The sequence below is a fragment of the Pelecanus crispus genome, chromosome 7 (genome assembly GCF_030463565.1).
Source record: "Pelecanus crispus isolate bPelCri1 chromosome 7, bPelCri1.pri, whole genome shotgun sequence".
Classification (NCBI taxonomy): domain Eukaryota; kingdom Metazoa; phylum Chordata; class Aves; order Pelecaniformes; family Pelecanidae; genus Pelecanus; species Pelecanus crispus.
In genome coordinates, this window is record NC_134649.1 from 51,752,955 (window position 1) to 51,897,133 (window position 144,179).

The 144,179-nt window shown below is 42.7% G+C and overlaps 1 protein-coding gene across 1 annotated transcript; it reads right to left on the bottom strand.

Moving 5' to 3' along the window:
• Window positions 1–10,095: 10,095 nt before the first annotated feature.
• On the bottom strand, window positions 10,096–106,854 carry FGD5 (FYVE, RhoGEF and PH domain containing 5). The gene is made up of 20 exons (XM_075714408.1): window positions 104,015–106,854; window positions 75,320–75,449; window positions 65,158–65,216; window positions 65,017–65,047; window positions 52,114–52,265; window positions 50,017–50,173; window positions 47,405–47,492; window positions 44,361–44,411; window positions 42,732–42,790; window positions 36,070–36,141; window positions 34,507–34,575; window positions 26,863–26,946; window positions 25,191–25,270; window positions 20,951–21,050; window positions 17,903–18,040; window positions 16,738–16,840; window positions 14,801–14,931; window positions 12,914–13,042; window positions 10,886–11,034; window positions 10,096–10,132 (listed from the first exon to the last, which is right to left on the bottom strand). The coding sequence occupies exons 1-20, from the start codon at window positions 106,837–106,839 to the stop codon at window positions 10,096–10,098; spliced, it is 4,644 nt and encodes a 1,547-aa protein (XP_075570523.1). The 5' UTR covers window positions 106,840–106,854.
• Between the last annotated feature and the right edge of the window lie 37,325 nt (window positions 106,855–144,179).

The following is a 144,179-nucleotide window of genomic DNA, read 5'->3' on the forward strand; positions in this document are numbered from 1 at the left end:
GGCTCGTCCTGCCCTGAACGCGCCGCTGCAGGCGTGGGTCGGCCCTGGGTGCGGCTGAGGTGGCTCCAGAGCTTACCGCCTTCAGTGCTTGTCCTCTCTTTCTGAGGCTGTCATACACTGAGCCATGAGCCCGGTTCACCGTCATAACCATGTGTAGCTATTTCTTAACCTGCCCCTGTCCAAATGATCTTGGTACTTCCAGTAAGTTTCTCTTGAGTCCAGTAATTTTGACAGACGCTAACTTGAGGAGTGGCCAGATGAGCAGTAAAACTGGAAGACACAAAGTGATAGTAATTCCTGAAAGGAAATGTATGGAAGAGATAGCAGCTGAAGGCAATAATCACTTAAACAGGAGGTGCTGCTGTCTGAATAGTTACACGGTCAGCACCCTGGGGGGCTGTGTTTGGGGTTTTTTTTGTTAGAACTGGCTGTTTGGGGCAAGGATAAGAGAAATGAAGAACTACACCTGTGAATTACAGCCTTACTGTCACAAAACTGGAGTTAGTAACATTAAAGCACATGATGTACAGATGTGTTTGCAATACATAAATAAAGGAAAATGTTTCAAAAAATGTCTTTGGTGTTTGTTCACTACTATAATGTTAAATAAATGAATTTTCAAATTCTCAGACTATGGACATGCACATACCTTCAAAAGCAGATTTGCTTTTTTTCTTCATAAAATGTACTGTTGAAGTGTAAGTATGTTTCTGTAACACAGATACCTTTAAGGATTTTAAAAATTCTCATAGTAGCCTTACTGTAGAAGTAGATTAGATGTTAGGGTAGGAATGTGTTTCTCTTGTTAGAAATCAAGCACAGTGACGCGTGGAGCAGCATCTATGAGCACAGCATGTTTTTTAAATAGAGGTTTTGGCAAACCAGCCCACCTTTTTTAAAGTGAAATAAACTAAGGGAACAACTTGCTGTTAGCCTGGCTTTAAACTACGAGATGTGCATCTGTTAGATCATGGTTGTAAGCAAATTTAAGCTGAATCTTTAGTTTTGTCCTTTATTTGCTGTTCTAAAATGTCTTAATCAGAATCACAGTCAATTTTTATCTTTTAATTATTTTTTTTCACACCAGCTGTGTTCATGGTGGTCAGAGAATTCTCTGATAAGACCTAGTATTGCTTGCCAGTGTTTTATGTTCAGTTGTGCACTCTCCAGTGATGGATTGTCACTTGCTGAATAAACCACAGGAGAATCCCACCATGAATAAAGAAGCTTTTGATTTTTAGAGTTATCTTTCCAAGCAGGAATGTCAGAATATATTGAATGGGGAGGAATTAGGCTAGGATGCTTTCAGTTAAGTTTCTGCTTTATATAGAAATCTCTATAGTGATGATTATTTTGCGCTCTTCAGGGAAATAGTGTGTTATTTTTCCTTGATAATAAAATATATTTTAAATTTATTTGCTTCTGTTCACTAGCCAATTCTCTTTCCTGCACCTTTTAAAAGGGAGGTCCAGCATTTCTGTAGCTTTTGACTGCTAACCTGTTCCCTTCTACTTTTCTCATTTCTGGCTATCAGTATTTGGAGTGGAGTGAAATTTTGAGCTTTTCAGTTGATGCACAGAGAGTGCCAGGACTTTTCAAGGACTCCCAATAACAACTTTCCTAGGTGTTTGTGTTTTGGCGTGTTTGCTCCTCTGTAGTTGTTTGAGAATTGTTACCAAATAACAAGTCTTCTCAACCCTTTTCACTACTCCATGTTTAGAAGTGTGCAAGAGTGTGCTTGGGGGGGGGTGTTCTTTTTTTCATTGGCTTGGGCAAAGGTAGTCAAAGATATCATGACAAAGCTTTGTCAGTGGTCTTAGTACATGAGAGAATTTACCAATTGACTTAGAACTGATAAATTGGAGGGACAGACTCCATAGTGCAGTTTATTTACTGGTTTGCTTACCTCCATCTGTTCTGTCTTATCGTCATGTTGTAACCTCTTTTGACATAGGTTGTGTTTCTTCTGGTTTTATGTATTGAAAACTAATGTGATCCTGCACTCTGGGGCTCATAGGCACTGCAGTAATAATCTTGTATACCCTGTGCTCTTCTTGGCCTTTTTAAGTGTTCTGCCCCTAGTGTTGTGTTTAAGAATGTACCTCTGACTTGTCACTACATTTCTTTTTTTTTTTTTTTTTTTTAATATGGACAGAATTCTCATTAAAGTATGAGATTTGTCTGAGGAAAGACTGAAGGGCTTAAAAGTCCTGTCAAAGATTCTTATGTAAACCTGCACAATTAAAGATCTGCAATATCCTTTCAGTATGTATTATATCTTTGGTAGCTCAAGGGAGAATGAAAACACTTGCTTCCATAAACTGGTATTTTGGTTTCTGAAGGATTTTCTTGATAATACAGTATATATCAGCAACCAAACGTGCGTACTTGTGAAAGGACTGCTGTAGCATAATGGGAGAACAGAAAAGAACGGCAATCACTGGGATGCTATGCCCGCAAAGCAGGTGTGCGCTGCTGATAATTTCCAAGCATGTTATTTCTTCACCCTGTTGGGTGTGTACTTGAGCGTACAGCCTGCTTCAGCGGGCTCCCTCTTCTAGAGTATTGTGCATTGTGAGAATTGTGCTTTGGGAGGACATTGCGCTGAAGGTTTCTCACTTTGGAGCCTAACTGATCTGGTGGTCAGGAGAGTGTTTTTGTCTGTTTACATCATTGTGTTTTTGAGCATACACATTTTATTTCTTTGTTAAAGCCTGAGGTCTGAGATACTTTGAGAAGTAGGATATTGCACTTAGACCAGCAAAATTCTGTATAGTTTTGAATGTTGCCAGTAATTCTGTATTGTTTTGAATGTTGCCAAGGACTGAATCAGTTACTGACATTGCTGGAAGGCAACATATACAGAAATGCTTTTAAAGGTGTATTTTTCCTCTATCTGAGTGATGCTGGAAATTAAAATGCAGTAATGAGAATTGTATATCCTATTAAGCAAAGCCTGCAGATACCCTATTGAATGTTTTGCACAGTAATTTGAAAATAAACCAAGTAAGATTGCTTAGTGTTATCTTGCAAAAATGTTCCAAGGTATATACATTGGTAGTTGTGAGGATTTGGGGCGAGGTGGGGGAAGGTGATCATAAGTTAAAACTACAAACTAAACTTTTCATAGTGTTATGACTTTATGGAAATAAAAATATTGGTGTATCATAACTTCTGAGTGTGTGATTTAGTTGTTTCTTGTGTTTAAAAATATTGAACAAAATCTGAGTTCTGTTGTGTAGTGTTGTACTAATCTCTGTAACTACTTGAAATTTTGGAAATGTTAAATTTGCAGCTCACAAGTAATTGGTTGTGATAGTGACAGGCTGTTAATTTTACTATTGTTATTATTTTTTGGGATGCCTCTAGAAGTAGCTGACACAAACATACTGCCTGTGCCCTAGTGAGACAAATGTCTTGCCTGTGGGCTTATTTAATAGCTAGTTAGTTAATAGCTGAGTAACATCATGACTCCAAAATTCTATGTGATACACAAAATTAAAGATGACAAATGGTTATATATTCTTTAGTGTCTCTTCTAATTGCTGTCCTTCTTTCACTCCCCTTTCACAAATTCCTCTTGTTCCACTTACCAACAAGTCTCTGACTGAAAAGAAGAATGGAAAATGCTAGAGCCAAACAAATTGCTGCTTTCCCCCTCTCTGCTTCCTGCTTGGCAAGTTGGGGAAAGGTTTAGAGGACAGGAGTTGTCCCCTTGTTCTTCCTTGTTCCTGCTACCAGGAGAAGGCCTTGTAGCAGCTTTCCTCTGAGCTCTGGTGCAGAGTGCAATCCTGCTTGCTGTGCAGCTCCACCGTGCTCACTGAGGTTGGCAACAAAAAGTGCAGTGAAGGAAGCTGCATCAAGATTGTGACAAATTTTGCTGTGGTTCTTGCAATAATTTCTGTGAAATATGGAACTATATGGTATGCCCTTAATTAATAAACAATATTGTATTAGCTAATGCTGAAATTTGCTAAATTTATATACACAGACTTCTAAAAGAGCATTAGTAAAAAGTGCTTGTATAGCCCCTTCTTAGCTTTAGCTATGACTGGAGAGAAATAAAATCAACAGAAGATGCTGGAGTTGAAAAAGATCAAAGAGAACTGAGATATGCTACAAGTAAAGGTTAATAACTATACTGGCAGCAAAGAAAAGAAGTAAAACTGTCTACCATACTGTGGTGAGTTGGCCTTGGACTGCAGCCAGATGCTGACCCAGCCACTCACTTCCCCCTCAATAGGATGGGATGGGAAATAGGATGAAAAAGCTCGTTGGTCAAGATAAAGAGAGAGATCACTTGCCAGTTACTGTCATGGGTAAAACAGACTCGACTTGGGGAAAATTAATTTAACTAATTGCCAGTTAAAATAGATTCGGATGGTGAGAAAGCCAAAAATTAAACCACCACCTTCCCCTGATGCCCATTTCTTCCAGGCTCCATTTCACTCCTTCCCGCCTGACTCCTCTACCTTCCTCCTCCCCGCCAGCCCTCAGAGCAGTGCGCAGGGGATGGGGGGGATTCAGTCGGTACGCACCAGCTCCTCTCTGCCCCTTCTTCCTCCTCACGTTTTCCCCTGCTCCGGCGTGGGCTCCTCTCCACAGGCCGCAGTTCCTGTCAGGAGCGTGGGCTCCTCTCCACAGGCCGTGGTTCCTGTCAGGAGCGTGGGCTCCAGCGTGGGCTCCTCTCCACAGGCCGTGGTTCCTGTCAGGAGTGCGTGCTCCAGCGTGGGCTCTTCTCCACAGGCCGTGGTTCCTGTCAGGAGTGCGTGCTCCAGCGTGGGCTCCTCTCCACAGGCCGTGGTTCCTGTCAGGAGTGCGTGTTCCAGCGTGGGCTCCTCTCCACAGGCTGTGGTTCCTGTCAGGAGTGCGTGTTCCAGCGTGGGCTCCTCTCCACAGGCCACAGTTCCTGTCAGGAGCGTGGGCTCCTCTCCATGGGCCACAGTTCCTGTCAGGAGCGTGGGCTCCTCTCCATGGGCCACAGTTCCTGTCAGGAGCGTGGGCTCCAGCGTGGGCTCCTCTCCACAGGCCGCGGTTTCTGTCAGGAGCGTGGGCTCCTCTCCACAGGCTGCGGTTCCTGTCAAGTATACAACTTTTCCTAGCCATATTTCAGAAAGGATTTTAGTGGTGGTCATTTTCAAACTCTTCTGCTGATAACAAGGACCTTTCAGCTCCTCCCTTTTGTGGGATAGTTGCCTCAGAAGAAAAAATGCTCTGCAAAGCTGCTGTACAAGAGGAGGAGGGAAGAGACCCCATGGAAGTTGCTCCTTGCCCAGGAGAGCAGACTGAATTCACCGCAGACCAGAGGTGAGATGGGAGAAGTGCACACTTACAGGGAGGGAAGGATGTTTTAGATGTGGAAAGAGAACCACTGCAATACAAAGGTGGGCTGTAAGAGTACCTCTGGCGTAGGCCAAAAGCCCGCCCTCCGGTTGCGGTGGTGGTGTTGGCAGTAAAAGTACATAATGAACTAAGGGGGGGTCAAAAATCAGGGCAGGCCAAGAAGTACAGAATAAAAGCAGGATTTAAGGTAATGAATGTGTTTTAAATGTTTGGGATTGACAGTGTTGTAGAGCTCTGGGTGGTTTTGGGGTTGGGTTTTGGGTTTTTTTAAGTTGTCATTTCAGGTGCTTAAAATTTTCATAGAATTTTCCTGAAACTTTTGAAGTAAATTTTAAGAGCAAAGCTGATATCTAGCATGGAAAAATTCAACAGTTAGAAGTGACTGAGAAGGTTTAACAGTATACACTGTTTGGTCTTGTTATGTCACATTCAATTTAAATCTCCAAGTGTTAGTAGATGATTTTTCAAGTGGAAGTCCTTGTGCCTTGCGTTCAAGTTTGTGCGTAGCTGGGCAGTGCTGAGGGAAGCTAGTGACCTCCATCTTGTGGGGTTTTTGCCCTTGTTTCTCCGTAGTTGTCTCTTAGAAAAAGTGAGCTTGCTGTCTGTTCTAGGCTTTGTCAACTGCAGAAAAATCTCATTCAACCTCAGTTCTGAATAGTTTTACTGGTTATATTTGGAAATGCAGTTATTTAGCTAATGACATGCTGTTTTATTCTGGAAAGAGGGAAAGTGATTCCTTGCGCTCACGATGCAAATATTCATTAATGTTTGTAAAAAGCAATTTTAAGAACAATATGCAACTGCTATACACTGAAGACTGTGAAAAGCAAGAGCAGTGCAAAATCCTAACCCTGCCCCAAAATTCACCCTGAGTGACCTCTCAATATGATATACTCCAGGACCTGACTGCTCTCTAAGAACTGTCAGTATGGATGGAAAGTAATTCCAGTTCCTGTGGTGTTTTCTTTAAGATTACATTTGTCTGCTGGCAAGTACTACAGTTAATAACGTGGCATATAGTATATTAAATAAAAATATAGACAGCTACTAGGCAGTTTAAACTGTCCTCCAGTTCCTTTTAACTTAGAGGAGCGAGGAAAGGACATAAAAATGTAGTACTACAAGTAAAAAGATGAAAACAATCAGAGCACATTTATGTAAAATGTATTCCATGCCTTTCCAAAGCATACAGATTAGAAACAAACTGCAACACTTCTCTGGGGGAAAAAAGCTATTAAAATAATGAGAAGAATGTAAAAACCTTGTCATTTAGTAATTAATAATATAAAGAAAACATGGCAAAGAATGACAGTGCTGTTTCATGAGCGCTTTAAAGGTTTCCTGGTGTTTGTTGTTTTTCTGTGCAAAAGGAAGACATTCAGAATATTTGTGAAACAGTTCTTTTAGGAAAGATCAATTTTAAAAATTATTTTACTTGAAGGTCTCTGAAAGGGGTTGTAAACCTGACCTGGAGTCCAGAAACTTTATTGTCAGAACTTGATCAAAAGTGGTGTCTCAGTGTTATCCAGACTGAAGGATCTCACTGGTTTTCATACGTAGCAGTTTGTGTGTTATGTTCCCAAGTAACTTGTGAAGTTAGACTAGTGTTTTAAGTGTAGCCTGTAGGAGGTTCACAAAGTGACAAGGGAATACCTTTTCCTCTGGCTGAGTACTGGCACTTTTTTACCTTCACAAGCAGTGATATTCACTGAACATGATTACAGCCAACGTAGTCTTTATTGCTTTTGTACCAAAGTAGCATGCAAACAGGAAAAGCTTGGTTGGTATTCATAGCTGTGTGTTTTTCATCAATTGTAAAAGCAACACAGAATCTGCTCAGGAAAGGTAGTACTCCCAGGGCTAGGCAGCAGTGCTTATGAAATGGTGTGGGATCTTGTCATGTCTGAATACTCTCCAACTCTGAATAACTTGTACTTTGATTTGGAAAATAATTTAATAACTGTTTAAAAAACAGATTTTAACTAGGCATATACTGTAAGATAGATGTAAATATTAGTTGCAGATAATGGCTAATAATTTTAATGCTTTTCAGTAAGTAGCAAAATAAGCAGAAAAACACTGAAACAACAAATGAGATCAGCTTGCATCTGAGCTATTGACTGAGTAGCTAGTACATTGTGACTTATTACTGAATTTTTTTTTGAAACATTTGTGAAGGTGTGGAACAAAATCTTTGTTTTGAAGGAGTAATACTAGCTACCAGTTAGTAAGAAAGAGCTGTTTGTAAATAAATGGCATGTAGTAAACTGAGTACATACCTCTTCTAAGATGTTAAAATTTTCTCAAAGGTGATTACTGGATTAACTCTGAAATGAAGATAATTTCTGTCTCTGGTGCTTAGCTTTGCTCAAATTAGATTAACAATTGGACTGAAACTGTGAGGACATTTTCTGCCCCCCTCCCCCCTTTTTTTGTGCTCTGTTGAGACCATTTGTATCTGTAACTGAAGTAGAGTTGACTCGTAGGTGGGCTTTACAGGAGGTAAATGCAGTGTGGACTGAAACATTTGATCACAGCAATTAGGTCTAAATCCTGTTTCTACCAGAAGGCCTCCACTGCCATCTTCTGATTTGATGCTTTTCCGTAGTTTGTCAGCGAATTGGTTAACAGGTAAGTGCCTGTTAACAGTAAATGGAACTGCAAAGCTGGAATTAAAGAACGTAAAAATTAGGTAAAGGAACAGCCTGTAGAACTGCAGTTATGTTTTGCTCTTTTATTTTTCCACATTACTTAAAACAATGTTTAATAGCACTTTATCTTATTTTTTACAACAAAATATTTTCATGTATTCATTTCCTGCTTATAACTGAAAACTTCATACAACAGTCACTAAATGTCAGCACCTAAATCTTCATAATAATGTTGTTCTGTAGTGCAGTTTTGTTTTGTTTGGGACCATGGTTAGAGATCTTACTCTGTATTCAACATTCTCTTATTTTTTTGTCAGTGCAAAATGTTTTTAAGGGGGGATAAACATTTACAGTGTACTGGTAGCAAGGCCATGATTCTGACATGAAATAAAAGAGTTAACATTGGTATTCATCCATAAACTAAAGACTCAGATGTATCAAAAAAACCAAAACAACTATATTTTTATTTAGTGATAGATGTGTATTTGGGTTTTTTTTAAGCTTGTTTTTCCAGGTGATAAATTGAACTACCTTTATCATTTGGATACATATTATAGGCCTTTAAAAATAGGGACAATTCTAACAGTTGTTAGGGTCAAGAATTCAGATATCCATTAAACTTCTTGAAGAAAGGGGAAAAATGAAAGCAATAATTCCCCCCCCCCCCCCCATATATTCTATGTAAGTAAATTCTTGAACATGGTATTTTTATACAAAGCTATATTTTAATCATAAATGCCATTCTATTCCTCAGTCAAATATTATGACAAATATAGGACATGAAACCATTTTATTGCAATGATTAGAACACCACCTCTCAACCTTCTTTATTAAAAGAAACAACAAAACATTAAAAACAAAAAAAACCAACCCCAAAACACAAAAAACAAAACAACGAAAAAACAACCCCCCAAACTCCAGAGATCTATATCCTCAGCTGGTGTAAAGCAGCACAGCATCTTTGAAGTCATGCAGACACTTGGCTGGTGAGAATCCAGCCCTGGAGATGTAGTGCACAACAGCAGTCTGATGTAAGATACATTTAGCTACAGGAGGTCCAGAGCACTCCAGCAGAACAGGTTCAGACAAGTGCATTTCAGCCCACCAGCATATTTCAAATGGTGTGCTGGTTAAATGGATTAAACTTTTGATGACACTTTTCATAACAAGAACAGCAGAAACAACAGGAGCTTTGAAAACAGACTATTTAAATAGATGATAAAAATCTTAACACTACTAGGTAGACTAGTGTTAAATAAAAACTGTCTGTAGGTTTATAATAAATTAAAAATAACCTTTGGGTTTGAGTCTGATGCAGTATTTAGGGAGAAGTGAAATTATTCAATGTCCGGAGCTGTGGAGCTACTGGAGCGCATTTCAAAGTACTGCAGTGGTATGAAATTAAACCCTTTAAAATAAATTAGACAGTTATCGGTGTAAAATTATAAATGGATAGTAAGTAATTATCCTGGATCATAGCCAGTGAAGTGTTGGTAGACCAGGTAAATTGAATGTGGTGTTCGTTCATTTTCTGTGGAAGCAATTTAGCATGCGCGGGGCATAATTTCACGCTGGCACTTGTTAATGGATGAGTAATAAATTGGGCCACAGAACTCCTTAGAAACATGAAAAAATGAAGCTGTAGTTCAATAAAAATAATAAAGTGCTTTAAATGAGCATTTGTTGTTTACTACATTGTTTCTCATTTCATGGTAGACATCAAAACCAGCCCAATGAAATATGATAGTGCTTAGAGTAAGTAAAACTGAGCCTGTTACTCACTGTAGTCAGTATTTCCATGTATTTTCTTGTCTTGATGTTAGACTTACTTTACTGTGGAATCAGAGGAGAAGCTTATAGTACGGGTTGAACTTGCACAGACATAAAGATCACCATAAATATTCTCTATTTTAAAGTTTCCATTTGCAAAAATGTGGATGTAAGAAGAAGGAAGCAAAAAGAGCAATTTGGAAACAGTTCATATCCAGTGTATGTAGCCAGTTTGCCTGAAATACACTGTTCAATTTTGTAAGACAGGAGAGGGTTGCTGGGAATGTATAGAAATCTGAGAATTTATTCCAAGTCCATTGAGTGATAGGTGCTATAATATAGATGCTTCTTCCATGGCTTCAATCCACCTAAAAAGGGCAGGAAAGAAAAAGTGGTACATATAAAATTACATGCATTTTAAGAACATATGTATTTTAATAAGTATTTTAAGAATGTAAAGCCTGAAGAGGACTGTATTTCCCATCTCAGCTCTAATGAGGAACTATAGTTTTGTGATTAAAGCAGGGAACTGAGTACTAGGACTCTTGCTTCTAGTACAAACTTTACCAGTAATTTATTGTAAAATCTCAAAAATAGTACAAGTGCTGTCTTAGAATAGGAAATATTAAACCACTGAAGTATGTTTAAAAGCAACAAAACCTCCCATAAACACTCATTTCCTTCCCTGTGTGTCTTGAGGTGCTGGCCTTTTTATTACTAATTTCATGACTATTTTGTTATGTGGAAGCAGTAGCATTAGAATGGGAAATCTAAACAATTATTTGTTGATGAGGAAACTGAGAGATGGATAAACAGAACACAGAAATCAGAGAAGTTTCTGTATAGTAATCACATTTGACAGACTTCTAGGCATGACTTTTGAGACTCAGCCTCCTCTTTACCTATACAAGGGAGCAAATTCTCCTTCCTGAAGGAACTGAAAAGCACCAGGTAGATTTTTAATGCCACCCAGGCCAGTCACATGCAATTGGGCTTAATCAACACTCTGAAAGCTGTTTGTTTCCTCTGTTACGAAGGCATTCTGAAGTGAAGGAGAGGGAAAAGCCCTACATAAGCTTTTGGACCTGTGCACTGGCTAGTGTGGAAGTCTACCCCCATACCTCTGTGCTGAATTGTTATCCTCTGCTCGGAAGCTATAGAAGAGAGTCTGCTTGTGGTAGAGATGGAAAACTGTGTCCATAGTTCCTTCCTCTTTTTCTGGGGTAATGGTGAAGCCCAACAAAGGCAAACTTTCTGTGGCAACTTTGTCCTGAAAGCAAGTAAAAAGTGAACGAAAATTTAGAGAGAAGGCTTGTAACGGTTTGAGGGCTCTTTCTGAAAACCAAGTGATGACATAACCCCTCTCTGACAGGGCTGCAGAAGCAGTCGTGTGAATCTTCTGCTGGACTGGTGGGTTAGCTCAGTTGGTTAGAGCATGGTGCTAATAACGCCAAGTTCACAGGTTCAATCCCTGCTTACTGCAGGGGGGTTGGGCTCGATGATCTCTCAAGGTCCCTTCCAACCCAAAGCATTCTATGATTCTATGATTCTTAACAGGAGCAGTGCCTGTGTACTGTACATGTCTATCTAGTCTTAGTCCTGAACTCAAACACCACCTCTGAAAGTCCAGTTCTTCATGATCATGCACATGGTCATGAAGGTCAAATTAGCCATTACTTTAATGGCTGTTTTTTACATAATGGTCCAGGAGGCAAGCTAGAGGTTACTGAGAATATCAGACAGTACAGCAGCAGTTCTGAAAGCCTGAGACCCACTCCCAGTTATGTCCCTTTCAACCATTTTTATTTGCCAAGTGCAAGTAATGGTCTTTTTTGGTACCTTGTCATCTCCTTTTGTAGTACTAGCAATTTTTTTAGAAATCTGCACTGTCTCAAACAGCACACTTGGTATCCAAAATGCTGCTTTGAAATTTCTGAGCTGGTAATGCAATTAATTGTTAATTTACTCCCAAGAAACATCCATGAACTTTGCTTGCCAGACACTGCTTTGTACCAGTTAAAGAAAACAATAAGCCTTAATTGAATTGCAGTTTAGCTGTTACTGATAGCTGCAGTTTTGGTCACTGTATTTAGGTAATGTTTTCTACGTGTCTGTGTTACTTTTGCCTCTGCTTTTAGAAGCTAAATGGCAAACTGGGAATGCAAAGTGTATCCGTTGCTTTTTGCCTATTGTTGCACCAGAAATGATCGCTTTTAAGGTTAGCAGGGGTAAGGTAGATGTATTGGATACAGAATTTGATGCTAATGGTCTGAATTGCTGGCCAAATCATTAACTTTTTTGTGCCTCAATCTCCTCATCTGTTTAAAGGGGATAATGTTGCTTCATGCAACCATCACAGTGGTGATGGAAGTTTAAATGATTGATGTCTGCAAAGCGTTCTGAAGGCTTAAGTACCAAATATTGCTGTTACTACAGTTCTTGCATTGTGTCCTTTGTTAAGCAAAATGAATTTTTATGCTTCTGCTCGTGAAATCTGTCAGTTATAACCAAACTTCATATCACACTTACTTCAAGTTTATTTGTATTGCAGCTATTCACAAAGGAGAAGAAATTAAAATAAGAAAAGGGACTGGGAAGAGACAAAATACATAAGAATGATCTAGTTGACATCCAGCCTCCTTGGCTGTGAGGAGGAGCTTACAGGCCAGTACACAAGGCAGTAGTCTCACCTCTGCAGACTGCTTCCTGTCTTTCCCTGTTGGTACTAGTAGGACAAATACATTCTATTTATACTTGCAGAACTGCAAGTTTCTCCTCCCCATCAGAACTGGATCATAGCACCATCTGTCTACAAAATATCTGGCAGTTGCCAAGTGCACCAGAGAATGCCTAAGGACCTAGAAGTCTTTAGGTGTAAATACGTAGACTAAGGTTCACAGTGGTTGACGGTATATAATAGCATGAATGGCAAGAAGTCAAATAACGAAGGGCAGTTCATGAAGAGGGCTGTGGGTGCGCCCCTCAGCTAGGGGCAGCTCCCTGGGGACTGAGTCTGTTAGGACCAGCTCTCAGAAGGCAGATAGTTGTGAAAACTGCCATTTATACCTTTCACATTTACTTGTGCTGCCCGTAGGGAGTAAGGAAGGGAACTTGGACAGGAAACTATTTCAAGTCAGATTGCACAGTACCTCGTTTGCTATGTAGGTGTAGAGGACTTTGCCTTTGATAACAAACCAGCGTTTCTTCCAGTGTCTTTTGCCTCTCTTACATCTGCTGAGGTAACCACTGATGGTAGCTCCCTCTCCTGAGGCTGCCACCTGGAGCAGGGTAGGAGAGAGCAGGATTTGTAACAGCAAAGGCTTTTCCCCTCCTGATTATGCATGTTTGCATCACACCAGACAATCAGGTCTATGTCCGTGAAATCATAAGTACACCATTAAAAATATCGAGACAGCAAAAATATAAGCATGGTATTATGGTTCTTTTTAACTGTTTGAAGATTTCTGATTAAACTTAGTTCTCAGTAACTGATGGAAAATATGTAGTTGAGTTATTTATTGAGGTCAGCAAGTTTACAGTTGTGTTCTGAGAAGCCAAACTTGTCCCTCCTCCCAGGTCTGGGTTTTTTGTGTATTAAAAGGACATGCTTCCAAAGGTGAATTACAGTCTTGTGACTGAACATTTCTAAGATGCGGGTATATTTAGGACTTTGCAATGGTTTTATATCAATTTATATCAATTTATGTTAATCACTTGACTATGACTTGGTTTCACTTGTGAAATAATATTTCTGAGAAGAGTCACCCCTCTCACAGAAGTATTTTGAGATCTAAGTGCTTAATGTTCTTAAAGATCCAGATTTTGAGTAGATGGAACTATACACACATACACAATGCAGTATACATTATTAGTTAGCAGTAGTAAACTGCATTATTATTGGATTTAGAAACAAAGGGCAGAGATTCAAAACCAGATTTTGTAGCACTGACACAAGAGAAGACTGAGCAGTAGTAGAGCAGTGTTTTGCAGCAGAACAGAAATGTTCGAGGAGCTGGGTAAAGCAAGTTAGAAAAAGTTATGGAGCAATCCTATTGTGAGACAGTTCATATTAATAAACATGTGCTGCCTCCTTGTGGATAGAAAAGCAATGCTTTTTTCGTAATGGGGCTAACATTTTGCCTGCTGGTTCTTTCAGTATTCAATTTGTGTGTTTGTATTACATGCTCGTGTCTTTGGCTCAGTTTCATCTCAGCACAAACAAACCTCAAGAATTTCCAGTGTCTCGACTGTACAATGAGTTCAGCAAGATGTTTGTGCCCTATTGTCTTCAATACAACGATAAATACCTGTTGATTTCAGTGAAATGGGAGTACCTTACTGTGCTTGAGTTCAACAGGTAACTTAGCTACCTAGACTACATCAACATGATTGGCACCTTGTTGCTGGAAAGAAACTAATACAGCTGGAGACATCCTGGGCCCATAGAAATTGGTGGGAATTTTATTTGTTTACATTGGTGGGATCAAGATTTTAACCATTTGATTTGAAATAGTTTGATTTGAGCTGGAGAAAAAGTGCCTGATTAAACCTGTATGCCTCTGAATTGATTGCCAAGGACTAGAGCTATTCCCTAAGTAAGTGGTATTTTATTTCTCTTGAAATCAAAGTAAGATTTCAGGTGTAAGGGTCTTGTCAACAAAGGTAACTTGTCAACAGTATATCATGCTCTGTTGATACTTGTCATTGTCTGTGATCTGCCTTGTTGTACTGTCTAATACCTTGAAGTCATCTTAGTTTTCTAAAGACCTCACAGGCTGATGAGCAAATTAAAGTATGCTGCTCTGATTGGGTTTCTCAGTGGGCTCAAGAAGCTTCTGTGGTATCGTCAGAGCTCAGAGTATTTTGAATTTTAAGCACTATTGTGAAAAACAGAAAAAAAAAAAATTGCATGATGAAAGTAGACCAGGACATGGGCTGAGCCCACTGCACACAGCATAAATTATAAACATAGCTGCTGAAGTATGAGCACACAGTTCTCTACAGTTCCTTGCCTTTCTTGGGCAGCTTGGTCCTACCTCCATAAGAGCTGAAGGGATCTTCTTCTGTTTCTTAAAAGATGAATAATGAATATTGTGGAATACAGAGGAGAAGGCACTGCTTGAACACCTGGATGAAGTTGGAGGGAAGCTCACACTTAGTGGCCGCTCTGCAAGATTAAGAAAATTCAGAAAGGGGAGGGGGAAATGGATGAATTGGTACATATCAGACTAGGGGTAAGAGACACACAATACACTAATGCAAATGACTAAGGAAAATGCAATACCTCCTCCATAGCCAGTTTTTATTTTACCTTTTCTTTCAAACCACCCCATTTAAGACTGATTAGATGGGTAGATTTCATAGCACCCTAGGTTGATGGTAATAACCTACAGCTACTTCAAAGAAGCCGGCAAGAAAGCTGACAAAGCACAAAACATAGCTTGTTTTCTTCTAATTTAAAATCAACATTAAGCAAATGGCTTTTCCATCTATCCCGTCTATGTTCTGTAACACCTTTGCAGGATAGATTCACTAATGGGACATTCTTTCTGTATGAACTCTTTGAGTTCTGCATGGGGGAGAGTCACTCTGTCTCTGTCAATCTCCATTAACCCCAGTGGTCTGAGTGTGTATCTTCATGATCTCACTTCTGGCAACACATTATCTGGAAGATCTTAGTAAAGCACAGCATTGTTTTAGCGCACAAATCTGAGTTATAATTTCCTGGACACACAGTGGCTTGGAGATGCTTTTTTGGCTGTTGTGACAGCATCCGTTCATGTGTTTGCTTGGCTAGCGTGAATTTCTTTAATCAGGATGGAAAAACTAAACTTCGTCTGTCCCCACCTTTTTATCCTTGACAATATAGTATGCCTACTTTTAGAGATTGTCTACGTGAATAGTTGTGCAAGAACATTATTTCCTGTTCATTCTCTGTTCATATATATGTAACCCCTGCCCCTGCTTTTATCTTTGATTTGGATGTGTACTTAAATCAGAAAAGGGACTCATAGTAGGACTATAATACAGAGCTCTAGTTAGGCAGTAACTCTTCTGCTTTGAATTCACGCTTTCATCTGTAACCAGATTAACTCCCCATGTAGAAAAGCTCTTAGTGACTCTGCACTTTACCTCAGCATTTGTTGTAAAAGCTACAACATGGATGAGGACAGTGAGGAACTGTAAAGCCATTGTTTTACTGTAATGGATAATTCATAAGAAATGACAGGGAAGAGCTATCGCCTATAATTACATCACAGAATAGAATAGTTCAGTTGGAAGGGACCTACAAGTTGATGGTTGGACTGGATGATCTTAAAGGTCTTTTCCAACCTAAACGATTCTATGATTCTATACAATGATCATCTGGTCCAACTGCCTGACCAATTCAGGGCTGCCCAAAAGTTAAAGCGTGTTGTTAAGGGCATTGTCCAAATGCCTCTTAAACACTGTCAGGCTTGGGGCATTGAGCACTTCTCTAGAAAGTCTGTTCCAGTGTTTGACCACCCTCTGGGTAAAGAAATGTTTCCTAATGTCAAGTCTGAACATCCTCTGACAAAGCTCTGAACCATTCCCTTGTGAACTGTCACTGGATCCCAGGGAGAAGAGATCAGCAGCTCCCTCTCCATTTCCCCTCCTCAGAAAGCTGCAGAGAGCAATGAGGTCGCCCCTCAGCCTCCTGTTCTCCAAACTAGACAAACCCGGAGTCCTCAGCTGCTCCTCACAGGACATAGTTTTTATCGTTATTCTGGTTTATCAAAAGGCCAGGGGAGCCCTCAGAGAACCCGGCTTGCTAAAACAGTTTCAGCTGCCATACAGCCTGGCACTCCTGAGACCTCAATAACTATGCCTCACACTTGAAATGAGAAATCCTCTTTAACAAAACACAACATGGTAGGCAGATCCTATAGCCTCGCCATTATACAGGCAGGAAATGGACTTGTCAGTTTTGCCAAGAATGAAGGAACCTTACCTCTTTTCTTAAGTTCCACATAGCAGCTATCACAGACTTTGGCTGCTTGATCTTTGAGGTACTTCATAGGGTACTTGTTTCTTGAACAATTTCGACATACAATCTGTTCCAGTGAGGAAAGGTGCATGTAAATATAATTTAAATTTATATATATATATGCACATACAAAACAAATTGTCTGAGCTGGTTGGGAGAGAAAGATGGATAGTGGACCAGGTATGACTCTCTCCTAAAACTGTGGTGGTTGGTAAGTCTACTGACTGAGATGTGATTGCTGTAGATTTACACTGTTGTAAGCCAAGCAGAACTGGTCACTGTATTTGACTGCACGCCATTGCTGTGCCTATGTCCCCAAGAACTTATACTTTAATATTACTTTTGTTTTCATAGCTTTGTTAGTAATATTGTCTTCTTATGCAAGCTTGCATGTTCCTGCTATCCCTGTGTAGGTACAGACTGATTTTCTCTGTGGAAGTAGAAAAAAAATGAAGTAAATGCTTTTCTTAGTAGAAAAAATTACTTGTAGTTTGATACAAAAAAAACCCCAAACCATCACTGAGGCTAAAAGACAGCCATGGTTTAAAACAGGACTGCAAGTTTATGTGTATAAACAAATCTCTAGAGTCAGTGATAAAGGGACGAAAGCAAAGAAAGCTTATAGAGCCCCTTGGCTTCAGGGCAAAAGGCAGCAGCTCTTCAACAGAGCACAGAGGAAGCTTTCCCTTTGGTCACTGACCAAACCACGCTGTACTGCTGCATTTCTTCACTTTTCTTGGAAAATAATTTTACCAACTGTTATTAGGGACAGGGCATGGACTAGATGTGCTACTGCTCTGGTCCAGAACAGAGCCTATATTTTTAGCATATTGCTTCACTGTCTCTAGAGCTAGCTGTATATCAGATACAGTGGCTGGACTCAGCAACAATTACCCTGTAAGCCTTCAACTACTAGCCTTTGCGGATTCATTTGACCCTCAAGTGAAGGTTACTGTTGTTCCTACTGGAGTCATGAGGAACCTAATTACCTTATTTAGCAAAGCACTAACAAATTCTGTGAGAAGTCAAATTCTGGTCTTGATGTTGCTACAAGTTTGCAGAAGTTACAGCCGCGGCAGCCAGTAGAAGTGTGAACAAAGCATCCCTGAGAAGCTTGTACAGCTCTTACCTTCCCACAGGCATGGCAATGATGTCGCCTCAAAGTGAGGGTGAAGTCACAGCCACAGTTCATGCACATCATGACGTGGGACACAGGTACCAAAGTAGGAGGCCTCTCACCCAAGGGTGTTCCAAGCCTTTCCCTTAGCTTAAAATCAAACAAGAACAAATGAAGAAGCATCCACACTTCCAAAGTATGCTCAGTCAGCCCTGCTCCATCACATACAATTCTCCTCTCATTTCAGTCTTCCTTCACCTGCTAAGATCAGGGGAAGAGTGGCTGGAAAGCTGCCTGGCAGAAAAGGACCTGGGAGTGTTGGTAGACAGCCGGCTGAACATGAGCCAGCAGTGTGTCCAGGCGGCCAAGAAGGCCAACAGCATCCTGGCTTGTGTCAGGAATAGTGTGGCCAGCAGGAGCAGGGAGGTGATTGTGCCCCTGTACTTGGCGCTGGTGAGGCCGCACCTGGAATACTGTGTCCAGTTTTGGGCCCCTCAATACAAGAAAGACATTGGGGTGCTGGAGCGTGTTCAGAGAAGGGCAACAAGGCTGGTGAAGGGTCTGGAGCACAGGGCTGATGATGAGCGGCTGAGGGAACTGGGGTTGTTCAGCCTGGAGAAGAGGAGGCTGAGGGGAGACCTGATCGCTCTCTACAACTACCTGAAAGGAGGTTGTAGTGAGGGGGGTGTTGGTCTCTTCTCCCAAGTAGTTAGTGATAGGATGAGAGGAAATGGGCTCAAGCTGCACCAGGGGAGGTTTAGGTTGGAAATTGGGAAAAATTTCTTTACGGAAAGGGTGGTCAAGCATTGGAACAAGCTGCCCAGAGAGGTGGTGGAGTCCCCATCCCTGGAAGTGTTCAAAAAACGGGCAGAGGTGGCACTCTGGGACATGGTTTAGTCTAGTCTACCCTTGATTGGCTTAGAGTAGACTTGGTAGTGTAGGTTAATGGTTGGACTGGATGATCTTAAAGGTCTTTTCCAACCTAAACGATTCTATGATTCTATGATCCCCAAATTTTCTAATTCCTAATGCACATTGTAAGTGACATACAGCTGCTTCAGCACTGAAAGACTGTCCAATCAGTACATGGTGCTGTTAAAGCCAGAGTCACAACAGGTAAAAATCCGTGTAGATCTATTATTAGTCAGACACTGATGTGCTCCCACATCAGAGAAGGATCATCATTGCATATGCAAATTGCAGGTAAGAACATAAGTTAAAGCCATCTTTTTATTAACAGCTTTTGAAATAATATCCATAAAAAGCTCTATAGCTTTCATTCAGAAAGGGCCTGAGCTCTTTATGTCATTACACCTTGGGACAATTCTATGATTGGGGAAGAGAGGGTACAGAAAACAGTAAAACCAAAGATTAATTTACCCCCATACAATTCAAATCTGATCCATGCTTTCCATTGCTGATCTGAATGTATGTAAGCAGCTTTAGAAAATGTATTCACTGTTCCTATTTCTTGGAATTCACCATGTTGCAGTGTTGTACAGGTGCCTTTGCTCCAAGCCCAGGGAGCCATGGTCAATGTGGAACTGAACCCAATCTAATAAGGCATGCTGAGAAGCTGTGTTACTTCAGGTTGAGCACCAAAGTATTATGGGCACCCCGCTGTCAGTTCACAGAAGCTTAGTGTTTGGCACAAGTAGTACAAGCTCTTGTGCCTTTGAAGGACTGTTTGTTAGGAGGGTGTCCTATGAGGAAATTAGACTTCTGCAGACAAGTAGGATTTAAACACAAAAATCAAATTCCTCCAAGTTTCTCCTTGCGCACATTCAGGTTTACATCAGAAGCAGAGCTACAAAAAAAAATTATTTTTTCATTTGTTAAGGATTTGGTTTAGATTGCTGTACTAACTAATTTCTAATTTTTTCTTGTTATATATTTGAAAGTAGATTCACTTCAGGCCAGAAGGAAAATCCTGTTTTGTTTTTTGAATTAACTTTTTACTTTCTGAAGTCTTCAAAAATTAAATCATAGAATTGCAGTTGGTTGAGGTTGGAGGGACCTGTGGAGGTGATCTGGTCCAACCCCCTGCTCAGGCAGGGCCACCTAGAGCCAGCTGCCCAGGACCGTGTCCAGGCAACTTCTGAATATCCCCAAGGATGGAGACTCCGCAGCCTCCCTGGGCAACCTGTACCAGTGCTCGGTCACCCTCACAGTGAAAAAGTGTTTTGTGATGTTTGAGGGAACCTCCTGTGTGTCAGTTTGTGCCCACTGCCTCTGGTCCTGTCACTGGGCACCGCTGAGAAGAGCCTGGCTGCATCTGCTTTGTACCCTCCCTTCAGGTATTTATACACATTGATGAGATCCCCCCGAGCCTTCTCTTCTCCAGGCTGGACAGTCCCAGCTCTCTCAGCCTCTCCTCAGCTGTGAGGTGCTCCAGTCCCTTCATCATCCTTGTGGTCTTCCATCGGACTCCCTCCAGTATGTCCGTGTGTCTCTTGTACTGGGGAGCCCAGGCTGGACACGGCACTCCAGGTGTGGCCTTAACAGCACTCCTTTTTTCCCCAGTTAGTCTTATTTAGTAAAACTGGGGTTCTACATAACCTAAAATAGCATTTTTACTTTTTGTCATATGCATTCTTTGCTGCCTTTACTGGGAGTAGTACAACTGAAATGAATGAGATAACAATATTATACATCAATTGTGCTGGTACAATTAGAATATTGCTGGTGGGGTTTGCACTGGCAGTGACTTTATTGTGTGTATACTAGTGTAACTAATGGGTAGTTTTGTTTTCTTAAAATCTATGAAGTTTGTAGCTACTTTTAGTTCATCCAAAATAGTTACCCTTTAGGACAAAATAGTCTTCCTCCAGAAGAACTCCTATTTAAGCAAAGACCACAGAGTATAGAGTGTGATTAACACTTCAGAGGTGTCCCATGAGCTGTGATGAGCTTCATTATTAAAGTTTGGCATACTGGTTTAAATGAAAATAGTAAGAATGTCTTGCCGCTAGGAAATCTGCTTTTTATAACCCTCCTCCTTTCCTTTTTCTCCCTTCCCCGTTCCCCCTTCAAGCATTGAAAGAGTTGGCCTCCTTTTACCTCCACGCTGCTGTGGAAAGTGGAAGTGGTGTGAGCTTTGTAGTCATCTGGGATGTGTCTGCTGATGCAGCTGTACCAGTCATCCCTTTCCGAGCAAGAGCTGTGGAATGAAATACAGCACAGCAGTCAATGCCATGCACAGCAGGGACTGACACAAGCTGTTTCTGGATCAGAGGAGAAAAGATGCACTTTATGAATGTTTGCTTTTCCCCACTACTGCATTGAACTGCTAATTTTCCAACCAGGAACAAAATTGACTGTTGGACGTACTCAGTGGGATGGTTAGTGTAGATCCATGGTTAGGACTGTGACTGAGAAGGAACTAAATGCTCAGAAAATTTTTCAGAGTAGTCTCTGCCTTTGCTATAAGCCACTCAATCCTAGATCACATAGGACAATATGAAATGTTTCGTTTTGTCATGTCTGCCCTAGCTTTTAGGCGCTCTAGTGCATGTAATGTTGGCATGGGTTGCTCAAAGTAAGCATGTTTATGCCCATCTCTACAGTGGGATGCTTAGATGATCTGCATGTTGGGAACTCGGAAGTCTGTCACGCACAGTGGAGATGTGAATGCTTTCATTTTCCTCTGGCTCCATCACAGACAATCTCCAGTCTCCTGGCAAGAGGCCAGGACAGCAATTTGGGAAGGAAGTTCTGCATTCCTTCTAGTTGCAGTTATGCATGGAGGCCAGTAGTTCTCCAGACTGGCCCCTAGATGCCCCCTTTGCACAAGGCAAAACAGTGAGCACTTTGTGCCTCTCTGCCAGTCCAGCTATCCCAGAAAAGCAGCAGGGCTCTTAGTGCCTGTTATTTCCCAGATGCATTTGCTCTGTTACAGCCATAAGCTGTCCTGCCTGTGTTAGCTGGTTTTCCTACTGTGACTTCAAACTGTGCACTTCCTGTCCATCTGAAACTGTGCACAGCTCCAGCTCTTCCCAGCATCAGTCACAGGAGGGAATGTGACTCAGTGTGGTCTCCCCTCCCATATAGATAGATAGATATATATATATGTGAGTCATACCAGCCACTCACATTAAAGCTACCCACTAGACTTTGTTGTAAAAATTAGCAGTGGCATTATTGCCAGCTGCTGTTCAGCTGTGATTTCCTCACAGTGTCTTCATGAAGGCCACCAAACAAGACATCTGAGAACAATTTGTCTTTTGTGGTCTTAGGAAAAAAAAAAAAAAGCACAAAAAGAGAGGAAATGCCAGATTTTATCCATGATCTCTGACTTAGCATCCCTCTGCACCATGAGCATAAGCCCTTGTCTGTAAAACACCAGCCTCTGTAAAATTCAACAAGCCTGGAGGAGACATTGGAGCAGAAACTCTGAGCCAGTGTATCTACTGCATATAGGCTAACCTCTGCAAGCCAAGGGACTATGTTACAGGAGATCATCTCTGGCAAGAGTGACACTACTAGTCAGTTCTTATTACTACAAAAAGTCAAGTCAAATTACACTTTCTAAGAAATCTCAAGATGTCTGTATCTTCCAGGCAAATCATGTTCGCAGCCTGCAAAGCACTGAAAGAAGTCCTGGCTTCAACCTTTCTCTTGCTAATTCTTTCTTGGAAATTCTCTTCACTTGAGAATTAAGATATGATTTGAAAAAAACAAAGGAAATCTTAGCCCATATAGTGATGTAAATTAAAGCCACTTTGGGAAAGACAGATTAAGAGGGACAATCTGCTATTAAAAGCCTGCTATCTAACTGGCCCCTTTAACCTCTCCTCCACCCCATTAAACATCTTAGGCAGTAATCACAGGTTATTAGTGTCTAAATGTGGCAATAACACCTGTCTGCCGATGAGCAAGAATTATGTCTGTTGGGACTGGCCTGTTCTTAATTAGTTATTTCACTGGTTGTATGAAGGCTCAGAGGAATTTTTGCTGAACCTCTGAGGCCCGGAGAAGCTCAGACCTTGATTCACCACTGCCACATTTGGTTCTTGTGTGATTTTTGGGCTGCACCTTTTGTGCTGAGCTATCAGTTATCTGTGTTGGCTCATATATTCTTCCTTAAGCAAATAGAAAGAGAGGGTCAAATTGTCACTGCAGTCTCCTGGACAGCAGGGGACATCCATGGAACACAGGAACTGGACTGGCATGGGATTTTGTCACAATGCTATCACTGTCACTCTGAATTAGCCTTGTAGGGAGGTAGCACTGACTGCGTTCTCCCAGTGCTCTGGTATTTTATATGGGGACCGCATGGTTACCTCTGTGTTCAAGAACAACATTTTTTCAATGCACATAAAGGTGTAAGAGCAGCATGAGCCTTCTCCATAAAGGCTCTATGCTCAGATCTGTTACCAGATCACTCACTGCAAGCCATTAACATGGCTCTTTGGGTGAACAAGCCACTTTCATCAGGAGATGTAAAGACTTTACAGTGCCATCTGCTCATATAGCCACGCTGACTTCTGAGCTTTGGTCATGCTCATTCTACTGGCACTCATGCCGTATTTCCTCAGTGCATTCACCTTGTCTCATACAAGTACAAAGACATTGGGGTTTGGGTTGTGATTGTTAACAACTGGCCTTCAGTGCAGACTTGCAATACCTCGGTGTGAGCAGTAAAAGATACAGTCTTTAGAGACGCTTGAAGCCTTCTGGTACTTTCTGTCTTTGGTGTGCCTTTTGGTGAGTGTAGCAGGCCAAGGATGTTGTGCAGTGGGCTTAGGAGAGCATGCTGTCCCAGCAGTGTCTCATCAGCTCTACCAGCCAGTACAGAAAGGGAGAGGAAGAAGTGTTCTTGGGTGACTCATGGCAGATTGGTCCCAGAATGAGCAGCAGAAGGAAGGGAGAGGGGCTCTATCCCAGTGCTCTGATAAGAGTTGGTCTCCATCTAGCTGTTATCAGAAGGGCAACATTAGTCTCAGGCCCTGGTTCTATCTACTACCAAAGGAACACAGCTTGCAGTGGCCTCGTATGCTTTGTTTAGGCTCACTAAGCACAGACTTGATATGAGTACAAAAGGCAAAGAAACAACATAACAATGCAAGCAGAACATCCCAAGCTTCTCACTAGGGATGCCAACTGCAGTTGCCCTGAATAAAGGGGACATGCAGCAGTTATTTCCTCTCTACAATACAAAAGGACTGTACACATCCTGCTTTTGTAACTGGCAGCAGGTAATTCAGAAGTAACGTGTATATTTTGAGGGTTGTGAAGAGTGTGCAGCTCTAAGAAAATCTCAGATATTTTCTCATTTGCTGGTTATAAAAGGAAATAGACAAAAACTCTTTGATAGGTATCTGAGTACTGCCCACAGATGGCAAGTGGTCTAGGAAGGATGAGCGCTCCGAATTCTGATTCTGAATAAGAAAGTGCCCTCCCTGTCTTTCCATTGCATTGTGCAATTTAGCGAAGTCTGCTGCATTTCCAGCCATGCTGTAGTTGGAGACTGATGGTGGGGAAGTCAGCACTTAAAAGCATTGAAGACCTTGTTATTTGGAAGACTTAATTTTAATACTACTGCTAGTGCACTATGTCTTTTGTAGTAAACTACACCTGAAACTCAAGCCAGCCACCAATCTGCTGTAGCTCTAGGTAAATTTGCAGGATAATTTGGGGCTAGAAGCATGAAAAAATACAGTACACTGCTATCTTCTGATCAGAAACTGACCTACAATCTCTTTCTGGCATTAGCTTGTGATCCCATGACAGAGATCCTGACTCCCAGTTGCAATCAGTACTAACACTACACAAACTCATTAATGAAATTCCCTTTATTGGAAAGACCCATGAGGTTGCCAGTAAGGTTTAATTTTGGCTTTGTCATTTTAGCACTATTAAATGCTTTCATATCTATTGCATGATAGTACCTAATTATTATTTTCTCCAGTGGTTTTGCAGCCCTAGTGGTATGAGGTAACAAGTGAACTTATGAAAGGGAGCTGTAACATACTCTTAGTGTCACAGGCAAAAAGTGTGAAAGATAATGGAAAGCACTCAGGCTTCTTAGTAACAGACTTTCTTCTCTTTCTCTTTAAGATGTTATCAAGAGCCGACTTCTAATCTTTGCTCAGTATATGAATTGAATTAGTTACAGTTTATGAGCTTCACATTTATAATGAATATCTTCATTGTGTAATCAAGCACTCAGCCATTGTCTGTCACAAATTGAGTTAAAAAAGAATGAGACACCAGTTATGTCTTGGGTATTGGTTAGACTAATCTAGAGATACAGCTCTAGAATATAACACCCTCTGGCATGGCTGTTTGGGGACAGTACCTTGCTGACAGGGTCAGGCAACATTCATCATATTCAATCTTCAGGACGTTTTGGGCTTTTTCTGTCACTGGGCGGCTGACCTAGAAACAAATGCCATGAACATGAATGTGGACATGAGTTAAACTGTCTATAACCAGTACACCATTTAAGTCTCAATGCATATGGATCTATGATGTCCCAGCCATCTGTTTCATATTTCAATGCAAAGAGATGGGCAGGTAGGGATTTCTGTCTTTTGTATTGCTGGTGTAATGAGGAATGCTCTCTATTTCAATATGGTAGTGATGCTAAAGGAAAAAAAAATAATTTAATCCAACTATGAAAGTAAGGATGAAGTATCAATCAGGGTTCAGTTTTAATATGACAAGCTTAGGACTTGTTTAGTCTGACAAGTGTCAGAGCATTTTGGGCAAAAGTTTGGGCTATTCTTGGAATGAATGGAAATAACTTCCTGACATGCAGACATTTTACAGCAAAGCACTTCGGTGAATGCTTGTCTGCAGCAAGGCTCTTTAAGAGCAAAAAATACTTAAAAGCTGCAGCTCAGCTAAAACCAGTGTATTAGTTGCCTACTAATAGCAACTTAGGAGAAACATAGCTTCATGGTACTGATACATTGTCATTAACAAGCACCTATTATGCCAGTGACTCAGTGTTCCAAACACACCAAACAAACAACTCCTTTTCACTTAACAGTAGAGTGTTTTGGGGATTCCTACCCCAGCTGGAAACCCGTAGTTAGTTTTAGACTATCAGGTCTCTAGGGTGATCAGCCTCCCACCTTTTCATAACCCCTCAACCCACCCATGTCGTTCCACTGGAATTAATGATTAGTAATTCTCATCTTGCATGTTTCCTAGATCCCCAAACTCCTGACTTGCCACTTCAAGTCCTCTTTCACATAAATACAACCTGGCATATTAGCTATAGAACAGTTATGAAGGTTCTTGGCGGGAAGAATGTAATGGATGGCTAGGTAAGAAGCAAAGACCCCTTGAGCCCAATATCTCCTGTTGCAAAGATACTGGTGCCAATGGATGCTTAGGGAAAGAGCATAAGAACAGGACAATTGTGTCCAGTTTCTGTAATCTACATTTTAGAAATTTCTGAAGAAGAGACTGTGTTTATATCGTTGCATATAATAGCTCCCAGTACAGCTTTTCCCCATAAAGTTCGCTAATCACTTTTTGAACCCATTAATGCTTTTGATGAAAACAGTTAAAGGGCACATGAAAACCAGGTAAATGAAAGCTTATGTAAATTTTGAGTGGCAGGAGTTTAAAACCATGCAGACTAAGCCCTAGTGAATATGTTGTAGGGAATAACCATGTATTTGCTGGAGACATGAACAGAGGAATGGACAAAATGGGATAATAAATATTTTCTGTCTCCAGTTTCATGATCAGATGGTAAATCTGATTTTGGCTTGTATTATTTATGCAGCCTGAATGAGGCTGTCGTACTAAGTCACAACCTTATAGATAATCTTTTATATGTTTGCTTTATATTGTTTTTCCTTCTATCTCCTATAAGAGGTAAGGGAATCCCCTGATAACAGGTCCATCTCCTCTTTCCTCTTGCCCTCAGCTGGATATGACATGTAAACCAGCAAAGCACTAACAGCCCACTATACAACTTTTAATTCCAGCCCATAATACAGATGAGGCATTACCTTCATGCCTGACACAGCCAAGGTGTTTTTCAGTCGGTATTTGCCATCCTTCTGGGGATATGTGTACAGCAGAACATCATTCATCTATATGAAGAGAAAGACAAAATCAATAATTTGCAATATGGCTTGCAAGCCTGCCCATTACTCCTGGGGGGTGATACACAGAACAAGCAGTAACTTGATGAACTGCTACGAATGTTACTAAAGACAGGCCCAAGCCACACAGCTTAGATCAAGACCAGCATTGCCACAAAACTCTGGGGAGTCTGCATCTAGGACCTTGATTTCTTCCCACTTTTGACTGTTGCTAATGGCTAAGCAAGTAGATAATCAGCTGGTTTTTATTCAGCTTGGATGAAACAGCTGCTTGTTTTAAGGGCAATGCCATATTCAAGTTTGGAAGGCAGGCTCTGCATTTACTACCTGGCAACACCAACTAACTGCCTAGGATGCTGCAGCTCTGACTCTCTCAGGGTCCCCCTGACGGTGAAGCTGCGGTGAGGCCAGGGGTAGGGCTGGGCTTCACGGACTTCCACTTTCTGGGCAAAAAGGAAGTGGAGGTGAGGAAAGTTGCCACAGTCTGGAGGAATAATTCAGGGAGGAATGGTTTGGATATTTGAGAGCAGTAACTGTACTTCACTGCTAGCAAAACTTGCCTAGACATATGACAGCTTTGCTGAGTCTGTGGGCTGCAGCAGAGACCATGGAAGGGCAAAAATTAGAAACTTTTTTCCATTTTATGAGGGAAAAAAAATCTGTACCTTAACACCCCAAATATCTCCATAGTTCTCACAGCTCCTTGCAGAATGCATGTTCTTGAAACAGCTTCATAATAAATGGGATCAGATCTCTGCTGTTTGCCTAACAATCATAGACATTATTGCAGCCTTTTACCTTCATGCCAACAAACAAACGAAAGAGCAGAACTGGACCTTGTAGGTCTTCGGTGGCCTCTGCTTCCCTTACTACTAGAAGGAATAGCAGTATCGGTGGGCCTTAGCATTGCCAAAGTAATGCCTGTGTGTATGCACTCTCTGCTTTACTTGAATGAGCGGGTTGTGTTCTCTTGTTGTGTTTCCCAGGCCTCTCACATCAGTACCAATATGTATAACCTCAGACAGCCCCTGTACTGGGATACTATGAACAAGTTTATGCAAGGCAATGTAAAACCAAGGCATAGGTAATACTGTGTGATGCCAGAGACAAGGCATCTTAAATGCAGACATTCTCAAGAAATTAAAAAGTAGACAGAAACCAGCTTCACTTGGATTCCTCTGTGACAAAGACATTTCAATATAGCCAATTGGATGGTAATAATATTATATTTTGGAAGGAAAAACTGTGACAAAGAGAGATGCAGAGAAGAAGGGAGGAAACTAAAGAATCATTTGGTAATAAAATAATGTATCCTGTATGACTGGAATTGTTGGGGTCTTGATAGTACTGCCTGACCACCTAAAACTGCTGGTGTAAAATTTTCGCTGATTTGCTTGCCTGAAAAAAACCCCGAAAGTGGAACCTTATGGATGTTTTCTTAAAAGGTCATAGTTCAGCTTTCTTACAGAGCAGGAACAATGGTTAAAGAAAAATGACATGGAATTAATACTCATGGGATTAAAACCTTCTCCTTGGACTTAACAGCAAAACTGTTGTTGCCTTTATTAGGGTCATGAGTTCACTCGTGGACACCAGTTCATTAAGTAGCTGTTTGATTCACAGCAAATCAGGCTTATGTGCATTAGCTGCCCATCCTTAAAAGCAGATTCCCAGTAACAGGAGGTAAAATATACTGAAGAGTGACTTTCCCTAAAAATTTTACTTCAAATTTTACTACTTTTAAAAATTGAGTTGAGTTTACTGAGTAGGATCAGCCAATATTTTTGTAGAAAATGCTGAAACATTTCATTCCAACATTTTAACAAAAAGACTCCCATGCTCTCCTGCATTGGCCACTCTACCGTGTATTTCTCTGTGTCCTTCTAGTAAGTCTTAACTCTTGTGGAGTTTAAAGCTCTTTATATAACACTTCTCAACTGAGGATGTAAAACCATATGATCAAGTCAGAATAGGAGTCTCATGTTCTCTTCTCTGTAGGCTAAAGTGGAGTATTTACTCCTTTTGCAACAACACAGTAGAATTTCCTTAGAACAAGGTGACAAATGACTTGTCACAGAGTTTTTCTGTGATTTCCTTATTGCTCCATAAATTACCCTCCATGCTAACATTAATCCAATCAGCGCAGTGACACCTGCACAGTACTGACCACATGATCATTCCCAGTTTAAACAGGGCTATGTATAACCAGAAAATTCATCACAACCTACTGCACACACTGAGTATCTAGGAGGCTAAGGTAGAAAAAACTGAGCAAATACAAACTTTTCAGTGAAAAGCAGATGGAAGTTATTTTCACTTGATATTAATAGTAGCAACAAGGATTCCAGCAGTCAGGTGGGACAAAGGCAAAAAGGCAGGCAGACTTTATTGCTAACATGAAGAGAATACTCTGTGAAATAAGAGAATACTAGTGAAATCTCATATTTGCCTGGTGATTCTGCTGTCTCGTGAATGTTCAAAGGATTATATGAGAAAACAGGACTTCTGTGCCATTCATCAGTGCCAGTACTTAAGGCTTGTTTCAAACCACAATAAAAGGTAACTAGTTATGGGCACTAAGCCCAAGGAAGTGAACTCCTAAGAGAGATTTTCAGGATTCTGGCATAATGTGCTACTGGGTTTCTTGAACAGCAAACTCCATTTATTTTATTTATTTTAAAAGTTATATATTTCTTAAAAGTAGCTCATTATCACTGTTGATTAAGGATGACACCCTGGTGCATACCATTGTCACAGCAGCTTTGGTTAATATCGCAAGATTTTATTAAACATTAGCGATGACTTTGCTTTATAGTTGCCCATTGGAGTTTTTTTCCCTCCTGTTTTTCTCCCCCACAGCATATAGTGGTGGGCTGTGACTCTGAGGTCCCACCAGCAACAGCTTGACACAATGAAATTATGACAAATATTTCAAAGCTTGCTAAGCAAGACACACATACTCATGAAGAAAGAAAGGGTTTGCACTCGCTGCTGTCTCCTTTGCCACATCTACACTGGAGACCTGAGTGGTGGCTAAATGAATTGCATGGACAGAACTAGCATCAGTACCAGTGGTTTCATGCTGCATCCCACTTCACGCTGTTCCCTGAAGCAGTGAGTGCTGGGCCACGATAAAAGCTGATCTTGCAGCCCCTCAGGAATCTGTGGTAGAAGAGATTGACTGCCACAACCCCCACGGGAGTTCCCAGAAGTCCTTGGGCTTCAGACCCACTTCCTGTTTGCCAGAAAACTTTTGAATAATTGGGATCCCCGAACTGCTCAGATATTGATATGGGAGCAAATATTCCTATTCTGCACTGCTCATGCACACACAGAGTCCCCAAAACAATAGTTGATAACACAAAGAAGGATACATCTGCTCTTTAATTGTCTTTTTTCTCTGTTACTACTTTTCTTTTTCCTCCCTTCTTTTTATAATCCCCTCTGTTGTGACAGGAACCCAGTAACATTAGAGATCAGTGCAAGTTTTCTAACCTACAGTGTCCAAATTTATTGATCCAATGAAGTTTTTCTATGCCCTGCTGAACTGCTGGCATCCATATGTAATGCACTCCCTGTCTGAAAGCTCCTAACACGTTTGATTTTTCTGAATGTTTTAAAGGGTGGTTCATTATGAACCCTGTCAACTCTGCGTGAAACATCCCCCAAGTGTCAGTAGAGCAGCCTGAATGTATGCTGGGGCTGCATTTTCCAAGCTCTGACTCCAAAACTGCCTATACTCCAGCCCTGCCAGCTAGAGTGTTAAACAGTCTCCCATTTGATAGCAGCTTCCCGCACCCCACTTGCAACACAAGCAGCCTTTGTAGAGAAATTCTTGGAAGGGTGAGATAAGAGACAGTGTCTGAGTTGCAAAGTCCTGTGGCTGGGGGGCAGTTAGGGGGCCTGCCAGTGTCAGCAGCCCATACTGTGCTGCAAAGAGGCCCGACATCCTTGTAAACAGAGACCGGACTCAGGAAACAGGCACACAGCAAAACTCACCAAACATCCTGCCAGGAAACACCAGATTCAACAATACCATCAGCCTGCACAAAACAGCCAGCTCAAGTAACCTTGTGATACACATAACGTACAGCCACAGAAACATATGCACATCAGAAGCCCCTAAATGTGTCCCCTACACACTCATGCCTGTGTGGGCTGTGCACAGACATACAACGCTCCTTATGGGCATATATTCAGAGCACAAGCACACACACCACCAAAGCATACCCTAAATACACAGGCGAAGCAGGAGTCTGGCACACACGCAATTTTTATAGCATATTCGAACTACAACTTTAGTTTGGTGGGCTCATCTCCTGGGATGTGTAGGGGTTAAATTCTCAGGGTTATCCTTCAGTGTATACTCTTCCACTGAAATTCTCTCCAGTTCTTGGGCTTGACAGCTTCGGTCAGAGTAAGTTCACTACTAAGAACTTCAGAAAATGCTGTTCATGTAAAAATCTGTTTTGGGTAGCTAAGGTAAATACACTTATTTCTAAACCAAACTACACCTGTACATGTTAGCTTCTGGTGATCTTTTTGAGTGGCAGCTGACACGTGAAGCATCAAAAAAAAAGCCAGTTCTGAAAGGTTTTTTTGATTAATACATAGGACAAACTCATATCCTACCTAAGTTTTGCCAGTGCCTTCAAAGGATTATGATACGGTCCTTGGAAGATAAGGGCTTTAAATAAATGTGAATTTTAAGAGACAGTGTTCAGGAGATTATTCTAGTCTTGGGGTTTTGTGGTTTTGGTTGGGTTCTTTGTCCACATAGTGTCCCCAGGCATCAGAATCAAGGCAGCACGCGAGTTGGGCTAGATGCACTGGCAGAGGGAAGGATATGTTCATGCAGGCCTTGGCTGTTACAAAAAGGTGTTGGCAGTGATGGTTAGTGGGGCCTTAAGACTGATGCAGTAAAGATGCTATATGCCAAGATGAAAATATCTTGCCATCACTATGCAGTAGTTGTCTTAGTGTATCCATAGGCTAAACAGTCCATTAAGCAAGGCATGAGTGGTGGTGGCACAACAGAGAATCCACAGCATTAGCAGTGACAAGCAGATAATGCAAAACCATTCAGGTGTTAATGCAGGAATTACCATATTCCACAGTGATTCTCTTTTCTACAATTTCAGCATACATGGCATTGCTCTGCAACCTGAGGAGCTTTCAGGGTAGAGGAGACTGCGTAAAAAAATCACTGAACCCAAAGGCAGATAGTTTCAAACTATTTCCAAGATCCAATCACCCCTGCCCAGCCCCCAACAGGAGACATAATACAGGAAGCCTGAAGTGGTTGCACCTTTAGTGTGTTAGAGCAGGAAAGAAGCCAGTTTCATGTGTCTCTTGGTTCTTGAAAGTGACCACTATGGTTTAGTCTAGCTCCACCACATACTTTGCATGACAGAATGTGTGGTCACAGTTTGCCTTTCTGACTGAAAAGGAAGAAAAAAAATGCTGTTTCTGAATACTGAGAGCATCTATTAACAACAGGACATTGGCTACTGTAATGTCTCCAGCTGCCAAGAGACACTCTGTCTTTGCAGTTAACATCCGGGTTTAAGCAGCTGAACTCTCCCCAGGAATCAAAAATAGTTCCTAAACTAGAAAGTGCCAGAAACTAATTTCTGTGCTTTCTTTGTTCCAGTAATACTTTCAGCCTCTTGTGACCTTGAAGCTGATACGACCATTTTGGACTACTTGAAATTTATCTCAGTTTATCCCAAGTTTAAAATACTTTCCTCTCAATGTTTATTAGCAACGTGATTTCTGATCTTCCTTTTAAATGCTCTATATCAGTTATAACAGCTAGGTTTGTGACACTTCAGTATTTGCCATAGTAACGGATTATGATGGCAGTTACGAACACACTGGAAGACGAAATGGTAACAACTTCTTGGAATTTGGTCCCAGCTTTAGTCACAAGTCCAAAATGTTTTTGTAATACTAGCAAAGGTGAGTGTTTCAGAAGAGAGATCATAAGGAAGCAAGTAGGATCTGTTACGAAGTGGTCGTCAGTAGGCTTCAGAGTTACTATTGCTGAGAGCACTGTTTCTTAAGATCAGCTCCTGGAGATTCTGGCATGGCCATTTTTCCTTGGCTGCAACAAAGTCATGATACTGACATTTATTGCTGTTGTTACAGTCCATTGATGCCAACTCAGTAAAACAGCGCTGCAGCAATCTCATAGTTCAAGACCTGGGTGAAATCCATCACTTTCAGTACATGAAAGTCTGAATTTTCACAGAAACCAATGAAGCCATCAGAAAAGCGCAGTGCCAGCACTGTGTCCCATCCCATCTGATCTTTGATTATTACTGCAATACATGATCGAGGAGGCAAAGAAGCTTGTGCACCCACTCATGCACAAATAGGAAATATTAATAAGAGGGAGAAATAAGAAGAATTAATGGCAAAATATATGACCTCTGTAATAACCCATCTCTCCTCCTCACAATGGTCCCAGGGTGAAAAGCTGTCAGCGCTTACAGAGGCCACAGCAAATGCGTATTCCAGGCATATAAGCCATTTATTTTAAAATAAATTCTGCAAACTACTTTAATGTTAGTAGCAGCAGTAATGCTCAGTTCTTTATGGCTCTTTTCTGGGAAGGAGCTCTAAAGAATTTTTCAAACACTAACAGGTAAGCAGGTAACAAACTCCTAAGACACAGGGAAGTATTATTTTCCCCTTCATACCGATAAATGCATAAAAATGCCTGTGGTTACACAATAAGCTACCTGAAGAGTTCGGGACAGAGCTCAGGAGCCTGGAGTCTCAGATACTCTCTAACTGCTCAGTGTAGTGTATAATGCAAAACAGAAAGCATGAGTGTTAATAGCATATCTCCAAAACAGTGGGTTTTAATCGGTTTTGGTTTGCAGATACTTGCAATTTTTGCAGTAGGGTTGTGGACCCTTGTGAAGGGTATTCCAGCCAACTGATGAAAGGTTCATTTTTCTTAACTATCTTAGAAGAATTTTGCAAACTGTCATTGAAAACTGTTGCTCTAATCAACAGGAAGCTGGAGGTTTGTGTCCAGAGGGACTATACCGAGGCAATGCACACAGTTATCAGGTAATTTACATAGATGTGGACAGCAGCAACTAAAACCCAGTCCTTGAGCTTCAAGTGAGCCCAAAGAAGGCTTTCATAAACTTTAGCAGTAGGATATTCTCTGTTGCTTCTAATCAGATCTCCTAAGGCCTTAGGGTTGGACTTTCAAGTGTGAAGCTTAATTGCTGAAAGTATTCAGGAGCTCCCATCCTCCTGATCACCTTGGAAACTTGCACTCCTTTGCAAAATTATGGCCTAGGCAAGCTGTGGCACAAATGGAGGGCTGCACAGCCCATATTCCTGTATGCAGGGCCAGTAGGACATGTGTGAAAAGGGCTACAGCCCCGTTAGCAGCAGAAACTGATTCACCACGTCACTGCTGATGGTTAAATGACTTGCGGCCTGAAAGTTTCTGCCAGGGTTCAGGGCTGCCTAAGTGCAGGAGAAGATATGAGACAAACAGTAGAAATATAAAAGAAATCTTACCAAGAACAAATGGCGAGGGTGCTTGTTTTTTCCAGAGACTTTCATCAGCGTTCCCTCTTTAACAAAGACCTGAAGGAGAAAACAGGTTGTAATTCTGAGACTTCTCATTCTGAATCTTAGTGAGAAAAGAGAATATTTCTCCTGGGGAAGGAGCTACTCTAACTGCTTTCATCAGCACAGGAAGAGACAGATACCTCAACACTTGCTTCTAGCCTTACTCCGTATGATCTGGCTTAGTCTTTGCCTGGGTTAGCCCTGCTGCTCTTCGTGGCTTGCATTTGTCTCAGAACCGAATGGGTTGGAAACCCACTTGTCCTCAGCCCACTGCTTCTGTACTGTGGACTGTGCAGATTGCAAAGCTAATGTGTAATGGGCTTCAGAAAAGAACTCTTGTCTTTAACAGTCCTTTAAAATAGACAGACCAAAAAGAAAAGCTGAAACCTCGGGTTTCAGCATGCTACATCCACATAACTATGCCTGCATACATAATCTGTACGTGTTTGCAAGCACAATACTTTGTCAGTTGATACTGTTATTATGTACATAGACAGGAGCATGTATGTAAGCAGCTAAACCAGCATACTAGAACCTCATTGCAATATAATTTGAAAAGGTCTAGAATAACTGAACTATATCAGTGGATTAACAGTCATCTACTCTTTTTGGATGGAGAACAGAATCTGGTGTAGTTTTCCACTCTAGAACAATTCATAGTCAAAGAGACCAATCCCACAAATTCTGTATGCTGGGCTTTGCAGAATTTGTTAAAGCATTACCTGGCAAGGGCAAGTGAGAATACTGATGTTAGAGAAAAAATAGAAGTGGACTGCAGTATTTGGCTGATGAAGATTTTTACGCTACGAGTATGCATGCCTTGAAAATGAGTTTTGCTAAAGATATTGGTGGAGTGAAGGGAAATTCAGAGTTACAGAACTGAAGAAAGAAATCTTTTGGAGTGTAGAGGCAGGTTGGAGCTGAGGAAACTGGAGACGTTTGAAAGCCAGGAGAAGAAATTTGCATTTGATGTGGATGGCGAGACAGAGCTATACACTCTCCCACATTTCTGTTCATGTGTTGCTTAAAAATGATGTCTTGCATTAAAAGCACCACTGGGGAATGGTGAGAATAAAAATTTGAAAACAAATAATTGCCCCTGATTTAAGGCTCTTACCCAGCCAAATAAAACTCCGAGCCTTTCCAGGCTGCAAGTGATTCCTGCTGGTGTTGCAACCTTTCAACAGGAGTATATAGGGAGAAAAACAGCAGCTCCATCAAAACACACCACACATGGGGTGGCTGAGGACAGCTGGAGTGAAAAGTCAAATGGCCGCTCTGTGTGAAAGCACGGACAATGCACGTCTTTCCCAGCCTGAGGCTCTCGGCACATCTCTTTGCACACTGCCAGAGTGATGGCTTTTTACACAGACCAGCGCTCCAACTCTTATCACAGTAGCTCAGTAAACAACACCTGTAGACGTCTGAAATCTGGCCATCCACACAATCAGAGATATAGCTGGCCGGAAACAATGCCCTTATCAGCATAGGTCTGCCTGCAGCACTCACCCTTCCTTGCTGGAGGAGGCCACTCTGCCCTCTCACACTGTGCTCAATGTGTACCAGCTTCTGCAAGTTTTCCTGGGGGAAAGAAACAGCGTTTAGGAGACTGCGTGGTGACTGTTCTTTAGACAAGCAGGCAAACCTTCCCTCACCCCTCCTCACCATTTTATTTCTCTAAAAGTGGTATTACAGAATTAGGTTTCAGAGAGAACTGAGCCCAGGGATTTTATGCCAGCCTTACAGGTTTTCTAAAACCTCATCACCTGCATTCATATCTGCTGTGGCCTTCCACACTCCTGTTACCTCTGATACCTCAGTTCACCTTCACAAGGGCCTGCTGACTCCATATAGTATTTATACATGGCCTCTTTGCTGACTTTCTTGCTCTGGGAACTAATAAACTGGCAGCAGAGACAAAGTACAGTATCTGCTCCAAAGGCTTGTGCATTAGTGGCATGACACGGATAATCCAAAGCATGCTATGATAATATAAGGCTGTTGCTAGGGTTATCTGGAGGTTTATATTCTGTGATAACGGATTAATGGCTTTGCAGTAGGGGATTTAGAAGGTTAACTAGTAAGCAGGCAATGAAGCTGCAGCTCTCCTTTGATGCTTTGCAAAGATCAGGAGGTTCATTATCAAACTCTGATACTATTAACTGCCTACCTGGCCTTAAAGCACAGACAATCAGTGGGCACTGGTTTGTGGCATGAACTTATCTATGAATATGATAAATAAGATTAAATCTAGCTAAGCCTGTGCTCTCATAAAAAAGATGGTATTGGATGAATATACAAAGGAGGCAGAAGGGATGTCTGTACCTTTGTAATATTGCTAGAGTCTTTTCAAATCTCCTTCCATTTAGCAGGTGGGGCTGCAAAAAGTGAGGTTTGTACATAGGATTCAGCTGTGGTTTTATCTGGTCAGAGCAGTAGAATGGGCTGCACAGCAGCAATGAGTCATCACTGGAATATGTCTAAAAATTAGGAGTCTCTTGTCTACGTTAGCCATTGTATCCTAAATCCTCAGCTACACACCCAGATAAACTACAGACTAAGGACCATATTTGATATAGCTTCATGACCTGGCAGCGTTTGACTACAGTTTTCTGCTATGACAGATAATGGTCTGTTTTCCTATGCTCCATTGACTGGCATTAAGATACCCTTGGGCTTAGTTAGACTCGATTAGATAGTACAATGTATCTGCCTGATACAAATCAGTGCTGTCTACAGAATCGGGTAATTAAGAAAGCTATCACAGATACCAGAAGGAGCATATCCATGTCAACATGATGGTCTGTCAAGGCTAATTAACCCTGGATTTCAGCTAACACAATTAATGTACCTATCTCAACTTGCTTTTTGAGATAAGCCTGAAATACCTCTGTATGTTACTACCCTGATGAAATATTACACTTGTTTAGCATCATGCTAAGTTTAGTTCTTAATCAGTAACCGCATATCAAACATATGGAAGCACCTACAAACCTTGACCAGCACAGGGCTGCATTGTGATCATGCAATATAACTGGCAGTTGACACATTTTCAAGAATTTCAGCCATCAAGTATCTCTTTTGCAATGCAGGAAGTAACAAATGGAGTTTTTCAGGTCACTATAGGCCAGCAAAATGGAAACAGAATGTATAAACTAGTAGCGCAGGAAATACCAGGGATCAGGAGACAGCTGGCATTTGCAAAAGATTTGCAAAGGACTTTCCCATCACTAAAGGGTATTTGAGCCCTAGCAAAACTTGTCAAATTGACAGCTTCCACAATGGAAACACATCTTCATCTGCAGAAAAGGCAGTGGCCTCCTGTGAGGACACTCATGGCCAATGCTAGTACTACTCATTGGGCTTTCTACAGGAGTGAGAGAAGTTGCTGCAGCTCAGATACACCTCAGCTTTTCTTAGGACTGCTGGCAGAGGTGCCTGTTGCAATGCTGACATTTGCAATATGGACACATGTTCACCAGGAAATGGACAGAGATGTATCAAACTCATTTCCTGTAGGAAGTCAAACAACCATCACATGTGAAGGACAGTGATTTATCTGGGAATGTGGGCAGCTGAAGGGGGGGTATAGTTTCCCTACAGTTCCCCTAAAATTCCGTGTTTATATAGTTTTCTTTATTCTCCTAAAACTATCATCATTCTCCTTTCAAATATCCTTCACAAGCTATGAGTAAAAAATGAAAACAAAGCTCCACCCAACTAGTACTGCAGATGTGGGTGGCTGAAATCATTCTTGAGCTATTTTAGCAGTGAACTGCAGCTTCCATCATATTATCATTATGTCTATGCAGGAGGAACACCTCCCCAAGGAATTCACCAGCTGTTAATAGCAACAATGATTTGTAGCTCTTAGCATCTTAGGGCCTCTGACAGATTGTAGAAGTTCTGAGAGCAATACAAACCCTGCTTAGTTCAAGTAGTGAATGTCTCCTAGAGTTACAGACAGACTTAATGCTATGCGGTGATGGTGTGCCTTATGCCTCTGTTTGCATATCTGTAAATTGCAAATAGTATTTTCCTAATTGACGAAAATGCTGTGGAGATAGTTAATATTATAACGTGTCTGAAAATCCTGGGTTAATAGCTCCCGTGGAAAAACTGCTAGAGTGTCATTATCATACAACAAAAAAGCTAATAATGAATCATTGATATCCTGCAGAAAATGTAGATCATAATTCAATGCTCCTGTCAGATTTTTGGAGTGTAGTTTGATGAGTTGATAAGTGGCAGCAGAAATCTTCCTCCTTCCAGGTACATGCCAAGTCTAAATTATTGCTTAGAACTTCAACCAGGTACGTGACAATTTATTAACGCTCTGTCTTGAGTGGCATTGTTCAGTTTGTTCTGTAATTAGAGTAACTTCTTAAATTCTTCGCATTTTTTAAAATCTGAGAGAAAGAAAAGAACTGCTGGTTGTGGCTTTTGTGGATGGGATATTAATTCAGGAGGACAACCTCTGATTTAGCAGAATATTGAACTTTGATTCTAATGAACCTATGCCTTCACAAAACCCACAGCGTTCACACAGATGGGAAAGAAGGAAATTTTGTTTCATCTCTTCCAGGCCACAGTTTTGAAAAAGAGCAGATGTGCTCTGATGATACAATAAAAAATGAAGTGTAAAAATCTATGGGGAATTTGCAATGAAATTGTTCCAAACCAGACATTATTAATAGCAATTATTATACAGTCTGTGACACCTGTAAAACTCAGATGATACGGTGATGTTCAAATTAAAGCATGGCTTAGTGGAGGTAAAATCATTGCATGGTAAAGCAACACAGCAAATTTGATTTTGCCCACTTATGTATACTTCTAACTTCAGAAAAGTATTCATACACGTCTCCCATAAATCTGAGTGAAATCTAAGGAAGCACAGGTGCCAGAAAAAGGTGTGGGACCTTGATCTGTTAGGAACCGAGCTCTTGCAGTTCTCAACCTCTAATACAGGTATCCCTAAAGCCCTGAGATTACTGTGGAAGCTTTTCCCGAGATCTCAGTTTTATGATGAAGTATTTATTATTTTGGTACAAAGAATGCTTTAATAATGGAAAAGTATGATTATAAATGCTTTGCCTGAGGAGAAAGAAAATCAGAATCAAACCTGATGAAAATTTTGCTCAGTAAATGCGTGGTTTCAGAGTCATTCTGTAGAGTGGACAGATTACATTTCTTTTTATGATAAAACTCTAGGCTTGTTAAACCACATCCTCCCTGCAATCTACATCTGTTCTTTTGTCTTGGTAACAGAATAGTGTTTATGTAGTAATTAAGTACTGGTTATTGCTATCAATGCTGAACATCACTCAGAATTAGTCTGTATGAACATCGTTGTTTCCATGCATCTTGCTTTTACGTTATGCTGCTTTCTCTTTCCTTTTCTTCTCCCCCTTCACCATTACATTTGGCTGTAATGCAACTACCATTTCATCTGCAAAGACTTCCCTCCCAACTTTTGTCCTCATCCTATCTACTATAATGGCTGATGACAAAATACTTTGTGCTAATACCCAAAATATCTTTAGATAAAGCTGAGAGTAAGCAATCAAAGAGATCAGCGTAGGTGATGGTTTACATTCAGCAAAGGTGTTCAGGCTGTCTGCCTGCTGAAGCAGTGTGCTGCTTTGTTTACATGATTCATGTTTGGAACTTTTCCTTAGCAATCAGGAGGAGTAAAAAAGGTGCTGTCTTTAAAATGAAGGTTTGAAGGTTTTGGGTTGTCACAGAGCCACACCAACAGAGCAAATGGGCTGATATTGTATGAAGGGGGAATGTGTTCTGAGGTACGTGTGCTGGGATGAGGTTGGGGGTGGAGAAGCTTGGAGCAGAAAAGCAGAAATGGACTTAAACCAAATCAATAGGTCCAAGCTTTTTTAAGTTTGCATTGAGTGAAAATGCAGATCTGAATTTTGAGTTTTGACCTTAAAAACCTTGAACTTAAGAATGCTCAAAGTCTTGATCTGTTGTCCATGGCTTGAGATCATCTCTGCACAAAACCAGAAATCCACCAGTTGGACTTGATGTTGATCTGTCATAATTTTGCCACTCCCTTCAGGAGAAGCAGGTTCAGAGCCTCAGTCTCAATTTCTAGCTATCAGATGGGGAAGGAGGCAGATCCATGAAGACAGGTTTTTCCATTCAGGAAATAGTAAGTAGCTTTAGCTACAACTTATCCCTTTCTGATACTAATATTAGAAGGCTTGGGTTTTGTCTGTTGCTGGCCATGAGGAGATCATCACTGAACTTGGTGCTCTGAAACAGCCCATGAACACACGGGCTCCATTTATGGCCTTGGCACATATATCAGAGACATGGCTTTTAAACCTGAGCAGCAGAGATTTCCAGATATGAGCAATAGTTGACATTCTTGGCTCGGGTTCATTTGCTGCAAGCAGATACTTCTACTTCTCTGAACAAAGCATGAAAGCTTCAGTTTTAAAAGAAGAAGGGCACCTTGGGTTTTGAGACTCTTTCATTCTTACCTCCCAAGCTGTTGCAAAAAACATCCTTCATCTAGTTGACCTACTGTGTTTTTACCAGTTTTTTCCCCTGCAGCCAGAGGACAAAGGTGTTAAAGGGAATATGCTGAGTCAGCAGTGCTGGTGGTGCAGAGCTGTAGTGTCCTCCAGCATGTGTCTTTCCCTAACAATTCCTGTGCATTCATTCTTTCAACCTTAAAATCCTACCTGAAAACAAGCACATACTAAGAAGGGTTGACACTTCATTTCTTCCCTTTGTCTGCATTGATGCCCAGGTGTTTTTTCTCTTTGTTGAATTTCGTGTTTTGGTGCCCGCGTGATTATTAACAAGCCTCTCTGTGCTTAGTAAATGAAATAACAAAGAAGTGAATTGAATGCCATCTGTAAGTAACCATAGGGAAGGATGTTTGCAATGCCAAAGAAATCTTTAATTTAGCAAAGGCACAGCAAAATCCCAATACAGGATGTTAAATTCAGCAATGTTCAAATGAGAAATAAAATGTGAAAGCTTCCCAAAAGATATGATACGTTCCCAATCACCTGAAATCCCTGTGACCCAGTGCAATGATAAAATACTTAAGATGAGACACCTTTTGAGAAAGAAACACTTCAGTGTAACCAGTCACTATTGGATGAAATGCAGGATGCGTAGAATGAGGTGCTTTGTTCTCTAACATGCATACTGTTGAACACAAACCACGTAAGAGAAAACGTCTTCCTTAGCAACTGCACGTACTCCTTGGTAATCTAAATGCCTTGAAAAGAAGTGCTTAAAAATGGCATTTTTCGAAATTTTGGGCTGTATTATGACTATTTTCTAGGTCTAACAAAAAGAAAGGCACTGCCTTCAGTTATCACCCAGAGGTCCATCAAGTTGAATTCCTCTGGAACCTGCTGGATCCTGTGTCTGACAGTCTCTCTGCTGCCTCCTATGCCTCCCAACACTGCTTCTTACTGATGTCAATAGAAAACTCCTATCACCTTAGCCAAAAATTAGACCTAGACCCTTGGAAAGAAATGACCATAAGACCAGCTATATGCAGGCTATCTTTGCCAGTAAATTAGGACTCTAATATCATGTAAACGATATTAATAAATCACACTGAGCTTACAGAAACTGTTCATTACTTTGGAAAACTATGTAACTTATTTAGATACCTAAATCTGAATTTAGACATGAGCTCTAACCTATGAAAGTCTTGGCCAGTTTATTTGGTAGTGTGATCATTTGCAAGACTATAAACCATTACCTATTCTTCTGAAGTAAAATGGGATTCCAGAATTGTGGAAAAATTATGTAAATTAGCTCAGAATGTGTCTTCGACAGTACATTTGTGATGTCTTCAACATTTCATATCTAAAACCATCCCAGGCTAGAAATAGAACCATGAAAATTCCCGTCTTCCGCTTTGTTGCTCCACATACCATTTCAGCAACCCCAGGAGAGAAAAAAACTTTGTGCTGCTTGCTACAGTGACTTACATCTTGCACAGCTGCACTAAAGGACATAGACCTAGTCCCTATCTGCAATACTGTAAACCAGATCTGTATAAACCCTTGAGTTTCACCCTGGAGGAGGCTTCAGAATTTAGCAGAGATATGAATTCACTTCAGCAGATGCGCAGAAAAGACACTATCGATCGGGAGAGCATGTGTCATGGTAGGACTCACCGCTTGGAGCATGCTGTCGTTGGCTCGGTCCGTGATTTCAGAAACAATGAATAAGGCAGCTGAGGATTGAAGCAAAACAAACACCATAAATCACATAAAAGAGTAGGAAAATAACCCAAATCCCTTCTGTTTGCAAGGGCATCTTGAAAAAAACCCAAACATCCCCAGCAGCAGCTCCTTTAACTTGTTTGGCACCTTTGGAACGCAGCCGCCCAGCAAATTTAAGACACAGCACAGTGCTGTCAGTTCCCTGCCCTTCATCATCCTCTTGTGTGAAACTCTGCCTCATACTTGTGCTGACCAAGAGAGCTCATGAGGTCCCTTTTAAGCATGTAGCATGGCACAAAATCTTTTTGTGATGTTTTCTAGTTGCACATTTTTGACAATTGGAGCTTGTGGTAGAGAGAGATTAATGTAATCCAGCTGTAGCCATCCAAAACCACAGCAATCTAAGGTGATCTGTTTCCCCTTACTGCCAAGCATCCCTTTCTGACAGAAGTGTGTCTGAAGTGGTGACATGAATTAACACCTGGATTCTCCATTGGCAAATAACCTGGGCCAGGGCATGTTTGCTGACCCCGAAAGCAGTGGCATAACATGGCTCAGGTCCTTACCTCAAATCTCCTCCCCTGTGGAACAGGGCATCCTATCTGTTTGTGGGCGTAATCTGGGAGCAAGCTAGCCATCGCTGGCCAGAAATGTGACAAGCACGTGCTAACCACAACCAGGACAGGCAATTGTCGCCACAGGACTTGAGTGTCTGCCCTGGCCTTGTTTAAGTTACTGGTATAGCTGTAGTCCCACTGTCAGTGTCTAAGGTCCTAAATCTTGCACGAGACTCTACTCTTGGTCAGAACAGACAGGCCTTCAGTCAGCCGCAGACCTTATTGCTCTGAGTTGGCTTGGATTTACACTCAGTGTAACAGAGAGGTGAGCTGGTTTCGTCAATACAGTGTTGTTCCTGCTTACTCCAGCCTGGAAGCTACTCCCACTGAGGCCATAGCTAAACCTGGCTTTGACTTCAGTGGGAGTAAGAGACTTCTGCTTTATCCATCTGATGTGTTAGAAAGGATGGTGTTAGCAGCTGAACATCTGGATTTGTTCTTGATTGTGCATAACTGATTTTTATGCAATGTCTTTCAAGTTTACTTAGGCTTAAGGAATCCGGAATACAGACATACAATTCAAACCTCCTGGGTTTCTCCAAAGTTCACAAAGCACAGCAGGCATACCATAGATAATGGTACACAAACAAGCAGGTGGAGCCACCCAATTGACTTTGCAATGACCAGGCCAAATATGGACTAGAGCCAAAGAAGACTAGGATTTCCCCGGTGATAGGGGGAGAACTACAATATCTGCAGCACGCTTGTATAAATGGTAACTTCTTCTTCTGTAAGTTCATGGTGTCAAAACTATAGGAAGCCCACGTTTCAATAAAAAAAGATAGGGTTCTTGCCCTAAATAATTTGTCTAAATTAGTAATCAGTTCGTATAGATCTTAGATCTAAACTATTAACACAAAATCTTGAAAATAATCCTCTTCCATATACTACCATTATAGATCCTGTACCTCTTTAGAAGCAGAGTTAGCAAAGCAGAACTTTTGTTCTACCCATTTCATTTTACCTTGTGTGGCTTCATACTCTGTAGAATCAGGACAAAGATTATTCAAGTAATCTGTAGAAAATAAACAAACACAGGCATCCAGTAATCAGAATACACATCCACATAATTTTAGTGTTCTTAGCTAAAACATAAGATCCTAATCATAGAATCATTGAATGGTTTGGGTTGGAAGGGACCTTAAATGTCATCTAGTCCAACCCCCCCTGCCATGGGCAGGACACCTTCCACTAGACCAGGTTGCTCAAAGCCCTGTCCAGCCTGACCTTGAACACTTCCTGGGATGGGGCACCCACAGTAATGTCCCATATCACTTTATTCCCAAATAATTAAGTGTATATAGCCTCTTTCCAAAGCAAAACTCATCTTTGACTGCATTCTCCTTTGAGAACCCATGCAAGAGCAGCGATACAGATTTGGACTCATCACATAACTTGGCAGGTATGAACAAATAGAGAGTGACAAAAATATTTCCTTGTTTCTCAGCCAAGAGAATTGCTGAGTAGCACCACTTTACAAGGAATTGTTCTTCTAATGAATTCTGTTTTCCCATCTGAATGAATGGTGTTTGCTGTAATGACTGATTTTCTATAGTTATAGTAAATGAATTATATCCATTTTATAGACACGGGAAGGAGACTCTGGTTCTATACATGCCCAGTTCAATGATTATTCCTCAACTCAATCACATTCTGAAAATAGGTTCTGTAAAATACACACAATATGACTTACATTTACAGGAATTATATTTGCATTATATACAAACCTTTAACCTGTCAGTTTTATTTGGACTACTTGCCTTGGATCATCTGTCTGTTCTTTGTCTGGCTCTTTATGCTTTTAATGACTGTATATGAGTGCCACCATTTTAAAAGCCTAATCCTGAAATACTTCACTCTTATCTTTCTGATAAATCCAGGCTCCTAAATTCTGCATCCAAGAACTAGGCCTCTGTGCTGAGAATGGTGCTGTGCATGCATATCCGTTCCCTTGAATGTCCTATCCGTATACGTTTCTCTTTCTAGTGCTGTGCTCTCCCTAGCATCCCGAAATCTACCTGGGTTTTACAAGCATCTGCCTGTACTCAGGCAGGAAGGGGTTGTGCAGTGTTATCAGGCAATATTTAGTGTTCCTTTTCACCGCTGCAAGCTCTGTCCTTGGCTATGGACATTTAACTGAGTGGGCAACTCCTTTTGGCTGTACTGCAGTAACTGGCAACAAATATCCTCATAAAACACCCTTCCTTATCTGGTAGAAACAGCCAGTTATGAACACACAAGTACACCTGCTTTTTTTTTTTTTTTTTTTTTTTACACTGGCTAGAGAATTTGAAGGACTGCAGCGTTCCAGACCCACCCTGTCCTAGCAGGCAAGAACGGGCTTGGTTTCTTGAGGTGAAGAACTGAAGCAGTAAACCTATTTTCTGGAATATCTTAATCCAGCAGACCTTATCTCACTACACGCAAAAGCTTTCATCTTCCCAGTTAGTGCCAGTACCTGGGACAAGGAGGAGCTCAAGTTGCTTCAAGCATAGACGGAATCCAATCACTCAAGCTGCACTGAAACCCTTCCAGCTGTCTCACAAAATACCATGCTTCATGTTTGCAATTTACCTTGTGGACCACAGAAATGGGCAGAGGAAATGGAACATAGTGGGTGTATTTCTGACAGGGACATGCAAAGTCCTTTTTCTTAGATGCAGTATTTGTGTGCATGCACTAAAAACACTGTGAGGATCTTGTGAGACTGCTAAATACTGCAACGCACAAGTCTGGAAAGTTGCCCTTAATCTAGACACACCCAGAGAGGGAAGCAAGTCAGACAGAAAAAAAGTCCTACTATTGGCATCCGGTGTTCATTTGTATTGCTTGTACTAAAAAAGCAAAACCAGCTGTGAATAATGAGTTGCATCCTTGATCAAAGTGTCTGGAGCAAGATGAAACTGCTGCTAATCTGTGCTGTGAATAAAAATTTCATATGGTCACTTTGTTCTGCTGCATTTATAGGAGTCCCTTCTAATATGCTGTGTCCTTCATCAGCTGTTCAGTATGGGCAGGGTTTATGGCTTCCTTTTTACTGTCCCACGTGTAACTCATCTTGCATCCCTCTCCACCCACACATACACATACTCCCAAAGCATTTCTCCATCTTTACGTCTATGGATCCCTGCTCTTTTGTGTTCTGACTAAATTACTTGACAACACTGAAATTCATTGTTACATTTCACCATTTCCTTCCCCAACTAGTTCATTAGTTACAAACCTAAACTTCACAATTCTTTCTAGGGGCCACATCCTGCTCCAGAAAGCTTGCTCCCCTCACAGGTTCAGACTGGCTAGATTTGTTGTAGCTTGCAGAGAATGAGCCCCCAGAGAGAACACAACCCCCCTTGGACAGACTCCAGGTGGGAGTCATATATATGGTCCTGAATGTAAAGGGAAGGTGTTACTGTAAATGTAAAGTCTGTAAATGTACTGCTAATGTAAATTTGGATCTCTGCCTCCTACAATGCAGAGAAATTTGACTGGGATTTTGACTTAAACTTATCACTAGCCTTAGGTGTACTGTACATAGGGCTTAGGGTGCAGTACTGGGTACCACTGCTTTGTTGCTGGAGTAGGAGGAGATGGGGCTTGCCACTGTCATACAGGATGCAGTGCAGCATCCCCTTGCTGGGGACTACTGTCCCCTACTGTCTCTGATAATCGCCCTTGACATAAATAAAATCAAACCTGTTTGCTGGCAATGAGGCTGAACTCTGCCTCTCCTAATTTACAGGAGGAAAAAGCCAGGAAGGAGTAGCTAAAAGCACCTGACTTTACACTTTTTTGTGACCTTTCAGCATGGTTGTGCTGAAGAAGTGCCTGCTCCTTGCTAGGCTCCCTGACATTTCCTGAATCCTGTACTAAGCTTATTGAAGTTCCCAGGAAATCCCAAACTGCTTCAGCCCTATTTTAGCTGTCTTGGTATCAATGTGTGTCACAGTGGAGGCACAGAACATCATGGGAGCATTTCCACTGAGTGCCTTTGGAAGTGATTTTACTGACCTGTGAGCAGCACACGATACTGGAAGACACGCTGCACCACTTTCAAAAGCTGGTGTTTCACACTCTGAGGGCTGCCACCAGAGCTCTGCTGTCCTCAATGGAAGGGAAAGGAAACACAAAGGTCAGGGATGTGTGAGCTCAGCAGCAAACTGTTGTCTCCACCTGATGCGTACTATGAAAGTTTGCTACCAGTTGCATGCACAAATTCCATTGAACCATTCCCAATTTACCCAGCTTGCTAGGGGGTATTGTCTTTGTGACTATAAAGTACTGTAAACAGTTTATTTCCTATGACATCATTCACAAATAGTTTGGACTCAGAGGGAAAAGGAAGGAAAGCAAATACCATTTAGGAGGTAAAGGCTGGATAAAGATTTTAGGGTGGCATCTGAAAACAGAGGTATCAGATCTCCATGAAGCTTGTCATCATTGTTCCTTTTTTGGAATGAAAGTTTCTTCTGCTTGCAACTTTTTAGTATCTTATTTCAAGACATGGAATTGAGCAAAATACCGCAAGGCATCTCCCCTGTGATTGAGGTGGAACTGAATGTCCAGAGAGTGTTTACAAGAAAATAAAGTGAGGTTGTGATCTGATTTAACACACACATGGAAAAGAAGTAACATTTTTCTCTTTACGCTTTAGATTTGACCCATTGCATGTCACCGCATATCAGGCCCAGTCAGCACGGGTTTATGAAAGGCAGGTCCTGCTTGATTAACCTGATCTCCTTTTATGACAAAGTGACCCACTTAGTGGATGAGGGAAAGGCTGTGGATGTCATTTACCTGGACTTCAGTAAAGCCTTTGATACCACTTCCCACAGCATTCTCCTGGAGAAACTGGCTGCTCATGGCTTGGATGGGCGTACTCTTCACTGGGTAAAAAACTGACTGGATGGCCGGGCCCAAAGAGTTGTGGTGAATGGAGTTAAATCCACTTGGCGGCTGGTCACAAGTGGTGATCCCCAGGGCTCAGTATTGGGACCAGTTCTATTTAATATCTTTATCAATGATCGAGTGCACCCTCAGACAGTTTGCAGACAACACCAAGTTGGGTGGGACTGTTGATCTGCTTGAGGGTAGGAAGGCTCTACAGGTTGCCCAGGTGGGCAAGAAGACCACTATCACGTTTTAAAAAAATGCAATAGGAAAGGACTGAGATGCCTCCCCCTCATTTGTGTGTATATGCACGCATGCCAGAGGGCAAGAAGTTACAGAACTCACCGATTCTGGGGCAAAATCCTGCTGATCACATCCTAGGAAAAGCCTCATCTGCTTTCTTAGAAATAAGAGCTAATTCTCAGGGTTGATAGTTAAGACAGAAGTGTATAGGCATGTGTCTGGGAGGGATGCTGGGAATACAGGCTCTCAGTAGAAAGCTTGTATTTGCCAAGTTCATGTTCAGAGCAGTGTGAGCCATCAGAACTCCCCTGGGCTGCTAACAGGAAGTAATTGTGGTGACTGCAAGGTATCTGTTTGTAAATGCTGACTTCCAAATGTCTTTTGAAATTAATCGTTATCCTTAATATTTCACATGTGCTGCAGAGAAAACCACAATCCATACCCCATAGAGCTGGCATTCTAAATAACCTTTAAGGTCTGATCACTAATTTATCCTCACACCCCGCTGCCACCCAAGTAAACATTGTTATTTCTCCTACCAGAAAAAGATAATAAGAAACAGGGGTTCTGGACCCACAATAAAGCAGCATAGCTTTTAACTATTTTAGCTCAACAGAGTCAGTGTAGCCCAACTGAACTTTCCTATCCACATATGGGTTTATGCTTTTGAAATTATGTGAAATGGCCACACTGCCAGTACTTTAAAATGTAATCAGGAATCATGGAATGTCTGTGACATGTCTCTTGATGGTGTTTTTCAGTTATTCAGCATAGATGACTGAGTTAACACAACTGGAAAATACGTGTTTCTTGCTACAGGGCCAGAGGTTACAGGCCTAGGGGTTACAGGCCATTCAGGGAGTCTAGATGAAAGGAACCCTGTATGTGTCTGGCCAGTGGAGTTTGTGTCTTCCTGTGCCATTCAGTGTTGCCTGTCACAACATCCTCTGTAAACAGAGGAAGCAGTTAACAGGCATTTAAAAATGCAGAAAAATGCTATTGTAAAGATGTTGTGGGTAAATCGCTGCCAGCACCTATACAGGTTAACCCTAACTTCATCCTGGCCAGACCCAGTACAAAAGAAAGGATGGAAAATGCAGTGGAAGAGGACAAGATATGAAAAGATGGTAATAATAATAGTTATTAACTCTAACACATCTTCAAAGAGCTTGATAAGTTAATATGTGACTGAGAAACTACTCCACTATGTGCTTGTATTTCAGCAAAATATACTCACAGATCTGTAGATTCACAAACATACATTCTGTATGCACACACAGGGGTGTGTGGGCAACAGAGACAGACACAGAAGCAAACATCTCTGCACATGTGAACATCTCACTTCGCGTTTAGCACCAGGATGTGTGAAGAGAGCTATCCCCCCACTCTACCCTATGTGAACACTGGTGGAGTTGCACAAAAAGTCTCTTTGAATAAGCCCTGTGGCACAACCATGTGTTAGTGCAGGTAAAAATACGTGGGAGACTTACCTCAAACTCCTGAATTATGGTAGCCAGTTGGGAATATTTAAGGCAGGTTTCATCTAGCAAAGCCAAATTCCTGTCAAACTGCATAATGTAATCTGTGTGGTGATTCAGCCTTGATTTTCTGGACAGAAAAACGTCAGCAACTTTCTGGTGTTCCTCCCTAAGGCCACAGAAAGAAAAGAAGCAGCAAATAAATAAATAAATAAAATTAAAGAAGAGGAGCCATACTTCTTTTTCATTGTATTAGACCCACAGTGGCTAAGGACATTGTGCAGCTAAAGCCTAGGTTAAATGGCAGGAAAGAGGGAGTGCTTCCCTGACATACTGGACAACAAAACAGGCTGCTGTAGAATGGGCACCACGAGTGGCTGATCCTTCGGCTGTGCCTTTGCCATGGCAGCACTGTGTCCCCATAGTGTCTCCTTTCTGGACACAGCTTCTGCTTCTCTAAACAGACCTTCCAGCTGCTGCAGTGCTTTGAGCACTGATTGTGGGGGATAATATAATGTCTTCAGTTGTAACATCGTACCTTCAGCTCTCCTTCTCTGCCCCCTTCTCAGCACTGCCCCACCATCATCTGTCTCAGCACCCAGCTGCACAGTACTGAAATACTTACGAAGCATGTACAAGGAGAGAATAGGACAAAATCTGGGATCACAAAAGAGTAATCATAGTTAAGAGAGGAACATGAGTTCCTGGGGATGTCAGAGCAACAGAGTGTCTGGGAGAGTGCAGGCACAGGGAAGGACTTACTGGAAGGTTCAAGGGTGGTGGTGACCTGGGAACCTGTATGAGCACAGCCTGTTGTGTTGGCAGCATTTGCAGTACAGCCCTCTTTTCTCCCCAGTGCCACAGAGTATTTCTGGATAGAATCTTAGGGCATTTCCAGTTGTGTCCCTTCTGTCTTAGGGAATGGGCAGCATGCTGCTAGAGTAGGGCTGTGACTTCTCTAGGACACAAGTAATTTTAGATCCCAGCTGGAAACATCACTTCTCCTTGTGTTATGAGTGTATAAATCATAATTCATCAATGAAATCTTTTAAGTCTTTCTGCCATTTGTAACAGTCCCTTGGTGGACATGAATATACAGTTCCCTTTAGCCTTTTCCTTCCTTGTTGTGTGCTTTGACTTGAAAGTGCAGGGCTGCCAAGGAGATCTGTGCCCTGCATTTAGGATTGTTACTGAAAAGTTCTCCTGATCTAACTGATTTGCTTAACTGCTCAGTGGCAGTGCTGGGATAGGGTCAGCCACTGTCAGTGACCACTGCCTCCTGGAGTCCAGCAAAGTGGAGGTGTGGGGCTGCATGGTCCATCGTGAGCTGTTCAGTCTGGGCCAGGGACTCTGCTGGCTGCTGTAGGTTTAGTCAGCTTGGGTCTGCAGAGTTAATTTCTCTTAGACATTCTTATTCCAGCACTTTGATAGACTAGGGCCTGGCAGCCTGGCTTAAGTCAGAGGTCTCCTTAACTGAATGGATTCTGGAGCTTTGTCTGTCCTAGGCATGGTCTTATTCTCTCATGGAAAGACTTCACCCTGTGAGGATGTTTGGCTTAGGTGGAGTCGCTCAGCAGGCTGCCAGTGTCTGTTTGGCTTGGAAGCCTAGCCCGTGCAGCGCCCTGCCTTGGTGCTGGGAGTGAGGGGGTGTCCCTTATCTGAGAGCTACGCAGTTGCTATGTAGATTTCTGTAAGCAGATGATCTTCTTCAGCATCAATTCTGATGTCTGCTGTTTCTGCCTCCCATGGCATGAGTCTGTGACCTTCAGGCCATGAGTGTGAAGCGTGTTGGTGACGACTATGAACTGGCATCAGAGGATAATGCACATGAAGCAGGCTGTCCCCACACTGACTGATGGGGCCATTTTGGAATCATGGGCCGTGCACTGCGCAAATGTTTCAGTATTTGGTTTCTTAGCCTGACAGCCTCTACATTTACTTCCTTCCTGCCTGTATGCAAAATCTGCCAAAGTAGTTCAGGTTCTACTCCTATCATCTCTGCTGGAATCCCAGCCTCCCTGCAAGTGGGGTCAAGGGAACACTGACAAGGTCACCCACCTGCTGTGGAGGGTATGTTAAGGCTGTCAAACCATGCCATTCCATACTTACCATTTAAGGACTCTTTCTTCCAGTTCTCCCAGGATGTCTTGGTGTAATTCATAAATTTCAGGGAGTTCACTTAAGCCCTGCTTGAGTTTAACTTCTTCCTGTTCATTTTCGTCTTCTTCTCCAAGCACTTTCAAGATACCTTCATAGAAATCCTGTGAACAACAATACAGAAATTAGGCCAACAGACTTAAACTCTCTTTTCTGAAATTATCATTACAATTTCTTGACTCCTAAACTGTGCTTTCTAGGAATTATAAGATATGCTATCAATAGTGGTAGAGTGTGCTCAGTATAGCAAGGAGATCATAGCATATGTTTTCTTCCATTATTTCATACACATTTTCAGCTGAATTCCACAATGCTGTCAAACCAAAATTGAACATTTCACCTGACCAAGCCATCAGACCCTTATGCATACAATGAGTTTGGTATCTTTTTATTTACCTTGCCTTTTTTTCCTGCCTTTCTGGGTGTAGTTGGTCTCATTTTTATAGTGTTTCTTAACCAGAAACATAATTTTTAAAAATGAAGGATGATGTTCTCCTGTCACTTCACTGGGTCCAACAGCTTGACATGAAAAACATCGATGTCTACATGTCTTGTGCTAAAATTTGCAACACTTGTCTCCAAATCTGAACTTAAAGAGAGGAAGAAGCTATAAATTTAAGCTATGGAACAAATCATTTTCCCTATGAAACCTAACTGAGACCTTTTTTCTTCATCTTAGAAATCCTTTTGATCCTGAAGCGGTTTATAAATTATGTGGGCACAGGAGTAATTTCTTCTATATTAAAATGTAGCCAGCTGTGATACATAATAGGGCACCTGTTTAAGAGTGCACAGCAAAATGTTTCCCCAGCTTTGGCTCAGAAGTGAGGAATAAGGCCTCCATCTGAAACTGCAGCGATAATTTGTATTAGATCACCGGGCATTAGAAAATCATCCCAACAGCAGACAGCAAATATTTTGTGCACAAAACATTGCTTAAAGTCTCCTTCATCCAGAGCTCTGGATGCTGAAATGTTTTCAGGCCAAAGCCTTATTCCTACAGGATCCATCTTCTCTGCTTCAGACTGGTAAAGGAGCCTTTGCTGGCACCTGGATACACTGGAGAGACTGTGGGCCCTGTGGTGCCCTGGCCCCTTCCAGGTTCCTACCAGCCACTGCTGCTTCCCCTGCCTGCTGCTGCCAGGCACATCCCCTCTTCACAGGCAGTGGCTAGAGAAGCTCAGGCATTTAAAGCTGCCTGGGCGTTGTGGAGGTCTGGGTGCAAACTGTGGCAATGGGTTGCAAGGCAACACACAACACAAGAAGGCAGGAAAGCTGACGCTGTGCAGAGATTTAACTAACACTTTGCTGCCGAGTGGCATGAGGCAGGTTCCTGACCCACAGATTCTGGCTGCCTTTGCCAGGAGCTTGGGCACTGTAACTAGATGGTTTATCTTCATAGCAGTATCTGTGTTCAAAACCAGCAGCCTTCATTCAATAAAATCAAAAGGGTGTGATTTCAGCACCTTGCTTCTTCAATATTGCTAAAAGTACAAGTAATTGAAAAGCGTTAGTATAGTATTCAGTGTTTGCCCGAGGATAGTCCTGCTGAACTGTTACATGTTTAATTCTCCTCTGTATTCCCTGTAAGGAGGTGACTCTGTGTTCCTCCATCAGGGTCAGGTTGGGCTCGTAACTGTTTCCATTTCTGCTAGTCAGGTCTTCACAGGCAAAGTATCTGAATCTCAGTTTTTCTATGAAAATAAGTGAACAATTAGAAACCTAAGTGCATCCCAGTTTGTGATGAAAGCAGAAACGGGGCATTCACATATAAGTGCTTAGAAACTTAATTCTGTGAGTGCCTTTTCCAATCTTTTTCTGCATCCCAATCAGCCATGAAGTGCATGGAGTTTTTATTGCACAAGAAGAGGAAAAAAGGGGTGAGAGTGAAAACCAAGTAAACAATCAAAACAACAGCTCAGTAGAGAGGCCACATTAACTGTGAGGTTTGAAAGCTCCTGATGACTCGTTTTGGTGCAGCAGCTGCAAACTAGGAGATTGTAAAGCTTCCTTCCTTGTAAAAATACTATCTGTCCTTATCTGACCTTCTTTCTTTTTTTTTAATGTGAATGTAAGGCTATGGGATTGCAGCATTCTTTCTTATTGCTAGCCAGCCTACAAATGCTGTTTATTTCTAGTAAGTACCTCAAATCGGGTATTGTTTTTAAATTCAGCGTTAAAAATACTTGAATGGAGGCTTTGTAGCTGAATATACTTAGATTCACTGACTTTGAAGCCAGGAGGGACCATATTGATACGATATGATCTAGTGTGGTCTGGACTACTGTCCAGACCACAAGACTTACTAGAATATAGCATTACTACAAAAACAACCAACTTTGATTTGAGACAGAATCTACCACGTTATGGATACACTAACACTGCATCCTGAGAAAAAGAAACAAGTCCCAAAAGGGGCTTTTGGTGATCTCGTGAAGGGTCAGGTAGCTCATAACCACATACAAAGGCCAAGCATCTAGTCACAGCAGAGCTGGTGTTAAAGCCCTGGTTGCATCCTGTCAGACTAAGGCCATCAGACCAGGACTTGTTCTTCCAGCAGGTCTGCACTGAGCTCTGCTTCAGCCCAAGATCTAGTGTGAAGGAAAGCTTTAGTGTCTGACCAGTCTGGCCAGATCCATGCTGTGAATGTATTTTGTCACACACTACTCTGCAAACAGTGAGTTATTATTAAAACCAATGTTTTTTCAAAGATGTATTGAAAACATTCTCTGTCTGCCCATAGAAGCCAATTCATCAGAAAAAAAATGCAGCTGCTTTAACAATCGCTGAGAAGGTGATTCTGCTGGATGAGTTAATAGACGTGGCAGCTAGATTTTTCCACTTAGAGACCATTTCCTGGCCTCCTACCCCGCTGTATGTGATGTGGCCAAATGTGCTGTGAAAGGAAGCAGGGGCTTGACAAAAAGAAACCTCCAAGGTCGCACAGCTTATTGAGAGATGCCAGGCTGTTTCTATCCGGCCCTGAACCAGGATGGGATAGGTTGAGTATCTTCCTCTGTCAGGATCCAGTGATCATGAAACCTATTGCCAAAAGTCAAATTCTGTTCCCTGAACTTTTAGGGACAATATTATGAACTTCCCTGGGCCGTACTGGGATTTACCATGGCATTTCTCATGACTCTGGCTTCTGTCTAGTTAAGTTTTGTAAGTACAAGGAGTAATTAAGGTGGAGTCTGAAAGATCTGATTTCCAAGAAACTTGCTAATGTCCAGGTATGAGCAACTCAACAGAGTATGTTTCACTGGGGATCCATATTTTACATTAGATAGTCCACTTCAGTTTGATTAAATGAAGGTAGCTGTATTGATTTCAGCATGCTGGGGAATGTGGCGGTCCTGCTGAAAGGTTCTGTAAGGAGCAGGAGAGCCTCTGGGCAAAGAACTTCAAAATTCCTCTCTCCTCTCCAGTAGGAACTGACTCCAGGCAAGAGCAGTTTTTAGTCTCCTCAGGTTCATTCCTGGCTTTTCTGTTGTAACCCTGTCAACTGCAATGTACACACACTGGCTCACTATGAACTGGAATGACTGGAATATCTAATAGATACTAGCCAAAAGGAAAGTCACACAAACACTGTGTTTTTCTAGCAAGTATGACAGATGAAGCATTTGTTTTCTGAAAAGCAACTAGAACTAGGTAAAAAAAAAGATCATGATGACAATTTTCTTTTTGACTAACTGTATCCTGGATAAAACAAGATCATAAAGATTTCTTAAAGGGTATTATTGTGTTTCGTAATTATCTGGGTCTGATTTCCACAACGTGTCCTGCCCCAGTACCACAAATAATCACAATGTTGTGTTGTTATTCCAGCTCCCATTTTTTTCTGGTGTGTGAGTGAGCCTATCTAACTACATATTTCAGCCAGTGTACACTCCAGAGGCTTTCCAACCAACTAAGCTAGTCAATCCGTCTTCTGGATGCTTCTCCTAACTCAAAGGAATCTGCAACCTTTCAAAGTCCTCAGTCATCATAATTAATTCAGACTGGGGAAGGGGAAAGAATCCAAAGGGTTCTTTCAGCTTATTGTGCCTGGGGAAGTGAATAGCTGTAGTAAGTTCACAACTGCTGTGCTTAAGTAACCTATTATGTTATAGAAATGTCATCTTTTCCAAATTAACATCGAACAGCTCTGTATCTGTCCACTTTCCACCACAGCTGAGCAACAAGATTAACACTCCTTTCCCACAGCATCTCAGTGGATTTAATTAGTCATTAATTGCCTGCCCCTTTGATTATAATGAATTCTCAGACAAATTATTTAATTCCAGTTGCCTGGATAGCCAGCTTCCTAATGATTAATAAAAAACCTGCAGCGTAACAGTAATCACTATAAACATCCATTAAAAAAAATAAATTATGTCACTATTGAAAATGCTGAGTGCCTGGGAAGCCATTAATCAAATGCAAAGTCCTTTTGCAGTCTCACTAACTCTAATCAATCATGGCACCTGAAGGTCTCCAAGTCTGTCACCCAAGCCCCGTGTCTAAACACAGAAGGTACCAAACACTGGGTCCCTGCTGGGTCAAAACTGTCTTAGAACAGAAGCATGAACTGAAGTTGTTCAGTTCAAGGCTCTGGCATGACGGCCACAGAGCTCAGTCTCACCCAGGGCTATATGAGCCTACAGATCTCACTCCTGTCTTACGCCTATACCTGCACCAGTGTTTGTGTGTGCATGTGAAAGCATAACCCAAGCTGGCTAGGTGACACAGAAGGTTAGCAACTGTGCTATAAAAATACATTTTTGAAACATAAAACTTTTCATTACATTTTGGGCACCCATAAATAAGTCCTTTAGAGCCATCCAATGGCCAAATCCCTAACATCCCTGAAATAAACCCTACAAATAATTAAGTGAAACAAAGAGGATCGAAACCCACAGCCACAAAGGTTGGTTGGGGGTTTTTTCGTCTTTTGTTCGTGCACATCACTAACACACACAAGTTACCTTTTTTTCCCCAAGAATGCCTCTGAAGAATTTCTGTTCCCTGCTGGAAATGGGGACTGTAACCTGGAGCGTGCTATAAGGGCATGAAACATGGAGGAATGCGGGGTTAGTTTCAACAAGATCTTATGGTTTATGTGGAGCACTGCCTAACAGTCACATGCTTGGCTCTCGGAGTAGAATCTGATATCCTCTGTGAGGTGATGAGCCTCACTGTAGGGTGTTGGGATATGAGATGCTTTAGAGATGCTGGCAGTGCCTGCCAATGCTAAGAGGAAACAGTGATTACAGGAGAGTTCTGGAAAAAAAGATTTAGGTACCTGGCTCAGGGCTACAGAAAGGTAGCCCAATTTACCTGGGATCAGCAACCTGGAAATCTTTGTAGCAGGTAGTTATCTCCAGGTACTCTTTCAAAGGAGTCAGCAATGCCAGCAGCCAGCGGTTTTTGGCAGAGCACTTAACTTAGCAAGAAAGTTCTGTGCAGGATTCAACATCTATGTGAACTGTGATATTCTAATCCAAAGGCAAAAGGGGTAGTTAATGGGACAAGAGTTAGTTCTGGGTTTTGCTTCCAGAATTTTGTGAGCAGATGCAGAAATGGTGAGGTTGTGTATTAAATCTCTCCAATATGGGGCTGAATATGCTTTGGACTCCAGCTGCAAAAATCAATTGTGGCAATCCTGTATGCATATCAACAGCCATTTTGCAAGATGGATATATCCTGTACATATCGTGGTCCTTTCTCCGTTTCAGCCCTGCTGCCAGTTAGCCTTTACTAGCCTGAGAACATTTAACCTTGCAGGACCCTAGTGAAAGGAAGGAAAACTAATCTCTTGTCAGCTAAACCACTGCTTCAGGCAAGTAGTTTACCCAGGAGAAAAAACTGCCTGTATATATATATATATATATATCTCTGCTATTTTGGGTGATTTCTCTTCTTCAACTTCTACTTGAAAATAATCCAGGGTACAGGAATTCAATCTGGATCCAGAATATCTGTTTGCTTTTTCGGTGTATAACAGAATAGGCCAAGTTAGATCAGTTCACCCCATGGCCCGTGGATCCCTGGGGAACCAGGGACTACTGCAACCAGTCCAGTAGGGGTAGTTAGGAAATTCTAGGACTGAAATCAGTCTCTACCTTCACTGTAAAAAGCTGATGGTTCTGCTGCCTGCAGTAGGCTGAAATCTATGTAGATTAGAAAGATGAGTAGAGTGGAGGAGAGGCAGCCAAGATTTTGACTTAAAGGTGTAGCTAAACAGATAGCTCTATTTGAAAGAAAACCTTTTAGAATTGGTCAAGATCAGTTGCTAGATCTTCTTGGGTTTCTGTTGTTACTTGTTCATCTTCTAAAGCAGCAGTGTATAAGATGCTAATCCAATCATAATGGAAATCCTAGTTCTTGTGTATTGACTACAACGGCAGGAGAATAGAAGGGGAAGGGAGTACAACACCATTATATTGGCTTTGCCAATAGTAATTTATAGTCCTACAGTTTGACAGTTGCTCTGCAGGTGGGAATGGAGGTTCCTTCTCGCTCGCTCTCAGCACTGTGTTCCCAGCATCAGGCCTGCATTTGAGCCAGAAATTGTGACTTTCTAGTAGAAGACAGTGCTCGTAGAGCAGAGCCACACCTTAACAGTTCAAGAGAAATATCTGAAAAGAAAAGTATTTTCTGTGACCAAAAAGTGCACATCATACTAGAAGGACCAGATTGCTAGACTCCGTGGCTGGATTAGAAAAGCTCTGAATGCCTGCAGTCTAAGTAGTGCTGAAGCAAAGTCTCTTTGTTGCATCATCTCACTGGAAGGAAGGAAGCGTTTACCTGCAATAATGCACAAAGCAGAAAAGAGCTCAACTGTTTCCCAGATTCTGAAGTATCCTCATGAGGTTGATAATGAGGGAAAGAAATCTTAACTCAAAAGGAGTCTGATGCAGTGCTTTGAAGAAGCTAGTCATCTGCTGTTCTTGCAGTCACCTGCCAGAGAAAAACTATATAAATTTATACCAACCAAAGGTCTGATCTGTAATGCTGTCATGGCTGAATCAGCTTCCCTGCTTATACCTCTACTCCGTGTTAAAGAACAGAAAAGGGCTGACAGGTGAATAAATTCACCTAGGATATTTCCACAATTTCCAGGGAAAATTCTGGTTGGGGAGATGTGTGAGTTTCCATTAGGGAGCAGAGCTGAGAAAAAAAACTGAAAAGGGAGTGTACAGAGCAGATAGATTAGTTGGAAAACCATGGCCATTTTTCTGCCTCAGTCCCCATGTGGAGATACTGCCACTTCAGCTGCAGAAATCATGTCTGCACACAGCATATTTACCTTGCTCACGCCACAACTCCCACCTGGCATCTGGACTTCTACACTTTTCAATAAATAATGAAACACACACACATCCAAAAATCATTTTACATGTATATCTAGAATTGTAATTGCTTCCCAAGTCAAGCTGATATTTTAATGAACATTGGGAAGTAAGCATATTTGACCCTTTGTGAGTGGGCCAGGGAGGACAACAGGAAATCTTACTGCAGCCCAAACTTTATACAACTGAAGTCTGCACTGATTGCATAAAATGGTGCAGGCTTTTACAACTACTTTCACTTCTAAAATGAAGGTGGGCTCAACAGATACTGTACATTGTAGGATCCAAGGCTCTTTTGGACATCTAGGCATTACACCTGAGGGGAGGGTGAAGAGTTCAAAGGAGGAGAAGAAATTTTCCGTATTAAAGCTGAATGCAGGCATGAGATGCTGTACTGTATGCTGTGAGCCAAGTCTGAATCATGGGTGGTTCTTGGAGGTATCTTCATTACGGCCAGTGGCCTCTCTCCTAATGATGAAAGTGAAAGTGGCACCCCTAAATTAAAAAGTGGCACATCTCCTGTAGCAGAGTGAGTGACCCCTGATCTGCACTGGGCAGTGATCTTCCCAAATTTCTCATTACTGAGCTCAGCGGAAACAATGCCAGATGAACAGCAAAGACGACTCTCGCAGCAGACACAATTAGTCTCTTATCCTGCCATTGCGGGGTACAATCTAGGTCAGGAACCCTGACCTCAACACACACTCACATGCAGTCAAACACACACATTCATCCAAAACACTGCAAATGAGTTTCAGAACTGGCAAGCTGTAGAGTATGCACTGCAAATACTGTATCGGTGGGCCCATTACCAGGGAATTGTCCTGACGCCAAACATGCTAGTGTGACTTCCCTCTCCTTTTAAGAGATACACAGATTATCTGAAAGCTATTTTGGCTCAACATTGCCACTGCAGAAGCTCCCTGGCCGATACACAGCTATTTTCTCACTGCCAACGAAGACAACAATGAATAAATAAAGGAGAAAAAACCCCAGCCTACTGTAAGTGAGGGCAGGCTGTTCTTTTGTGACAGTGCATCTTTAGGCTTTTCTAAGAGCTTCAGAGGGTCTAACAGCCAGCTAGCTGTTCATTTAGCCAGCACATTCCATTCACTAAAGCATTTAATTAGGAAAGCAATGACTTGATTGGTCCAGCAGAACTTTGAACATCATCCAAGAAATTTACAGTAGTAAAAAAGGCTCAGCCAATCATTCACTGGAAGTGTAAATAATTAGAAAGATGGAGTTCTGTTTTGTCTAACATGTAATAGTGGCTCCTAAATCAGATGTTTATTTTTTTATTCTTGAGAACATGCTGCCCACAAGAATTCTGAAAGTAGAGTTTAATTAGTGAGACTGACTTCATGATAATCTGCATTTAGGTACCTTTCAGTTAGTGACTTGAGCACTAACATGTTTTTGTTCTTTTTTATTTCCTAAGATGTATTTTGCAGTCAGAAGCCTTGGGATGCCCACTGCAGGGTTGGATCCCAAACTGCTCCAAAGGCTGGAGAACCAGCACATATTATAGCTATTCGTATCATATTCATATCCATATCTTCAAATGCTGAGGAGACATAAATCTGGGTCTTGGTGTTTCTAAGAATTGTGGCCCATTGTTAGGAGGAAAATGCAAACCAGAAAACAGGATCAACTTTGTTTGACCAGGGAGGTGTTTGGGCTGGTGTTTTTTCAGTGCAGACCTGTCCTTTTAAGGTACCTTAATTCAGTAAATGCCTCAGAGGGAAGTAATAATGACTTTAAAGGAGTTTATGCACAAAAAAGGTGACTTTATGCACGAAAGCCAAAGACAAAATAAATGCGAACATGGTACACTATCAAGCAAATGGTTGATCCCATACAGACTGGAATCCTGAGGCAGTCTAAGTCACACTAAGTTTGATTTGTGTATATCTAGTAAAGTAATTTGAAACAGACTGGCTGAAGGGAAGCAAATAAACCAAATAAAACCTCTTGGTCCTCGAAGGTGGTATGTGACACATTAGCCTGAGAAAGCAACCTGCAGCATTTTTGTTCAGGAGCAAGCACTAAGAAAAAGATGACAAGTGTAACCTGCCTGCATTACTGGGGAAGAAAAATAGGAGAAAAGAATGACAAAATTTGAGGATTAAATGATCCTGAAGGAAATGCAAAGCCTAATCAACTTTGGAAAACTAAATTGTGAGTACCAAGAGATCAGGGACTTGGACTGCAAGGCCCTGCCAGTCCCATCTGCTCAGTCCAGAATGAGTTCTTAACTCCCTGCTCCAGAGAATTGCTTTACCTTTGAGTAGGGTAAATAACAGCTAACCCTTTAGATTATTATCACTACTACCACACCAACTGATATCAAATTTGTGAGCTAACACAATGTTTCCACTCTTTCAGTTCAATAGCAGAGTGGGTGTATGGAAATGTCATCATTTTGGCAATCAATCAATTTATTAAAGTCTCTGCTGAAAGGCCAAACAGATTCTGTTATGCTGAATGAATAGCAGCTCCAGCCAAGCCTGGAAATGAGAAGGGAAACTGCTCCTGCTGCAGGCTTAAGAAAAGCCCCTTTTTTCCTTTCTGAAAGCAGCCAGGGTGTGGTTTAGTTCCTTGCCTTTCTTACCAACATGTGGGTTTATATAAGAAGATGAGACTTGAGACTTGAAGATGAGCATTTAGAAACTGTTTTCTTTAGGAAGTTGGTGATGGGGAACAGAGAGGTATGTTTGCCTGAGCTGAGATAATGCTGTTGAAGAAGCCTTTGGTCCTAACTGGCCATGAATGGGGTGTTGTACCTTGAGGGCAGTTTGGTGACTCTGTGGTCACTGGTAGTTGCTTGTGACATCTGCCAGTGAGACCTGTGTCAACAGCGAGTGCACAGTGAAGCACAATTTTTTACTGATATGACTATTCCTAACAGTATTCAAATATGTGAAAAGGAGTAATTAGTTCATTGTAACTTTTTGCACTATGACAGCATTGAAAAGCCTCAGTTAGGCAATAATACCCCTGTAGTTTGAGGGACTTGCATGTTGTAAAATTGGTAATGGTTTCTCTAGATCTCCAGAATAATACACTAGGCAACAGGTGAATATAAAGATCCAACAGTAGCTGGGGTGGGAAAGATAACAGTGCTGGGACTGTGGCTTTCTAGATTGAACTTGATTGCAACAGAGAAACCTGCAGATTATTTCTGAATGGCACTGCAGCAGGTAGCTATCATGCAGACATCAGCTTATAGCAGTAGGGATGGGGTGTACTAGGGCTATAGGCACCCGATAAGACACAGAAATGAACCTTCTGGTCCTGTTCCCATAAAGATTTTTGATCTCTTCTAAACTAAGGAGTGCCTGAACTAGCAGTCAAGTGTGAAAACAGACTGGCTGTTCCTCTAGTCTCCCACAGTGTCTAACCCAGGTGGCATTCATACATCCTCACGACTTAGAAAGCTAACTCGTAGAAACAATTAAATCTTATTTGAGAAACTTGCTTGTTGACTCTGCTGAAAAAAGCCTCAAGTAGCCCCTAAAGGAGTGTATGCAGTTGGTGGTGAGGCAAGAAGGATACTGTTCCACTGCAGAAGAAAATCATTAATCAAAATTGTGCACCCAAAATCTCATCCTAAAATTGATGCAGATCTTTCTGAACTTTCTAACTTGAGACAATGGGAACTGGGACAGGGAAAGTGAAGAGGGCATGGTTACAGTGATTCTGACATTTCACAACCTGTAAGTGGCTTAACTTTGTAAACCAATGCATTCATTCAAGGGTTTACTTTACACCCATCTCTTATTTTAATTTGAAATTTTAACTCCTCTTTTGGTGCTTTGACTTTCATTATTAAGGAAATAATGAGCATATGCAAAAGACTCATTAGATCCCTCTACTCCAGTGGGATGGGCAGGCAGGGAAACAAAATCCCAGCAAAATAGGATTCAGTGGAATATTCCACTACAGGACTGAAACATATAAAGACCAAGTAAGTGCTTCCACTGAAAATTGATGACGGACAGAAATAGAAGAACTTGCCCAGTCACAGGAGTGCTATTACTGGTTTCTTTTCCCTGATAAATTAACCAGCTGATCCAAACCTAATGATTAAGTATGATTAAAACAGAGCCAGTTTCCCTCATGCCTTAAAACCTTAATTCCAGGACTGGCAGGCCAGGTAATGTTACTTATTTTCTGTAATAAACATTTCTGCTTAGAAAATGTCTGAGTTCCCCAACAGGAGAGCAAGGAGTAGTTAAGCCAAGAAAACTCTCTGGTTTCATTCCCTCATATCTTTGAGCCAGCTCTGGAGCACTGCAGCAGATAAAATTAGCAAGCAAGCAGAGGTTTTCCCTACCTAACCTGTGAGCTGTAATTTTTATGAAGATTCTTTTTATTAGGGATTACCAACAGTTTGGAGTCCACCCAGCTGGAGGGATGCACTTGCATCCATAAGTGTTTCTAAACTAAAAGATTTTAGCAAAAACATAACCCAGAATCCCTATCCCATGTTAAAGTTGCCAACTTGGAAAAGAGCAAAAATGACATTTTCTTTTCCTTCCAAATGATTTCTACAGGCAGAAAATAGGATTATTGTGAAAATGCATTAATTACTCGTTTACACACATAGCCTCAGAGCCAGATTCACCACACAGGGATTTATCAGAGGAAGGAGAAAAGGGCAAAGTAAGTCCTGAAGGGACTGGGAAAGTCCTGAACCACCCCTTTCCTGGCCCAGCAACAGCACAGGCAAGGCAGCACAGACAATAACATGATGATAGCTGTCATGAGGGTGTGCAGCCATTCATGCTGTGGCTAAAGGCACTGAAGTGCATTGCAAGATTTGGATCTATATAGTGAAGATTTTTCAGGCCATGTTAGCGAGCCACTTTTATCTCCTAGAGGTATGTACCAGTCTCCAGGGAAGCAGTGGCAGCTCTGTTAGAAAGACACAAAGTCTTCTGGGACAAAGCCACCAGTGGGTTTACACTGCAAGAGCTCTCTATCAGGCACTACAAGTGATTCTTTGTGTGTGTTCTCTCATGAGTTTCTGACACCAGAGTCTGTATTTTGCCCATGGTAACTACCTGTGTCACAGTGTGGATATCTAGGGCATGCAGGATATCACTGATATTGCGTTATCAGAAAAAAGAAGCTTAAAAGGAAGCAGAGTGAATCCATTCAAACCAAATCCCCATGCTCCACAGCTCTGCTCCTATCTGCCTCTCTCTGAAGAGAGAGGGTTCCCCCCTGTTTATCACCATCTCCTTCTCTGCACTAGGCTTATTCTGCATCTTACACCAGTGTCAGAGCCCCAGCAAGCACTGTTGGCCAACATTTTTCCCTGTGAATGACAAATGCTAGATTTGAGGATCTGTAGCAAGATCAGATTAGTGGCAGACGTACTCCTTTGCAATGGTTCACCTAAGCCATTCCTCATCAAATTCACCTCAGTCCCTTCAATGCTTTTATGTCTTCTAAATTGCAGCTAAGTAAAAGGGCAGTTAGGTTTCAATGATTGAAATTATTTGCTTACCATACATAACAGCTGGAGCATCTCCACGTATCTGGGGAAAGAGACAAATTTTTATTAATTGCCATCAAACCAATGCTGAAGGGTGGATTGCGTAGCTTCAGTTTTAGGAGAGCAACAGATAGGTTGTAACAATGAACTCACACTTTTTCTGAAGACATCAGCTCCTGGGCAATGAGGTAAGCTCTGGACTGGCCTTCTTTCTGTCAACAGCAAAAAACAGGGACAATTAAGAGATGTCTCATTCCAAGTAGTAAAGCAGTGTTAGAGAGCACTTTGAACTGACATATTCCTTCAGTAAAAATAGTGACCGGGCTTTTATTCTTTGTTGTTCAGTGTCTGGTATCCTGGAGTCCTTTCCATGACAGGGTGTTTCCGCAATTCAAATACTAGTAATACAGTATAATATAATAGCTGCTAAGGCAGATGTGAAGTTTGAAAAAGATGTTCTTATTGAAGAAGGAGAGAAATTTTCTGTTGATTTTTACAGGTCCAAAATTTGTCAGAGAAGCAGAAAGTGCTTCACTTTGAATAGGCTAGCTTAATGGCTATTGGGGCTCATACCATGTATTTAGCCAGTCAAAGCATGTTGCAAACAGATGTCAGTATTGACTGCACACATGAGCAAAAGAAAGGCTTCTGTTTCTATGAGGAGACTAAAGACCCCTTGCTGCTCTGTGAGTTTTCACCTTGGGGATGATGGACCCCAAGGAGGATTACGATCTGATCAATTGTGAATACAAGTGAAAAAGTCCTTGAACCCTGATGATGATGGGTTAAATGAATGAGGCTTCATGTATAGAAAATGAAGAGTGTCACAGTGACCTTTTTTTCATCTTTAGTTTACTTCTGTGTACTTTTACTGGGAGGCAACTGAAGATTGCAAGAGCCAAAGGAAATACAGAGAGTGAACTATTCATCAGTCTCAGCCATCTAATCCATCTCTCCGTTAGCACCAGGAGTCTGAGGGTATGTCTCCTAGTGCTTTGCTCCTTTTAGCTGATGGGTGCCGGAGAGCATGCTTTGAATCACTTACTTTTGGAGAACTACACTAAAGTTTAATAGAGTGCACTAGAAAGATCGTACATTTTTTCCTTAGTTTCACTTTCCTGCTGGGAGCAAATATTTGATTGCTCCTTTCCCCCTGGCACCACTTTGTGAAAACCTCTTGAAGATCATGATGTGCCTCTCCTGGTTGTCCCAACTGCTGTAGGAACACACTAGAGACACTGCGTCTTCTCTTCTCTCTCATTTTCTCTATGCAGGCATAGCAGAGCAAATGAAAGGAGGTGTGCTTCTTTCTGGGCCAACCTGGCCCAATGCTGGCTGCCCAACAAGTCCTCTGTGGACAAGCCTGGCTCCGCAGTGCCAAGAAGCAGAGTGCATTTCCCCAGCAGGCCAGGCCCACTTTCCCTTTGCATACACACGTTGTCACGGGCTGTAATTCCCTTATGATTAATATGTCTTAGCCAAGACACAAAACACAGGGACCCCAGTGTCACATGGCCTGTCTAGGGCGAGTTTCAGACAGTGTCTCTAGGCGTTGCCTGCCTTGTGTTATTTAATTGCTGTTTGTTTAACCAGGAAATGAACTCTGAGATTGACGACAGTGTCCGGAGACAGACTTCTGGGAATAGGGGGTAGAGGGGGTGCAGGTCCCTCAAGCATCCAGTTTCTGAAACAAACTCCGAGTGATTATTACAACACTGCCAAGCTGCCACCTTTTTAGTAATCTTTACTCCCTGCAGCCAGTCCTGTGCCCAGCCCTGCGGTGTGGTTCCTTCCCACTCCCCACTTCAGAAGCTGCGCTCCAGGCCTCACTGCATGCTTCTGCTTAGCAGATGGAGGCCATGCAGCCATGTGGGGACCCTTGGCTTTCTGCTTCACGGAGTCCTCTTGTCTCATAGCCTCATCACCCCATCCTCCCCAAAACTAAATGCTTAATAAAATGCTTGCAATATACAATATAAAATTGCAATATATAACTGAAATATCTCCCGGTTCTCTCCACTCTGAAAAACATGCTGATGCCAGGAAGGTCACAAACACAAAAGCACTTTAATTAGGTTAGCAGCTTGTACAGTTGCTACAGCTCAGCTGATCAGCATAACTTGAGAAGCAAAGGTGATACTGCGCAATCATCTCTCCAATGGCTAACAAAGCCCTACAGCCCTCTTCTAAACGGACACCAAGTTTACTGATGGAAAACTAAGACCTAGAGATGACTTGGGACTCGCCCCGAGTTTCTCCTTCTCCAATAGTCGATGTTTCCCAATGTATAATGAAGCACACCCCCACCAGAAAGCTTTTGTTTGGAACAATGAAGACCTAAAAGCCTGCAGCTCTTTACAGGGCAGACATGTGAGCACAGTTGAAGTACTAGTCTCAGGTAGTTCAAACGGAGAAACTTTACGTTTCATGTCCCTTTTATGCCTTCTGATACTCTATCAAACATCTGGGCTGAGAAGGGGCAAGTAGTGAACAGTGGAGAAAGGTGGCTAATGGCCCATGCTGAGTGTGCGAATGTGGCACTTAACTGTTGCAGGATTCCCTTCTCTGTGTGGCAGTGATCCCATTAATGTAGGGATAATGTCTCCACACTGAGTCATTTATATGCTCTGGCTTTGTTCTGAGCAATGCCAAGGTATCTTATGCGGGCCCTAAGAGGCCATGCTCTGATTAGATGGTACTTTGGTGACAGTGCCAGTCGCTCCTCTCTGAGCCCAGTGCCAGCTCTCAGTTGTGCTGTCCCAGCTGTTTGCAGGACCTTGATCAGAACCAGATTGGTCCTGATCCAGCTTAAAAAATTGTGGGGCTGGGGGTGAATCTGCCTCCCTGGGGCTAGAACGGGAGCACAGCTAGATCACAGAACCGTTCACTAACCCTGAAGCATTAGCGCTGTGCAAGCCACTCATCTGGAGTACGCAGGGAGTGACACTTTGCATTTCAAAAGCAGGGTAACTAGTCAAGACATAGAAGCAGAAGCTCCATTCTTGTGTGTGCCACTGGCTTGCCACGCTGACATGGACAAACTGCATCTCTTCGTGCATTTTCCTACGTGTGTGTCTTATTTCACAGACTGCTCGGGGTAGGTGCATTGTAGCTGGATGGTACCCAGCACAAGAGCGCTACTGTCACAATCAGAGGCTGACAGCAGTTTGCAAGCTTCAGCCTCTGAGCTGAGTGACTTCATAATGCCCCTTTTGTAATTATTATGAACTATGTAGCAGTTCACAGTGATGTCACAGTGGTGCCAACAGTAAACTGAGGCGTTAACAAGAACAAGTGACTTTTTCAGGCTGCCTCTGTGAATCAGTGAGAGAGAAGGAAAAGCAGTCCACATCTCCTGTCTCCCAGGCCCCTTCCTTGAAGAGCTAGATTGCAGCTCTCCTGGGGAATCTGTGTAATTATATAAATCAAGAGCTGTCCCTTGAAAGGCGTCTGAATTAGGTGCTTCCTCAAGGCACACAAATCTGTCATTCCCAACTCCAGCACGTTTCAGTTTTGTGTGTGTGTGTGTGTGTGTGTGTGTGTGTGCATGTTTTAATATGTGAAGGTTAAAGGTTTGCAAAACAGAATGATTAATGGAGTCTGGAAACCGAGCCCACCCAGTGGAAATGGATAAGGAGCAGCAAAGGCAGTTTTATGTACTGCTGCCATGAGACACTAGCTACCCTGCTTGTTGTGAGACCTTTGTGGCTAAGCTTAGTGTTCCCTGTTTGTGCAGGGCACAGGTCCCCTCCATCTGCCATACTGGGTTGCTGCACCCCTTTCCATCCCCTTCTGATACCTGGGAGAAGGGCGGAGCATCTTCCCTCCAGGGCTGCCTTCTCACAAGTACAGCAACAGGGATCCTTTCTGTATCAAGTTCTCCTTCATGCCCCGCCCCCCAGCACACCACCATATAATGGTAATGAGCATCCCTCCAGTCTGGTTAGGATTAGATATATTAAACCTAAAATCCTAAATGACTAGCCAGAACACTTTGGGTTTCCACTGGCATAAAATACAGACACATCTGGTCTGAATTCCCTTTATACCATTTTGCTCTGGTTACATGCTATTCACCTCGCTACAGAGTTTTACATTTTGCCACCAGCGTAAGATCACATCTCTCATATGCTGGCTGTATACAGTTCCTTGTAACATATTGCTGCGTTTAGACTAAACTCGACAGTATTTGCGTACAGATTGGTTTACTTTTAGATTTCCCGTACAGTTAATTGGCAGGCAGATCTGTGTTCTGGATGACAGAAATGTCTTTATGTTCCAGCTACGGCTTTATTACTTGTCCTAGGATTTGTATTAATTTATTTCCTGAGTGCTTTATAGACTATAATTCTTACAGGTATTCACTGAGATGAATCACATTCTTTTCTTATTATTCTTCTGATATGCCCTTCAGTTCTTCAGATCAAACTCCCTCCTGTGTTTACAGACAGGTTTAAGAGAGCGTTTCTAATTGTTCCTTTGACTAGTGGCTTAATGTAGGGTTTGCCATATGTCATTCCTAACTATAACAGTTCTTAAAATAGCTGATGTCCCTACAATATTCCTAGCACCCCGTTTACCCAGTCACTGCTTTCTCCTTCCAAAGGCACCCTGTAAAGGAAGACTCAGCCTCTTATCACTGTGGTGCAAATTGTGCAATTGATGGGAGTCTAAATGCCTTCCATTGACTATTGGGGTTATTTTTAAGCCTGCTACTTTGTTTGATCAGCATACCTTTAGCATGTGTGTGATACAGTCTGAATCAAGCAGCGTGAGGGAAATAGCTCTTGAAGCCCAGTCCAAGGCAACACGTTTTACAGTGTTGTTACAGGACCATCTGCATGGCTCTCTGCAAGGTGCTGAAAAAATGAATTCTTAAATTGGCAGATGGGTTCCTGCCCCTTACCCATGCCCACAGAACCCAAAACCTGTGCTTCATCTCCGTGTATTTCTTCAGAAAATTTTCACACCACCATGGGGCCTCTGCTGCATCTCCCTGCTGTGGTTTGTCCCACAGGTGTTTGCCCTTCCCCGAGCCTAACCTACTTCCCCAAGTAGAGCTGTTAATGTCATGGTAGGAAGGCATATGCATTCCTGATACTGTCATCTCAGTGAATCCCTTGAAAGGCTTAATGTTCCCACAATGAACCTAAAGGCCAGCACCTAGCTTTTTGCCTTGCCTGCAAGTTTTATCTCTAATCTGCATCAGATGGGTTTTTTTTCTCTTCTCTGGATCCAGCATAAAAATCACTCCTCCCTGCTGGGTCCTTATCTTCAGCCAGACAGAGAGTTAGGTGTGGTAAAAGAATTGTCTTGGGGCTCCCTTCAGCTGCGTAACAATTGGAGGTTGTAGGAGGTTAGTGACAAAAGGGATCAACTGGCTAGAAGATCCAGTCTTAACAAGTGCCTACAAGAAAGGAACTGTCTGAAAACTCTTGCTTGAAGATTCTGACACTAAAATGAGAGGCGCAAGCTATGGAAAAGTGGCTGATGATCCAGCATATGCAGCATCTTCCTCAAACGACCGAGGCAATTAAAAAACTCAGATCATAACCAGCCATAGATGAAAACTACCAGCATGTGTTAATTTTAGTCCATTTCAAACCATGGAGCTGAGCTTCTCAAAAGTAGACTTTAAATATTATATTGTCTCTATTTCTGATCTTTTTAAAACTGGAAATTCTGAGACTGCTACAAAAACTAAGTTCTGCCAAAGGGAACTCAGTTTGAAGTTGGTGTCTAGTCAAATCTGAACTATTAAGTTCATTTGCCCTTTAATTCCTTTAATGCTTGTTAGCTGGGTGGATCCAAGATGAATTTATCTCATTTTAGCAGTAAAAAAACAATCACAAAGTTCAGGTTTGAATCCAGCTCAATGATGAGAGGAAAAATCTGGGGTTTTACATCCTGGACTTTAAGCATTTGTGTAGTGAGTGAGGTTCAGAGGTAGGAGGTAAGAGAAAGTCCTTATTTTCTTTGATACAAGTTTTTTTATTCCTAACTGGAATCCCTAATTCCAATTTTTTTTTTCTGTAAGCAGCTTAGTTGCCATCATATAACCTTGAGAGCCCAGTACAGAAAAGCCATGTGTCACTTTCTGATAAATTGGAAGGGATTTAATTAAATGAACATATATAAAAGACACATGAATGAGAGATGGCCCAGGAGCTCCTCTAAATTAGCTTAGCAAGAGGAAAAAAAAGAGTGAATCTCCATCAGTAGTGTAAGTGAAGGGCATCACTTTTTATAATATAACCAAGTAGAATCACAAAGGTTAAGAAAACTTACAGCATTACCTGCCTCTGAGTTCTCTAGGTTGTTATCATACAACAGCAGACTGAAGAGAAGGGAATAAAGTCCTTATTTAACCAGAAAGAATGAATTTTCACTGTTAAGTCTTATACAGAAGAATCAAAACCACCAGGTGACTTCTGATGGCAAATGCTTAGCTTCTCAGGGCCTGAGGTACTCCCAGTGGAATAAAGACAAAAATTCGAAACCTACCTCCTGTTGTACATTTTTATACATGCCCCATTCCAAATAGGTTTTTAGTAATAACAACTCCTGCAACACAATAGAGATGAAAGCCCCTCTTTGTTTGCTCTTTAAAATAAAGCTGATAATGTAAAAAAATACCTCAACATATATTACTGGCTACGATTCAAATTGTTTACAGAACAGGGTTTCCAGCAGACCCTAAAAATTTCTCCACACTCATGTGAATCTCGTCCCCAGGAGAGCCGGGATTCAAAGGAGGCAAGCTATTGAAACAATACCAGGAAATATGTGTACAAAGCTAATTTTTAAAATTATATTTACTTATAAAAGTGAGCCTTAAAAAGAAACATCAGAGGAAAAAATTCTGCTGCAAAGTGGAAGTTTTGCAATTCTCCAGCAAGCAGGCTAGGGGAAAGCAGGTGAGAAACCAAAGAATGCCACTTGCATTTTGGTACAGGAATTCAATCATGACAGTGAAAGGCAGCAGGCAGAATCCAGCTCAATGCAAATGAAAATCATATATCTTAACACAGGGAGGAGATTTTATCACCTAGGCTGTTTCATGCCTTTATTTAAACTAAGTTTCCCTGAGGAGTAAAAAAACAGAAATCAAACCAACAAACCCCAGAAGGTTCTTTTTTTTTGTGTGTATGTGTTTTTTAAAATCCAAATTCAGCTCTTAGTAGGCCAGCCCCAAACAGTTGTTTTAAAAAGATTAGCTCATTTCAAAATTCATGGTCCTTTTTTTGGCATCTAGACCAACATGTCTCTGCCAGTTCTCCCCAAGTGACAGCGCTTCTGAACTCCTTCATGTTGTACAGCCACTCTGTGTTGTCCTGAGGATTTTGCTCCAGTGTATACATCACTTCATCAGGGAGCTGGACAAGATCTTTACGCTTTGTCATTATAGGACAGGTTTTGACAGGGCGGCTAATGTTCCCTTGGCACCCAGAAGATTTGCCTGAGAAGACAATAAAAGGAGGCGGGAGCAGTAGGGTAGGAAAAACAGTCCTCTGTCAGTCCTCTGTAAAGACACCAGTGCTTGGTGAGCTGCGGACAGATGGAATTTATCCCTTTCACTCTTAATTACAGTGAACTGGAAGCCCTTGTTTCTGACAGAGAATCTGCAGCACGGGCTGCATGAGACCTTGGAAGATTCCCATATCACTATTATTCTGCGGCTGGCATGGGCGACAGACAACAGTTAAATACATTGCATCCTTCATGTCAGAACCCTGCACTGACTGTTTTCCCTAGGAAATTGGATCTTCCCTGGCCATCTTTAGATTATTGCTTTACACACCCTGCAGCAGTGATGCTGAGGCTGTTACAGAGTGGCAAGGGAGTCCTGATGCTCGGTGGCCTCTGACTGCCCGGATCAGGCGTCTTTGTTAACAGATTGGGTCCTGGGGACAGCTGGGACACACAGGGTTTGACAGGATGGCTCCCAGGACCCTCTTAGTCTGTCCAAAGTGATGCTTGCCCTAGTGAGGCTACAAGAACAAAGACGCTCAAAGATGTCTCAGTGCCACTTCCCATCTCTTGATCCCACATACAAGCACAGCCCCCTGACTTGGCATACTAAGCAAATGCCTTATCCAGGGATGAAATTACTGCTGCTCCAACCTCTTTTTAGAGTCTGTAGCTAGAGCCCAGTAGATTGCAGAGTGGCTAATCTTCCTACAGCCAGAATTATAACATGCAGATCAGATTATGTCTACTTTCCTGGCCTGCTTCTTGGCAGGGTAAATAGCCACGTGCACTAATTCATGAGCCAGCTTGGAAATACGGCCTGTACTTAGATGGAGCTGTTTTAAGACAGCTCTCCAGGAGCTTGTAGAAGTCTGGTCCTGCGTACTGTGATCGTTGCTGACAATTAGCTTGGGAAGCAAAGGCCAACCAAACAGCCAGACCTGTTCTGATGTTCTCTACCAGGCATGTGCGGATAGTTAGTTTGTGTTTGCCTGAGGAGTGGGAGGGATACCTCCAGTTAGACTCAGAAGCACACGCTTGTTCTCTAAGCGCTGCCTTCTTCTGTGGCAGCTACACAGTGTGGTTGCCCCAGCACAACAGAACAATTAACGCGCATGAGATGAAATAAGGGAGCCATTTAGAAAATCATCATTTCCTAGTGTCTTGAGTAAAGCCCTGCAAAAATTGGTTTTAGCAGCCTTCAATTTGCTTCCAAGTGCATAGTGATTGCATGCATTTCCCTTGTGAACTCAAGTCACAATTTTGTTGTCACTTCTCCACTGACATCACAACGAAGACATGCTGAGAAACCTGACCAGCTTAGATAACACACTAGTGTACGCTCTATAAATGCTAGTGGTTTGTCAGCTAACTAACAGAACTGAAAGGAAAAATATTTTTCATTTAACAGGGAATGTCAGAAGTTTAAACGCTTTTCCCTTTCCAAAACAGTGTGAAAACAAACAACCAAAACAATTTCATGAATCTCAGAGGAAAAAAGATAAGGTTGCTTGCAGCTGTTTCATTTGTTTCATGTCAGCAAGGAGATCAAACCACAGTCTTTTCCACTGGTACCAGAGGCAGCTCAGCACCCTGCAGGGTAGACCTAAAAGTGGTACAGCATACATGGACATCAAAGGAAGCTATTCTCCCTCAGAGATCAGAGTAACAACAATTTCATTTGCCCTTCACTGTCATTCCACCTGCAGTTTCTTTTTCTGTTTCTCAAGAACTGGTGTCCTGGTAAGGGGAAAATTCTGCTCCCCACTCTCTCTATGCTTGCCCCTAACCAAAGCTTCACATTCTGGAAATGCCTGAAGAGATCTGATCTTCCTAGAATCAATATACTTATGCTTCTCCTTGACAGGGTTGACCCTTAATCATCTATCATTTGGTTTTGGAGGGGCATCTGCACAGACTTTTGCAGGCTCTGACACACGCCCATGACCAGACACAAGCCATCTACAATCAGGAAGCCACATTGTTGTGCTGACACTGAGAGACGTGGCCAAAATGAATGGCAGAGGTGTAGAAAATCAGGATTTGCTATTTTCCTATGCAGCCTTAGTTCCTGGGGCTCAAATTGGAGGACTTCAGAAGAACATACCCATTTGTTGCATGCATACTAAATGGACCATGCAGTGGGTGCTTGTACTCAGAGACACAACCTTAGGTTGTTAGGTTCATATTAGGTTTGAAGAACACACACACACACAAAAAATCCTGTGAAAAACAAAGATAAATTTGTGCCTAAAACTGCTCGATGCCATTTCTTTAACAACTGCACTGTTATGAGCTCAGTGGAGGTTAAAACAGGCTTGTGTGGTCTTAAGCTGTGGTCACATTTCCATGGTCTTCTCCATAATTTGTTTAAGAGCTGTTTTATTCATCAGTAAAATAAACCCAAACATGAGTGCATTTTCCCATTATAAGAGAATTTTGAGATGTCAGAGACCTATTAGATAATTTACTCCATCTCCCAGCCAATGCAGAACTGGTCCAAATAATATATTTGTCATTGTTTTATTCAATGCAGTTTTAAAATTTTCAAGATTGCAGCTAAATCCTTCTTCTGCGTGACACATTTTTCCTGACATTCAAGTCAGGCCTTTCCTGCTGGCTATGTTGCCTTCACTGTCCATCTTAGGACTGCAGTTCTTTGGCTTTGCCACATGCTATACAGATAAATTGTTGCTAGTGCACTGGGGGAATAAAGAATTGATGGCTCTGACATTTCTAAATGAGCACCAGGCAAAGAGCAGGGAGAACTGAGAATCCAGGTTCTTCTGCAAATTGTTTCTCCCTTTTCGGTGTTTCATGCATTCCCCATTTTCAGCTCTTTTACCTTGTTGATGAGGCTGGGATCACCCGGGCTGCTCTCGTCGTCTTCTGAACTCTTCTGTTCCTCATCTGATGTGACAACCTCCATCGGTATCACAGAGACTGGGCACACCTTGTAGGGCTCCGTGTAGGCACTGCAGAGAAAGAACAGACTAGCTCACTGGTGTTATTCGCAGACACTCACTATTGCTCAGACATAACAACTCCACACATTGCCCAGAGATAACCAGTCAGGGGGCACGGAATCCCTGCAGACCTGCTAGGCTTGGAAAGCAAGATTTCTCACGCTTTCGTTTTTTGCTGCCAGGTTCAACAGCAACCATATAGTCAAGTAGAAGGATCTGAAAGGAGCAGTGGCAAAGTAACTGAACTTGTTCAAGCTTCCCCAAAAGATCAATGTTCTGGCTCAGTCTGGAGCAAAAAGTTCATACTTAGTTGCAACCAGAACTGCTTTGTTCCTCCCTAGTCAACCCCTCAAAATGGATGCAGTAAAATCATATTACCATCTCAGTGCCCATTCAAAATGGAAGTTTGATATTGTAACAATGGGATTTCTTGGAAAGCATCAAAAGGATGAGAAAAGTGTAATTGTAATATCAATGGCATCAATTAAAGCACAAGGTATGCAGATCCCAGAATCCTTGAGTTGTTTCAAGGGAATCTGAATTCAGCTCCAGAAACCCAGAGAAAGCCATGAAATAAGAGTACTGGATCCGGTGTGTAATACAGGCCAGTGGCTTCCCAGCATTTTCTTTTAGAAAAAAAAAATCTTTTTTTAAAATTAAAATTGCCAGTGATTTCAAAACCTCCACAAAGCATGACTAGAGGTAGGTTCTCAAGATGGTGCCTGCCCTTTTCCTTAGAAAAGTGTCTTTTATTGCTGATCTGAATATGCCTAGCTCCAAATTCCAGATACTGGATCTTGTTAAACCTTTGTCTGCTGAATTGGAGGCAGTCTTCCAAATTTTGTTACTCTGCAGGTACTCACAGGCTGTATTCAGGTTGTCCCTTCATTTTGTCTTTTATATGAAATAGGTGAAGATCTTGGTGTCTTACTATGTCATGCCTCCTATCATTTAATCATTCTAAAATCTCTGAACTTTATCCAATTATCCGTTAGCATTATCCAATATACTAAGCATTTTAGCACCAGTTTTTACTACCAGTCAGTTTTAGCACTGTTCTTGGTACTGCAACACAATCATAGAATCATAGAATTGTTTAGGTTGGAAAAGACCTTTAAGATCATCCAGTCCAACCATTAACCTAACACTACCAAGTCCACCACTAAACCAATTAAGGGGAGAGTAATAATTTCATGTTTCCTGGCTTGGTGGCTGGATTATTTTTTAATGAAAGCAAATACTAGGAATCATTAAGGTTGGAAAGGCCCTCTAAGATCATCAGTCCAACCGTCACCCCAACACCCCCATGCCCACTAAACCATGTCCCAAAGTGCCACATCTGTCCGTTTTCTGAACACTTCCAGGGATGGGGACTCCCCCACCTCTCTGGGCAGCCTGTTCCAATGCCTGACCACTCTTTCAGTGAAGAAATTTTTCCTAATATCCAATCTAAACCTCCCCTGATGCAGCTTGAGGACATTTCCTCTCATCCTATAACTAACTACCTGGGAGAAGAGCCCAACACCCACCTCACTACAACCTCCTTTCAGGTAGTTGTAGAGAGCGATAAGGTCACCCTTCAGCCTCCTCTTCTCCAGGCTAAACAATCCCAGTTCCCTCAGCTGCTCCTCCTAAGACTTGCTCTCTAAACCCTTCACCAGCTTCACTGCCCTTCTCTGGACACGCTCCAGCACCTCAGTGTCTTTCTTGTAGTGAGTGAGGGGCCCAAAACTGGACACAGCATTCCAGGTGCGGCCTCACCAGTGCCGAGTACAGGGGAACAATCACCTCCCTGCTCCTGCTGGCCACACTATTCCTGACACAAGCCAGGATGCTGTTGGCCTTCTTGGCCACCTGGGCACACTGCTGGCTCATGTTCAGCCGCTGTCGACCAACACCCCCAGGTCCTTTGTCTTTGGGCAGCTTCCCAGCCACTCTTCCCCAAGCCTGGAGCATTGCATGGGGTTGTTGTGACCCAAGTGCAGGACCCAGCACTTGGCCTTGTTGAACCACAAGACTCAATATTCCAGCACTGGCAAAAGAAGTGCCAAGTATACCAGCGGTAACACCCATCTATTCCTACCTGACTTTACTGGGTTTTTACAGATTAGTAATTTTGGCCACGGTATCACTCTGGGAGCTTATATACAGCTTATACACGACAGTGGCCCCCAGCCTTTTACATTTCCAGGGATAGGTTCCAGCGTTCAGCCAACAGGGCAAGTCTGTTGGCCTGAAAAACAAAATCTGACATCTCCTTGTGTTCCAGTAGACATCTTGGCCAACCAGGTCAGTCTGTAACGTGGGCCTAGCTTACTCAGTGTGTATGATTTCTTTAGTTCTCATTTCCTCTGAAACATTATTAATTTGCTTTCACAGCTCTGCCTCATCTCTTTATTTTTCTTTGATCACCCAGTTGGGGATCCCAGATGTGAACAGATCCAAAGCTTCAAAGCCAATGCTAGAGGCTGGGCAAAGATGGGTTAATGTAAGCGGGAAGGCAACGAAGAAAGAGACTCCCAAGGCCACTGACCAGACTCACATTTCCTTTCAGAAAGGAAACTCCCTACATATGTGCATTCACTTCCAAGCTGCAAACAGGGCTCTGTCTCCCATGCAGGTGCAGCTGCCAGCCTTTCTTTTATGCTGCCAGCTTTTCCCTCATGCACAGGGTCAAGGAGCTCTCACAACCTGCCCAGCGCAATTGCCATGGCCGGGCAAAGGGCCAAGCAGCAGCACTGTTCCTCACCATTGTCTTCTTTTGTTTATTATTAGTGTCTGCAGGTTTTCAGTGTGGGCGGCATCAGGGCATTTCCGAAAACCTGCCTAGCTACAACAACAAAGGGGCCTCAGCACAAGTGAAAGCAACAGCAAGGCAGATGCAGGAATGGCTCAGGAGGCTTATTAATAGTTTAGCCAGTCTCTCCCCTTACTCACACAACCCTTCTGCAATTTATAATTGTTTGCCCCAGCAGACGTGAAATTAAGTCCCTCCCTCTCTCCCTCCCTCCTTTTTTTTTTTCTCTCTCTCTGATAAATGACTGCATTATGTTAATGTAAGAACACATTATAATTTGGGAAGAATGCCTCAGTATATTAGCCTGGTAATCATTATGAATGGCATTATTAAAGGCTCTTACAGTAGCAAAACTTGCCATATTGCTGAACTGTTGCATGGGCTTCATTTATAGCAGGCCTGCAGTCCAGTGGCACTGGCTTGTGTTTAAAGAGACGTCCCAAAATGTTATGAGTCTCATTTGCACATGGGATGGGCACAGGCATGTTTGTGCCACCCGCTCCATCCTGCCCTTCTCCAGCCACTCCAGCAGCACTCAGGTCTTCCCTTCTGAGACTGCTCTATATTGTCATAGAGTTCCTGGGCAGTACACCTTTCCTGATACCCAGGTTGTGTTTTACTCCAATGAATTCACATCCTTTCATCCATTTTATATGTCTGTGCTCTTGTGGTCTCCTAGCAATCCTAGCTCCTGAAGACTTGAACTGTGCCCAGGAACTGGCCACCAGATGAAGGTGCCCTGGGCATCTTGGTCTTCACTAATCCCACTGCCAAGTGTGTGTAGGAAAACACCAAGGATGCAGGGATAGGTGGCAGATGACTTCCGAGGCACAACAGGTTTCAGGAAATTTTATAAAAGGACGATATGGAGAGTAATCTTAATGCAGGGCAAGGTCTTACCCACAGAGCAAACCCTTCAGGTATGCCCAAACAATGACCGTAACTGCATATTAAGTCTTTTATCTTAGTAAAAGCTGCTGTGCACCCTGTGAAAATCACCTGGACATGTTTTAGCACTTTCTAAGAGACTGTGTAGGTTGCTTTTGATGTTGGTAAACTGCCACTATTGGAATTGCCACCTTCCAACTCGGTATTTGAAAACAGAAAAATAAACTGCTTTATTAAGATAATAGAGTCACCAAGATTAATGAGATGTAACCACTGATCATGACAAGAGTCCATCTCTAATACTAGGGAAACAGTCATGGCCAGCTTCGGAGTTCAAATGGATCCTGGCACTTTGTGTGACTTATAGGGCATATCTAAGTGCATGTAAGATAACACCATGCCAAATTCATTACCTTAAACTACACCTACAACAAGGCTAAGATTTTCTATAAAATTAACCATTATAATTATAGATAATATAATTTATAATTAAAAAATTATGCATCTATAGATACGTGAGTCATAAATGTTCAAAACCTTGTGTTTCTTTATTCTGCTAAATGACATTTTTCTTTAGCTCATTAAAAGCACTGCTAAATAAACTTACTGCAAGCTATAAACTTTAATGCAATGCAAGATGCTAATAAAAAGTGTGGGTGTGGAGAATAAGGGGAGAAACAGTCCCAGAGTTGGTAGTATCTCAATGGACATGGTAATCCCCGACTAACTGTCTTCCTTGTAGCAATGATACGGCTGAACCAGAGCAGATTGCAGACACATCATCTGCTGCTCCTCCAGCAATTGTCTGTAATCATTCCAAGAGTTAGCCAGCACAACAAAGGAAGCCATGGGCCTTCTGGGACAGTCTAACCTTAAATTGACTGAATAAATGCAGGAGGAGGCAGCGCAACAGAAGTCTTTTATTTAGCACCAGTTACATTATAATTAGCAGAGCTGCTGATAGGTACAGAGTAGGGAGAAGCTGCATAGATGCACTTTACTTGTTATCTACGTACCTTCACCTGTGAACACCTATTGGTACATCTGGAAAAAGGGGTTCTGGAGCCTACAGACTCTCTGGCTATCCTGTCCCTATAGTGATGTTTGCATTTGACCTCAAAGGGAAAGGATCTGTGGACTGAGCGGAGGATGAAGCCATCAAGGAGAGGGAAGCTGAACTGATCACTGTAATAGCACTAGTGCCTTTGTTAATAAAGTCAAGACACAAGTGTCTACCACCTATGATTCCTCCACAGCACAGGCTGGGACACGTCTGAGCACAGATGGTATGTGCATGGGACGTGAGGGAGCACTGTGGAGATACACAATGTGTGAGAGCTCATAGACTGACAGAGACTGACAAATACTGTAATTTGTCTAGCTTGAATGTGCCATTCTCAAAAAGATACTTGCCCTTCTTTTAATTCCACACCTATCCTTCAAATGACCTTGCAAATTCTAACCCATTTCTCAGCAATGACCACATAAATTCTTCAGGATTTTTAGAAGTTATTCAGTCAGCGTTAGTGAGATGTAATAATTTAACTGGGGGATTTAGCAGTGGCAAAAATACCCAGCCAAGGTTATTATAATAAAGGCCTAGGAAGAACATGTATTTTTGTTTGCATAACAACACAAATGCCCTTGGCCGTATGCTCATCTCTTGGCCACACACAGAAGTGATGTCTTGTATCCTCCTTTAGAGTCACCAACTGTCTCAAAAAAAATAAAAAAAAGAAAAAACCTGAGTTGGTGGAAATCTAAACTTAAGGCCTGTCACTTCCACTAGGTGATGTAAGTCCTTTGTACCAGTAAGGATCAGATAGCCTGCAGTTTGCTTTCAATGAATCTTTACATCAAGTGATGCCTCCTAAAGAAAGGCTCATAAATCTCACTTGCCTTCTGCTTCATGGTGTATGGTCCAGCAGTGGTCATGAGGGAAGAAGGGGAGTGCTCTTTCCTGTAAGGTATTTATATTAATGTATCCCTGGAACTCTCAGTTATGCTTTACGATACCTGTGAAAAATCCATCCTTTCCATCAAGTGGCTCTCTATACATCTGAAATGCAGCTGGTTAGTCTGTTAAGATGTGCTGGCAAGGTCTCTTCAAATGCCAGTGCAGTAGATCCATCACAGTGTCTATAAAGTATGATCATGTGTGTTAGGACAGACTTACAACTTATTTCTGACTTGCAGCTGAACCTGCTCAGACAATGTAAGTGTGCTAGAAATTTGTTGTTGGTCAGTCAAGAGCAATTAGGCATCTCCCTGAAGCAGTGAGCATTTGTGTAGTGTTCAGATGTTGGGCAGTTTTAGTGCCACAGTGATTCCCCCCCATGTTAATCATAGGGGAAGGAGCAGGCCAGCGAGAGACTCCTGTGACTGGACACATCTCCAGGGCAAAGCAAGTGTGATGTAGCCAGTGAGGACATCCAGATTCCCCCATCCCAGCTCCTGAGCTCCTCCTTCATTCTCATGTGTCCCTTCAGGGACAGGGGACTTCTAAATTGGGTTTCAGTATTCCAAAATGCAGTTTCTGGAGAAAGAAACTGGGTGGCTTATCAGTAATTACAGGAGTGTAACACACCGTCACCAGCCAGCATGAGTTAGCTTCCTCGGAGTAAACTGGTTTCTTTTGGAAGTAGATTTCAACATACTTTCAGTCTAAATAACAGTATGAACAAGTGCAGCACTTAAGGAACCTCTTCTATTTGAACCAAACCCGTAATTTGTCTCCATAAGGCATATACAGCATAAAGGATGATCCAAGCTAATAATACTCAGAGGTCAGGCAAAGGATACCTTGCTTAACGATTTCCAGAAACAGAGTCCAGGGTGTGCTCAGGTTTTAACCCTTGTGGCAGCATTCAGTTAATGACAAGTGGATTGCCTCCCTGCCTCCTCCTTGTTGTCTCTCACTCTACATCCCCAGTCAGTACCAGGACAGAGAAAGAGAGAAGAATATTTGACACTATCTTTAATAGGACTGGGGGGGGAGGGCAGAAGGACAGAAGCTTTTTTTCTAGAGATCCTCCTTATTTCTTTTCTTTTTGTCTGTTGCAAACTGCAAATTAGATGATGCAACTTAATTACTGCCAACATACTTGAAGGGCCAAAGAGCCCCCTGATTTATTTCCTGAAAATTTCTTATGGTTTCAAAAGTGCCTGCAAGTAAAGATCAAAGCAGTATTTGGTCCAGAATGTCACCACAAGCAGTAGAAGAGACTAGAAACCACATCCTTGGTCCCATTCCTACAGTGGAACAACTGTTATTAAAAGCTGGTTTTGCCAGTAATTATCAACACATGGCTCACTATATTCACTGTTTCCACAGAGTGGGAATAGGAAGTAAGTGAACTTTCTGGGTTTCTGGGGTAAATGCTGACTTCTGCTCTGCCTTTTGTGGTGGACATAATGTCTTTTTGGCTAGGATGTTTCATCCATTCATTAGTGAAACCATGGTTCTGGATTGCTAAAGGACAATTCTTTCAATTCTTTGCTAGAGGCAGGCAGTGGTGTTGAGTTCAGTTAGGCCTAGATGCACCAAAGCTCTGAAATGAATGTCAGTTATGACCCTAAATATTTTTCTGTGTGTATTGGTGACTGCATTGGCAATTATTTGCCCTGAGTCAGCAAAGCAGGTTTGTAGGAGCTACCTGGGAAGGTACAAACAGTTACTCTCTCTCCATGGGGTACGTCCTCTACAAGTATAACCTCCCTGAAGCCAACTGAGTGGTGATGAGCTTGACACATCAACTCAGAATCAGATATGCTCAGTTTACAATTGACTAATAAACTGCTGCCATAACCATCCCATCCACAGACCCCAGCCTGTGCCCATTCTGACTCCTCCGTCACAGGGATCTTAGCTCATAACTGGATATAATGTACTGGATGCAAGAGGGAGACCAGAATCTCACCAGGACACATTGGGTTATGCAAAGCCCACATATATAAAATCCTCTCCACCCAGTGGGGAGGGAGGAAAAAAAAAAAAACCCCAAACCAAAACAAAACCCCAAACCCCTCTATTATTGGACCAAATGGATTGAATACAACTATTTTCTACATGCAGTATCCCTTTCCCTGGCTTTATTTCAAGTCACATGCCCAGCAGTTACTAGTTCAAACTCTGTCTTTCTCAGACAGTGACATCCTTATTGCAAAAAATTAAAATCATATGCACTCAATGCAATGCTGGTAACTGGGAGAGGCAAGGGGGTGCTGAATGACCCTGTTTTATTAAAACTGATTATTTATTTTCTTGTGTCCATTTGTAAATGATTTTTTTAATTCATTCTGCAAAAGGAAAGCTCATTACTGAAGGAAATTAAAGTCCAAATGCATTTAAAGCCAATAAAAGGAAATGCCTATTAGTGCAGCATGTGTTTAGCCGGTCAGTTCCCTGTTATGGCAGATCATCAAGGCAAGTATTGCTGCTGAAGTCTGAAAAGGGCAGGAAAGACATGATGTCTGCCAATAACGCACGTAGCCTGACAAGGCAAGGTAACACAGGGATAATCACATTTCACAGTCTGAGGCATAAGTGTTTGCCTGCCAAGGCCAGAAAAGAGTTCTTCCTCATGCCACAAACATTTCAGTTAGAATTTTGCTCTTTCCTGCATTTGTGTGGTGCAGGATATAGTGGAGGGGAAGAGGATTTTCGGCCAGGTGCATAAGGCTTTTGCTCTGTTCTGAACAACTTTAGGGACAAAACTCTTCCACCTTCAACCACTGCTCCTGGAGGTGCTCACAGAGCAATGGTGCTGGTGCAGGTCTAGTTCTGGAAGGGAGTGCAGGCAGTGAGGAGCACACAGGATTTGGGCTCCATCTCGGGGAATGTCCTCTGGCCCAGCCTGGGCCAGCGTAAGTAGAGGAAGGGTAAGAGCAAGCCTGGCAGAGAGGTTTCACTAGCCATGTCCCAGATGTGCTGGGATGGATGGGCTGCTCTGAGGCACCTGCACAAACCTGCACAGCCAATCCACACTTCAGGCTGAGCCACATGTGCCCCAGGGTGCACCGCTGCCTGTGAGCACCATTCCCTTCCCCAGTCCTGCGGCTTTAAACCACTAGAAAAAACAAAACAACGGTAAAAGCTGGACATGCCTGAAAACAAAATACGGCGTCCTTGGGCCTCAGACAAGTGGCACACCCGCTCCCTGCTCTCCCAGGCACGCCAGAGAGGCGGTAAGCTGTGGTGGCCTCAGCTTGTGCTCAGCCTGGCCCTCCGGCCCTTGTCCTGCATTTCCTGTAAACAGGGAACACTTCCTCCCCAGAGATGACCTGGCAATGAACTAGTGAGGGCTGACGCTCGGCCGCACCGCACCCAACGCCCCACCATGCCAGAAGGTACAATGGGGCGGCTGATAATACATAATAGGTTATTAAAGGCAGCTCTGCCCTTTATAGACTCCTTTGAGCACATTATTTACATCAAAAGTCAGCCACCACAGAGCTTTTACTTTCATTAAATCATTAGCTTCATGGGCACACAGAACTCTTCTATCCAACAGCACCAGCAGAGGTTTTCCTTAAGGCATCAGCACAGCTCTTATGCTGCTGTATTTCTTCTTTCCCTTGCTAAATCACAGCCCTGTTGTTCTCCAGCACCCTATTGTTCCCCATCTCTGGTAACCTTTTGCTACGTTGCATCCTTGCAATGCTTCGAAACCTGAACTGAGAGGAGCAAAATGAAGACCCAAATGCTTGGCAGTGACAAAAGTCTCCTTTTTGTGTGTGAAACTCTTCTTCCTTCCCAGACCGTGCAGGCCATACATCTGCACCATGTTGAAACTTTCCATACTGCTCATCTGTCAAGGGACAGAAGATAACAAGGAAAACATCCACTAATTATCAGGATGGGTTTCAAGTGATTTGCTGAGCAGCCCCTAGTCATAGCACAAATGGCCTCTGACAATGAAACCATTCAGCACTTTTGCCCTATTCTCCTCTATAAAATTACTTATCTTAGTGACAGTCTAACTTTGGATACTGTGGTGTAAAACTGGGAGGAATTCACCCGGAATTTTATATTTATACTTGTGATCTTTGAGCAGAATAATACCCTCTGATTTCACTCTGAACCCTATGAAAGTCTTACTCCTCTCAAAAATCAGTGACAGAATAAGCCCACCACCTAGAACTGCATTAATAAGGAGAAGGAAAAGATATCTCATGTAAGAAGTGACCTTCAGCTAGTCTCTGATGGCCATCTCAGAGTATGAGAAGTACACCTCTGTGTGGAGACCACTATCTGGGAAGCAAAGCTGAAACCCGTGCCCTACTGCAAATTCTTTGTTATTATCTTCAGCATGTTTCTTAACTTCTTTGTGCTTTGGCTGTCATTTGTGTAAAGTGGTTAATCCCAGAGCAATGTCATGTTTAACATACAGGTAACACTGAAGGCTTTGGACACTGTAGATCCCTACCAGCGTCTAAAACAGAACTGCTCTGTCCATCTCCCTTGGGGCACAGTTTTGCTTCTGTTCTTCCCGTTGACTGCAAACTAAAAGGGTTTTCACAATTATGGTCTGGTCCTTAGGTCAAAGAAGGATGGGTACCCCCAGGATCATGCCCATGCTTATTTAAGTTAAGGCACAGAGTAATGTTTACCTTCTTGTAGCCAAGCTAAGATACAGAAATCTACCTGGAGCCCTTTAACAGTCATGTTTGCTAGTGTTGCTGTTCTCTGCTGGGGGTGGGGGTTCTTGAGTTACAGGCTCTCAGTTGCTTTCGAGCAGCCAAGCTGGCATGACTTCTGCACCAAGGCACACACTGGAGAAGAACACCAACAATGGAAGATTTAGGCAGCGCTACTTGCCCAAGGAATTGCAATTTATAAAAAAACCTGCAGATAGACACTTCAGAAAAAGGTCTGCATAAATCATTCTGTGGGAGTTTTGCAAGTGGAGCTAGGCAGAACAAAGGCATGTTTGTAACACACAGTGGGCTCTCCTGGAGATGCCCAGTGTTGGTGGACTGGTTCTGCTGACTCACAAGCATAATAGTTTTCAAGTTCTAAATAGGTAAGAATCTTGGTCCAGTTTCACGGCTGCACAAGGAGGTTATTGACTACACTGAGCTACACAGAAATAGAATATCTTTACAAGTCCTGTTCCTTAGTGTCTTCAGGTTCGTACAATACAGCAACTGCTCTGTACTTTTGCACATACAGTCCTAAAACTGAGAGTACAGCTGGGACTACGCTATTGGTTCTGGAAGCTAACCTGGACTGACATGTGATTAGGTGTCAATTAGGCAAATGTGATCATTACAGCAGTGAATGGATCCAACTCATTATTATCCTTTCAGAAGATCCAGCTTAGTGTAATTCTTAAGTGATAGTAGAAGTGAAAACTCAAAGGAGGATGCCAGCTTGGAAATGGTGTCAGTGAAATGCAAACTGAACTTGAATCGATCATCATTTGCTGCAGCCAGGATTTTTAGTGATCTACTTATTAATAGAAATCTGAATTCTTGGCACCTAATTCCAAAAGACAGCAGAACTGGTGGAAAACAGAGGGCTCGATTTTGTGGTGGGAAACATTCTTGGATTTTTGTAAGCTGTTCAGAGTTGTGTCGGGAAAAGACTTAAAATTAGTATTCCTAAAGCCTTTTAGATAACAGAGAAAATGATACTTCCAGAGCAGGTAATGACAGTTTTCAGGGTTTTTTCCTTCCTTTAAAAAGCAGATTTTATTCTTAAATTAGGAAAAGTAGCAGTAACACACCACTAATACTTCACAAAGTCTGAATCTGCTACGATACTCGGACAATATATCAATTTCTTGCAAGTACTGCCTTGCATAGAAGTGAAGTTACAAACACCTTGCATGATAATGAGTCCAAATAAGAGAATTCTCTCTAAGCATTGTTGTAGCATTACTGATCTCAGTTTCATTCGTGCATAAGTAGAACAACAGTTGGTTATGCACATGGAGGAATAAGGGCAGAACACGGAATTTCAAAAGTGATATTAGGAACAGTAGGATACCCGTGGTTTGTAATTGCCATTTCTGAAGTGGAAACGACACTTGTAATGTATGGCTTTAAGGTGTCCCTTTCAATGCAGTAACAACATCAGTCTTTCACATCCAGCGGTACAAGAGTGCCCAAGTGTGCAGTGTGAGTGCCTTCAGTAGCAGCTGGCAAGGGGATCTCACAGTGCTTACATATTTCTGTGCTGCAGTCAAAGAATTAACCTTGCAGTTACTCGGCATAAACCCTTCGACATGTGCCTCGGGCTGAGAATGGTACTGAAGTTAGGGGGGAGTTAGGGGAGAGGTATAGGAACAGTGGATGCTGATAAGGTGTCAAACTGCATCCCAGGCTGCCAACTCTGCAGAAAAAGAAAGAACGAACCAGTAGTTTCCATGCAGGATTGCATACATGTATATGTGACTGGCTTCAACTTACGATAAATCAAAACAATAATTTGGTTGGACTCTGTCAGGCTTTCTGAGGCTTGATGAATGATTTTAAGGTTCGAAATTATTAATAGATCCCCAAAGTAAACTTTATGGGAAAAAAGCCATAATGAGGTGGATTTATAGGATGAAGTTCAGGTGCTAATTTTAAACCCAAGAATTTTGATTTAGCTGAGGCCCCAAAGTGATATTTAACATATTCAGGACAAAATATTGTAAACCTATCCTTTGAAATTCAAGCCCTAAGATCCACATTCTACATTTGCCTCGAAACAGCCAAGTCCATCAGTTGCTAGAGCAATGCAAGAAGGTAAAAAAATACTGCCTATTTTGATCTGGATGCTTGCTTGACATCAGATTTTAATGGAAAGTGGAAAGAATTTTTCATGGCACTCAAGTGGCAGGTAGATTACAACAATGACACAGGCACACAAAACCTTGGTGCTTGAAATCAGATATTTAGCACTCCTGTATCTTTATTGTTCAGCTCCAGACTGGAATGCTGACATAAAAAAAGTCCCAAAGCTTGAAACCTTAATGTTAGAGGTATCAGGGAATCTCTTTAAGTGGGGGCTAGAACTTTCCTCTGCTGCATGTATTAAGGCAACAAACAAGTCTAAATGCCTAGACAGACAGACAATTTGTGGCAGACTTCCTGACCTAGGAGTAAGAAGAGTAACGTATGCCTTATAAACCATGAAGGAGCAAGAAAAGATGAGGAGTGAGCTCTGTTATGAAACAGCACCCCATGCAATAAGGGTAGAGGAACAAGCCTCAGAAGCATTTTTAGGTAGAGCCTTCCTAATTCCTTGAGAGAGCTTGAGAGTGTTCCTCTGTCCCCCCAGATCAAACGACCCCGTGCTTACACCTCCTGCACAGGCTAAACTAGTACTGATTCTTGCCATCATTCTTCAAGTGGCACCCTCATTGACTTCGCTGATGTGGCAGAGCGCTCTGCGCAGACCAACGTTGAAAGTGCAGCCCAACCTTCTGCTCTGGGGGCGAGCAGAAGCAGCCGGCAATGTAAGCAGCATCAGAAGTGTCAGCCCAGGGAGCTTGTGTAATGATGTGGCCAGAAGCCATGGCCCAGTTATGACAGCTTGAAGCAGGAATACAAAAGACAAGAGCTGGCCCTCATCAGGCAATTTTGTGTGGCTTACTCTTACTTCTGTCTCTGTAATAAAGCGTTCTATGTGCAGGCAGATTTAGGATTTGCTCCACATTTATTGGTTCACCTCCCAGGGGGCAAAACTCTCTGTATGTCTATATTACAGTCAGAGATCTGGCAGCATAGCTGTATTATGGAGAGTCAGTCTGTGCCTCCATTACCATTTGACCAATAAAGCTAGTGTGCGTGGCCTGGGTCCTCAACCTGAAACTAGCTCAGCACCAGAAAAGCAAATAGGTTTTGCCCATTTAGCTGTCTGAATGGGGTCAAACAAGCCCCTGGAACAATGTAGAGGAAGAGTACATTGCCAAGGTCAAGGAGGAGGATGGGACTAGGCAGTAGTGGAATAGATCAGGTTAAATTATTTTAACACCATAGTCTGGGCTTTAATGTGGCTGCACAAGGTCATGGGGCCATGGGGGATATACATCCACCAGTGTGTCTGTGTCCTGGTGTGTGCACAGTCCTGCTTCTCTCTGCAGCGTATTCTGCAACTGCTTTGTGCTGTTTACTTTTCAGAGGGCACCGTGGGCAGAAGACCAGTGTATCATACAGTGGATCAGAAAGGAGACCAGTGCAAGGAAAGGTAGTGTCCATATGAGCCATGGAAAACGCAGTGAAGCTGCTTACTCTGCAGATTTGAAAGTATCCAGGTATGCCCTGTTACCGTCTTCTGTTGTGATTCTCTGTAGCTGCCCTCGGCCTACTGCATCCAAGCATGGCTGTTAGCATTCCCTACTCTGGGAATGAATGTACACCGGTAGAACAAGAGATGTGGTAACCCGAGTGCTTCACACACTCCCAGCGGGCTGGCTGCTGGACTGTCAGGGGGAGGTAGCTGGCTGACATGGGGAAATCACTGACATGCTCAACAATCCCTTTGCAGATAGGCGTTGCTGTACAAACTGTGGTGGTTTTTTGCCACTGGCAAGAAAGGTTGTGAAAGGTCAAGAGGTAACTCTAACCACTCTGAAAAGATCTTGTCTGGCCATACGGTATAGCATGATGCTTGCAGCAGGTACACTGTTCTCTGCCCTAAAAAATCTCTTCACTTATAACTGAAATGAATATCAGTATCTTTAAGTAGGGGATGCTCCAAGACTTTCCAACAAATCTTCCCAACTCCCCATCATGGTCCCATTCTCTGAAGTCCCTGGCCTGTCACACAGATTTCACGTGTGCCATGTTCATCTATGTGAAAAGTCCTCGGATACCTTTTAAAATAGCATCCTGCTATAGTATTGCCTCTCTTTATGCCTTGAAGCTTTTTGGTTGCATTGTCATCCCATTCACCCAGCTTTTCATCTGACACACTTACTTTTACACAGACTCTTGACAGTCAAACACTCTGAACTCCTTCACAGCTTAAAGCAGTAATGAAAAAGGTATTTTATCTGCTGTGTGTAGAATGGCAAACTGATTACTGCAGAATCTGGACTGTTAGTTCACGTTGTAGAGGACGTTACCAGGAGACAACTGTTTTTCTTTGCTGCAATACCTGAAGCTTAGAAATTTATTTTTGAGCCTCAGAAAACTGAAAATAAATTATTTCAGGTGTTCTAGAAATGAAGCAGAACTGTGCCCATTTTCGGTTGCCCTGAGACCAAAACCTGTAGGTATTTCTTTCTTCCTATGGCTAGCGTTTTAGGCACTGGGTTGTGAGAAACTCAGAATCTAACTCCCAGTGCTGACTGATTCAAAGCGATCTGGGACAAAAAACAGACCCGGGAGAAGCAGAGACTGGGTTTTCTATATCTTAGGCTACAGCATATAGGAATTTCCCTTAAACTTTGTCAAAACAGATATATAGTTCACATAGAATGCTTTTGTGAATGTTTCCCTTTTGGAAAATATTTCAGCTCACTCTATTTTCAGGTGCTAGCCCAAATTATCAGTCAAATCATGAACAGCTGTTCAGATCCTCAGAGGTACAAATCAACAGAGCATACCAATGTACCCCAAATGAGCATCTGGCACAGTATCATTTTCTCATTCAGATTCCACTTATATAGTCACTTTTCTGACTATGACACATTTACCAATGTTTTTCTGACTATGAGTTCTGGATCCAGTTAGAAAAAGATGATACATTTTACAAAGAGAAACTGTCTGATGACATGGCACATATCGTAGATTGGAGATCAGGGGTATGTTACTGATTATTCTTTCTTTGTTTATTTTTGGCAGTGTAACCTAGTCACTAAAACTTGGAACCACAGTCTTTATGTTCTATTTTCATTTTATTGCCAGTTCGTTATTCCATACTTTCCACGGAAAATACGCACAGTAAGTTCAACATAATGAACACCATGCTGCCCTGCAGGACTCTTAAGATGGAGGGGGAGTTGTCATTTCCCTGTGCTAGCAGGACCAGCTGCTTTATCAGCAACAGGCGGCCAGCTCTGGGAACAAACCAGGGGAAAAATGCAGTGAAGCTAGGATCAGAAGGAAACCTGTCTAGATGACAATAGTAATATTCCCTATTAAAAAAAAAAAAAAAAAACCAACAGAACAAAGTATTTTTGACTGGTGTGAGATTTTACAAACTTACAACTTACTGTTGTCAGCATTACTCCATCTATTTGTGTTGCCAGAGCCACAGAGGAATTTGTACAGATTATACGAGCTTTCTTGTTATCGACCAAAATGTCCTTCACTGTTGAGGGCCATTTTCATTGATGGTCAGCCGTGGCCAGAGCCTTTCTGAAGCAGTGGTAGTTTGTGCTAAATGTGTCTTAGCCTCATGCCAAGACATCCTGCTACTGGGAAAAAGTTGGGGAGTTTTAGATAGCAGATCCCTTGAAACACAGGATGAAAACTGAGCTGTCTGTTGCTCTCAGGCCAGCATATGCTTGTCCTGTCATTTAGTCGTGGGGTAGGAAAACATTGAAAAATGCAAATCATCTTTTTCCTGCATCATTGTAATAGTGCTTCTTAGTGCTGGTGTTGCAAGGTTCCGTGACCTCAGGCAATGGGAGGGAGACAGTGTCTGGAATGCCTCTCTCCCCCTCACAAAGACCAGGCCTGAACAAAGCGGTGCCCAGTCTCTTGGGTTTTAAAGTTCCTGAGCTCCTGCAAGCTGGGTGTGCATAAATACCTCCCTATCAGAAGGGCAGGGAGGTTTGGCAGCTTTTCCTATCAGTTTTCAGAGCGATCTGAGGACATATGAAAGGAACTGACACTACTAAGAAACCTCTTATCTTCATGGCTGTCCTTCCAGCAGGGATTCCCTTTGGACTTGAAAGCACATATCGGATTTGAGACTCAGCTACCCTGCAGCCTTACTAGGAAAACAAATGGAGCTCCTGGAATTCTAAACTAACCAAGACCTTGTATCTGGCTTTTCTTTCCTGGCGTTTGGGGGAAACATGAAGTGAACTGAATTTTCTTGTGTTTCAGAGATTCACCCAGTTGTTAAAGCAGAATATTTCCAGGAGAGAAACAGAGCTTAACTGCTAATATGTAGGGCTGAATGAAAGTGCTCAGTGGCTCTCCTCTGTCTCCTAAAATGTCAGTTTTAGTTCCCAGATTAAAATTAGAGCTGGCTGCAGTTTTGCTTGGCTGAGGCTTTTTTACTTGAAAAATCAGGCTTGGCATGATTAAAAATTGCATAGATTTGTAACATTTGGCTGGGATTCATCTATTAATTCATTCTACTTCCCCCCCCCCCCCCCCCCCCCCGCCAATATTTCTGGAAAATCAAAACCATCTTAATTCTGCAATTCAAAAGTATGTTTTAGTTCAGAATTTACTTCAGTATCTGTATCTCTTTTTTTTTTAACTTGCAAATGAAACAATCAGAAAAAATATTGGGAACTACAGAATTCTTTATTTTGTATTTTTTTTCTTGGACTTTTTAGTTAGGCACACATATTTTATTTCTCTTGCAGCCACCGAAACAATGTTTTTCCTTCGAAATGCAATCAAATGGTAATTTTGTCATCTTACTATATGTCACCCTCACTGTGGCTCTTTACCCTGAGTGTATTCACTGTGATGTGTTTTTATTTCACTGCCACTGTCTGGATTTTTTAAGCCTGACTGTGAAAGCAGAAAGCTTAAAGGAAACATTCTGAGGTGCTCAGTTTTAGCTCACATATTGTCCTTATCTATTTAAGGACCAGAAGATCTGACTTCCAAGATGTATTGTACTGCATGCGGTCCATTACTTTTGAAGGTATGTGTGCTAAGGAAAAGACCTTTCTGAGCTAATAGTCTAGCCAACTCTCAGAACTAAGAATGCAGTCTGATACCTGAAATGTAGGAGGGTCAACAAGCCTTACTGAGAAAATTTCATCAGAAACACCAAACTAGCTATTCTTGAATAGGTCCGCCTGCTTAGAGGGCCCATCAGGGAGACGCAGTGGGTTAATACCCGAGTTTTTGGCCCAAATTTACTGAATGTATTCAAGACATAAGGACAAACTGCCAACAGACTGAAGAGGTATTTACTTTGAGACAGCTGAGAATGGCTGGATGGAGGCTGCTGAACACAGATCCAAGCAACTATCACTGTCTCAGTCCGTCAGCACCTAGCTGTATTTCCTTTGAGAAAAAAGGTCTGAGGACATCCCTGTGATACTGATAAAGCCGGTATAGCATGAGTCAGACAGAGCACCAAAAGGCATTCACTGATGATAGGTCTAAATCTGCTTGCTCTAGGCCTTTGAAGGATAGTATATAATTAATCCAGACAATTACTCAAGTGAAAGGGTCCTTTTATAAGCTCTTTAAGAAAGGTCTTGGCAAAACAGACAGTGCCTCTTAAATATTTTCTTCCACCCATTAACTCTAATTGGTCGATTAAGATAAAATTAATTTTGTTGTATGCCACTGAACAGCAAATCTTTAAGGCAGTTTTTACATTAACCCCCCTTGGGTCCTGTAAAAGAAGAATTCTTGTAGGATAATTAAAAATGCGCTGTACGTTATAAATAACTTTGCTGGGTGGCACAACAAACCGTAAACTACCAGATTAGATTTGCCTTTAAAATGCAATAGCATTCTGTTGGCTTTGTTACAAATCTAATCCAGAGATATACCCCATATCACTGAACAGTGGATTCTGGAAAGGCTGCAGAATTGTAATGTGCAATCTCTCGTTCAATAAATCTCCTCAGTAGGGCTTGGGGTGGGGGTGGGAGAGGAGAAAGGCATGCGTAGAACACTCACGGACAGTAAAAGACCTGACCATTTCAAACAGGCTGCATCTCGCCAATCGGCAGTCTCATCACCCTGTCTGCAGTACATGCTTTTTTTTTCTGTGTGGTGCTAGGAATGCTGAAATCACACCAATATCACTTGTGTGCCTCATAAACATCATCCAGGGCAAATCTGCAATACACAGCAGACTCTCTCCTCTTGTGTAACCCCACTGAAATATATTTCTGGTTCATATAATGGAAACAGAGAAGACAAAGAAGTCTACCCAGGCTTATAAGCCCTCAGGCCATGAAGATGGCCACATGAACACATTCCTCCTTCTCTGCGCTGTAAATTGATCAGAAAAGTAGCCATCAGAGTGGAGTCCAGCTGCTAATAAAACCAACATCTCCCAAGGACTGGGGACCATTTCCTGGGAGGTGTATGGGACTGTGATTCCTCATAAACAAAGCCAGGGCTGGATCCAGCATGTTGTGGCTGAGCAGTGGCAGCCCTCTGAGGCCGTGCTGGGACGCATCTGCGGTGTGTGCAGGACAGTGAGGTGCAATGCAAAGCTGTGCTGGGGTAGCACACTGCCTTCCTGACTACCTATCCTGTCCCCCAACTTGCATGCCCAAAATGAACCAGGACAAGCAGCTCCATGGATATGAGGAAACAGGAGAGCGGTTATGGAGCTGCTGTAAGGTTGTTGAGAACTAAATCTGGACAATGTATGAAAATCTTTCCCTCTTCACTATCAATATGACATTACTGATACCGTCCAGAGACACTTCTCAAAGGTGCTTGTTTGAAAAGCTCCGCCATCAAAAAGCATTTAGTAGCTGTTTGCTGCCTTGGAAGACAATTCCCCGCCCCTCTAATGCCTGACAATACAAGGTGAAGCATGCCTTGTGCCCAGACCTGAGCAGCAAGGGTTGTCTCCCGCAGACTGCTCCCTGCCTCTGAGCAGCTGGAAGTCCTGCATTAACCACTATCACCTTCTAACTCCCTGTGGCAATTCAGACAATACTAAAGTAAACAGAAATAAAGACATGACTCATGTCAGAGCTGGCTGTGGCTATTGTCAAGAATTTCAATAGGCTGTGCACAGCCTGAAGTCAGAGTATAGTAATGGGATCCCTTGCTCTGCAATGAACTCAGAAAACTTTCAGGTTTATGCTGCAAAGTGCAACACCTGGTGAAAGCTGCTGAGATTTTATTTTCCATCATGTTCACCAGACCACAAGTGAAAATGTCTCCTTCCCCTGTCTCTAGGCTCAATCCCTGATCCTCCTTCCCTCTGTTACAGCATTTTTATGGGAATTTCTCCCATCTACAAGATCCACAGTGCAGCACGTGTTCCACATTGAGATAAAGAAAAGCTATGTATAGATTTATATAAGTTTTTAAAAATAATTTATGTTTCTTTAAAAAACCTCTCACAATATGTGATCACCATGTTTCTCCTTGGCTTAATGACTGTCAGCGGAATTCCACACAATAGACCCATACAGGTCTTTAAGGGACCTGAGCCCTGTTAGTAGACCACTTCTGTGCTACCACCATAATTAACATTATCACCAGACCTGAGAAGCGCTTGACCTATAACAAGGAAATTCTCTCTCTTGTGAAGCTTCTCATCAGTGCTATGGATGCATGCTAGCTTAGTGTAGGCACAGAGCAGGGATTTATGGGGAAGAGAACTAGGAACTGAGTGGAATCAGCAGCCAGGATTTGTTTCTCTGAGAAAGCAGGAAGAGGAAAGGATGGGAACATCTGTCCCAAAACAACTACTTGAAATCTAGGCTAAATCTGTAGCTCAGGGCTTAACTTTCCTTCCAAGTCCAGATGCCTTGAGAGCCTGCTTTGCCTAGGTTTGTCTCCAGGTCCAGTCTAGAGTTAACTTGCTTCTACTCCAAATGCGGGTTAAAATAGCATGAACTAGCATCGGCAGCATTGCTATTATTGTGTACAGCAGTAAGCCAAAAACCAGTTTGAACAGTGTTGAAAATGGGGATCTTTTTTGGATCTCCTCTGACAGCCATGCCTATACTGAGCAGCTTTAGCTGGGACACGCAGAAAAAACAAAGCATGAGTTGATTTTATCTTCTTGACAAAATTCGCCTTGAGTTTTACCCTGAACAAGAAACTATGGTAACTGGGCTGCTCTTTGGGATGAGAATAGTATTGATATGGGCAGCACATGGGCAAGCATATTACAGAGCAAAACCCACTCTTCAGCTAACAAATCATGTGGTTTTCTTCTGCCTCTACCTTCTAGAAAATGTCAGAAGCATCTGGAAATTTGGTGCTGCTTCCCCTTTCACAAGTCCTCTTTGTGTGTAAGGTTCTTTTGCTTCTCTCTTTAGAATTCTTCCCCCTCATTTGCTCTTTGTTGAGGCAGAAACAACCAGAGCCTTATAGTTTCCTTAGGGTCACAGTTCAACTGAATTAATTATCAATGGAAGGGGCAGGTTGCATCTGTATTAAAAGCAATCAGGTGCTTTGGCTGTGCCTATTGCTGCTGCTGCATTTATCCAAGGAGTGAAAAGCTTCAGGAGTTTCTAGTGGCCATTCTCTGTGCTCACCTGATGCAATACCACAGCTGTATTTCTTAGAGCTCATCAAAACGGTGACATTGCTGTTAGGATTCTCCTGCCAGCTGCTTACCAGCACACTTCAAATGCTAAACCACTGTCATACCTGCTTGTGCTACTTGCTCAGACATTACCAAGGAGCCCTAATCCTTTTCTGATCTTTCTTTGCCAAAGTGATGATTCCTGCTTGGACCCACTCTACCCACTCTTTTGCTTTCACAGAGAGCCTTTGCACTGTAGAACTGCTGCAGGAATCGGGCATCAGGGGAGAAACAAGTCCTACATAGACAATAACCTGCCACACTCTCAGGGAGTGCTTCTGCAGAACTTTTGATGTGCAATAGAGATAGTATATGGGATCAGTAAATGCACAAATTTAACGACCACTCCTTCCCTGGGGCTGGGAGTTCAGTGATAACAATAAAACTGATGTGCAACTATAATTACTGTCTTGGAAAGGCTTTTTGTTCCCTTTCCCCAGTGATGTCCCCAAAAAATTGGTTGTGTGCTGGGATCCGCAGTGTTAATGTGCCCAGAATGGCAGGGAAAACACAACTTGCAACACGAATTACTTGGGAAAGCAGCATTGTCAACTGCAGAGGGCACATCTCCCTTTCTCGCTGACGGCACTGAAAAGTCCTTACTTGGTCAATGACCTTAGGTCAACTCACTGTATCTGGCTGTTTTACCTCTTGCCCTTTGCCTTACTTAAATCAGGTCACAAATTGGGACTTCCCTTCCAAATGCTATATAAACCCCAAGAGATAGAGTAGTGGGAAGATGTTTTTGCATATGGCAAGATGCATTCACTGAAACCCATCAAAAAGCTTGATTCCGTGCTCCAGAGAGTTGCACACGATGTTCCTGACAGAACCACAGGCAAAACCTCCACCCCAGCATTAGCTCCACTGACTGTCCAAACTTGATGTGCCTATGGAAGAATGACCAGCTGGAGGGCCAAGCTCAGCTACTCATAACTGCATTCAACGTAGCAGGGAATTAGCATCTGCATGTTCGTGTTTTAATGACAATAACCTTCCAAACAGACTGTGTTTTGTATTTAAGGACTTTTGAGAGCTACATAGTTCAGCCATAGACACGGGATGGCACAAGCTCTAGAATTAATTCTCTAGCATGCAGACTATCTCCTCTTTTACTCTATGTTTTTCTTTCTCACCCATTTTCTTACATAGGCTTTTACAAACACACCTATCTATGACTACAGCACATGGGGCCAGTGATCACTAGAGGGGAGGAAGGTTTTGCCTACTTACCCTCTTATTAAAGAGTAAAAGTCTTTAAAGGACAGAATGGTAATAACATTTATAAAAAAAGAAGTGCTTTCTGCTTACAAGCAATAGAGATCTGCAGGGCCAGACTCTTTATCTCAGCCGTCTTCTGTAAAATCCTTTAAAGTCTTTGTTGATTGTCTGATTAATATTTGAATGAAAGGGATCTCTAACCAATTGTGAAGAGACTTCCTAAACTCTTCTAATATCCTTTACAGAAACCTTTCCAGCTCTGTCACACTCTTGGAATGAGTTTAAGTGTGTGAATTTGAAGTAGCAGTAAAACAGACCACCCTTTTAGAAACTGTTCCGGTTTCTTTTCTAATGGGACAACAGAGTTGTTTTATGAACCACAATTATAGCTACATTTTCTTGAATGACAGATTGAATATGTGAGCCACAATCTTCCAAAATACTTATCTCCAGAACGTTTTGGCAATGAGGAAAGTCTACAAAGGCTAATGATTATGGCAGGCATTTGAAGGCAGACACTCTTGCAGGCTTCAGTCATATCATGCTTGGGGATTAACTCTGTGGTGTGGGTATTATTTGACCTACTTTAGAAGTTAAATTGTTTCAAATGTCTTCACTAACTGAAAGAAAAAGAAAATGGAGGAGAGCAGGGAGAAGAAATTGACGAAGAAAATCTGATTTGTTCAACTAATTTAAAGAAATTAAGAGGTGGCATCTTCAGCTTCCCCCTGTTTTAATGAGTGCAGTTGCATCAGGTTTAATTCAGCTCACTCTGCTGGACTTCACAGAAGAACAGTCCTGAACATTTGCTTCTGCCCTTGTATGCATCAGACTTTCAAGTTGTGCCTCTCTGCTCTGAGCATTAAATAACAGCCTAATAGGTTAATTGGCGCCCTTACTGAGCCTCAGTTCAGCAAGTACTTGTCTGATTTTTAAACATGTTGGAGATGTGGATAAATAGCGGAGCTGAATTCCACATCAGCCTTTGATAAAGAGCTGATGGATTCTTTCAGCAGTTATTCTTCAAATCATACCAGGTACATTTATTAACCTCACGAGTGTTTCTCCCCAAATAAGCATCTCTTTGCCTGCTTGCCTGTCTGTCCTTCACTACAGTATCTGAGCACCTCTGACATGCTGCTACTTTGACAAATCTAGCAGTATCGCTGTATCGGGTTTTCCAAGAACCTTCTTTTTATTTGGAAACTTACTGGTCTTTTATGTAGATTAAAGCACTGTGAATTTCCTCAAGGTTATATAAATGACATTGATTCACAATTATAACAAAAGATATATAATATTCCTCTGTATTTCTTTTACTATTTTAAATATGACAACACTGATTGTCCTTTCTTGGTCATTACTATTTTGGTGTAGTAACTATTTATACTGAAGCTTCCATTACTTAATTATCTCTAGACTTTCACCTTATCTTTCATATGCTGTGCTTAGATACCACACTGTGCCTCTCTAAGAGTTGGTGATTTAATCTTACATAACGTATGTGCTTCTCATTTGAAGGAGCAGAGAGAGCCAGGAATATGACATCTTGATTTCATTGGTTAAAAACATGTGCTATGTGGGAGGACATTCACTCTAATGATTTAAATTTCACCTTAAGCTTAAGGGCATATGAAGGTCTGAGTAGCATGTTATTCAGACCATTTTTAGGCAGAGAATTCATGTTCTAAGATGTTTATTATGCTCAGCTTTTGTTAGGCTTTTTTTTGTGTACGTTACAGAAGGGTAGGGAGTAGGCAGTCATACAGACTGTCTCTGGCTGCAGTCTTGGAGCTAATCAGTGACTGATGACCTGCAGGGAGCAGAGAGCATATAAGTGGCATAATTTGATAGAACATAGGTTGATGAATCCAGTGGTGAGGCAAGGGGACAGATAAATACTCACTGGAGGGGGAAGTAACTGCTCATCCACTGGATTTTTCTCCTTTTAAAGGAGGGGGATTTGCATTCTCTATGGCCCATCAACCATAGCCAGTGGTTCTACTGCTAACTGTAATATGATTTTGGTGTACATTTTGGAATTGGTCTGCTCTGATGTAGTCCTTGTGATTTTGCATGTAGGCCTTGCAGAAGCCCAGACTGACTATGGCTATGCAGAAAGAGGATTGCTTACAAAGCTTTGCACGTAACTGCTTACCCATGAAGCATCCTCTCCAATGCTAGCACTTCAGATGCTGGCACTGTTGTATCAGTCCTTAAGCACCTGTGTGTTCCTGCTTCAGTCTCGCCAAATTAAATGTGTCACTTGCTTGACACACATAAACCATGGTTTTTTTCCTGAGTTTCTACTAAAGACATTTTTTTCTCCATCTTCTTGAAGAAGCGCATCCCTTGGGAATAAAACACATTTAAAAGGAATAGGATACTGAAGAGGTGATCAGCTTTCTTGATTGTACTAAAGCTGAGAAGCATCAGATAGGTGCCATGTGTCTTGAAAAGCAGTGCAAAGTTGGAGCCTTGGGAGTAATTTATAGGCATGAGACTGCAGTTCTAGGGACTTATTAGGAATTACCACAAGCCTTGGTGTAATTGCACAGAGCACTGGAATCCCCACACTGGCCCCCAAGAATTCACTTGAGAGTCAGCGTCTGAACAAGTCCTGATATTGGTTAAGTACAATAATCAGACTGAGGTTCTTCTAGTATGTATCGATGACCATTTTATGTAGAAGGGTATAGGAATGTACAGGTAACAGCAACATGGGCTTTTAGCTCATTTCTTATGAATATTCAGCATCACAGTGGGATTAGCTGTGGAACTGCAGGTATACTCCTTTTATTCCTCTCTTCTCCCTATATTCTTTCCTCTCTGGATTTTGAGCATCTTAGCAGAAAGAAGGATTGAGACTTAGCAAACCTGTTAAATCCAAATTATGGACTCTAAGTAGAAAGCAAAAAGGGGAAATGAAATTCTGAAAACACCCAACTTATGACATCTTCCTGAACTTATCTAAACCCTGATTAAAGACTCCCTCCATCTCTCCTAAAAGCACTGGAAGTGATGCTGCTGTAGGCTATGAAATGAGTGTTTGAGGTATCTCTTTCCCATCCCCTTGATGTTTATCACACTGCCATATGCACAGCTGATGCTCTGAAGGTCAAGCTGGGTTAGTGAAGCAATTCTTTAAGACATGTGCCAGAATACTTTAATTCTGACTGACTTTCATCTGATGAAAGTTTAGCCAGTAACTTTGGTGAAATTGCTCTGGCTTATAACTGTTGACGGTCAAGGCAATGCTATAGGTTACAGTGTACTGTTCCAAAGGTGGGGTGCGTCTGTCTTTTGCTTTCAGCCTGAACAACTGGTTTGCGTTGCTTTGCACTTTGTAGTGCAACTCTTCAGAGAAAAGGGGCTAGAAAGAGACTTTTCAAAAGCAAATGAAAATTGAGTCTCATTCAGGCTATGTGGACTGGGGAAGGATATGGGGAATTTTGTCCAATTCCAATTACGTCACATTATTTCTACACTGTACAGAAGGCTAATGATGATCTATATTGTCATACACCCGAATCAGAGTTTAATTATTAATAACAGATAGCTAAATTTTGGGGATACACAATAACTGCCCTTCAGGGGGCAATATTCCCAGTTCTATTCTGGCAATGGTAATTCTAAGTTAAGATATATTTCTAGAACACTTTTGTTATTGGACTTTTTCTATAGACATGATTGCTTCTAATTAGAAATTATTGGTTTAAATCTACTCCACATGGCCTTTCCTTTTAAGCAAGAAAATTAAACAGTGAATCTTCTCATCTGTCAATTTCTGTAAGCCCCCCTCCTGCCCCGCTTTTCCCCAATCACACACAGTAGTGGAGGTTCCCAGATTATTATAATCTTTTATAGCACTCACACATTTCTGTTCTCTGAAATGTAATAAAAGAGTTGTACTTGGCCATTCATCAAAATGTAGCAGTTCCATAAGGTATCAGCAGATGCTAAATATCAGTGCTCTGCAGGTAAAAGCACCAGAGAAGTTCATGGGCTCAAGACTCACGTATTGCAAGGGTTTAATCCAACACACTTGTACTCTCAAATGGATGAAATAAGCCTCAGGATATGAGCAGGCTGGAGTTCAAAGTAATTTTTATCCCTGTGTGGTTGTGGTAGAGCTGTGTTTGATAGGTATTCATATTAGAAAGCTTAAATCCATTGAGAGATATCTTAGGCAGAACTGCTTTAGCAGGAAATAAAACATCCATGTCCATATATCATGTGTGCATGTGCAAATAGGTTCATGTACATGTACTTGTACGATTAGCTTTGCTTTACGATTAGACCATATACTGTTTCTCCAAGTATATTATGCCATTGGATGTGTATTACCCATTTACATGTCATCAAAGCTTTTCAGGCATGTCTTTGCCCAAAACACCCTGACAAATAGAGCAAATAATAGCTATCTCAGCAGCAATGTATGTATATTGCTGTCTGCCCAATGCTCTTCCCCTCCACCCTGGTTATCTTGATAAAGGGGTTGTTCAGGAGCCTAGCCTTCATTTCTCCCCCAACAGCAAAAACTGCATGCACAACAAGCAGCAGACTGAAAAATTATGTTCACGCCTTGACCTTGAGACTTCCTGAACCAGTTTGGATTGGCTCTCCCTTTGAAACAACAGGTTTCTACAGGAAGTTCATAAATGGGCCCAAGTCACAGCAATTGACGTAGTTTTAATATTTTTAACTTGGTTCTTCAAGAACTACCTAAAATGGGCGGTGTTTCATGGACACAAAGAACTGGCCAGCTTTTCCAAGAGCAAACGTCAGCGTGCTGGGCGCAATGCAAACCGCTGAAAGCCGTGTGACTAATGGGCGGTCAGGCCCTGTTAACGCGGTTTCTGCTGAGCACTGCTCTGGGGATGTGGCTGCGCGTGTTGTGAAGCTGCACAGTGCTCCACCATGTTCCAGTGTCAGCACCACTGGGCCTCCCAACACTGTAGGCAGCCAGCATCTCCAAAGAGCTAAACCACAGGCCTGTGCCCCGGACCCCTCGGCTTCAGGCACGTTTGGATCCACAGCTTGAACGCTGATGCAATCTCCTTCCCCATGCCGTACTCGCCTCCCCCAACCCCGCCAACGCTCACCTCTCTCAGAAAGACAAAGCACTGTACACCATTCTCGTCTTAGAAATGGTTTGCAAGACTCATTCAGAGGTGTTAACGAAAAGTTCTTTTACTCCCCAGGTCTGAAATATTGAAAGAGGGATGTGTGAAATGCCCATGATTTGTTCCATTCACAGTGACAGGGGAGAGGACCAGAAAAAATAAACGTTGCAAAGAAACAGAAGTATTAAATCTTTAGGAGGAGAATGATGGATGAAAATGAACATGAAAACCTTGCTTTCAAGATATTTATCTTTTTCACACAGCTCTAACAAAATGCAACTGCATTAAAGACATTCCTTTGCATTCATTTGCTTTGCACCTTGTTTTCTCATTACCTGTTTAACATGAACTTAATGGAAAACACTCTTATTTACATCTCTGCACTCCACTGATTGTGTGCTATAATCTGACAACATATTCAAATTCAAATTCAAAGGTCTTGAGTGCATTGCTCCTATGTAACTAAGAAAAGGACATTTTCTTGTTTGCAAATAATCTAATGGAATGGGATGAAGGATTGTTATTAATGTTAGCAGTGCATATGATTTCAGACAGAGCTATTTAATTCATTTATAAATCAGCAGCTCTGTCAAAGGGCCATAATGATAGGCTTTAAAGCAACTTTTAAAATTAATTGCCTAGTCTGATTAGTTCATGATTTGGGATTTTCTGGTCTATACTTAACTGATGTACTTTGAAAGATAAATTATATATGTATTGCTGCTTTGAGAAATTGACAGGAATGAAAAAACGAAGCAGGACCCCTTCCAGCAAATAGGCTCTCTTTTCATTCATTAAGTCAGAAACCTTTCTTACTGAAGAACAAAGCAAGCTCTCCCCATTCCCCCAAGCCACAAAAATTAGATCCATTGGATAAACCAAATATTTTTAAATGTTCTTTGGTTTGTATCTGTAAACCATAGGATCCAGATCCACTGGACTTGCTAGTATACATTTACAAGGTAAAGAGTTAATTTGATGTCTTTTTTTTTTTTTTTTCCCCACTGGTAAAGGCTTATCTTGTATTCTTCCAATCTTTCTTGTAAGCATTTCCTGAGAGGGGGTATAAGCCAAGCAACATGGAGGATCTGCCTAAAATACCTAGCAGGGGAGGCCTTGCCTGTTTGGCCAAGGCTAGCAGGTCTTACAAAATAATTTATTACAGTACCTTTCTGTTTCCTGGTCTGTGGTTTGCTGCTTGTTCTCAAAGCCAGTGAAGCTGCTCATATCCACATAGCCGTCATTCTCATTAGCAGCAGATAATGCCCTGCTGGGATCTTCAAAAAACTCGGTAAAAGTTCCTGCTCTGGTGGATCTTCGAGGAGGAATTTGTATGTTTTCATAGTCAGAGCTCATAGCAGGAATGTTCTCATAGTCAGAGGTGTCAGCATTGGGAAAAGAAATGGACCTAGGTTTCGTTAATGGGAGTGGCATGAAAGGAGGTCTGGACCGATCCTCAAAGGACTCCACCCTTGACACACTCCTGCTGAAGGACTTGGGTGTTCCTTTTCTTTTACCATCCTTATAGAAAAGAACAGTTGAGGGAGACTCAGATGCACGGAGCTTCCCCACATGTGATTTTAGTTGAGGTGAGCTACTTAGGCTCCTCCTGTCCAGCTCCATCAGCCTCGGAGGCCCATGATAGCTAGACTCTGATGAGGACCTTGAAGAGGAAACATTAACATCTACATGGACTTTACTTTCAGTTTTCTTCTTGAATTTTAGAGTAAGGAACCTCTTAAAGGAAGATTTCTTTTTCTTGGAATACTTATCAGGTGAGTCATTCTCTATCAAAAGTGAGGGGGAACTTTTAGTGATTGGCTTTTTGGTGATGTAGGCAAGTTCAAAAGGAGGTGGTATATCAACAACTGAGGATGGAGTAGATATGCCACAAGATGAAAGATGATTTCTCTGTGAAAAACTACCTGAGGAACCATTGACACAAGGCAAAGACAAGTTGTCTTCTGTCCTTTTTATTCTACCATCATCCAGTACACAGCCATCACTTTCTCTGTAAACAGAGACAGGTATCTCTCTCCCTTCAACAGAATAAGATCGAGGATATAAAATGAAACGTCTTGACTTGGTTGGTAATGCCCTATTGGCTTCCATTGGTTTTCCTTCCGCTGAAAATAAATTATTGCTTAAATCTTCTGTCCCAGAGCCATTGCGAGAAGATGGTAAATCAGCTTCAGGTCCAGTTTCTTCTGGAACTGTTTCTGGAACATAGCCCGGCATTTTCCCAGAGAGCGACCGTGTTCTAGTGACAATGCTTTTACGGTCAATGGGCAGCAAGTTGTTTTCACCATCCATGCCTAATTCATCCCTTTTACTGTGATCAGCTCCTAAATCAGTCTGCCCATCATGAGCAATTTCATTTTCTGCAGGAAGCACATAAGGGTCATCAAGGGAATCACTGCTAGTTTCTCTTTCCTCTGATTTTTCAGGCACAATGACCACTTCAGGGACTGCTAGATTTTCATGCAAGACATGTTTGGTCCCACATTCTACATTCATTTTGCCATGCTTACAGACTTCTAACTCTTCCTCAAGTGGGACCTGTTGAGCTGGACTTGGGACACTTTCGCTCAGGCTGTTTGCTTCCACCTCATTGTCTTCAAGTCGCGTCTCATCTGACTTAGAGGCTTCCACAATACTTTCACTATGCTCTTCAACAGTCATATCTTCCAGCTCTGGCTCCATCCTTGGACTACTATGTAAACTGTCAGAGATCACACCGTCGTCATCCAGAGAGGTCCCTTCTGTTTGAAGATTCTCATCTGAATGTTCCATGGGTATTTCCTCACCACATTCATTCTCACAAGGAGCAATTTGACAGCCATCATCCATATTCTCTGCATTCACAGTTTCTTCTTCCCCTTTCCCAGAGTCTTTGCTTGCTTCACAGGCTACCTCTCTCTTCTCCTCACCTCTCCTCTCAGTGATCTGGCAGCCGTTGCTGGCATTTCCTGTGTTTGTATTATTGTGCTCATCTGGGGCTGCTTCCTCCTCTTCAGTTGCTGTTTGATGGATGGCCTCTCCTAAACCATTTCCAGCACTGGGTTCATCTTCACACAGTTCTAAGCCAGGAGCTGCTTCTTCACTGGCCTCATCAGGCAGCATCTCAGGGCTTGCACAGTCATAATTTTCTAACTCCCCTTCCATGTTCAAATCAAGCTCTGCATGCACACTGTGGTCACCATCATGTGCTAGACACCCATCTCCCTTTTCTAAAATTTCAGGCAGTTCCTCCTCCTCCTGCCCTGCCTTCTCACAACCTGGGATTGATTCATCTGCAGGTAGTGGCATTGCAATGGTATCTTTACAGATATCACCCATCAGTTCCTCATCTCTATTCAAACTGTTATCGCTGTCAGTCTTACAATCACTATTGTCCTTAACCAGTTCCAGGTTGTTAGAAGTTTCCTCCTTGTTTTTGGTTTCACTACAATCACCTACAATATCCTCATCTTCATCTGTATTCTTGGAAGCATCATTATCCCCATCAGGGGCATCTGAGGACTCCTCACAAAGTGCTTCGGACTGGTCACAGTCTCTGGTTGACTCTTCAGAGTCTGGTTCCATTGGTTCAGCAATATCTGAAGAGTTATGGTGCTCATCTTCGGTGACTTCTCGATTACTGGTATCCTCATCATTAGCAATGTTATCCTCTTCCTTCTCTACCTCTTCCAGAGTTTCTGAGACTTCATTTTCCACAGAGGAATCTAGGTTCTGATCATGCTCATGTTCCAAGTCATTACAGTCTTTGCTGGTCAGCTGAGCTTCAGGAACTACAATGTATTCATTATCTGCCTCAGATTCTGGGCAATCAGCATTGCATTGGTTTCCTTCATACAGCTCTCCATCCAGACATACCAGTTTCCCATTTGAGCATATATTTAAGTTATTGTTGGTATAAACACTGGATTTGCCCTCAGTGTCAGCTGAGAATTTTGGCTTGGGAGCAATAGGTGGTTTGGGACCCCTAGACATAGAGTTCGGGTTATGAAGAAGATCAGCCCTTGGCAGTGAAGGAGAAAATTTGGAGACAGCTACTGGAGAAAGATGACCGGTAATCTTTGGTTTTGGTGCTAGTGGTGGCTTTGTGATTTCTGGAGAAAAGAGAGAAAAGCCATGTTAGTCATCTTGGCTTCTTATTAAAGCCAGCAGAATATATCCTACAATAGACTTTATCTTATACCAGTGACTTCTAATGCAGAAGGAGTCCAGCCAATAAAAGGCTTAGCTCTGAAAAGAGAACTGAAGGAGCAAAGCATATGCACTGTGCCTCCGTGTGGCACTGTAGCCATTCCAGGGAACACAGTTTAAGGTCAAAACTGAACTGAACTAGATGCACACTGGTGGCCCTAGCACACTTGGGGAGAGAAAGATGTACAGCTGCAGAGCCAAGGGTGTATCATACACAGATACACACAGATGGGTAACACCTCCCGCACTCAGAAGTACTAATGACATTAGAGATCTTTCGATTCTGCCCCAGAAATCTGTTTGCCCTAGGATTAAGTATGAACACTTTGAGTCAATGATGCTGAAGTGTTTCACTGCAATGAAAGAAATGCCTTTCAGCCACACTAGCTGTTTTTACAACACAGTACAAACACTTTGTAGCAATTATGTTAATTTCAATATGTAGTTTGCTGAATTTCAGCATTGAAGAAAATCAGTTCTACCAACAGATCAAGGCTTAACTCAGCCCAGCCAAACTGAACACTTGGTGCCCAGACACATGGTCTTCCCATCTGCCATTACTATGGTAACAAAATATGGAGTTATATTTTGTTTGTCAAACAACATAATCATGAGGGATGGTTTGCTAAAAGCTAGCTTAATACTTTACATTGATTATGCAGCTGAGCTATAATGCACTGAATGAAATACTTCCAACCCAAAACGTGAAGAGAGTTACTGGTTTAAACTTAAGTTCAGTTTTCAGCGTACAGCTTCTTCAGTCCTTTCTTTAGTCAAAAGATCCTCCATCGTCCTGTAAATGCCAGGACCCCTTGCAGGTACAATCTTCTCTAAACATCAAAATATACTTTTAAAAAGTGAATTACCTTGCAAAATAAGGCCAGCCAGGGTCTCTAAACTGTTTCTAGTGGAAGTGCTGACACATGTGTAGAGGAATTCAGGCAGACTGACAATAAGCTAGATTGAAGCTAGATGAATTAAGTCATATATACGGCCGTTTTACTCACAGTACAGTTTACATGCCACAGCCATTTCCAGCTGTCTTGGTCCCGAAATTAATATTCTTCAAATAACTAAATGCATCACTGAAAGGCTGCATAAATAGGCAACAATAGGGATCCTCCCTCATGAGATTTTAGATGAAATGAAATATGTGGTGTGAAGAAGCCAGCACACCAAATGGTTACAGATGGTAATAAGTAAAGAGAAGGGTTTTGCTCTTACTAATGTTGCCTAGCCATCAATAGGCAATTACATGGTTAATCAATCAGAAATCTCTAATTCTTTTTATAATTTTAATTAACACATTTTAGTGGAAAAAGGGGAGCTCTCCATTGTAAGGAAAGCACAGGACAAACTATTTCACCATGAGAGAGACAGGAACAATTTTTTGTGTAAAATCTTCATGCCCTGCACACAGGAAATAAGGGAACAGCATCTCAAGAGACACCTTTTGGGACACGGTTCCTATGTGAAATCCTATCCTAAATTATGGTATAAGTTTCAGGAAGTGTAGCTACTGTGCTGTTATATTTTGAGTATTTTGGAATGCAGACTTTTGACATCTCGAAGTGAAGACAATTAAAATTCAGCTGTGCACCATACCGAGAATAAAGTAATACTGAATGCAAACTGCTTAAAAATGATTCTCTGATTGTTCTGGTATTTGGTGTCATGGTACTTTTCTTATTGTTATCTTAGTCCAACTGGAGTAATTTGTATTGAACTAAGACTGGCATATTTGTTTGGTTAGACTCTGGGAGAGGTAAGAGGCTGTTTCTTCTGATCTTCTTAACCTTGCTGAAATTTCTTCCAATACTCAGAAAGACGCTGACAATTTGGCTTTCTGATGTAGTCAGAAAACAGTCTTTCTAGAATTATGAGACACCAGAGGGATTTCATTTAAGTTAAAAACTGAGTCAGTGATCTCAGCTCAGCCCAGAAAGAGTGAAAAGTCTGTTCTAATCAGGTGCCTTATCGCATGTACTGATTAAGAATTATTCTGTATCTGGGTTTTTACCTGATCCAGCTTCATGTGTGGGAGGCTTACAACAACTTGTGGAAAAGGAAGGAGAGAGAACTGTGTATTCACCAGTCTCCAGTGCTGTAGTGTGTACTCGTTTCACAGTATCCACTGTGGCTTTGAGCTGCACAGCATCTAATTACTGAAATCACAGAATGGGTAGCTAATCTTTCCCTCCAGATTATTTCAGAAACATTATGTGCCAAACACTTCACTATTGCTGAAGTAGCATTGCTTCTGTTGCAGCCAGCAGCAAGCCTGCAGCAGCTGAAGGCTGCAGAGTGCTGAAAACTCTTGCCAGTTAAAAACAGGAAGGGAACAGAGGTGTGTTTAGTATCTTGTAAGCCTCGATCCCCAGCCAGATCTACCTTTTGTATTTTTAAATCAGTTATTGCAACGCCTCAACATCCTAAACTAACTTTCTGGTAGCAAAATGCATGGAATTTTTATTAGCTAAAACTGAGTCCTTACACCTTTCCCACCAGAAATCATCAATGGGCCCTTTACCACCATAATGAGGCATTTTTAGGACTAACTCCAAGCAAGAAACATCACTTTGGAGGTATTATACCACTGCCTGCAGTGTCTGGCTTTTCCTAGGAATGTCTATTCAAGAGCAGGACACAAATATACCTACTCCATTCCTGGGATGTGACAAGGCTTGAGCATAGCCTCTGCGTTCTCATCCTTGTTCTTGTCAGACAGAGTGTCTGTACTGAAACACTGAGTAATGAGAAAAAAAACTGGACTGTAGAGAATGCCAGGATCTGCCAAGCTTTGTCTTATAAACAAATTTGAAATAATGTAATGAACTCATTTCCTTTATGTAAAATAACCATGCAGACGTCCACTTAAAAAAAAAAAAAAAAAGCTTAAACACAGTTACCGACTTCTCCTCCAGTGATAATTTTCTACAGCAAAAAAAATCAAGTCATCTTGAGTTTTTCCTTCTGCTACCTTCAGTAACATTGCTAGTGTAAGAGAACTTACGGTAATGGACCCTGTTCATAGTATGGTAATAATAGGCATTGTGATGTCCTACTCTTACCCACTTGTGCCAGCTACTGGTCACTACTGATTCCTTCCATAGTTTTTTCTTAACTGCTCTGTGTGTTGCTCTTGCCTTCCAGGAGGCTCCTTAAAGAATTTTCTTTTTTTTTTTTTTGAGCTGGGGGGAGGCAGTGGGAGGAGTACAAGTGTTTGTTTAAAAAATAACTCAAACAATTACTGAAAAGAAAGCACCACTGTTTGCCTTTTATCACAGCAATTTTATTCTGCTTCAATTTCTGCTTCCTTTGCTGTCTGAGCCACTTGAAAGGTTCTGGCTGTAACTTCTAAATGGACACAAAACAACATTGCACCATAAGGAATGTGTATGTTCACAAATAATTGTGCATGTTTATTTTAGGATGTGTTTTATGTTGGAGGCAGACACACCCACCTTGTGCTTAAAAGGAAACTCTTGGGGAATAGGAATTTCTTTAGCCTGCTCCTCCCCTTATTGTTCTATGCTTCCTTGTACTGACAAGGACCGCTTCCTCTCCTTACCCACCTTCCTTCAGGCAAACCTGCACTTCAGCATGGTTTCATTCCTGCCATGGCCCATATGAAATTACATTACTCTCCTCCCCTCCAAGTTTCTAAGCAGTGAACAGTAGCCTAGCAGCTCTCCTGGAATGGCAGCCAACCCATACCCAGCCTTCACTGTTCAAGTGTTTCTTTGAAACAATAAACATTTTATAGTGGGGTATTGCCTGAAACAGTGCAACTACCCACTTTCAAATTTCTCCAGATTTAGGAATTAGCCTAGAATTTAATTAAGGCTTATAACGGACCATATCTACCACCACCACCACCCCCCCATCAAGCAGCTGGTTTTGGGGTGAAGACCTAATTAAACGCTGAGGTTTCACATTTGCAGGGATATTTGTAGATATGTCCCCGGTCCATGGTCTGTGATGGTGGCCCCAGAAATTACTTAGCTCCACAGTGCAGATGCTAGTTCCAGCCTTAGCTGGTGCCAGAGTCCAGTTGAGGCGTCTCTTAAGATGCTGAAAGTAGCTCTTTCTGACCAACAAACTTTTGTGGACCTGTTTTCTTCATGCCTTTGGCATTAATTCAGCTCAGATATATGTTAAAATGGGAGAGACATTGAGGGCAGAGGACAGAAATGCACTACGTAGTTCAGGGATCTGCAGAGCTTTTGGATGGAGGTGGAGGGATGACATAGCAACAGTGGGATGAGACTGCACCAAGCCTAGCATCCCAGTGGAAACCAGTGCACACAAGTCCTGTCTGTCACTGCTTCTGCCCAGGAAGAAGGGGCTGAAATCCACAGATCAAAAGTGCCTGAGAAACAGGAGGTAGAGGGAGAATATCCAGACAAGGGCATCAGCCTCATTCAGCTCTGATCAGGAGCTGTATAATTTCACTCAGCTATATTAGAATAAGGTTAAAACTTGTCTTCGAGAAGGCTTTGGTCTGAAGTCAGCAAAAGGTGGACTGTATACCTTAGTATCATCCTTATCTTATTCCTGTAATGAATTGCTCATTTTTAAAATAAAGCCCTTACTTCCAGTTAGTGCTGCCTGGCTTCTATCTCCAGCTTCTGTCTCCAGCATTTGTTATTGTTTCTTCCACCGGGTTAAAGACCCTTTCATTATTCAGTATTTCTCTACAGAAAACATATACTTCCCTACGGCTATGTCTTGGTACATTCTTATTTTTGGTAAACTGAACAAATGAACTCATTAAATCTTTGCAGTTGGACAGTTTTGCCTTTCCTGAAGTCTTTTATTTTGGATTTTTTCTCCGCCATTTCCAATTTTCCAATAGCCCCTATCCAATACATGGGGCAGACCTATGGGAAGAATTCCACAGTGGGTGCTGATGATGCTGTCTACAGAGTTCAGTGCTTTCTTAGACCCAGTTCTCACTAGTCTCCAGTAGCTTGTTACTGTATCAGGTTGACTTGCTTGTCCATTATGACCTCTAAATTGTTCCCAAGGCTGCATTGCCCATTCATTGTCTCTAAACTAATAGCTTTGTAATATGCATTAAGTGTAATTTGTTTGAATGCATCCAACTTAATGATCAAGATCTGTTTATATAACTGCCCTGCCTATTTTGTTAATTACCCTTTCACCAATCTTTACATCATAAAGTGAACTTTGTCATCAAATACTTTTATATTGGCTTTCCTAACAAGGAAAATGTTGGACAGTATTAACATAATCCTGATTCCAGCACTACGCATACCACCATTTGATAATGTTACAGAGATAACTACTACAGAGATTTGCTACTGCCAATTAGCCAGTCCTCAGTCTAATTAACCCAGAGTTTATTTCTGTTATAGAACTGCTTTTCTCTTAAATCAGAATGCTCTACTAAAATACCACACAGACACCAATGTATGTCTTTGCATCTATACAGTCGCCTTTATCAAGCAAATCTGTAACTTCTTCCAAAGACTGGGATCAAATTCCCCATTTGAAGCAAGCAAAGTCCCACTATTGAGGAAATGAGAATAAGCAACCTTAATAGCAGCAGTAAATACAGGAATTCATTTACATGTCACTTGCCAAGACACTATTATAGACATAAAAATTATTCAGACTACGAAGGATAGAAGTTATTTCATGGTATCATCTCTATTTTATGAACTAGGCAATGACACAAAACAACAAAGACCGCATCCTATACCAGCAGCCATCATGCTCACACTCCCTCTCACATCAGAGCATGGCAGTGCTGTCTGAGAGCTCACACCGTTGACAAAAGCGTGTGCCAAGTACTGCATAAACCCAGAAACTCATGGAAACAGTGTGACTGCCATCATAGGCAGAAGTTTCCAGACCTCAGCCACCAAAACACCACCAAGTTCTTACAAAGCAGGACAGAGAGGAAATTCTGTACCTGCATCTATTTCAGCTTGTCTAATACATGGGTTTATATTTTGACCATGGTGCTTACTCCTTAGAGAAGAAACTGTTCTGAGAGAATGGCAGACACAGCTTCCTATCAAAATAACACATGGAGCATCACTGTAAGTGAAATGGACTTCGCAGACAAAGAGCTGTTTTTGGACCTGGCCAGAACATGGGCACCAACTGCTATAGTAATGCTGCCAGGAATGTAAGGCAAGCCAAGCACAGCGTCCCCTAAAACTCACTGACTGCATTTCCAGTACAGGAAGCTGTAGGTTCCAACCTGTAATTACAATTCCACCAAGTCAGATGGTGAGGGTGTGTTTAAGCGGCCTATGTAGATAAGCCATGTTAATGTCATTCTGAATTAAGTACCCAGCATAAGCTGTGTAACCTGCTTCAGTATGTTGGAGATTAAATAGATGAGGTAGCATCATTTACAAGGAAAGTATAATCCCTTTGAGGGGTTCAACTCATAAAACACCAGTGCTGTCACTGGTAGGACCCCAGAATGTACTGTAAATAACTGAGATGGCATTAATTCTGCAATATTCACTGCAAAGGTAGTTCTCTGTTTTACAGCATGTAAATGCATCACTTATTTCACACCATCAGAGGAAAGTCTGAAATGACAAAAGTTACCTAAGAAGTGAAAACAGTTGTATGGGAGTCGCTTGAAATGGAAAAGGTATTTAGACTAGGATTTTCTAATGACATGGGAGTGCAAGTCTTCCTTTCAAATGGGGCCTCAGTCCAGATTTAGGTATCAGCTCCCACTTTGACTTCAACAGGAATTAGATACCTAAAAGTGTCTTCTGAGAACTGGGGCTTTAGGCATTTGGGATCTGAGGTCCTGTTCAATGCCAGCAGGTCACTGGCTCCTAAATGCCTCAGACATCTATGAAAATGGTATTTCAGCTTCTGCCTAAGTCTGATACTTTTGAAAAACATCTATCCTTTCTTATCAGTGTATGTTCTTCAAATGTGTAATCAGAAGTACTCTGTAATAGCAAGAAGGCTCCACTAGTGTGAAGACAGACCTATAGTCAGTAGTAACTGTCCCATGGGAATTTTGTCTTCTTACAAATCTTAATTGAAATATTAACAGCTGGGCTGTCAGAGTACATCCCTCTCTGCAGAAATAAAATGCTGTTCTATACAGTTACTGGAATCCATCCTCTATGATTAGATCAATGCATTATGACTCTGGGATATCAGATCAATAGCTTACAAATTTCTCTTACAAATGTAACTTTATTGCAGCCATCTGTAAATGTTCTATTGTGAACAGCATAACATCCCACAGAGAAACACTGCTGGGGAAGGGGAAAAATCTAAAGACAATATAGTCAGAAAAGGATGAATTTCAACACCAAAAAATCTTGATCCTGAAAATTCTCCGGCATTCTCACAGTCTCTAGCAGACTGCACATACAAGTCTTGGGTAGGGCTGGGGGGCCTGACTATGAAGAACCACATGTACATGACAATTAGATAATCTTTGTTCTAAACTACTGGCATATATTTCTTTTTAATGTAACTGTAGGTGTTTGTGATGCTCCCAGTTTGGCTGTGATTTCACAACAGGAAGTTCATGCTGCAGCAGGCAGCTTATATTCACCTGTTGTTTCATATATTGCTTTCTAGGAGCCGATGATGATGTTGGTTAAAATTCTCCGACAGGTACATATGGCAGCTTTTCCTATATTACTTTCAGTAGCGTCTGAAACAATATATAGTCTGCTTACACCTCCGAACAATCTGGAGTCTAACATCTGTACATTCTTCCTATGGGCATCATCATTTCAGCACCTGGCAAACAAATCGGTACTTAGAAGCTGGAAGGTTCTATGCATGAGGCTGGGAGATGGGGGTCTGTCTCTTGTCTCTTACCACAGATTTCCTGTGACCTTGGGTGGATTGCTTCATCTTTCTTTCCATATCAGTTCCGCATCTCTGAAGATAATCCATATCCCCCTTCCTGTTTTCTGTCTGTCGTTATGCTAACTTCTGTGGGATCAAGGCTGCCATATATGCCTGCACATACAACTCTGCTTACTGGTGCTATGCATTACTTACTGTAACACAAAGACCGCTAATGCTGGTCCCTGAGTTGTGCCAGTTAATAAATGCCCCTCTCCTTCAGATTCAGTAGGAAGTTCTGCTTTGCACTGATGGGAGAGACATTCCTTGCATTGTGTGAATGTAGAAAACAAAGGCTGAGAAGGGATATGAGCACTCTATAAATACAACGTGGAGGTAAACACCAGAGGAGGAAAAGAACTATTTTTAAGCAAAGGGACAATGTAATCAGAAGAATAAATGGTGATGAATCTGGTCTGGAAACTAGAAGAACTAGCAATGGTAAGAGGTTCTCAGTTTTGTGAGAGGAATTGCAGGAGAGCTACCTAAAAAGTTTTGGCTTAAGATTAATTAATTTGATTAATTAATAAAAGGAGCAATATAGAATCATAGAATCATTTAGATTTGAAAAGACCTTTAAGATCATCCAGTCCAACCAGTAACCTAACACTACCAAGTCCACCACTAAACCAATTTAGGGGAGAGTAATAATTTCATGTTTCCTGGCTTGGTGGCTGGATTATTTTTTAATGAAAGTAAAAACTAGGAATCATTAAGGTTGGAAAGGACCTCTGAAATCATCAGCCCAACCGTCAACCCAACACCCCCATGCCCACTAAACCATGTCCCAAAATGCCACGTCTACCCGTTTTTTGAACACTATGATCCTGTGTTCTGTAACAACGAGCACTGCTTTTGGTAATGAAGATAGTCCCGTTCAGTCCTACATTCCTGAAAAAACTGCTAATAAAATGTAAGTCTTTACAAATGGATGCATCTGATAGTCCTTACACAGCTCTTCCACTGACAACAGGATCAGATTGGAGCAGGTCTGTTTTAAACAATGGAGAGATGAAGAAAGAGAGGTTGAAGCATCACGGCTAAAACAAATTTTGGCTGGCTCACTTAACTTTCAGATGAGCTTGTCTCCTGGGAGGGACAGAGTCCAGTTCAGAGAGGATCAGAAAATAGAATGGAAGGGTCACCACTTTTAGGGTAGGAGGACAGTGTCTCACTCCCCCACTCCAAGGGGAAAGAGAAGCTTTTGCTTTAAACTCAGAGGAGTGGTATGACATGCCCATACAACAGCAGAGGGCTGGGTTTGACCTAAAAGATCCTTTCCAATCCAATGTTCCTGTGCTTTGGCAAACAATGATTCACAGTTTCCCAACACATGACAGTTGCAGGGCAAGGTATCTAGTGGTGAAATCTCTGGGCTTCAGGATGTACCCATGCAAGTGAGATACCCAGCAACATTCACCTTCTGGGACAAGGAAACACGGTGGAAAATGTTAGGGCTAATACAAAGGGACTGTTTCTCTTCCTCTTTAATTCTAGATGCAGCATTAGATTTTTCTAAATAAGTCCAGAGTTAGTAATAATTGTTTCCTGGATTGTTATGGGGGTTTATTTGGTTGGTTTGTTTTTTGATTGGGTTTTGTTTTTTTTTTTAAACGCACATGCCTCGTCCCTGAAAATCAGAAAGTGTTGGTGGAGAATTTAAAGTTTGCCCCAATTTTCCAGTGACTTCTTTCAATGTTTAACTGTTGAACCTCTTGTCTTTAATATCGGTTCCTTTCTCATCCTGTCTCTTTCACCTTCCCAGTTTCCATCAAGGAAAAATTCTGGGAAGTTAACAGAAGCAAAGAGGAAGGGTTTGGGTTTGCCTTGGAGAGAAAATTCTGCAAAAAACATTACCTCCCCAAAAAACAGACTTTGGGAAAGAAAGTCACAGCAGATTTCCTAGGGGCTTTGTGAAGGCTTGAGCGTGTCGGAGGGAAGAGTGGGCGCGGAGCCCCGTCCCTCGGCAGGCGCTGCCCTCCCGCTCTGCCAGTCCGGTTGTCCCCGGACCCCCCCGCCTGGCCCGGGCTCGCTGCTCGCCGCCGTCCCGGCGGGGCAGCGGTGGGGCCCGCACAGCCCGGGGGTGCGCCGTGCCCCGCGGGGAGCCAGGGAGCACCTGCGGGGCGGGGGGGGAGAGGAGAGGAGAGGGAGAGGGGAGCAGAGGGGAGCAGAGCCAGCCCTGGACGGAGGCTGCCCGGAGGAGAGGTGCCAGCCCCGGTGGCGCGGCCCGGGAGCTGCCGGCCCCGAAGGAGGGATGCCCGGGCGGTGGGGAGGTGTGTGCACGCCCCGGAGGAGCGGTGCCCGGACGGCGGCGGGGGGGGGGGGGGGAGAGGGTGCCATCCCGGTGGTATTGGCCCCGGAGGCGGGGTGTGCCGGCCCGAGGGAAGGAGAGTGCCGGTACCGGAGGAAGGAAGCCCGCCCGGCGTTTGCCGGCCCCGGGGAAAAGATGTCCGGAGGCGGAGAGCCATCCCGGCGGGCCCGCGCACTTACCGGCGTTGTTCATCTTCCACCGCAACTTTGCTCGCTGGCTGCCCCGGGCGGCTCAGAGCATGGTCCCGGGGGCCGCCGCCGCCCTCGCCCCTCGCGGACGCGCCCGGCCCTACGGCCCCTCCGGGGGCGCGGGAGCGCAGGCGGGGCAGCCGGAGCCGGAGCGGCGGGGCTGGGCGGGCGGCGGGGCCGGCTCGGGGGCGGTCAGCGCCGCGCGCCTCCGCCCTGCCCCGCGCGCGGCCCGTCGGGGGCGGTGGCGGCGGCCGGGGCCCGCACGGCCGGCGGCGCGCGGGGCTGGGCCGGGCGGGGCCGGGCGGGGCCGGGCGGGGCCGGGGCGGGCGGGGCCGGGGCCGGGGCGGCCCCGCGCAGGCATCCCCCGCCGCGCAGCGAGGCCGGTGGCTCCCGCGGGGCGCGGGGGGGGGGGGGGACGGGTGCCCAAGGGCGCGAACATTTAAAGGCGCAGCGGGTTGCCCTGTCCTCCGTCCCCCCTTCCGCGTGCCCCCGCTCCCTTTCCACCGCCCGTGGTCCCTCTTTGCACCCTCATTGGTCCCCCATCCCCCTCCCGCCGCCTCCCCTCCCTCCCTCCGTATCTCCTCCACCCCCCCTCCCTCCTTCCGACCCCTCCATCCATCCTTTCCCCCCCTTCATCCTTGTCCTCCCGTCCGTCCTTCCCTCCTCTCCCTCCTTTCCCCCCTCCATCCATCCTCCCCAATCCACTCACACCACCCCCCCGTGGGACACGACCGCCCCAGCCTCCGAGCCCCCAGGCAACGAGGCTCGGGGAAGCCCCCCCCCCCCGCCCCCAGCCCCGCCCCGCCCCGCCCCGGGCGTTTTCCCCTGGCCCGGAGCATCCCTGCGGAGCCGACAGCACCTGCTGCTGGAAGCGGTGCCTGAGTGCAGGGAAGCCGCGGACGGTCCCTGCACGCCAACCACGCTTGCTCCGAGCAGTTTCAGCCAGCTCCAGGCTGCTGTCTTCTCCCCGCTCCCGCTCCGCAGCCCCTGGCTCAAGGCACTCAACGCGGGCGTCCTGTGGCTGGGCCCCTCTCCCCGCTGTCGGGCTGGCAGCAGCGCTGAGCCCCAGACAAGCACGGATCGCCCCCCTCCTCTCAATGGAGCCATAATGTAGCCCCGCTCCCTTTCCCCGTGGAGCTGGTATTGTTCACGCAAGAAAGCGCAACTTTGCACATTTCCCTCCCCTGGCAAAGAAACCCCAGGAGGGCTGAGCTGACCCCCAGGGTCTCTTCCCTCGCCGGGGAGGGGCCATTCCTCGCCAGGGCAGGACGGTGTAGCCATCCCGGAGCCCTGCGTGCCAGCAGGCTGGGGAGGGGGAGAAGCAGCACATTGTACCTGCCCAGTGTCCAGGCTGGGGGGTGTGTGAAGCAGTCAGGTCCTGCTTTGACATTTTGAATCCCACAGAAATCATGACTATTGCTAACACCATTCAGAGCAACTTCATTTTAGACGCTGTTAGTTCTGCTTTTGCAAAGTACCTAATAACTAACATCATCCTGCTGGCAGATGCTCTGTAGTATAGTCAAAGCTCTTTTTCCTGACCTTTCAATGCTGTCTCACTGTGACTGATGGGCTGCAGAGTGCCTTGCACATTAGTGCACAGACTTCTGAAGAGAGAAAGCAAGCAGTGAGGGAACTGGGAATTAAACCGTTCTTTCTGTGGGCTTGAGTCTCTCCCACTGAGGCTGATGTCCAGGAATGCTGGGCTCTGGTTCTCTAGGGGACCCTGGTTGTATCACTATACCTCCGAACAAGCATTTGCAATCCTGTATGGTTTTGGAGACACATAAATTCACGGTACCAGCTCTTTCATTACTACTCTGACTGACATAGATGAGGAGATGGAAAGGCCTGTGTATTCCCTCATAGCGTAACACGCCTGGTGTGCGCCCTGGTGCATGGAATGAAATGGGTTTCCCTGGCCCACCTATGGCCAGCAGTCATCTGGCCTTCTCCCATCTTCATGTACTCGTCCCCGATTTATTCTTTGCACCTGCAGCCTCGATGTCTGTGTCAGTCAATACAAATAACTTATGTCAATAGAAAGCATCATCTGAAGCGGCTTCAGGAATACCGATTTAGGGTCTTGCAAAGTGTGGGAAAAAGTTTATGTGACACAATGAAAAAGAAAGCTCAAGTAAAAAAATCAAGCACAGTACAGGTGATTTGGAAAAATTTCCTTAAATATGTTTTCCAGGAGAATAACTTTTTGGTTAAACAGCTGCAAAACACTAATGCAGTAGGGGAGGGGGCAGCAGGAAGGAAAGAAACATGTTTTCATGGAAGAACTGAGAATGTGGGCTGCAGAATTTGCAGGATTTTCCTAATGACACAGTCTAGGTAGCAGAGTTTTCTCATACCTAGATACATAATGGAAAAGTGTTGGTTAAGTATGTTACTAGCAAACCAAAGCCTTTGTAAAAGTGATTCTGCAAATAGACCAGGTGGTCTTGTAGTTGCTGTGCTATTTCTAATGCGCGCTTCACTCAAAATCCTTTTTCGTCTGCTGTAGGGCAAAGAACTATGATACTTCATAGGTTTTGATCCAAACGACCAATCTGTAAAAAATTCCATGGAGCAAAGAATGACTCTTTTCTCTCTCCTGTTTTCTGTGAAAGGAGCTAAACACTCCAGCAGAACCCTGTACTTAACGACAAGGGGACAACTCCTGCTCCTACGTTATGCCGGTAGCTTGGAGTCTGGCTGAGGGGCAGGCATTACCCGTGATTAGTTTTGTGACCTAGCTCTGGAAAGGGTGAGTGCTTCTCACAAGTTCCTGTCTGCCTGTTCTCAAATCTGCTTCCTGCCGCAAAGGGCAGGCTGCCAGGGCACCTCCAGCAGTCGCTGAATCCTCTCTTTCATCAGAACATGATTGGTTTGAACTTTGAACTGGTTTGTGTTGGTCAAAAATGCAACACGCACTGCTACAAGATACTGCGCTGTTCACCAAGGAATGTATTCCTGAGCAGTTCAGACTAATTGTGGACCCCAAGGACTCTGCTGCATGGGCAATTAAGCTACAGTTTGGGTGCAACAGGGAAAAAGAAACAAACATCTGTGCAGTGATCACTATCTTAAAAAAAAAATCGAAAGTATATTTAGTAAGCAGAAGGCTTATATTCTCTTTATTGTCAGTCTAAAAGACAATCCAGGGTATAATTTCCTCTGTTGAAATGATGAAAAGCTTTAGGAGCTTTATAGCTAAATGCAAATAAGAACCATAAAAGAACTGCTTGAATTTGTCAGTTTATCCTCTAACCCTCTTCAAAAATAATGGGGAATGATCTGTATTACAAATGGAAGAATGGGAAGGTGAATGCATATGAACATGTTCAGGAGGTGCTGAAGGGTCAAATCAAACTTTTGCAGCCAAAGGAGGAATCTCCACTTTTGCAAGCGTATACTGCAATGAAGACTATTGAAGGGTGGAGGCCACACCACGTAAAACACTCCTTGAAGCAAGGAGAGTTCTGCACAGAGGAATCATCTTCCCCAGGGAGAATCCGTGACTTAATTGACTAGAAGTGAAATCAACACATCTTTTTTCATTACTCAATTACTGAAATAAATGAAGCATATGTTTTTTAAATAATTCCAACCAACTTTTAATAAGAAGATGACTTTTAACAAAGGGTTTCCTTCAAAACATAATCCAACTATCCATTTAATAAGCTTAATGAATTTTAAAACTCAGGTGAACATTCTAGGCTTATAGGTTCCCATCCAGCAGATGTTTAAGTACATGCTTAAGTCTGAGCAAGTGCATTATCTGTTTTAAGTAGGGCTACTCCACATACTTAAGTGCCCTATTAGATCACAGCTATCTGGCATGTTGGAGTCTTATTTTTAATCATTGTAACATAAACTAGCACTCTGGTTTGCCATTTTAATGAAGCTCTAGAGACTGTCTATCATACTACACTACCTGCGCATCCTAATTGTTATTTTTAAGCCTCTTTCTGTTATTATGTAGAGGTGTTCTTCAAGATGAGGTCTGCTTCATTGTAAGCAGTTTTTCAGGGCATTTTTCATGATCTTTCACACTGCTATCTCTTCTTCATTAGGGTCTATATGTTTGGGTTTGGGGTTTGGGGGTTTCTTTTTCACTGTTTTGGTGTCAGTGCCCTTACTAAAAGGAATTTTCTGGCATCAAACTAAGAATACAGTACTGGGGGGGGGGTTGAACTAAACTTCCTACTTCCTAGTAGGTTCAATTTCAGAAACCAACATTGCCTTATAAATGTTTACATGCATCTGGTCTTAGTTGCCTGAGAAAACACCTATTTTCATGTTATTTTGGTATTTCCTGGTGCCTTGTAGCTTGTAGCATGCCACCCGGGAAACCACGGGACAGGGAGAGGTAGTGTAAGAGCACTCACCCCTGTTGGTGATTTGGCAAAGCCCAAGCGTGTCGATCCATAGGACAGAATACATAGGGCAGCTAATCTGTTGTGTTTATCTCTGTAAGGGTGCCTGGGACATCTGAAAGGCTTAATATATGGGGGAAAGTCTGTTACGTTGGCATGGATTCATGCTGATCTGATCAGGTCTGCTTTAATATTATTGTACATAAGCATTTCAATTATTCATGGGTAAGCTGGTGCTGCATGTCACAAAAAGTGAAATCATTTACTAAAGCAGGATGGCAAAAAGTGAATACATGTTAATAACCACATGCATTCCTTGGGATGGCAGATAAAATTAAATGTAAAATGTGGGCAGCTGTGATGAGCTAAGTATAGTAATAGCCACCTATGGTAAATACTGGTAGGTAAACACTTTTTAGGTACTTATCTTTGCTGTGGTGGAATAGTGCTGGGGGCAGTTGTAGACTTGATGTCATTGTTGTCTGATGACAAATTCCTGTCTGTGGAACTTTGTATACCCTGCAGTGACTGGTATGTCATCTCTCCCTCACTTTCTTGGTTTCTTTTTCCTCTCTGCTCAAAAGCCTGCCTGACACCGAGAGGCTCAGAGCCAGAATAGTAGGGAGTGCTGTGCGTGACAGCTTGTCACTGGCCAGTTGCCTGGGGAGCCACGAGAGCCATTGCCAAAGAGGTGTTGTATTAGGATTTAAGGTGCATTGGCATGAATGTGTCTTTGGTCTGCAGTACTGTAGCACTACAGGATCCCGCAGTTTGAAGTTAATGCTCTCTTGAGAGCTGTTGGTAGAGAAGGAAGCTGAAGGACCATCCCTCGGATGATATCGGAAGCTGAAGGACCATCCCTCGGAAGAAGGTGACCCCTTCTTTGGGAGAGAGAAGTACAAACAAATGCTGTCAAGTGTTTTGGGGACTGAGATTAAATCCTTGACCCTCCAGGAGCCCATCAACTAGCTACACTAAAAGTGTCCTAAAGTGAAGCTTGCTCATGTCAAAGTTGACAGCATTATCTCCTCATCTTGGTGCAATTTGGTAGAATACTTGCTGGCGTATAAAGATAATTTCTTCTTTTTTTTGAGCACCAATGTACCTTTTATGATAGACAGTTTGCTCGCTGCCTTCACTCTACATTTGTGCTCTTCTTTACGTCAAAACTGATAGCAAAGCACCTGTCAAACATGTCACAGTCTTGGTCCTGAAGAGTTTACATCCTAATCAAAGGCAAGAGAAGACAAGTGAAGAAAAACACAAAGGGAGTGGAGAGGAAGAGAAGAATGGGAGAGTTATAGCTAGAAGATGATGAATATTCTTTCCTGTACCAGCAGTTTGTTACTTTGTAGCATATCTTTTTTGCAGTACCTATTTTTTGCAATAAAAGAAAAGGTATTACAATTGCCAGTTATTCGTGGCTAACACTGAAAACATGCTGTCCATTATCTAGTTATGGGAGTTCATCACAGACTGCAGGAGACAGATAGTTGATTTTGAGGGATGGTTGATGTGTGCAGACCCCGGAATGCTTTAGGAGCAGGAGGCTAGGAGGATAGTGGAGTCAGTTCCTGGGAGACCAGTCTGTGTTTGTATTCCTTACAAAGGAATACAGCTGTGCAATACTCTAAATATGTCTTTTACTCTCACTTAATCAAATAAACATCTGATTGTTTCACTCACCATTTTCAGTAAAGGGCCCCTAGCAAGAGCACCAGTCCTCTGAGGAAGGAGGTTTATGCGCTTCCATTCAGGTTCCTGGTACCATCAAGGTTTCTCTGATGCATCAAGTTTCTGAGATTTCTATCGCTTAGTATTTTTGTAAAAAAATAATATTCGTAGGCAATGGTACAAAATCTGAGAGCTTATACAATGCCACAGTTGGGTCCAGTCATTCCTCACTGCCATGAAGATTTTCTTTCCTTCTCAGCTGCCCAGATGCCTGCTTCTCAAGTCCTTGCTCAGTTTTGGCCCATGTCTTACCCATGCAAAGCTTTGTTTAATGTAACTTAGCTTGGGGAAGGATATGTCCAGAAATATGTTTACCTTTACTCAATGGGATGTGAGAATCCTGCACTCCAAAGCACTTGGTGCCCGTATTTGCAAAAGGTCAGTAGAGCTCTACTGGCAACAAACAGAGAAGTAGCTGAAAAGACACTTCTATGGATTTACCTACTGCAGGTAGTCCTGTTTTTCTCCAGCCTTTCACACCCTGTCAGACGCTGTCTGTTACAGAAAGCACCAGAGGAAATAACATCACAGAGAATCAAATTGTCAGCTGGGAGCTGAAGGATGGCAGATGGGTGCTTCAGACATCGCTCAAAGTGAGCAAGTGTAAGTGACGAGCAATACCATTGAGGGTCAAATGTTATGCAGGTGTAAAAGTGATGTCAGTGAAAGAAAAATTGGGCACTGAGTCAAAAAGGCTGAGACTTGGCATAAGCAATGTCAACAGCAGCTCTAGTTTCACTGGGGCCAGAGCTGAATTTCACGCCTGGAGGTCAGCAAGCGTTCTTGGTAAATTTCATCTGAAAAATGGGAAAAAAACCACCACCCAGCTGGATAAATGTTGACTGGTTTCCTGCGTTTGATGAGACCATGCGTTTGACACCCCCAATACATGCAAGTCTCCAACGGCAGTGAAATCATCCAGAGAAAAGGCTACAGCAATGATGATTATTGCTACCTCTGAGCGTTGTTTTGAACCACAACAATTAATTATGTGCCTCATTTTTATCAGGGCCATATACTGGGTGCAATGTGCTGTGTGAGAGGTACATATAGGGAGGAAGCCGGACACCCATTTCCTCTCAGTATTTGGATTTGTTTTGGTCTCACTCCAGTGTCAGTCTCGCTCCAGGCACCTTCCACCACAAGTCCTCTCCCTAACTCTGCAACCCACTCATCACCGGGGCCTTCTCGGCTATGGCAGACCTTGGCTGCATTGATTAGCACAGCCACTGACCTGGAGTGGGGCTGGCAGCTGCGTTCTCCATTTCCTGCCCAGGCATCTGCTGCCTGATTGGAGGAAAACAGTTCTTAAACCTTCTTCAAAACAGGAAACTTCTCTTCTCCCTGCTTCCTGAGGTACAGGAACCGTCTCCACAGCAACCCCTGGACAAAGGAGGCTCCTATTAACCACTGGGGTGCCATAACGGATACAGTGGAAGGTCATAATTCAAGCCATAATCTACCCTGAAGGCTGGAAAGTGCGTCTTTGTGCACCACTCCTCCCACCCCTCTGTGCCCACGCTGTTGCCTCATTACACAGTCTGGAGGTTGATTAGCAGATGATAATCCTATCCATTAGAAGCATTTGTAAACGCTTTTCATCTTCATGTCTAAATACTGATCCTGTGTCAGCAACCTCTGGAACATAATTTTGTAATATTAGTATTGTCCGTCCACCTTCGCATTGGAGAGGTGACTGAACATAGCAGCATTGTCACCCTCTTGGTTTTGTTTGCATAGTGTATCTTAGAATCATAGAATCGTTTAGGTTGGAAAAGACCTTTAAGATCATCCAGTCCAACCATTAACCTAGCATTACCAAGTCCAATATTGTTATTGTATAACATTACCAATCTTAATATTGTAGTCCTTTTTTTTTTTTAATGATCACTTCTTGTATCCCACAAGTATCATATGACTAAAAAATATTGACATCTCATGTTTTGCTCGTTGAGTAGTTTCCCATTTATGATCAGGCCTCCTTGAGAAGTCTGAAGCGGAGCTTTCAGAAAATCACTTGTAGTTTGAATGCGGTCCATTGTAGTCCTGGAGAAAACGATACGCATGCTTATAATCGGCAGTTTGCATCATTGAAGGACAATGGCTAGCAATGGCTAGCAGAGCCAGTGGGGTATAGCTGAAATGAGTATTAACTTCTGTAATTCTGTATTTGCACAGACAGTCAAAAATTTGGCTTTAAAGTTCAAATTTGGTGGGTTCTTTTAAAAAATCATGGAGGTCAGCTGTATCTGATAGGGGGTTAAAGGGCACCTCACAGAATAAAAGCAAATGCAATAGGTGAAAATGGTAAACAGTGAGAAATCCTTCTTATTTTTGGTTTTGGACATAAATTCTACCTACCTGATCACCTTTTCACAGCAAATGCAAAGTCACAGAGCTGTCCCTGTCTGCTCCACCCATAAAACTGAGCCATTTGGATGTCTGAGTGTTTTTCCTGGTGTTCAGGCTTAAGGAAATAGAGCAGTAGGACAGAGCAGCATTCAGAAGTTACCCTTTCCTTTGCATTTAGCTCCTTTCTCACCAAATACTTCCTGAGAGTAGAGTGCTACAGGGGAGGATCCCCTCAGACTATCCAATTTCCTGCCAGCACGCTATGCTGTTGATCCTAGAACGGCTGCCTTCAAAATCTAGGCTAAGTATTTCACATATGTCTGTACGTATAGTAATCTGCCATGTATTACTGATCACAGGGGGAAGTTGTTATGTACTTGTGGCTTATGTCTGCTGTAACCCGGGCCACCTGAATGCGTTTGCCACTAGTGAATAGAGAGGCCTTGTAGCAGAAGGGTTTCTCATTAAGTTTCCTGTGATTTTCATACACACAGAAGTGTGTCCTTTCACTGCAAGTGTTTTTTAAAAGAAGAAGCAAAGTTTGCTGAGAGAAGCAATTTATTTTCATAGATTGGCTAATCTGGGTCATAAAGCAGATGCCTTCATTCTCTTCCCCAGATTAGGTGAAGAAACAGTAGGTTTTAAGCTAAATAGAAGCTGGATGTACCTTTTCTTGTTTTTGCCTAGCTATAAATGTAAGAAGAATGTAATGAGACACAAGATTGCTCCTATGGTGTTTCCAGTTCATCACTGTTTCTATGACTTCTTCTTTGGGGGAAAGAACCCTAAACCTAGCTGTTAAAAGTTGATGTTACGCTGCATGAGGAGAGGTAATATAAAAGTGGTGTGATCAGAATATGGAAACATTTTTCACAGTGGCCTGGATTGTGGGATAAACTGCTTGTGATATATCTATGGATTTTTATGCAGGAAGCTAGACAATATTTTACCTGCATTTCCATCACTCCAGGACACCTTTGGTTTCCTCTAGCTGTGGCTGAATCAGACCCTTTTCGTGGTCAGTCTGAGGATGGTTTTTTACATGCCTTAGTCAAGGCAACAGTGATGGAACCAGTTGTGTATCAGGGTGATTTTAGCCCATTACTTCCATATCATTACAACACAGATACAGGGCCTCTTTAAATTTCTTACAGTGCTCTGCACACCTCTAATGAAGCCATTAGAATTCCAGTCATGCTAGTTCTGGGACATTTTTGCATCTCCCCATGTTTTCTAAGCACCCTTTTTCCTGCCATAATGAAGGATTCTTCACAGTCTTGCGAAGTGCTGTGACTTCAGCATAATGGACACTGAGGAAATGAAGTGGGAAAATAAAACGACTTTGTTCTACATTTTTTTTTTCTTCCTTGGGCACCTGTTTGTGGGAGAAGAGTTTTAAGTCCATTTTTGGCAGAACCTGTTGAGCACTGGTGTGGGAGGACTCAGAAAACAAGTGGGTCTGCCTTGGGACCAACTTTCCCTGCTGCAAGCTGAAGAGAGAAGGGAGCCAGAGAGGCTGGGAAGAAAGAGGTCTGTTTCTAGGACTCACTGTGAACTGAGAGGGATTTAGCTCCTAGTTTATGGTGCTCCTTACACACCCACAAGACCATCCTGGACCCTGAGACCTGCCAGGCTGCTTACATTAAACCACAGAAAGGTTTGGAGTTTGCCTTCGGCTGGGCTGTGGACCTGGTGTGTTCTACAGAGGCTGCCCCCACTGTGGCTCCTTCATCCTCCCGAACAGGGACCTTTCTGCGGGCAGCCTGCCAGGAGCCACGTTGCTCCAGCAACTCTGAATGGTGCGGACGCAGCCTGTCTCTGCCCACGTACCCATCCTTGGCTGATCATTCTACTAGCCAATTATTTACAGCAACTGGATAAATGAGTGGGTTTTTAGATTCTCTTCTCCATGGATAGCTTTGGTGACATCCATTCATGAAGAAGGAAGGCTGTGACTGACCAGGAGGCAAAAATACACTGCATAGTACTGCAGATCTGAGCGGCAAAAGAACTCAGTAACTTCCAGTGAGCAGGAAAAAAAAAACCCAAATGCAGCAAATAAAAAACATGTTTTTCGCAGCAGGGACTTCAAACATCCTCCATTTTTCAGCAAAAAAAGGACCTATTTGTTTCTGGCTTTTAAAAAAAGAATATTACTTTTTGTGTGTTTTGCCAACAGCTGATAAATATTTCTGCGGATGGACTATCAAAGAAAAACATGTTTTTCAGTCTCTACCAGCATTTTACTTCCTTGCTTTACACAATCGCAGGAGAGAGTGAGCAGTGAGGTAGGCGGGGGTAGTTGTGCCTTTTACTATATGTCTTTTTTTTCCCAGATCTAGTTTTGCTTACAGATATAAGACAAGGCAAAACTTGTTTTTCTTCATCAAGAAAGGAAACTACACTAGTTTTTCTGCCGGCTTAAAAATATATATATTCTTCTGCTCCAAAGGTCAAGCTGATGACCTGCATTTCATTTGTGAATAACATTTTGAGACATGCTGGCATTTTCCAGATTGACAGCTGAATAAGTGCTTGTGAGGGCTTGTGCTTTTGAAGAAATGCGTGCCAAAAATATTAAGAATGGTTGTCATTAGGCTTCTGTTTATGTATATAAACATGATGTTCTTACAGGTATTGGTAATTCTGTGCAAATCCATGATCTGATTCTAAATTCAGAAATGGACCTAAAGTTACCAGCATGGTAGAAGCTGAGAAACTGTGTAGTATTAGCTCATTTATATTGCATTTATTGTAGATTATACTTCTAACAGAGTAACTTGTAACAAACATCTTGGGTCTTATATAGACACATGCATGACATCAAGGTGAGCTTTTTCTTAATATATATGGTATAGATATGCCAAATAGAACTACACTTGCAAGTGCTAATTATAGCGGTGCAAGATCTTAGCAGCCCTTAGTACTGCTCATGACGGCACGTGTTCTAGAAAATCAGGTGTGTGCATGTAAATGTACAAGCATGTATTATTGAGTGTGTAAGAAATTTTCAGATGCAGTCAGTGGGCCTCAATGCTTTAATTTGTTGAGCCCAGCCTCAGCTCATTTGAACTTGACCTGCAGAAATGCTGACTGTCTACAGCTCTAGTGGGAGCCGTAGGTGCTGTGGATGTTAATGGGCTAAAAATCTTTAATTGGCCTAGCAAAAGGTGAAGAATCTGAATTTTAGTAGCCGCTTTGAAAGTCTCTTTATGGGTGTTCTCTGCTTTTAAATTCTTACTTGCAGCCTGGCTTTACACTTTCTATCTAATTAAAATGTTTTGGCTTCTTGGTGGAGTGATATGGGTGAATAGAAAATTATATGACTTTAGACAAAGTTATCGCTTTACATTTCCCTGGAAAGCCATATGCCTGATTAAGTGATCTTGTGCGGATAAACCATGGTTATTTGGAATTTTAACAAAGATAAAAGTGCAATAAAACCTGGGGACTTAACAAACCTGTTCATAGTGTAGTAGGTGTTGGTGAAATAAAAATACTTGGTCTGGCTCGACAGTTTGTCTGGTGAAACAGATACACAAAGCAACAGCAGTTTTAACGTGTGTTAAACGTCGAGTACTGCGTCAAGCGGCCTCCCCTGTTACCTGTTGGGCAGCTGACTCCGGTCTGTCTTGTTCAGCTGATCATTTGTGGCAATAGTGACAAAATCTAAGGGTTGCTAGTGACATCATGCTGGCCAGGGTGTGACATGCAAAGGCAGAGCTTGCTTCTTAGCTGGGCGTTGGAAGAACCAGAATTTGCATGAGGACGGTTAACCCGGAAGCTGCGGTGCGTCACTTCCCGTCTGGCTCCGCAGGAGCGCAGGGCGCAGGAGCGCAGGAGCGCAGCGTGCAGGGGCGCAGGGCCCGGGAGCACAGGGCGCAGGAGCGCAGGGGTGCAGGAGCGCAGGAGCGCAGCGCGCAGGGGCGCAGGGCCCAGGAGCACAGGGCGCAGGAGCGCAGGAGCGCAGGGGCGCAGGGCCCAGGAGCACAGGGCGCAGGAGCGCAGGAGTGCAGGGGCGCAGGGCCCAGGAGCGCAGGAGCGCAGCGCGCAGGAGCGCAGGGTGCAGGAGCGCAGGAGCGCAGGGCGCAGGAGCGCAGGGGCGCAGGGTGCAGGAGCACAGGGGCGCAGGGTGCAGGAGCGCAGGGGTGCAGGAGCGCAGGGCGCAGGAGCGCAGGGCCCAGGGGCGCAGGAGCGCAGGGGTGCAGGAGCGCAGGGCGCAGAGCACAGGAGCGCAGAGCGCAGGAGCACGGAGCGCAGGGCGCAGAGCGCAGGGGTGCAGGAGCGCAGGGCGTAGAGCACAGGAGCGCAGAGCGCAGGGGCGCAGGAGCACGGAGCGCAGGGCGCAGAGCGCAGGGGTGCAGGAGCGCAGGGCGCAGGGCGCAGAGCACAGGAGCGCAGAGCGCAGGGGTGCAGGAGCACGGAGCGCAGGGCGCAGAGCGCAGGAGCGCAGGGTGCAGAGCGCAGGGGTGCAGGAGCGCAGGGCGCAGAGCACAGGAGCGCAGAGCGCAGGGGCGCAGGAGCACGGAGCGCAGGGCGCAGAGCGCAGGGGTGCAGGAGCGCAGGGCGCAGGGCGCAGAGCACAGGAGCGCAGAGCGCAGGGGTGCAGGAGCACGGAGCGCAGGGCGCAGAGCGCAGGAGCGCAGGGTGCAGAGCGGGTCCCCTCCAGCTGCCCCGGGGAGTCTCAGGCTGCTGCAGGGCTGCGCGTGGCGCCGCCAGCCGGTGTGAGTGCCACTGGTAAAGGACAGGAGATGGATGCCGAGGTAGGCCAGCTAGCTCATGACCACCACACTTACTGTGCTTTGTCCAAGGATGTGGCTGGTACCCCGGTGGGATCGTTGTGTTGGGAATATGACTTTGATGGACAGGTAAACAAATCCTCCGGGTCGCGCAGTGTGTGGCCAAGCAGGCCCTCTGTCATATTACGTCACTTAAGCCCACGTGTTGCACCCCTGTTGTCATTGACTCTGCTGTCTGAGCAGTTCACGGAGCTCATTGCTATTTCTCTAGGGGGAGGCCTGCTGTTCATTTTACGGTGCCCATTTTCCCTGGGAAACGTTCATCTTTTGCTTATTTTTATACCTGTTGACTTCTTCCTGCTCAGATGCTTTTGGGACGGCTGGTGGGGTCTATACCCATTCCCTGGAGCGTGACTTGCATTAAATGCAAGTCATGAGCATTTTGGCAGAGATTTTTCCACCCAAGAAGTCACGAGGGACAGGCAGAGAGGAATGCTATCTTTCCCTGATCAGGCAGGTGCAGCAGGCTAACTTTCGGACACGTGCTACTGATTAAATAACTGCTGGTCAGCACCACAGTAAAATTGTCCTGTTGCTTTTGAGCACTGAGTTAATGTTGCGCTTTTTTACCTCAGGGAGAGTTCTGGGAAAGCAACAAAAGTCTCCTTCCTCAAAAACCCAGCACTTCTGTGTAATTATTTCCTTGGAAAAACTAGCTTCCTGTTTTCAGCCCTTCTCCAGCAGAGCTTCCTCATCCCCCTGTGAAGCTTTCACTTCGACAGCCTCATGAGACAGTGGCAGCATCTCTTTACCCTGGGACTGCTGGCCAGAGGGCCTTGGGCCTTGCAGACGCACTGGCAGCCTGCTCTGCCCATGGGCACTTGTGCCCTTCAGCCTTGTGCTGCAGCAGGATCAGCCCTGCATTTCCCCCATGTTTGGTGGCTGCGGGGCAAAGGGTTGCAAGCGTTTCTTGGGCTGTCTTGGCAGATAGAGCCTTCCCCTTTGCACCGCTGAGGGAGACGCTGCCTGTGTTAGCTTGAATGTACAAATACAGCTGCTGTTTATTGCCTTGTTTTTCAAGGAAAGCCTTCAGTACGTTCAGAGGCACAGGGAATTTCCACTATTTTTCTCAATGTTCCCCCCACCTTGGCCTTCGGACACACACATTGTGTTGTTTTGACGTAATTTCAAGCAAATATTTTGCCACCGAGAGGCAGTGCAGGGTCACAGAGGTCCTCCAGGCTTGGGCTTCAGGCTTTCAGCCCTCCCCAGTAAACAATAGCTCTATAACTCATTAAAACTCCCTTTTGATTACTTTTTCCTGTTTCTGATTGTTTTGGAGCAGCAGGGGTGGATTCCGCACTCAACAAACTTCTTTTTCCTGCTGCTAAATTTAAATGTCTCTGAGCTGAAAGCAGTTGCTAATCTCTTTGACAATAACTCCATCAAATAGAAATTACAACTGTAAACAAGATTTTAGGCTATTTATGAATGCTACAAGGGAATTGTGACTTGGTTATGCAAATAGTTTTTTATCTCTAGGAATTTTTTTTTAACTGTGTTTTTTCAGACAGAAAAGTTACCCAAACAACTAGCACTTTCTCTCCTGGTTACTGTAACCTCCTCATTTTCAGATTTGGTAATAGTCAGCTTTCTCCCATCGTGGCCTGCATGAACAAAGCTGGTAGTCACCTTCCTTGCTTGTCTCCTACCCTCTTCAAAGTCATGCATTATCTTCTGCTTCACATCATTGATTCAGCACTCCTATCTCTGTCTCCACAGTTTTTCACTGCATGGTTTTCTCCTGCTTGCAAGTCCCCTGATTTATATGATCTACCCATAAAACTCCCTTGCCCAGCTGAGTTTCTTGCCAATTTGTACATTCCATCCTTTTTTATACCAGGAGTAAGCTCCTGAAATTTTTCTACCACCTCCTTTTTCCTTGTAGGCCAGATATAGATTAATCAATTAATAATTTTCTTTAATGGACAGGAAGGAGAATTTAGGGAAGTGATTTGCAAAGAATCCAATTCAAAGGAAAAATATGTGCATATTTATCCATCCACATCCTTGTATCACGTACAGTGCCCCCACATATCTAGACCCTAATCTGCTTAATCTGTACTAATCTAGCATAAAATGTTTTTTGTAGGTATAGTGCAAAAAGTGATAAAATAACCAGTTGAAATGGAATCTATATAGCATGGGTCTGCATGTGAATTTAATTAGCAAGACAATAGTTTATTTATGTTATTTTTAAACCTATGACTAGGATCTATGGGAGAACAAAGTATGAACATGCATCCAGATACAGTGTGTACTGAAGACCTCTTGGTCAATTTGCTGTTATTATTTGTTAAGCATGCCAAAGAAAAATATGTTTTTCCTGCCGGAAGAGCTGACATCTTGAACAAAACTGAAACAGACTACAAGAAGCTGATAAATACTGGTATTTTTATTAGTTCTGTTGCTATTGGCTCAGTTTTAAGCACACTCTGAGCAGAACATCTGTAAGATGACACAGTGTGGTAGATCCTAGGGTGGACTCTGCGCCTAGAAAGCAGAATGACAAAAAGACACTTCCTGGAAAGAATTACAGAGCTTTTTCTTTTTAGCAGCCTAGCTACCAAAGTTGTCTTTTGCAGTAGGATCCGGGGACAGAGAGGGAACTGTTCCATCTTTAGCAGGTACTGTGTAGCCCTGCAAGGTTTGCTACCACAGTAATGAAACTATGGTACCTGCTCTTAAGGACTACGGATCCAGGTGTAATAGGCAAATTGGATAATATCTGCCCTGAGCTTCACAGAAATCCTTCTGTAAACCTCCTGGAAAGATCAGGAGGATAAACTGGTGCCCTCCAGAGGGGTGAATGACTGCCACTGAGCAAGTACACAGCTCTTGTGTCCTAATAGGACATGCTTATTCTCAGCAGGTTCCCAGTGGCTTCACCAGGATTACACTAGAAGAGAATCTGGCCCAGTGTTTGTCTTCAAGCCACCTCCCAGGTCTGTGCTCCCGTAACTACATGATTCTGAGTATTATGTAATTGACCTCATTTAACCTACTGATTGGCCAAGTCAGCTTAAGTGACTGATCATGGTAGCTCATCCATACTGTGTCTTACTGTATTGGTATGACCCGGCCACCAGACAACCTCACAATGCCTGTGTTTTGTTAGTTTACAGCCTAGGTTTGAAGATTACTAGCTTTTCATCGGGTTCAGCTGAACTGTCAGGCATCTAAATATACATATAATATGCTTAATGTTTACAGACATTTACATATGCACTTGTATATGTATTTACACACATACACTGGTTATTGTGTGCATAGATACATATGTTTACTGTATGTAAATATAAATATGCACACACTGATAATTGTTTTTTAAGAACAGTTAAAGAAAACAACATGCATATGCTCTCCTAAAGAAACTTTGAAAATGAAAAGGAAAATAATTGTTTTCCTGGAACAAATATTCCTGTGTTTCGATTTTTTTTTTGGCATACTATGTAAGAATGTGACTCATATGTTTTTGTGGAACACAATACAAAAAAAGCACACAAATGAGATATGAATTTTTACAGCTGAGCTTCAAAACTGTCTTTCCAACTTATGACCTTGAAAAGATGAGCTAAATATAGGAGGTGTAATTACTCTTCCTCATTTGCTATAGCTCTGCTCTTCAGTTGTATTTTCTATTTTGATTCTGCCATGCTGCATGCAGTGTGGCCTTTGAAAAATAGCAGTGAACTTCCTAAGTATGTTGGCAGTGTCTCTGGCCACACATGCGGTGACCCTATCAATTGCGAGATCCAGATGTGAATGACTGAAATGTGTTTTTCCCAGCAACAGCATTTGGGTCTCTCAGCATCTTCCTGACTGCTCTGTTGCAAGCATTTCTTGGCTGGCTCTGTGGCTTGCTTTGGAGCAGCTGTGAGGCTTGTGGTTAGGGTTATGTATGGGAGGAAGGCTGTTCCTTCACACTGTTTAACTAAGGGAGAGCATGGGGAGCTCACATTTGTCTCTGGAAATCTCTACATTCTGCTCAACTTCAAAGGAGATAAGCATGGGGGGTGGGGATGAAATGATAACAGCTGGCTGGAACAGGGTTTGTTTTCCATAATGAGGTCATTTAGCGAAGCCATAGGATAAAAGAAAGCCTTCATATGTTTCCAGCTTTTCTGAGACCTTTCAGAACAAGCCTGATAAGATGCAGGCACCCTTGTGACTTCTAATAGTTTCAGATGGGGTTCTGTCTCTGAATGGTCATCTTATCCAACTAAGCTTTTCTATTAGCAATTTCAGAGATTTCGCAGTATGCATTTTTCTTCTTCAGCAACTTGGGAAAAGCATGTACCTACCTCTAGGTGAAATCTAGAGACAAAAGTAATTAAGTCTGTCTTGGCTTCTGGTGTTTGTGTGTGTAGCAGTCTTATGAAAAAGTGCAGATGGAAGACGGAATTCTTCCAGATGGTGAAATTGCTATTTTGTGGAGTATTACAGTAACAGCCAAATCATTGGTCCTCTACACCTAGACCCATGATCCCCCAACCCTTTTGGATCCTCTTTCCTATATGCAAATAACTCCACCAAGTAGTCTTTCCATCAAAGCTTTAATTGGAAAAGTTGTGAAGGTAATACGACTCCATAGAGAGCTGACCACAGAGCATCATTTCTGTGGCCTCACAATCCAGCTTGGAATCCACTGACTGAAAAAGCTTTCTGCTGGGGAAAAAAAAAGAAGAATGAGTTTTTAATAAAAGATCTGTTCCTGTGAAAGTATCTGCTTTCTATGACAAGTTTCAATTTTTCACTTTAAAAAAATGTGAAAATGCTATATGCCTTCAAACACCACCAAATCTCTGTTCAGTACAGCATGATAGCGTCCTATGGGCACTGTGCACTTGAATGACAAGGTTCCCTGCACTGGCTTCTTGTTTCCTTTATTGTACTTGGGCCCTTTTGAGGTAAGGATCCTCTCTGCTATGTTTGTGTACAGCATCAAGGGACGGCACCGTCTCTGATTTGGGACAATTTTGTGCTAATGCAATATCCAATGAAAGCTATGGTAGTGATCATTCACCTCAATTTAGAATGAAAGCAATTAAAACACTTCCTACAGTAAAATATGCCCATAAGGATGAAGCTCTCTCTCCCTGTCTCTTTGGTTTTAACAGAATTCAGAGATATATAATTGATTTTGCATTTGCTTAATTTCCTCCTGTTTTCTTTCTCTTTTCTCTCATTTCATGCTCTATTCTCTCTTTTCTTTGACAGAGCTGTTTTTTCAGTCAGGCACTGGATAATATGGTCCTCTTGCCACACATACAAGCTAGACCAAATGCAGGATTTACTTGATGTGTAAGCAGACCCGCAATTTCTGCCCATCTTTTGGATGGGAGATTAATATGGGCACATTAGAGCCAGATGATCAGGAAGCAGGAAAAATGCTCCAAGAAACATCTGAAAAAGTTTCCTTCCTAGAAAACCTTCCTCACTCTCATGCACGACACACAATTTTTCCTATGCAGAAATCTTGCTTTGATGGAAAATTCTTTATCAACCTAAGAACAACTGTCAGGGTTATAGCTGCGATTCTGTTTGTCCTAACACTGATGCCTCCTTTTCTTAACAAAAAATCCTAGGTTTCAACAAAAGTGAAAGTGAAAAGGTTTGCATTTTGCAGCTTGGTCATCGCTCCAGAAAGAGCTGAACCCAAAGCCTGAACTGCAACTCCCAGTCAAAGGCATTTTTAAAATCCAGATCCAAATCTGCTCTTCTAATCTGGACCTAGAATAACTCTTGCACCGTCCATGTTATTTGTGAAGAGTAATTTGCAGCTCTTGGATGTGAGCCCAGTTCTGAAACCGGGTGCTCAATATAATAAAATAGGGACTATATTCCACTAGAGAAAGATGTGCAGGGGACAGAGACAACCAGCTTATTTAAATTTGTTCACCAAAGCTGTCAAGCTGTACTAAAAATTTGGTTAGCACAGTACAGTGCACTTTTCTCTCTCTAAACACAGCAGGTTAATCTATAGAGTATGAAATGAAAAGGAGATGCTACCAATAGAAACATGACAGATCAGGTCCTCTGCATGGACTGAGCAGTGGAACGTTTTTGATTTCATTTAGATGAGGTGTGAGCCCATAGGAAGTATCTTAGCAAAATACATTTTTTTCAAGGGGTTTGATACCATGAAGCTAAACAAACGTCCCACCCATCTCTGCAAGCAGTGATGGTTCTCTTCCTCCCCTGTGGTGCAAAACTCTTTTTTGCCCTCTATTGCATCAAATCTATTCAGTCCTCTCTCCTAAGACCTCTCTGGAACACCAAATCATCTCCTTCTGCTCAAGTATCTCACTAGCTTGTTATGCAGCCTCATTTTTGCCATTTGATATTCTTGTCTCTTCTCTGAGTGCTGTTCGATGACTTGGTGAGAAGGGGATTTCTTCACTACGTAAGTTATCCTTCACGAGAAAACTGGAAGGTTTGGAGGAAGAGCTGAAAATGAGGGTTTGAATTCTTCCACCAAACAGGGAAGAAAAATGTCATGTGGAAATTAATTTTTCTCTTGTATAATTGCTTCCCATTAAGCTGAAATTACTTTCCATACTGTACTGTTGCCACTGAAGTATCATGAAACATCCTTAAGGTTAACAATCTGGCATATTTTGGTCCTGAAATTTGATTGTGGGATACATGTGTCCAATAGGTCATTAGAAGAAGCTAATAACTGCATCTCAAAGCTGAGTTTGCTGAACCCTGTTTTTTGAGGACCCTTTGGAAACCTTGTGTAAAATTCTGTGGCAAAGCAACTAGGGTCTCATAAAGCTGCCTTCCTTGATAGCCACAATTTGGGGGTTGCAAAAGTTAGCTGATGACTGCCTGGAATAAGCAAATCTGCGTTTGCAGTTATCAGTGCCTTGCAAAATGAGGACTGATATAACTTGTTGCCACTCTGACTGAAATAGGTGCTTTTTCAGCAATCAGCAGTCACCTCCATCCAGCAGCAAAGTCTATATATTCCATTTTACAGTGGAGAATTCTTTGGCATTTTCATCTTCCATGGCTGGAGCAATTTATTCAAACTAGGACCTGAATAGGATTTTGCTTCACTTCCACTCTCACAGGCTGGCTCTGTGGAGCTAATTAAATCAAGCCCTGGACCAAGCAGCTGCTGTATTGCTTATATTTATTGACCTCTGAAAGCCAACAGGGGAAGAACATCATTACAATTATAGGATGAACAGCATTTTAAGGAGAAATCCAATGGCTTATTACAACTAATATACCAGACATAGTATTTTATTCAAAAATAATAAGGAAGATGATGAAATTATCGTCATCATCTCCAGCCTAATTTTTCTCTGCCTTTCTTCATTTTCAAGCATGAGTTGTCACCCAGCTCTCCCTGCACTTGTTCCCAGGTGCTGAAGCAAAAAATAAAAAAAAAAAGGATATTACAGAAGACTTTAAGTTTTTGATGATTTCTGTGAAGCACTCGGATACTTTGGGGATAAGTGCTGTGTGAGCACTTTGGATAGAACATATCTAAATAGCAGTATTTGTCTATGTTTGAAAGTGCTAGGCTGCAGAATACCCAAGTGCATTCACTTTGGCAGAACACCAGCAACAGGGACTCTAGGAACAGACGTTTTGTTACAGAAAGATATGTGAATAGAAGGAGATTGGGTCTGAAGCATCCTGACTTTATAACATTTGGACTTTTCAACGAAGCAGCTGCAAATGCAAAAGTACTTCAGGAAAGGTGAGGTGTTTGCCAGACTTTGCCCGAAGTATTTGGGTGTCCTGTAATTGCTGAGAGCAGGCTTGTGTGTTCGGAGCAAGGGAGAGATTTGGAGATGTATGGTTCTTGGATTCATTGTGCTTTCATTTGCCTTGGAGATATTGTCACCAGCACACTTTTATTCCTTAAAGCATCAATCGATCACAAAAGCAGCTCAGCCATTGGAGCTTGTAACACCTGCCAGTGCTCACACAGGTGATGACCAGAGCACCCAAGTATTGCTTAGTACCCACCAAGACTTTCCTTCTTCCTGGTGAGTGGCTTAGCAGAGTTGTGTCAATGGTGACCTTTGAGTGTAGGAGCCTTTTTAATTACGTAGCTTTTCATGCAAGTCTGTCACCTTAGTCTACAAACAGCCAGGACCATCCTGTGGTTGTTCATGCTCACTTTGTTTAGTCTTGCCCTTTTATGGAATCTTTTAGCTTTCTTCCTCTACCAAGACTTTGTTGTCTTGAGTACCATCTGAGGGGATGCAAATGAGCAGTTGATGGTTTGATGGCTACTGCTGGTTGGGAACAAATGAGATCACAGTTATATTCTCTGCCTTTTTGTCTGATTCAGCCAGTACATTGATTTCTCCAAAGTTACTTTCATAATTATCACTCAACAGAGGATACTGAGGTCTCCAAGAAGCTGAAAGAGAGCGCTGTTAACAAACAGTAACCCAGCTCTAAGAATAACCAGGGAACTTTTTTGGGGCCTTCCCTTTAATAGACGTATGACATACGCTTTTAGCAGTTCTCTGCTGGTGAAATGTGCTTCTAAAACAAAGGAAGTTATTTCATGGACATTTACAAGGAATAATGTGAAGCCTTCTAAAACCACAAAGACTGCACATTTCTGACCTACCTCCTATCCTGTTTGTTCTCTATGCATGGATAATCTGTGCAAGTAGTTCTTAGGGAGGTTTGCTTCCCCCAAAATGGATGAGACAAATTATTATTATTTTATTTTACAACTCACAGAGTTATAGCATTGTGAAGTCAGTGGTGCAGGGCAAACCATCTGCCTTTCTGCTGGACACCAACCTAAAAGCATTAATGTGCTTTAGGAAGAAGAGATAACATGGACTCAACATCATGAATCCTCATGCAGGTACACTACCAAGAGATGTACAGTGTTTAAATATATGTTAGCTGGAAGGTCAGGGATAAAGCCCACGATTAGAGCTCATCTATTTCAAACAGGTAATTTATGTACAACTAATAGAGAGAAATGTCTCTCAATATAAGTGGCAGCAGTTCTGCTGAAGTCAGTGAAGCTCTGTTGCTCTTCACTGGGGCTAAACATATCCATGCTGCATAAGCAGCTGGGCTAGAAATTTAAAGGCCCTTTCTCTATTTTTTCTGAATGGTATCACCTTACAGCACTAACATGAGCACTGTTAAGTGCCTGACATTTACTGCTGGCAGCTCTGAAATGTCTTACGGTGGAATGAAGCTCCAGTGCAAGCCCTAGGGATACTATAAGCCTCATGGCAAAGATAAAAGATTTAATATCCCTTTTGTAGTAAAAGCAAAATCTTTATGTCATACTTGTCCTAAGTATTACTGATATCCAAGGACTTGTGAATTAAATTCAGTAAGTGCCTTCTATACTCACTAGTTCATCAAATTCTTTGCCTTATTCTCAGCAAGGACATGTGCCTCCACTGTAAAATGGGAGCAATTGCCATTTTGCATTTTCTTCAGGGATAAAAGGGAACACCTTTTTGCACTGTCTGGAGGTGGGAGTGCTGCTAGGTGACAACTAGTGGGTTTAAAATCTGAATGGGAACTTAAAAGTCACCTTGACATAATACCACACTCTGAGATATTGTTGCTTCCACAGCATGACTGTTCATCCTGCCTGCATGCACAAGCATGGTTTGCTTGTGGTGATCTCCAGGGAGATACATTTCCATATATCTTTCACGCATCTGTCATGACAAGCAATACACCACTGTGGAGTACGCTGTCAGAGATACAGATTTCTGTATAAACAAAACTGCATGAATTTTTCTTTATACTCATGACAGGCTCGTATGAAGACAACAAAACACGTTGGTTGTATATGTTATGCTAATGACTTGTTAAGATTTATTAAGTCAATACCACTGTGTGTTTACATCTTTTTTTAGCTACTCTAAATATATAAAAAAAAAGAGTATGGAGCTTCCAGGTGTGTGGATATTGAGACCAAAGGCTTTGATTTAGCCTCAGAAGAGGAAATAGGGCATGATGCAAAGATCTGTACCTTACAGGCACAGCTAGCAGAGACTGAAGAAGGAGCATAGTCAGCCTTCATGGCTAGGAAGATGAGCTTAGGCGCAGTGGCTGTAGAGAACTTCAGACCTCCTTCTTACCCTGAGACCAGGCATGGCACAGGGGAACTCCTGAATCCAATTTCAGTGACTGGATTTAGCTCATTTTAGCCCTATTATAGACAGGTCTCCTCCTGTAGCAGGGCGATTCGTATGGCTCAGGTTAGATTCCCAAGCTAAGTTAGCTAATTTAGCTTCCCAAGGAGCACCTCACATGCAGGGTGACACTAACTGATACCCAAATGTCTGCATACCTCTGTGAAGGAAAAACCTGGTGTGGGGATGAAACAGGAGCCTTTCAGTGTCCCCTTGTTTTGCCTGGAGAAGACGATGAGGCAAGTTGAAAAGCATAGAGTTCAGCCAGGTAAGGACCCAAAATCTAGCACCAACGATAATTGTAAGGATGAGATATTGGATAGCAATCGGCCAGCCTTGTCACTTGCTCCTTGCAGTTGAACACAAGCACTCACTGAAGTTCATCTCAGCACTGCTGTCCATAAATGCTGTCCATGCTGTATCCAGCATCCCAGCTTGTGTTTGCACTGTCCTGAAATGTCTGAGCTATGCAGTATCTACAATGCAGACACAAAGAAACATTTGTGCTTGCAAATTACAGCTGTCCCCAAGACTGTCAGAGCCTTCAGTAAATTTGTGAGCTGTATATGTCAGTGAGGGAGGATAAAAGGGGAAGGGTGGCAGAGCAGTTGCACTCGCAGCCAACTCCTGCAGAACTTCTGTAGCACTGTCCATTATTTACTGGAAGTCAGCAGCTAAATGAAACTGGTTTGTTTTTTTTTTTCCTCTCACTGTCTGTAGAAGTCAAGTCAGAAAATAACAGTTATTGAGAGAATTCTATATGACCTGAAATGCACTCTAGGCTTTGACATCTGCTGGGTATCAGAAATGCTTGTGTCTACCTGAATACGTGCTGGAGCAGGAGAGCTTTTAATATGCAAACATACACTTCTGTTGTTGATGTGAATTCAGAGGATGTATATCTTTTATCATGAAGGATCCATGTAAGAAACAGCTTTTTGAAATTAGAGAATGTATATTTTTAAGACAGGGGTTGTGTGCATTGTTTTAGGAGCCTGAAAAAGCAGTTAATGAGCATCATTGTGAATGAGGCTCTGTGGGATTGAAGGCAGAGACATATTTGTGATTCCTGCAGGTCTGTGCAGGTGGATGACTGCTTTGGAAGAAAGGACTTGTCAGCCTGGGTGTGATCCCAGCTTGACTCAGGTGTTCAGGTTATGACCTGATCAGCATGTTGACCTGAGGAATGCAAGCAAGATGATTATTGGGGAAATATCCAAACTATTCATGTCAAAAAAATCTATCCATGACCAAAAAAAAAAAAACCAAACACAAACCAACCCTTAAGCACACTTTCTCTAAAAAGACTAAACTTGCTGAAACAGAAAGGATTGGATTATAGTTAACCGCTCACAAGTGATTAAAGGGGGTGTGAACCTTGCTGGCTCTGCATTTCCATGTCCAGGGCTAGCTGTAGTCTCTTTAATGGGAAGTTGTCTCTGTGTCTACATGAACCTACGGAATAAGCTGTACAGAGGTACAAAACACTGAACAACCTAGCCTAGGAACTATTTTAGTCCATATGGCCTGTAAGGCACTAGAAGGTGGGTCCAGTGTCTTCCAGCTTTTGTGTCCCTCACCAACCTAGCCCTTCATGTTCTGGAGTGCTTCCAAGTCCAGCCCAGGTACACAATTTCTCTGTTGTCTCCGTTTCCTACAGTGTTTCCCTTGGGGTCCTTCCTGCATGCCACAAAGTAGATGCCTTGTACCAGTGACCAGACCGTCTCTGCTGGCCATATATTTCCTGATTTTAATTGTTTTTCCTTACAGTGCTGACTTGTATCCACTGACTCTTCAGGGCTTGTCAGTGTTTGTGTTATAAAACGTGATTTTCCAAGAGTTTACAATCAAGCTATAAAAATGTGTTCCAGACTGGAAGTTTGACCATGTGCTTCTATCTCAGTAGCGGAAAGTTGTAAACTGCAGAGAGTGACTTTGGCTGTCTTCAATGAATGGACAAGATTTGATTTCTCATTTTTTCCACACCAGTTCTGTTGAAATATTAACCTTGGTCTGATTGTGCTAAATAAATTCATACAACTATATTGGGCCAAAGCCCATCTAGAACTTAATCTGGCTGCTGCCATAAAAGACAATAGAAAATATTTCTATAAATACATTAGCAACAAAAGGAGGGTTAAGGAGAATCTCCATCCTTTATTGGCTACAGGGGGAAACATAGTGACAAAGGATAAGGAAAAAGCTGAGGTACTTAATGCCGCCTTTGCCTCAGTCTTTAATAGTCAGACCAGTTGTTCTTCAGGTACCCAGCCCCCTGAGCTGGAAGACAGGGACGTGGAGCAGAATGAAGCCCCCATAATCCAAGGGGAAATGGTTAGCAACCTGCTACACCACTTAAACACACACAAGTCTATGGGGCCAGACGGGATCGACCAAAGGGTACTGAGGGAGCTGGCAGAAGTGCTCACCAACCCACTTCCAATCCTTTATCAGCAGTCCTGGCTCAGCAGGGGGGTCCCGGTTGACTCGAGGTTAGCAAATGTGACCGGCCCATCTATAAGAAGGGCTGGAAGGAGGATCCAGGGAACCACAGGCCTGTCAGTCTGACCTTGGTGCCGGGGAAGGTCATGGAGCAGATCATCTTGAGTGCCATCACACATCACGTAAAGGACAAACAGCTGATCAGGCCCAGTCAGCAGAGGTTTATGAAAGGCAGGTCCTGCTTGATTAACCTGATCTCCTCCTGTGACAAGGTGACCTGCTTAGTGGATGAGGGAAAGGCTGTGGGTGTTGTCTACCTAGACTTTAACAAAGCCTTTGATACCATTTCCCACAGCATTCTCCTGGGGAAACTGGCTGCTCATGGCTTTGATGGATGTACTCTTTGCTGGGTAAAAAACTGACTGGATGGCCGGGCCCAAAGAGTTGTGGTGAGTGGAGTTAAATCCACTTGGCGGCTGGTCACAGGTGGTGATCCCCAGGGCTCAGTATTGGGGCCAGTTTTGTTTAATATCTTTATCAATGATCTGCACAAGGGGATCGAGTGCACCCTCAGAAAGTTTGCAGATGACACCAAGTTGGGTGGGAGTGTTGATCTGCTTGAGGGTAGGAAGGCTCTACAGGTTGCCCAGGTGGTCAAGAAGGCCAACAGCATCCTGGCTTGTGTCAGGAATAGTGTGGCCAGCAGGAGCAGGGCAGTGATTGTCCCCCTGTACCTGGCACTGGTGAGGCCGCACCTGGAATGCTGTGTCCAGTTTTGGGCCCCTCAATACAAGAAAGACATTGGGGTGCTGGAGCATGTCCTGAGAAGGGCAGCGAAGCTGGTGAAGGGTCTGGAGCACAGGGCTGATGAGGAGTGGCTGAGGGAACTGGGGGTGTTTAGC

Bases quoted from the DNA above. Each gene is read 5' to 3' on its own strand.
- FGD5 (XM_075714408.1), bottom strand. From the start codon at position 106,839: ATGTCTAGGGGTCCCAAACCACCTATTGCTCCCAAGCCAAAATTCTCA. The intron at 65,048-65,157 runs GTGAGTTCATTG...CTCTTTCCCCAG, and splicing joins CTGATGTCTTCAGAAAAAGT to ATACGTGGAGATGCTCCAGC. The intron at 14,932-16,737 runs GTAAGGTTCCTT...TTAATCTTGCAG, and splicing joins TGTGGAACTTAAGAAAAGAG to AGCGGCCACTAAGTGTGAGC.